The 130,061-nt window shown below is 29.7% G+C and overlaps 20 protein-coding genes across 23 annotated transcripts; 8 read left to right on the top strand and 12 right to left on the bottom strand.

Moving 5' to 3' along the window:
- Positions 1–4,482: 4,482 nt before the first annotated feature.
- On the top strand, positions 4,483–7,495 carry LOC101511038 (abscisic acid 8'-hydroxylase 4). Its single transcript, XM_004501066.4, has 10 exons — positions 4,483–4,780; positions 5,088–5,409; positions 5,581–5,730; positions 5,810–5,996; positions 6,080–6,159; positions 6,264–6,350; positions 6,452–6,530; positions 6,772–6,878; positions 7,044–7,162; positions 7,267–7,495. The coding sequence occupies exons 1-10, from the start codon at positions 4,566–4,568 to the stop codon at positions 7,385–7,387; spliced, it is 1,467 nt and encodes a 488-aa protein (XP_004501123.1). The 5' UTR covers positions 4,483–4,565; the 3' UTR covers positions 7,388–7,495.
- Positions 7,496–16,757: 9,262 nt separating this feature from the next.
- On the bottom strand, positions 16,758–17,605 carry LOC101497622 (uncharacterized). Its single transcript, XM_004500939.4, has one exon. It carries the CDS (start codon positions 17,504–17,506, stop codon positions 16,943–16,945), a length of 564 nt encoding a protein of 187 aa, XP_004500996.1. The 5' UTR covers positions 17,507–17,605; the 3' UTR covers positions 16,758–16,942.
- Positions 17,606–26,987: 9,382 nt separating this feature from the next.
- Positions 26,988–31,008, top strand: LOC101498284 (glucose-1-phosphate adenylyltransferase large subunit 2, chloroplastic-like). The gene is given in 14 exon segments (NM_001279152.1): positions 26,988–27,366; positions 27,471–27,596; positions 27,990–28,163; positions 28,308–28,400; positions 28,489–28,572; positions 28,681–28,736; positions 28,818–28,911; positions 29,023–29,211; positions 29,329–29,409; positions 29,767–29,853; positions 29,956–30,060; positions 30,311–30,417; positions 30,554–30,614; positions 30,728–31,008. Coding segments are annotated over 14 exon segments (1,566 nt in total). The 5' UTR covers positions 26,988–27,159; the 3' UTR covers positions 30,830–31,008.
- Positions 30,916–35,476, bottom strand: LOC101497955 (mannan endo-1,4-beta-mannosidase 7-like). The gene is made up of 5 exons (XM_012716036.3): positions 35,084–35,476; positions 34,402–34,596; positions 33,619–33,741; positions 33,341–33,534; positions 30,916–31,568 (listed from the first exon to the last, which is right to left on the bottom strand). The coding sequence occupies exons 1-5, from the start codon at positions 35,396–35,398 to the stop codon at positions 31,172–31,174; spliced, it is 1,224 nt and encodes a 407-aa protein (XP_012571490.1). The 5' UTR covers positions 35,399–35,476; the 3' UTR covers positions 30,916–31,171.
- Positions 35,477–38,756: 3,280 nt separating this feature from the next.
- On the top strand, positions 38,757–39,657 carry LOC140920568 (ornithine carbamoyltransferase, chloroplastic-like). Its single transcript, XM_073369191.1, has 2 exons — positions 38,757–39,010; positions 39,214–39,657. Exons 1-2 carry the CDS (start codon positions 38,848–38,850, stop codon positions 39,363–39,365), a joined length of 315 nt encoding a protein of 104 aa, XP_073225292.1. The 5' UTR covers positions 38,757–38,847; the 3' UTR covers positions 39,366–39,657.
- A 10,207-nt stretch (positions 39,658–49,864) lies between these two features.
- LOC101511673 (F-box/FBD/LRR-repeat protein At3g51530-like) lies at positions 49,865–54,514 on the bottom strand. Of its 2 annotated transcripts, XM_073369268.1 has the most exons (3): positions 54,092–54,514; positions 50,333–50,509; positions 49,865–50,229 (listed from the first exon to the last, which is right to left on the bottom strand). In XM_073369268.1, the coding sequence occupies exons 1-3, from the start codon at positions 54,404–54,406 to the stop codon at positions 49,954–49,956; spliced, it is 768 nt and encodes a 255-aa protein (XP_073225369.1). In that variant the 5' UTR covers positions 54,407–54,514; the 3' UTR covers positions 49,865–49,953. The 2 variants fall into 2 exon arrangements, 1 of the variants encoding a protein (XP_073225369.1); XR_012163299.1 differs by lacking the exons at positions 49,865–50,229; positions 50,333–50,509 and adding an exon at positions 53,215–53,539 and having other exon boundaries at positions 54,092–54,229.
- A 2,815-nt stretch (positions 54,515–57,329) lies between these two features.
- LOC101498623 (ornithine carbamoyltransferase, chloroplastic) lies at positions 57,330–60,051 on the top strand. Its single transcript, XM_004500941.4, has 5 exons — positions 57,330–57,576; positions 57,780–58,120; positions 58,829–58,960; positions 59,064–59,339; positions 59,650–60,051. The coding sequence occupies exons 1-5, from the start codon at positions 57,414–57,416 to the stop codon at positions 59,830–59,832; spliced, it is 1,095 nt and encodes a 364-aa protein (XP_004500998.1). The 5' UTR covers positions 57,330–57,413; the 3' UTR covers positions 59,833–60,051.
- An 800-nt stretch (positions 60,052–60,851) lies between these two features.
- On the bottom strand, positions 60,852–64,377 carry LOC101499594 (uncharacterized). Its single transcript, XM_004500944.3, has 7 exons — positions 64,074–64,377; positions 63,616–63,954; positions 63,017–63,055; positions 62,665–62,772; positions 62,187–62,284; positions 61,910–62,021; positions 60,852–61,327 (listed from the first exon to the last, which is right to left on the bottom strand). Exons 1-7 carry the CDS (start codon positions 64,230–64,232, stop codon positions 61,076–61,078), a joined length of 1,107 nt encoding a protein of 368 aa, XP_004501001.1. The 5' UTR covers positions 64,233–64,377; the 3' UTR covers positions 60,852–61,075.
- Positions 64,378–66,586: 2,209 nt separating this feature from the next.
- LOC101499899 (gamma carbonic anhydrase 1, mitochondrial-like) lies at positions 66,587–70,804 on the bottom strand. The gene is made up of 5 exons (XM_027335038.2): positions 70,576–70,804; positions 70,004–70,147; positions 69,330–69,455; positions 69,085–69,236; positions 66,587–67,156 (listed from the first exon to the last, which is right to left on the bottom strand). The coding sequence occupies exons 1-5, from the start codon at positions 70,688–70,690 to the stop codon at positions 66,866–66,868; spliced, it is 828 nt and encodes a 275-aa protein (XP_027190839.1). The 5' UTR covers positions 70,691–70,804; the 3' UTR covers positions 66,587–66,865.
- A 1,287-nt stretch (positions 70,805–72,091) lies between these two features.
- LOC101500548 (uncharacterized) lies at positions 72,092–72,882 on the top strand. The gene is made up of 2 exons (XM_004500946.4): positions 72,092–72,340; positions 72,422–72,882. The coding sequence occupies exons 1-2, from the start codon at positions 72,226–72,228 to the stop codon at positions 72,709–72,711; spliced, it is 405 nt and encodes a 134-aa protein (XP_004501003.1). The 5' UTR covers positions 72,092–72,225; the 3' UTR covers positions 72,712–72,882.
- Positions 72,883–75,223: 2,341 nt separating this feature from the next.
- On the bottom strand, positions 75,224–77,485 carry LOC101500862 (phenylcoumaran benzylic ether reductase Betv6-like). Its single transcript, XM_004500948.4, has 5 exons — positions 77,213–77,485; positions 76,994–77,128; positions 76,047–76,290; positions 75,717–75,920; positions 75,224–75,631 (listed from the first exon to the last, which is right to left on the bottom strand). The coding sequence occupies exons 1-5, from the start codon at positions 77,393–77,395 to the stop codon at positions 75,465–75,467; spliced, it is 933 nt and encodes a 310-aa protein (XP_004501005.1). The 5' UTR covers positions 77,396–77,485; the 3' UTR covers positions 75,224–75,464.
- Positions 77,486–85,562: 8,077 nt separating this feature from the next.
- On the bottom strand, positions 85,563–87,109 carry LOC101501386 (uncharacterized). The gene is made up of 4 exons (XM_004500949.4): positions 86,881–87,109; positions 86,649–86,767; positions 86,458–86,561; positions 85,563–85,886 (listed from the first exon to the last, which is right to left on the bottom strand). Exons 1-4 carry the CDS (start codon positions 86,930–86,932, stop codon positions 85,751–85,753), a joined length of 411 nt encoding a protein of 136 aa, XP_004501006.1. The 5' UTR covers positions 86,933–87,109; the 3' UTR covers positions 85,563–85,750.
- Positions 87,110–88,753: 1,644 nt separating this feature from the next.
- On the bottom strand, positions 88,754–89,551 carry LOC101511994 (uncharacterized). The gene has a single exon (XM_004501069.3). The coding sequence runs from the start codon at positions 89,549–89,551 to the stop codon at positions 88,811–88,813; it is 741 nt and encodes a 246-aa protein (XP_004501126.1). The 3' UTR covers positions 88,754–88,810.
- A 651-nt stretch (positions 89,552–90,202) lies between these two features.
- Positions 90,203–91,707, top strand: LOC101501700 (CBS domain-containing protein CBSX3, mitochondrial). Its single transcript, XM_012715947.3, has 5 exons — positions 90,203–90,466; positions 90,554–90,632; positions 90,873–90,946; positions 91,042–91,102; positions 91,256–91,707. Exons 1-5 carry the CDS (start codon positions 90,203–90,205, stop codon positions 91,396–91,398), a joined length of 621 nt encoding a protein of 206 aa, XP_012571401.1. The 3' UTR covers positions 91,399–91,707.
- Positions 91,708–95,350: 3,643 nt separating this feature from the next.
- Positions 95,351–96,563, top strand: LOC101502028 (protein RADIALIS-like 4). The gene is made up of 2 exons (XM_004500951.3): positions 95,351–95,696; positions 96,365–96,563. The coding sequence occupies exons 1-2, from the start codon at positions 95,446–95,448 to the stop codon at positions 96,393–96,395; spliced, it is 282 nt and encodes a 93-aa protein (XP_004501008.1). The 5' UTR covers positions 95,351–95,445; the 3' UTR covers positions 96,396–96,563.
- Positions 96,564–97,279: 716 nt separating this feature from the next.
- On the top strand, positions 97,280–98,392 carry LOC101502358 (uncharacterized). The gene is made up of 2 exons (XM_004500952.4): positions 97,280–97,539; positions 97,672–98,392. Exons 1-2 carry the CDS (start codon positions 97,280–97,282, stop codon positions 98,174–98,176), a joined length of 765 nt encoding a protein of 254 aa, XP_004501009.1. The 3' UTR covers positions 98,177–98,392.
- A 722-nt stretch (positions 98,393–99,114) lies between these two features.
- LOC101512319 (uncharacterized) lies at positions 99,115–101,022 on the bottom strand. The gene has a single exon (XM_004501070.3). The coding sequence runs from the start codon at positions 101,020–101,022 to the stop codon at positions 99,115–99,117; it is 1,908 nt and encodes a 635-aa protein (XP_004501127.1).
- Positions 101,023–101,885: 863 nt separating this feature from the next.
- LOC101502665 (DNA-3-methyladenine glycosylase 1) lies at positions 101,886–106,558 on the bottom strand. Of its 3 annotated transcripts, XR_012163221.1 has the most exons (4): positions 105,035–106,558; positions 104,803–104,870; positions 104,543–104,616; positions 101,886–102,290 (listed from the first exon to the last, which is right to left on the bottom strand). XR_012163221.1 is itself a non-coding variant. In XM_004500953.4 (2 exons), the coding sequence occupies exons 1-2, from the start codon at positions 106,162–106,164 to the stop codon at positions 102,266–102,268; spliced, it is 1,155 nt and encodes a 384-aa protein (XP_004501010.1). In that variant the 5' UTR covers positions 106,165–106,557; the 3' UTR covers positions 101,886–102,265. The 3 variants fall into 3 exon arrangements, 1 of the variants encoding a protein (XP_004501010.1); XR_001143957.3 differs by lacking the exon at positions 104,543–104,616; XM_004500953.4 differs by lacking the exons at positions 104,543–104,616; positions 104,803–104,870 and having other exon boundaries at positions 105,035–106,557.
- A 3,583-nt stretch (positions 106,559–110,141) lies between these two features.
- On the bottom strand, positions 110,142–110,971 carry LOC101503079 (protein RADIALIS-like 4). The gene is made up of 2 exons (XM_004500954.3): positions 110,643–110,971; positions 110,142–110,509 (listed from the first exon to the last, which is right to left on the bottom strand). The coding sequence occupies exons 1-2, from the start codon at positions 110,903–110,905 to the stop codon at positions 110,485–110,487; spliced, it is 288 nt and encodes a 95-aa protein (XP_004501011.1). The 5' UTR covers positions 110,906–110,971; the 3' UTR covers positions 110,142–110,484.
- Positions 110,972–119,322: 8,351 nt separating this feature from the next.
- LOC101503408 (uncharacterized) lies at positions 119,323–126,720 on the bottom strand. The gene is made up of 17 exons (XM_004500955.4): positions 125,922–126,720; positions 124,558–124,874; positions 124,350–124,427; positions 124,004–124,224; positions 123,310–123,402; positions 123,051–123,134; positions 122,554–122,664; positions 121,710–121,815; positions 121,553–121,615; positions 121,324–121,377; positions 121,164–121,221; positions 120,878–120,954; positions 120,584–120,654; positions 120,441–120,501; positions 120,314–120,373; positions 120,127–120,189; positions 119,323–119,783 (listed from the first exon to the last, which is right to left on the bottom strand). Exons 1-17 carry the CDS (start codon positions 126,067–126,069, stop codon positions 119,646–119,648), a joined length of 1,803 nt encoding a protein of 600 aa, XP_004501012.1. The 5' UTR covers positions 126,070–126,720; the 3' UTR covers positions 119,323–119,645.
- Between the last annotated feature and the right edge of the window lie 3,341 nt (positions 126,721–130,061).

Genomic DNA, 130,061 nt, shown 5'->3' with positions numbered 1-130,061 from the left:
AATTTAAAACTTTGACTTTATAAAAGAAAGACACAATATGAAACACAAATTTGTTAAATTAATAAAATAACAAAAAGTTTGTGTATAATTTAAAACTTTGACTTTATAAAAGAAAGACACAATATGAAACACAAATTTGTTAAATTAATAAAATAACAAAAAGTTTGTGTATAATTTAAAACTTTGACTTTATAAAAGAAAGACACAATATGAAACACAAATTTGTTAAATTAATAAAATAACAAAAAGTTTGTGTATAATTTAAAACTTTGACTTTATAAAAGAAAGACACAATATGAAACACAAATTTGTTAAATTAATAAAATAACAAAAAGTTTGTGTATAATTTAAAACTTTGACTTTATAAAAGAAAGACACAATATGAAACACAAATTTGTTAAATTAATAAAATAACAAAAAGTTTGTGTATAATTTAAAACTTTGACTTTATAAAAGAAAGACACAATATGAAACACAAATTTGTTAAATTAATAAAATAACAAAAAGTTTGTGTATAATTTAAAACTTTGACTTTATAAAAGAAAGACACAATATGAAACACAAATTTGTTAAATTAATAAAATAACAAAAAGTTTGTGTATAATTTAAAACTTTGACTTTATAAAAGAAAGACACAATATGAAACACAAATTTGTTAAATTAATAAAATAACAAAAAGTTTGTGTATAATTTAAAACTTTGACTTTATAAAAGAAAGACACAATATGAAACACAAATTTGTTAAATTAATAAAATAACAAAAAGTTTGTGTATAATTTAAAACTTTGACTTTATAAAAGAAAGACACAATATGAAACACAAATTTGTTAAATTAATAAAATAACAAAAAGTTTGTGTATAATTTAAAACTTTGACTTTATAAAAGAAAGACACAATATGAAACACAAATTTGTTAAATTAATAAAATAACAAAAAGTTTGTGTATAATTTAAAACTTTGACTTTATAAAAGAAAGACACAATATGAAACACAAATTTGTTAAATTAATAAAATAACAAAAAGTTTGTGTATAATTTAAAACTTTGACTTTATAAAAGAAAGACACAATATGAAACACAAATTTGTTAAATTAATAACATAACAAATAAGTAAGTTTCTGTATAATTTAAAACTTTGAATTTATAAAAGAAAGAATTAAACCTTGTCATCCATCAATACCATTTCCATCGCATAAAATTTATGTTTGACATTGAGATCAGACAGAAACCATAATCGCACAACTCTAACAACCAAATTCCATGACTCCTTTTTTGGAGAAATTGAAGCAACAAAATCTGATTTTTTTTGAGACATCGAAGAACGATAAACACAAAAATAAATAACGAATCTTTGAAATAGAAAAAATTAAGAGGAAATTGTGTATAGATGAGATAATATGAATGATATTTATAAAGGAGACACAAAAATGAGAGATTATTGAGGATAGAACGGTACGAATTAAGAAAGAAAGTCTGAAGACGCTAAAGAATTCATAAAATAAAATAAAATTTTTAATTAAATTAATTTGAAGCGTAGTTGATAAAGTAGTGTTTAAACAACACTTATCTTCAGAAAACTGTTAAGTAATCGTGGTGTATTGTATTTTATTTTTAATTTTTTAATTGGCCATAAATTTTTTAATTAAATTAATTTGAAGGGGTAGTTGATAAAGTAGTGTTTAAACAACACTTACCTTCAAAAAACTGTCGTAGTCGTGGTGTATTGTATTTTATTTTTAATTTTTTAATTGGCCATAAATTTTTTAATTAAATTAATTTGAAGCGGTAGTTGATAAAGTAGTGTTTAAACAACACTTACCTTCAAAAAACTGTCGTAGTCGTGGTGTATTGTATTTTATTTTTAATTTTTTAATTGGCCATAAATTTTTTAATTAAATTAATTTGAAGCGGTAGTTGATAAAGTAGTGTTTAAAAAACACTTACCTTCAAAAAAACTGTCAAGTAGTCGTGGTGTATAGTATTTTATTTTTAATTATTTAATTGGCCATAAATCTGCACGATGAAGTATTATTTCTATTAATAGAAACTTCATATATTCCTAAGACTCTATTTGGCTGACAAGTGGCAAACTTGCCAAATTATCATCTTTGCTTTATTATAATGTATAGATATGCAAAATGATACATAGACACGTTCGAAACGTTGACATCAATTACTACTTTGGTAGATATGTTCACACTAATTAGGTAAATTTATTTCAATATGTCATTTAAAATTGGACATGTTAAGATTTTTTCTGAACAGTGTTGCCACATGAGTTATATTGAAGAGAAAAATAATAATTTATTTAAGTAAATATAAAATTTAGGCTAAATACAATTCATTACATCTATTACACAGTTTTTTTGTTTTTATTGGAAGTAATGATTTTTCAAACTTTAACAAATTTATTACATCACGATTTGACGAGTTGATAGTTACGTGAAAGTGTATAATGATTTTTCAAAAACTATTATTTTAAATGGTTCCATTTTAATTTTACTAATATATTATACATTTTACATTTTAAATTTATTATTAAATATAATGCAAATCCAAAAGAATTCAAAAGATTCATGAAAGATTAATGAAGACTAACATGCAAATTCAAAGATAAAAAATAATCATAGTTTTTATGTGTGTTGTAATTTTTTTTTGTCATAGGAAGATTATTTTTCTTTAGTATTTTATGAGTAGTATCGGAATGAAAAATATTTTGTCACTTGATACATCAAGATTTATATGAATTTTTAAATGTCATGTATTTCATATAAATAACATGTTGAATAATAAAAATAAAAGTTCATTATTAAGTTACTTACTCATCTTTACATTTACTAATTTACTTAATTTATATATGTCATGTCCATTATTTTAAAAATTCTTATTTCATCTAATCTAATTATTTAATTTTTTAATAATTATTGTTTTTATTAATTTGTTTAAAATTAAAAGTATTGTTTTATAATAAGTTTTTTTGGAAAAAAAAAAAAAAAGATTAAAGAGTAGTGTTGAAGTTATGTTTTTTATCAGTAATATTGACCGAAAGTAATTTTTAAATTAGATTAGAATTATATTTTTTTACTGTAAATTATTTTTTTAAGTCGATTTATTAATTTAATATCAATAAAGTTTATGATAATTGATATATATATATATATATATATATATATATATATATATATATAAATTAATATAACAATTTATTATTAAAATAAGCACGATTTAAACACTAATTTCCTAATCTCCGGCGACTTTTACGCAAAAAAAATGAAGAAAAAAAATCCAGAGATAAAAATTCAAAATCAACTCACTGGGTAAATATTCAATCAAAATCGACGGTTATTATTGATATTGTCATGTCTCGTAATCACATCTAGTTACAGTCAACTCAGTTCGAACAGTCACAAATAGTCCTAATCACATCAGAAACTAATACTCGAATTTCCTGACATGATTTTAACCGCAAGAGCTGAGCATCTCTTTGGGCGGAAAATGGAAAATGAAAATGTGTTAAACGGCAAAGAATGAGAGGGTATATATATACACATAAACAGTTTTAATATTAGAGACCATGTAAAAGTACGGTTAAGTTTTAGAAGAAGTTTTAGTAAATTGAAATTGTATTTATAATTTTTTTTAGAATATTTATGTTTAAGAACAAAGATAATAAATTTGTAATTTTAATTCATTATTTTCTTATTTTAAAAAATATCGACATTTAATTTTCTCGATAATAAATTAAATGATATATACGAAAACATACTTGATGATGACGTGAAAAATGACAGTGACATAAAATTTTAATTTTCAATTAATTAATGGTATTTTTAAATATGTATGAGATTAATTTTTAATTTCTTTATGATACATGTTTAAAGTATTGATCAAGGTAGGATGACCATAGTTGTCGGAGGAAGATGAACACGGTTTCATTCGATGATTTTAGTTCTTCGATGCAATGGAAGTGCTGCAAGCATTCCTAATTTCCTATGCTCAAGTTAGTGAGTTACGTGGGTCTCCGAAACACTTGTAAAATAAGGCACCATTAAGAAGCAAATTGAACCGTAACATCTCTCTAATAAACCCATGACACGAGTACCTCCATTAATATTAAAGAAAAGGACAAGAAGGAGATCACACTGTTAACTTACATAAACAAATAAGTAAAGTGGTGATCGATGACCAAGTCCACCAAAAATAAAATAATTTGGTATGGCATTGGCATCACTAAGGACCATGACTACCAAATGCTAACTTGATCGTTAACAATATTGCATGACTACTAATGATTATATATCAAGCATGATTAGACTAGTTATCAAATATCTCTCCGTAATCGTTGTTAAGGGCTTACGCATTGTCCCACTTCTATTTCAAAGTGGAACTCGATGTTTCAAATTTTACTCTAGTGTGCTTGTCGGCCATATATATATGATATGATATACAATTCTTAATTCGTCTCACGTGAATATTAAGAAGATGCCAATGTGTATGTATATATATAGCACTAATGGTAAGTAATGTTTATTAATTGAGCATCACCAAAGAAGTAGAGGAATCAAAATGATTTCCCAATTGTGTTACTATGTTGGTGTCTTCTTGGTGGTTTTGTCATGTTTAAAATTTCAGACATTTTGGCGCAAAAACAACAAGTCTAGTTCTGTTGGCATTCCCCCTGGAAATAGAGGATTGCCCTTCATAGGAGAGACGCTGCACTTCATGGCTGCCATCAACTCCAGCAAAGGAGTATATGAATTTGTGCGAATTCGCCGCCTACGGTAATCAAAACTCACTTTAATTCTCATGCTGGTTTTCTCCTTTTAAATCATTATGACAGTTGGAAATTATTCTTTTTTTTCTTCAAATTAAGTGCCAAACACATAAAAATGTACTAAACTAAGTATTGTTTTGCTTTATCATTTAGATTATTTAGATTAATATTGTGTGTGTCACTTTTAAATTATTATAATCTAGTCTTATACATTTATGACAATTGTAATGATTTAGAGTGGACCGAGAATGATGGTCGGATTGGTAGACCGGTAGGAATAGTAGTAATATAGAGGACTTAGGTGTGTCTTGCAGATATGGAAATTGCTTCAAGACCAAGTTATTCGGAGAAACCCATGTTTTTATTTCAAGCAAGGAGTCAGCAAAATTGATTCTGAGGAACGAGGGAGGAAAATTCTCAAAGAAGTACATAAAGTCAATATCCGAGCTTGTGGGTCCCGATAGCTTGCTCTGTGCAGCTCAGCAACATCACAAACTCATTCGTGCTCGTCTCTTCAGTTTGTTCTCAACTCATTCTTTATCTTCCTTTGTTATACTCTTCGATCAACTTGTAATTGAAGCTACAACTAGTTGGAAATGTGGATCCCTTTTGATCATACAAGATGAAGCACTCAAGGTACTTAAATGTGTGACTCTTACTCACACTAGTAATTGTATAGAAAATCCTTAGTTAAGTTTGTGATTATCCTTACTATATGCCTTTTGTTTAGATTAATAATTGTTTTTAAAAAAATAGTTTTTATATTAATTTAAATTTAAACACAAGGGCATGATGTTTGTAATGCAGCTAGCTTGTAAGGCAATGTGCAAGATGCTAGTTAGCATTGAGAGTGGACATGAACTATTGATGATGCAAAAGGATGTTGCTCAAGTGTCTGAAGCAATGCTTGCATTTCCTTTGAGGTTACCCTGGACCAGATTCTACAAGGGCCTTCAGGTAATTATCATTTATACAAATCATCCAAGTTATTTTCAACATAGATTTTTGTAATTTGAACTTACAAGTGATAATGCAGGCTAGAAAAAGAATTATGGACATATTAGAGAAAGAAATCAGTGACAGAAGACGCGGAATCGCAACAAGCCGTGTTGATTTTCTTCAACAACTTTTAGCAAATGAAGATGATAAATTAGAAAAGGGTGAAATTACAAGGCTAACAGATAAAGAGATCAAAGATAATATCTTAACTATGATAATTGCTGGTAAGGAATGCAAGTACTATTTAATCGATTCTGTTGAATATGATGTTCACAACATTTTGATGGATTGAGTTTGAAAATTGCAGGACAGGACACAATAGCAATTGCAATGACATGGATGATCAAATTTGTGGATGAGAATCAGGAGGTTCTTAATGAGCTTAGGGTCAGTGAATTTTTTTCAGCATTTAGTTTTATATTTACTTAGTTTATTCTGTCAATACATTATTCTTGTAATTCACTAAATATTTTGGTTTTCTTATTAAATAGAAGGAGCAACTTCAGATTGAGAAAAAAGGTGGAGGAAGTGTTTATCTTACATTAGAGGCTCTTTCTGAGATGCAATATGGTTCCATGGTATGTATTAAATATTAATTAGTATCTTGTAGTACTTAACTTTATGCAATGAAAGTTTTGGCTGCTTCATCAAATTTACTAGCTTTGTTTCTCACAAACAGGTAGTAAAAGAAGCATTAAGGATGGCTTCTGTAGTGCAATGGCTGCCTAGAGTAGCACTTGAGGACTGTGAAATTGAAGGTTTTTTCACACAAATAATTAATAAATGTCAATTGTTAGAGTTTAATTTTTATATATTGTGGCTGTAAAAAATTTTAAATTTCCATAAATCACAATTAATTACAAGTGTGACTTAAGAAGTTGTTATGATTAAAGTTAAAACATTTTTATTGATCAGAGCCATCAGACAATTATGATTGAGCGAGAGTATAAATAATCTCTACATTTGTATATGAATTAAATCTGATAGTTGTTTATATAGGATTTAAGATGAAGAAAGGGTGGAACATCAATATTGATGCTAGATCAATACACCATGATCCGACTATTCACAGTGACCCTGATGTGTTCAATCCTTCAAGATTTCCTGTGAGTCTATTTCTACCCTCAAGGCCCCTTTTTCCCTCTTGTTTAATCGAACATATTATGCATCATGTGACATTATAAATGGTAAAAAAAAAAGACTATAGTACAGTAAGATTTTAATGTTGACAAATCATGAGATATATAAACTGTTCCACTAAATTATTACAGAGTGAGTCAAAACCAAACAGCTTCTTAGCATTTGGAATTGGAGGAAGAATGTGCCTTGGGAAGAACATGGCTAAAGCAATGATGTTGGTGTTTCTCTACCGTGTCATAAGCAGTTTCAAGTGTGTATCATTGATCACATATATTATTCATTTGATTTTAGTCAAAATGTTGATCTAATGAATGTGTGATTAGTAAGTAAATAGTTGTAATGTATGTATTTCAGGTGGAAGGTGATTGATTCTGACTCAAGTATTCAGAAATTAGCGCTTTTTACCAAACTTAAGAGTGGATATCCAATACGTTTGATATCTGTGAAGGACTATACAGACAAAAAAACTGTGTGAGGACTTGAAGGCTAACTCACAAACAATCTTGTACTATCGTAATTACTGCTTATCTATTGTTAATGATATTTTGTGTGTGTGTATAATATATATTTATTTGCTTTTTTTTTTTATGTATGTCATGTTCTTACCACATTAGCAAATCAGAATTAACTCAATTGGTTAACCAACCATCATATTAGAGATGCTAAAATTATCCAAGGAAACTCTCTAATGAAGTTACCATCGATCCACTTCAAGGCTCATGCATCCTGAACAGTTTTGTGACTCTGGAATTTATTAATTTCAAACAAAGCCAAAGATTAATGTTTAATCCAAAAGAAAACAACATTAGAAGCAGACAACATAAATCATGTGAGCAAATGGTTACTTGAAAAACATAAAGCATCTATAGTCGGCGGTTGTATATAGTATTTTAGATAAACTATGTGGGGACAAACATTATCTGTTTTCATGAATTTGTTGCAGTTTGGATATTAATTATAACTTTCTCAATAAGTCATTCTAATTTTTATAGGTTAGGAATTAGGATGCTGACCTTATTATAGCTCTTTAACCTACCTAGTATTGTATTGTATCTAGCGGGTGGTGGTCTTCTCAAATATAATAAATCAATTCCTAATTAATTATGGATTTCTCATGTGTTGAGGAGAAGAAATAATATGAGAAACAGATTTGTTACTTTGAGACACAAATTTGATAAAAATTTAGATGATTAATATATTGAGTTAATTTTGTTTACCGGATGGTTAGTGAATATATAATAAAACATCGCAACTTATTAATCATCTATTAATTATAATTAATTATAATTTTGAATTTTATCAACCATAATTTTCAATTTTTATATGTATATTTGAACACAAATTATAATTAATATTATGTATATTTGAATACAATTTGAATGGATAACATATTTTATATATATTTAATATAAACACCTAAAAATCATACCACCAATGAAGTTTAAAATTGTGATTTATTAAATTTAATGTATTCTTAAATAAATTATGGCATCTTGTTATATTCATTCATCATTAAAACAGTAACTACATATTATCATTTTCACAATAACTATTAAATTATAATTTAGTCAATAAAAATTGATGTATTTAGTTTATAACATAGATCAAATACATCAATTTTTGTTGATCAAATTATAATTCAAATATATCTTATAAAAAAATATTAAAGAGTATTTAATTGCATTAAATATTCAAATTATTGTTGACATTGCTATCAAATTTGTGTAAAAAAAAATTACATTAGAAATAATGAAATTTGTAGCAAGTTGGTGGAGATTGAAGAGTCCCTTATATAATGTATATATGAAACGGCTGCATTTGATGGAGCAGTTGCGCATGGTTTGGTATAGAAAAGAGTTCAAATTGGCATTTCTACCCACTTAAAAATGGGCCGCATGCAGGCCCACCGGGAAAAAAACAAAGCTAAGCAAGAAAATTAACCCTCAACAAGTAGCTGAGGGGGATGACAAGGCAAAACCAGTGGACAAGGGTGGTAATAAATTATTCAACATAGCATAGAGACAAAGAGAATAATATATCTGGCTTGTAAATGAACAAAAATGAGAGGAAAAAATTGCTTTCAAATTTAGGTCCTTTTTGGATTAGTTTGTTCACTTTTTCGAAACATAATATATATATATGATTTAAAAGTTTCTTTTTTTATATATAAACAAGTGTGATTAATAATAACAAGCAATTGGATGAGTCAGGTGACAAGGACAAGGTTCTGCTTCAGCTGAAATTTAAAAATATATATGATCAACTATATAACTTGTAACACAAGAAAGCTCATATGTTGTAATATCAAAAGAAATTACCATCTCATCTTAATCCAAAATTGAGATTTGTTTATTAAAATGTATTTTGGTATAATCTAAATCCAATAGTATTAGGGGCCATGTGTAAGTACGGTATGGTTGGAAGGGGTAGCCAATCCAAAATAATTTGAAGTTGTTCATTTTTTTGCTTATTAATTGAGTATGGTAGGGTGAAGTTTTAGAAGCATAAAAGGTTGGTTCCATGGGGACAGAAAATACAAGAGAAGATATGTTGGGTGGTAAATAAACAAGACTATATTAAAAATTATTCTTGGCTATGACATGACAGTGGATAATAGCCAGCTACTTTTGTTATAAAGAATCTAAAATAACCTAACAGTGCATTATTTTTGTTATTCTAATTCCAACCACCATCGCATAAACTTTTCTTTTTATATATCCTGTTTGTGTTCGTGTAGTATTTTCGTTAGTTTTAAAATGGGTCCCATGAAGCACAGTACAAGTATAATGTCAAAACACGAATTGGAAGCTAACTAGAAGACATTTAATTAAAATATTTTGTATACATGTTTTTCTACACAATACAGCCTTCAGCCATAAGTCCCCACTTTAAAAGCAAAAAAACAAAAACCAAAAAATGTTCTATTTTTAGCTATCAAGCCCTCATCGGTGTTAATGGAATATATATACAAGAGAACCCTGCCAAATTAATTATGTGTTACTCAAAGTTTGCTTAGTTTACCGAGTGAGAAAATATCTAGTATGTGACAATTACCAAAATTGATTTTTCACTCAGAAAATTAGACCTGTGACGTATATTGATATAAATCTGGATCAACTTAACAAGCTTGAGCGTGGACATACGAATTACTAGTACGTTCTTGAATCAATCTAAATAAAACTAGTAACATAAAAGAGTACAGGTAATAGTGTCACGTTTGTAAGTGTTGAATGAATTATAATATTGTCATGAGACTCATCCTAAATTTTTGTTATAAAAAAATAGTTAAATAAGTTCTTTTGATTCAAATAAGATTTTGAAATTTTGATTTTAATTCCATTAAAAAAATCATATATTTTAATTTTTATAAAATTATTCTACATATTATTTTAGTTCTTATTGAAACGAATTAATCTTTAATTTTTAAATTTTTCAAATAATCTTTTGCATATATAAATTGTGACGGGTTTTTTTAAAAAATCCATCATTTATTCAATTTTAATTGAATGTTAGTGTAAAATTAATTTACACTTACGGAACATTGTGCTAATACTTTTTCTTAATATTTTATTTACAATTAAATTTAAATTATACATTATTATAACTTTCTTATCACATAAGTAAACTAAAATTTAATTAAAAAATTACTAATTATCAACAAAATAACAAAAGTGTTAAAAAATGAAAGATTAAAATTGTGGGGAAAAAATAACAAAAGTGTTAATTTGATAAAATAAAAGGATGCATTTTAGTTTTTTTTAAATGGATCACTCCCATTTTGATCCTAATATTAAAATAAATGAAAAAGGTAATTGTTGATTTATTACTATCCTTAGTATTAATTTTTTCAATCGAAGAGAGTATCCCACTAATTCTGCTGTGCATCAAACATCAAATATTATATTTCTTTTCAAATTTAATTACACATTTTATTTAGCGTCAATTATACCATTATTATCAAATGAAAATAATAATTACTAAGAATAGAAAATAGTAGAACCCGCATTAAACCCTTTAAGAATTGGGATCAAAATGAAATATTACAATTCCGTATAAATTACATAGTCAACTAAAAAAATATGGACTATGATTCTTCACTAATTAAAACCCTAATTTTTTATTCATTAATATTAGATTATTTTCCATAATTTTATGGAATAAAAGCGAAATACTCTGTTTTTTGGGATCAAAGTTGTTCCTCCCATTGCCTCCTCTTATGTTTAGCAATGAAATCCTCTACAGTGCGGTTAAATTCTTCTTTACTCAAATTTTCAACATAACACAACCTTCTCTCTGCTTTCTTCTTTACACACGTCTTAACTCTCTTCAACTCTCTCCGTTCATCCGCCACCACTCGCCGCTCATAACTCTCCGATTGAACTCTCCGGTAACACTTTCCCTCCAAAACCTTCTCCCCCTTCTTTCTCAACTTCGTGCAACACGTCCTCGTAGTGCTCTCAGTAACCATCGTATCGGTTTCCGCGAAAACCGGAAACGACACTCCAACTTCCGAATTGGAAACAATCACTTTCTCCGGCGAAGATATCACCGGATTTTTAACAAACTCCGGTGCGGTAATTTTAAAACATTTGTTGTAGTCGTTGGCGGAGATGTTACTTACTACTACATTGGTATTTTTATTGGAGAGTATATAGAGAAAGAGTATGATGGCATTGAGAATCAAAAAAGCAAAGAAAGAGTTGTTGAAGACGGAAATGATAAGAGAATAGAGATGAGATAATGATTGAAGTGTGAAAGGGAAGAAAGAATATCGCCAAAAAAGCAAGAGAGTGGCTAAAATATTAATCAAATGAAAAATGTTTTCAAGAGTATGGTTCAAATAAAATCTTTTAATGGAATTGGTTTTTCTGTAGTTAACGGTTTGGTTTTCACAGGAAGCCATTGAAAGGTGTGAAGGACTTTAATGTTGTAATGTTGGAGTGAAGCAAAAGGTGTCATATCCAAAAGAGTTTGAAGTTGTTTATATAGACAACAAAAATGGCAGGTCATTGTCGCGCAAAATATTAGCCAATTATTTTTGTGTTAAACTTTCATATATCAGGAAACATTAACAAACAATTACTAGTATAGAAACATTTTCAAAATAATAAATAATAAAATTTCATAAATAGTTTGATTTCATTAGATAAATTTATATTAAAGCTAATATCTAATTACCAGGTTACCATAATTGGTTTAAGAGAATTATTTTTCATAACCATTCAAAAATACTATGTCAAGTGTTTATGTCCACACAAAAAATTAAATAAGCTATTTCTAAGTCAATCCAAACGCATCCTTTACTGTGTATATAATAATTATTATAAATATCATCTCTCAAAAAAATAAGTTGTAAATTAACTTTTCATTTTTTGTTATCTTATTATTTATTTTTTGCCCATAGAATGATTAAGAGGAGCAAAAATTCTAAGAAATTACGGCATTTGGTAACATTAGCCATTAGATATATGCTTTTATTTTTTTAAATATATTGTTCTAATATATTTTATGATGTTATTTAATCTATTTGAGTAATATTTTTTTTTATTTAAATGTAATGTGTACTTATTCAAAAATCATGTAAAGTGTATGAAACACTCACTAGCTTGATTGATCATTGTTTCCTTTTTCATTTACCATTATTTGTTTACTAGTATTTTTGGAAGAAACCCAAATTAAGATATATGTATCTAATTCTTCAACCACAATTTATTTATTTAAAGTGACATTTTTGTATAGGTCTTGCTTTATTTATTTATTTATGTTTTACAAGCAAACAAATTATTAAACGGAGTGCACGAGGTACTCTAACACGATATGTATTACACACATCACAGATCAATGTTTACATGAAATTGGTTTTAAATAACTCAACCGGTTCATACACTAATCAGGAATTAATAAAAGAAAAAATTAACATCATGAGGATAAAAATTAGACGTTTGTCACCGTAAAATTATTTTTTAATATAAATTTATTGTTTGTCACTGTAAAATTATTTTTTAATATAAATTTATCGCTTTTGATTTTTTAACCAATGTGATATCGCACTTATTATTGTTCTTTTATTTTATTAGTTACTATATTTTTCAAGAAGGTTTGCCTAGGAGAGTAGGACAAATGGATTAAATAAAGGTTATATAATTAAATATTTCCCCCTCTGCCCTTTTTCTGTTCTCCACCAGGGTAAGCATACCTTTTGTCTTAAGAAAACTCGTCTATTATATGAATAAAATTGATGAGAAAGCAAAAAGAGAAGAAACTCGCAACTAAACCCAATCCACTAGTGAAGAAAAAGAGTAATCAATTATTGAAGTCATGTAAAGGAGAGGACCAAAAACCTAAAAGTAAAAGCTCATATTCACTCGCCAGGAATGTGAAATTATCCAATTTGACATGTCAAGTTAGCATGAATTTCCCAAAAAGAAGCAGAACGTGGAAGTTTGAAAGAACAAAATAAGAAGGTTCATGAATTGATCATAGGAGGACCTCACATTGCGTTGTGCTACAACTAACCACTCATGGTCACGGAACAAAGAAAACATAGATGCATGAAACCCATGAAAATTTGGAGAATAGAAATGTATTGAATTCCCATAGGCCACATACTACATATCCACTACGTGACATATATTATAAACTTTTTACACCAAAAACTATAAACTTTTTACACCCAAAAATACTTTGTAGTACACATAAAAAATACAATTTTACAATTTTTGTGTTGTTTAAATGTGTGTTTTTGAACAAAAACACGAATTTTTCTGTTCAAAACTGTATCTTTCAAATAAGACAACTGATTTGCCTGTTGGGTGAATTTGCTCACTCTATATGTCTATGTACTATTAAATATACATTCATTTTACAATTTTTTTGTTTAATTTTTTTAAAAAAAAAAGTAAAATACTGAAATGTTGTAATAGTAAGAGTTAAATATGAAAATGCATAAATTTGAAGGTTTTAATTTTAAAAAGAACAAAATTAAAATATTTGATAAAAACATTCAATAATAAGTTGTGATTGTGTCGGTTAAAAAAATTACATATCAATGAAAACATTTAAAAATGTAAACATAGATTTTTTTTATGATAAAAAAAATTAAGATGAAGAGATAATGTCAGTTAGAAATATAAATTTTGATTAAACAATATGATGATTGTCATATTAAACTAGGTATCAAATTGAAAATAGCTCGACTAATCGAGGTTACCTCACCATAGGTTGATCAAAAAGTGAGCCAACCAGACCTTGTTCACTTTTTGAGTTTTTTGTTACAACGTTGGCTCACTTAAATACAAAAAATAAAAAGTTTTAAAGATATTACATTTTATTGGAAAAAAATGTGATAAATTTAAGAAAAAAGATAAGTGAGTCCACCCTGTTCAAGTCCACATTAGCCTACAAGTGAGCAGGGTCAAAATAACCTGGGCTAGGTTGGATTGACTCATGAGTTAAGATGACACATGTTAATTATAGTTTCAAGGGGGTCCTTAGGTTGGAGTAGGGAGATTAATCTAGCGTGACTCAAATGTGTCTTGCTTCATAGACCATAGTCAACGCTGTGGAGGAGTTGGTTTAACATGAACCGAAGCTCAATTGAACCATGTCATATTTTTAAGTTTGGAGTTCCAATCAATGACCTTAAACAAGAACATCAAACTTGGTAAGAAAGGCTTATAACAACCTTATTAAAGTTTGCTTCACCTCCAATAAGTGTAATACCTCTATTCATTTGCTCTAGGGTAAAACCTTGTATCTACCATTAACTATCTTATCAGCATACTTAGTGCAAAATTCAGTTAAACACGTGTCATATGTTGGCAATTTATTCAGGAGTTGAGGTTAAGTAGTTGCCCAACCACCAACGGGCTCTTATCTTTGCAAAGTAAAAATATAGTAGGCATCTACATTATTAGAGATGTTCATGGGTATGGATTAACCTGGGATTGCGGTCATCCAAACCAATTCAACTCGCATTTTGACCCAACCTATTCAAGTTTGGATCTAACCCAAACCAACCCATTTGAACTCAATGATGTCTGATTTAGATAGCAGATTTAACATTTTGAACCCACGAAATACGACCTAGATCCGTGTATACCCCCTATGCATGATGGAGCCCACATGGAAGAGGCCAAGGGCACTTCTCCTATGGTCATCAACTATAAACTTGGCAAATATGGTACCAATGTGCTTTCTATCACACAACTTTAAAGGTTCATTGTGGGTGCTATCCAATAATCAATCATAATTAACCAAACAAAAAAATCCTACAATGTAAACAAAGTCTACATTTCCTCTCTTATCCTTTGGAATCTCAATGGAGTGTGGTTATAAGAATTCTATGCATGATGATGACTTCATAAAGTCGCAGCCAAAGTCAATGAGCCTGGGGATTGCAGGTAAACCTTTGGTTCCTCCAACTGTTTAGGCAAAATCACATCCCTGATTAAGATCAATTAACCAAACTTCTAGTGTATAGTAGCCAAATGCATTTGGTTATATACAATTATAGTCTCATAGTCACTCGACTCACTTCTGTACATAATAGACTGTGCATCAGACAGTCTGTTAGAAGCAGTTAGTTTGATTATATATAGTCAGCAAGGCAGTTAGGACTTAGTACAGTATGCAGACTCTTCTCTCTGTATAAGCTTTCAATGCACACAAACATCATTCAAGCAGTTAAACCTTACCTTCTCACTTGAACTATCTCAATTTTCTGATTTACATTTATAAATCAAGGTAATATGAATCATGTAAGGTAAAAGATAATTCTGTATCAATTCATCTCAGTATATATATCATCATGCGTGTGCACCAATCAGTTTTATTTTTTTCAGCACCAATGAGAACGGCTCAGTGGCCAATAATGCTATCTTGCTTTAAAGAAGAAAGTAAATAGCAAATGAAAAAAATAAACTAACATGTTACTATTCAACCAATCCTCTTATTGAGAAGCTGGCAACAGGTCACAGAAATGTTCGTGACACATAACCTTGATTCGGCACTGAAAATAGTTCCTCAAATGTTTTATTTTTTGGTGGCATGCGAGAGTTCTATGTGGTAACAAGTCCGAGATTGCCATTTTGATTACACCCCCGTTGTTAATAATGACATAATATTACAGCAAATAACAAGTAATAAGCATCCAGAAGTTTATTGAATTAGTCTGACTAAGCGCATAATTTCAATTATACCATATGTAAAAACTAAGCTCACCAAGTCACCATATTGATTATGCCCCCCCGACTTTAATCATGACAGAAAAACAACACAACAATAGTTTCAGTTAACAACGTACAAGTAACAACATGTAATACCTAAGCACTGTGAAGTGTATATAATGCAGAAAAAACATCTGGAAAAGACACATCTGTACTATAACATCACAACAGAAATTAGAATAAAACATATTTTTTTGCAACAGAAGACTTGTGGCTAGCACCCAAATCCAAGGTTTATTTAGCAACCAACAAATATAAAACTGCAATTTAGCCTTCCAGAATAAAACTGCATTTTAGCCTTCTACATTTACAATAGTTCAACTAAACTAGATGTATAAACCATGGCTGAGGCAGCAAGTTAATTATCACTCTTAGAATTTGGGTTGGGTTACCCTACAACACCAGTTCATAAAGTGAGGATTGTCTCACTTATAAACACATTTTTAGGTCACGGCTCATCTCGTGTGGGACTCTTAACACCAGTCTCACAGAATGAGATCAAGGCAACAAAGAAAAACTTGACCATTAAACCAATCTCAAAAGACTAAGGAAGTAAAAAGAGTAGATAAGATTCAAATTATAAAAAGTAACCAAAATTAAATAATGCAATTGACTGGATGAAAATATAACCATACTCACTATAATACTTAGACAAAATTTAATGAGATTCCAAAATATCTGAGAATCAATTTTACACTGATCCAGATCAAAAAACAAAAGACCCACTAACATAAAGAAAAAGATACACCAATACAACGATGACCCAGAAGTCAAATTTCGTAAAAATCGAAAATTTAAATGTTTCAGAGCTCATCCTCCATCCTCAAATACTCTCCAATATCACCCTGATGCAGCACAACAATACCATTGGGATCCAACTTCCTACAATCCTGTGTAGATTTAGCAGCTACCCCAAAACCCAAAGGCACATCAGACATAGAAAAAACGACAACGCCATCACCAGGAGCAATGTTTTCAGTGATTCTACCCAACGCACTTTTCAACACATGGTTACCATACAAAAACGACATCTCCGAAGTGGGTTTAAGCCATACCTTGTGTTTCGCATTCGCGGCAAGCAAGTTGAGTGCTTGAACCGTGAGATGGAAGTTTCCACCGTGTGTGTATTTTCCGATGCAGGTTCCGAGTGAAACGATATTGGGTCTTGCGAAGTTAGTTGCTCGTTTAACGAGGGATTCGCTGCAGTAGAAGATTTTGTTTTTGTGGAGACGGAAGCAGTAGCGACCAGGGTTTGAATCGGGACCTTCGTGTGAGGGATTCTCGACAAGGTTTTTGAGGTTGTTTCCGACGAATTTGAAGAGCTTCTCGAAGACGACGCTCGTTTCTTGCTCGTCCAAAGGTCTCATTTTTTTTCTTTTGCTTTGTTTCTTCGCTGCTAATGTGTCTTTCTAGGGTTTATGCAATTGGGGTTTTTCGTTTTTCGTTTTTCGTTTTCTTTTTTATTTTAGTTTTATTTTATTATATATCATAATTATTGCGGACTTTTATTTTGGTCAAGTTATTAACTTATTATTGCGGGCTTTGGAATTGGGTTGTATACTTGTATTTGAAGCAACGATATAAGGGATTTTATTTTTTTGCTGTAAGAAAAAACGATATAAAGGAGTTTTACCTTTCACTCTACACTTTTTCAAAAGTCCTCTTAAATTCATTCTTTATTTTAATTTTTTTTAAATTAATCAATTTGAACAATTTGTTTGGATTGAATCAGGAGGTGTAAATATTAATTTAAGATTTTTACATTTTTAGATTCATCAAACTTGGAGACATTAGATATTTATTTGAATTTTTTTTATATCTCCATAATGATTTAGGGTATAAAAAAATCTGAAAAAATTTAAAATTAGTATTTGCATCTTCTGATAGATCAATCCAGACAAAATCTTTTAGAATTAATTAATTTGAGAGTAGGGTTGAAATTTAAAAAATAACAATAATTAAAGGTTTTTGATAATATAAAAGGGTAGAAGGAGAAACCTCCAAAATGGAATAATTAACTAAGAATTACTTTGGCACTATGGTTTAAAACATGGTAGAAAATTTGGGCTGGATTATTAATTTGGGTTCAATTTTTTAAAAGCTCAGTGACTTCAATCTCATAATTAATCTCAACTGGTATAAAATTCTCAAATTTAGACGTGAATTTGGATGTATACAACATTATAAAAATCACTAATTTCATACTGTATGTAAATGCACTTTTAGATAACGTACGGTGTAAAGTGCACACTTGCAAAAAACATTGAAAACTAATAGTAGTGATGGCGGGGTAGAAAGTATTCAAAGTAGATCACAAATTATTTATAGCAAATAAGACATTGATATCTTGTAGGTTGAATTCTAATGGGCCTGTTGAAGGAGATGGCCCAAGTTCAATGAATTTTTTTTGTTCCCGTTAACTAAGCTGAATTATGACAAAATAGACAATAAAAATCGATTTTAAGTGTTAGCAGTGAGATTAGGTTAGACCAACTAATAGGGTTTATAGTCTAACCTAGTAAGGACTATATCAGATTTTTTTTTTAAACAAAAAAAGTCAAGAAGAAGGCTATTTAATTAAGAAGGACATATTTAAATAAATAATATTTTTAAACTTAATATTTTTAAAAAAAGTCAAGAAGTCGGCTTATTTAAATAAATATAAATAATATTTTTATACTATTATAATTATTATATTAGATTTTAATTTTTTTTTTAGATATTCAAATTTTAGTAATTTAAATTTATTTAGTTTTTGACATATTTAAATGCATTGTTATATATAGAATTGAAGTATGATGTGTATAAGTCATACTCTTTAAAATGTCATGTTGAATATCAAAATTAAACTTAATTTTGTTGACATGTTAACTCGTTAATATATTAAAATATATATTTGATTACTTATTAAAAATATTAAAATAAAATAAGCTTTTAAGTAAACTAACAGACTATTTCAAAAGTAAACTCAAACCTAAAAAGTAAGTTTATGACATGTCGCGTATCAGACTTATGCCATGACTTTTTTGACATACTAGACTCAGGTCTATCGAAATTTAGCTCACCCCTAATTATTACGTATAATTATTTGTATAAGCATTTTTTTCATTTTTGTTTGTAAAAAAAATTAAATTGTACGGATAAATTTTCAGTCTGATTTACACGTAATATTTTACGTCCTTAATTATAAGTATACTTTGAGAATATACTTATAATGTGTATAAATCATACTCTTTAAAATATTATGTTGAATATTAAAATTAAACTTAATTTTGTTGATATATTAACTCGTTAATATATTTAAATATATATTTGATTACTTATTAAAAATTATTAAAATAAATAGATTTTTAAGTAAACTAACATGCTATTTCAAGATTAAACTCAAACCTATAAAATAAGTGTATGACATGTCGCATATTAGACTTATGCCATGACGTTTTTGACAACTCAGGTTTATTGAAATTTAGCTCACCCCTAATTATTACCTACAATTCTTTGTATAAGCATTTTTTACATTTTTGTTTGTAAAAAAAAATTAAATCGTACGAATGATTTTTCAGTCTAATTTACACGTAATATTTATGTCCTTAATTATAAGTATACTTTGAGAATATAATATTTCTTTAAATATAAACATTCTTTTAAATTATTATATAACTTATTATTTTTAAAATATACCCCGTCGTTAATATTACTTAATAATTAATCTTTAAATATAAAACTCGCTGATAATATATTGACACACGAAGAAAAAAAACTCGCTGATATCAATTTCAAAACCATAAAATTCATACATGAGAGAATTGAAATGGAAATTCATTAGTTTCAAATAATTCAATAAATTTGGCAATTTAATTTTCCGTTCAATTATAACTACAAAAACCAAAATTAAATTTAATTCAAATATTATAAAATAAAAAATACTTAAAGAAATAAAGTACAAAATTAAATAAAACAATTATTAAATAAATTTTATTATTGAATATTGGTGGAGACTTCTTGTTCTCCCTTCTCCAGAGTGCATCTATGGGTTAGGCCATTAAAGCGCTTTAGGCCTCTCTAAAAAAACAAATTTTTTTACTTAAGAAGAAAGGCCTTAAATATTTTTTTTATTTAAGAAAGAAGCCCTCACATTTTATATAAATTAAATAAAATGTTTTGTTTTTATTATAAATTATTTAATACTTATCTCAATATAACTAAATTTGTTAATTAAGACAGAGTTGAGAGAAATAGTAATTATAAATTGAATAATTGAGATAAAAAGTGAGTACATCATTCATATGAAGTGAGTACATTATTCATATGAGAAATACTAGTTATAAATTGAAAAATCATGAGACGTACATATTACTAACATGAGTTTGTACAATATATACACGTTAATATCTCTATTAATTTCGCTTTAAGCCTTATAACATTTTGGGCCGACTCTGCTCCATGTCAACCATTTCTCTTGAAACACTAAGTTAATATCTATATATATATATATATATTAATTTACGCTTTGTTTTAAGAGAAATAGTTGACTATGGAGAAGGGAGAAGAAGTCTCCGGCTTAGGAGAAATGGTTGACTCTAGAGAAGGGGGAAGAACTCTCCGGCAAAAGTCGGTGGAGCTGGCTCTTTCACCAAAAGCTGAAGATGAGATGTTCACGGCTCTTGTCGTTAAAATCGACGAAATGCAAGCTTGATGAAATTTAGACGAGTATTAATGTTTTACTTGAAAAATTTGTTTCCAATTAGTTTGTGATGTGATTACGACTATTTGTAAATGTGTAAATAGTGATTACAATATCAATAATAAATATTTTTTGATTTTACTAAGTCAAAAGAGAGTTGATTTTAAATTTTTATCTCAAATCGATTTTTTCCTTTCATTTTTTTTGCGTAAAAGTCGCCGGAGATTATTAGTTGCTCCGGCGTCAACAACACTACTCGCAGTCTCTGTTGCAACTGAGTTTTGAACAGCAAATAGCTTATGGTAAGAGTAGTCTAGGAAAATATTACTTCCATCTTCAATATGAAAGAAATTTAAGGCTATCAATTCATACACCGGTATATACTTCTAGAAACAATACACCAGATGGAAACGTTGCTGGAAACTTATCCGTAAAAAAAATATATAAATAATTATTTTATCAAATTATTCTAATTAAACACGAATATATACAAAAAAGAGTAGCATTGGATGTAATGTACATAATTTTAATTTTAAGGTATAATTGAATAGCTAATAATATTATATATTGAAATTTTAAAATGAAAATTTAATTTTGAAACAACTTTGTAAACGAATTATGATTTTAATTAAATATGATTTTAATTAAATCATAATCATAATAAAAGTTAAAAGAATTACTTTCTGAAACAACTTAAATCATCAAATAAATTTGAATTATACAATATTAAATAATAAATACAATTATATAGAACTAAATTAAATATCAATTTTATTTACTAATTTTTTAGATATGTGCTTGATCAATTATTTTTCAAAATTTTCTGAAATACTCGTACATTGCGTAAGACATTTATTTACTAATCATATATGATAATATGATAAATATGATCTCCTGATGAATGTACGAGGCAGTGAAAGTGAGCATAGATGCATGAGGGTAATTGATAATAGTAACATACATGATACATTGGTAATGTGAGTTGAAACAAACGGGAAAGAATGGGATTTCATTTCTGTGGGCTATGAGTTATGTATATATACACACACATCAACAGTTTCAACACTTTTTGCTATGCTATGTCACTAAAATCGTATAACTACGTACTTACAAACAACGGACTTGTTAACTGTAACTAATTAATTCAAGTAAATAAAGCATATAACTCTATAAGGCATAATCCAAAAGGGCAAGTCGACACCAATCACATACCAAGTCCAGACATGTCCCAACCATAACATTGCAACATTTTATAGAAAAAGGGTTAGGCGGCTGCCCTATAAACGAAGATTGTTTTTTCTACTTTGTAGCATGTGGAGCAGAGAGATACTTCCATTTGATCTTTTAGGACCAGGTGCAGCCAACTTCCTTGTGTTCCTGTTCCCCTGCAAACCAAACAAATGCTGTTAACATCATGTGTTTCCTAATTCACCATGTTCTCAAATTTAACATTAAATTATACTCGCTTCGTTCCTATTTATAGGCCAAAGTGAGTCGACAAAAGTGATGTATTTGATCCAAAATTTGGACTAAATACATCAACTTTTGTTGACTCACTTTTGATTATAAATATAAACAGAGGGAGTACAACATAAAAATAGCCGCACAATATAGATATTGAAATGTACAAAGACTTTCAATTTCGTTAAGCTTGGTTTACTGCACAGAACTCTAAACCAAATTAAAAATTAAATTTCATAACCTTTAATTTTTCAGATTCGTCAATAAGATCAAAGGTGCTCAAGTCCCTTGATAACACGGAGGATGAAGGTATAAGTGTTCTGATTTTCACATGAGCACAAACATAAAAACTGTAACTGGTGAGTATGGAACGAAAAATACACAGACAAGAACAAACACTGTTTTACTCTTTTACCATAATACACCACACACCTTTTAGGCCTAGAAGGTTTGCAGGAGTTATTGACTTATAAATCACTCGGGATTTTAGTAGATGAAACATCTTTGGCCGAGGAAGAATCCAAAATGTCACTTCTTGTTGATAACGAAGAAACTAACAAGTAACAATTCCTGAAAGGTGATTTAACAAGTATTTAATTTGTAGAGCTCTATGCAGATAGATAGAAGGACCTCATGAACTTGGTTTTAATTCATGTTATTATAAATATAAAAAGGTTCATGGACCTTCATTGGACAACTTGAGCTTTTAGAAACGATGGCTATCAACATCCAATAAGTGTATTAATCTCAATGGATTAACATTTAGGTCATTTTTGTCATCACTTGGCTTATTCTAATCCATTTTTCGTTCTTAGCCAATGTTCATCCTATAAGTGCGTTTGTGTCATTGGATTAACATTTAGGTCATTTTCATCATCCCTCGACTTATTATAATCCATTTTGGTTAAGAAGCCTTTATGAAAAACTAACTATAAACCTATAAACACTCATTTGGATTCCAGACAGTGAACTATTACAATATCAGAGGGAGCCTTTTTAGATCCAGGAGGTTAGTTGATAAATTCAAGTATCTTATAACGAGACAATACTTATTACCTTTGCAATCTCTGAATTAACCATTAGGACGTAGTATTTTGAACTTTGTGATATATCAAGAACTCCAGACCAAGAGATGTTAAATGAAGACAAATGGAACATTCGGGAAGTGGGATATTCAGGTGCAAATTGGGTTGAAACTCCTATTGATAGGTGATCTACTTCATGATATTGTGTCTTAATTGGAGTTAACATTGTATTTAAGAAAAATAAGAAGTAAAACTGAATAAGTGCATTAATCTCAATGGAGTAACCTTGAATCTCCTAGTGTTGAGGCTCAGTAACAAGCTATGGCAATGTTTATTTGTGAGACGATATGGGAGAAACAGTTGCTTTGCAAGTTGAACTTAGAAAGTATCATCTATTTAGGGAAAGTATTTTGTATTAAATCATAGCATCTAAATGTCTCATAAACATCTAATTAGTGAGTGTTTTGTATTATATTAGTTCGGGTTTGCGTCTCCCAAAAAATTCAATATAGTCATTTTCCTATTTCAGGAAATAAGTTGAAGTTCAGCAAAAGGTAAAGATGAACTAGAGTTTTTCCAATGCTTCAAATTTTAGGATAATTGGACCTTTATCATACATAAATGCATTATCTCTTAATACTAAGTTTTTCTAAATAAATATCTAGATATTAATTAAAAAGATGCAAGAAATATGTATACACATTAACAACTGGAAAGACTACTCACACTTGGCATATTGCGAACATCATCAACTTCCAAAGGCTTATGATCCTCAGGTTTCGAAGAGGAGGCCGAAACACCCCTACTATATTTACACATAGCAGAAATTAAGGAACACAACAATATTAATGCAAAATCAAAGAAAACAAAGCAGAAATCACACTAAAAAAAGTATTACTCACGGGACTATACTATCTGATTTTTCAGAATTTAACTGTGTACAAGAAGGACCAGGCATAGGCGCTTCATTCGAAAGGTCAAATCTAGGCTCAGATGATGACTCTGCATGACATAGTTCCTGGAAAGAACAGATGACCAAATATATACATACATAAATTTTGACTAATGAAATACAGACACAAATCACAATCATGTTGGCTTCAGATGTTAGAACGAAGTAGTACGTCATAGCTGATTGATTCATATCAACATTGAGATATGGAAATTCAACTCACATTGTGAAAAGACTGAAACTTCCAAAGCATTATGATGCTCAGGCTTTGATGAAAAGACTGAAACTTCCCTTCATAATTAAAAAAAAAAGCGGGAATTAAGCAACAAGCATATTAATTCAGATGAAAAGACTAGGAATGATTAAAAGGGTAGAAGGAGAAACCTCCAAAATGGAATAATTAACTAGGAATGACTTTATAAAATTTGGGCTGGATTATTAATTTGGGTTCAATTTTTTTAAAGCTCAATGACTTCAATCTCATAATTAATCTCAACTGGTATAAAAATCACTAATTTCATACTGTATGTAAATGCACTTTTAGATAACGTATTTTTAAATAGTGAGTGATGGCGGGGTAGAAAATATTAAAAGTAGATCACAGATTATTTATAGCAAACAAGACATTGATATCTTGTAGGTTGAATTCTAATGGGCCTGTTGAAGGAGATGGCCCAAGTTCAATGAAGAATTTTTGTTCCCAGTAACTAAGCTGAACTATGACAAATAGACAATAAAAATCGATTTTAAGTGGTAGAGGTGAGATTAAGTTAAACCAACCAATAGAGTTGATAGTCTAACTTATTCAGGACTAAGATCATACTTTCTTTTAAAAAAAAAAAGTCAAGAAGAAGTTTATTTAATTAACAAGGACATACTACAAACCACATAATAGTCTATTTAAATAAATATAAATAATATTTTTATATTATTATAATTATTATATTAAATTTTAATTTTTTATTAGATATTCAAATTTTTGTAATTTACGTATATTAAATTTATTTAATTTTTGACATATTTAAATATATTGTTATAAAATAGAATTAAAATATGATGGTATAAGTCATACTCTTCAAAATATCATGTTGAATATCAAAATTAAACTTAATTTCGTTGATATATTAACTCGTTAACATATTTAAATATATGTTTGATTACTTATTAAGAAATATTAAAATAAAATAGATTTTTAAGTAAACTAACATACTATTTCAAGATTAAACTCAAACCTAAAAAATAAATCTATGACATCCCGCATATCAAATTTATGCCATGACTTTTTTGACAAACCTACAATTCTTTGTATAAGTATATTTTACATTTTTGTTTGTAAAAAAAATTAAATCGTACGAATGATTTTTCATTCTAATTTACACGAAATATTTATGTCCTTAATTATAAATATATTTTGAGAATATAATGTTTCCTTAAATATAAATATTATTTTTAATTATTATATATTTAATTATTTTTTAAAGATGCTCCTCATTAATATTACTTAATAGTTCATCTTTGAATATGAAAATTATTAAAGTTTGACACATTCAAATACAAAAAATATTTTAAATAGATTTATAAATAAATTAGATATATTAAATTATCTATTTGATTTTCTTAATTTTTGTAAATAAAAAAATTCCTTGATTGTAAAAAAGAAAAAAAAAATAATAAATCAATTTTCTTTTCCACTCTAAAAATATAAACAAAAAATATATTTTCCATTATTACCACTAATATATTGGAATGGAGGAGTAATAAAAGAAGGAATGTTATGTTAGACTCATGGGCACTGTTTCACATTTGAGTTTGACTGTAACACCGGAAAGCCAACTCTGAAAAAGCAAACATTATTTGTTTTGTTGTTATTGTCCCTGGAAGTTCTGTATACGTCCCATGTGAAGTGGGTCATTACCATTTATCGCATGAATCGTACTGCTACCAGACAACAACGCCATCCCCTCCGTAGCGTTACGCGACAACATACCATGCACTAAAACAAAATAATTATACTACTTCTCCCTTTCAAAACTTGCATCTTAAACACATGTCACCAAATAATAAATCCTTTTAACATTTTATTATAAAAATTTAGGTTTAAAATATATGGTTGATTTTCACTGATTTATTTATATTTTTTCCAAGTAAACTAGACCTAACTAGTACTTAGGTCTTTCCTGTTTATTTATGGCTGAACAGAATGTATTTTTATTTATTTATTTTTAAAATAAATTAATATAGCGATTTTGATTATAAATATTAAAGTTTGATTACATTTTTATTTCGATAACCAATATATCAAATGTGATATTTACAGAAATTGATTTTGTCTGTAAAATTTAATTTAATGGATAAATATTAATATTATTATATTAAACATTTTTATTCAAAAATAGTAATATATAAGTTTCAGCAACGTTTGTCACTCTATTTATATGCTACATAAAAAGAATAACTTTAATATGATACTTGTTTATGCTTCGATTTTTTATTCTAAAAAGTTACTTTAACGTAAACAATTAATAGTGTATCAGAATTGATATCTTAACTTTATTTATAGTTAAGCAAAAGAGTCTTTTAGAAAGAAAAAAATAAAACAAAAGTGTGAAATTAAAATCAATTTTAATACTAAAAAGAACAAAAAAAGAAACAGAATCATATTAACTGTACAATAAAATCTATTGATTGATGAATGAACTCGTAGAAATTTGTAGAGCCACTGCTGACTCAACGTGTGTGTGTGTTTGTCTTAACAAGCTTCTCGTGAGTCACCAGTTTTTGTTCTTCAACTTCAACTCATCATTTTTCTTAACTCTACTGGAGTACACTTTCCTCCATTATTATCACATTTTTCTCTTCAATTCACTTCAATAAACTCTCCTAATTGAAAGAAAAAAAATGGATTTAGCTATAGGTTCAAACTATGCATCTCTTAGAAGCAGTGTGTTCTTAGGTGAAACTTTAAAGGGAAATTTAAGCACAAAATTTCTCACATCACCTAAGTTTTCACAAATTCACATCAATAATCTTAGAAGCTTTAATCCCAGAAATGGTGCTTCATATTCTGTTCTTACATCAGGGATCAATGATTTTGAAGAGTCTATGGTATGGTAAATTACTCAATGTAAATTATCATAAAGATAATATATATTTTTTATTATTATTAATTTTTTTCTTCTTCTGGTTTTGGATTTTGATTTTGATTTCAGACATTTCATGAGGGACCCTATTTTGATACTCCTAAAGCAGACCCAAAAAGTGTAGCTTCGATCATTTTGGGTGGTGGTGCTGGAACTCGCCTTTTTCCTCTCACTAGCAAAAGAGCTAAACCTGCGGTATGTCTAATTTTGCATTAAATATGATTTTAGTAAGTAAAATTTTAGATTTTTTCAAGTTTTGTCTCTATGTAAAGTTTGTTGGATTTTAGTCTTTATTTTGCTTTTATATGGACTAAAAGACATTTAGATCAAAAAAACATAATTTAGATAAAAAAAAATGGACTAAAGACATTCATTTTTTGTATAAAGTTTTTTAGGTAAGGAGGAAAATTGAATAGTTTATGTAGGACCAGATTTAAAAAATTGTAGTTTTATAGAGACTAAACATATTTAAACTCTATAACTTTTTCTTTTGGAGTGTTTGATGGTTGGTTAGTACTAGTAATTGCATTGTGCATATCAATTATTGCAGAGTTTTTTTATTTTTTTGATTTTGGTGAAATTTTGCAGGTTCCAATTGGAGGGTGTTACAGACTCATAGATATCCCTATGAGCAATTGCATCAACAGTGGCATTAGGAAAATATTCATCTTGACACAGTTCAATTCTTTCTCCCTCAACCGCCACCTATCCCGCTCCTACAATTTTGGTAATGTCTCCACTTTTGGAGAGGGTTTCGTGGAGGTGAGTTAGAGTTACTTATATTATTGGTGAATTGTTTTAAAGGAAGCTGCATTTTTACATTTATCGTCGACATGGAAATGTTACAAGAATGAAAGGTGATGATGATTGTAATGTTGAAATTTAATTGTAAATACGTACACACAGGTCTTGGCTGCCACTCAAACATCTGGAGAAGCAGGGAAGAAATGGTTCCAAGGAACAGCTGATGCTGTGAGGCAATTTATATGGGTTTTTGAGGTAAGATCTTTGCATATTTGCTTAAAAGGAAAAATACTTATACTGGTTTGATCTTTAGTATAGCTAATGTGTCTGGATTGTCACCCAGGATGCTAAGACCAAGAATGTTGAGCATATATTGATACTCTCTGGTGATCATCTTTATCGAATGAACTATATGGATTTTGTACAGGTGAAATTGATATAATTTCTGGTCTAAGATTACAACTAATGGATTTTGTACCGCATTTTTCCATTTTATAAAACTAATAGTGATTTTGACTTGGGGCTGTCATTGCAGAAACATATTGACACAAACGCTGATATCACGGTATCGTGTATTCCCATGGATGACAGGTATGTCTATATGAAATATCTGCCTGATTTGGTTTCATTCAATCTTTCACAAGCAATGATATCATCTTATCTGTATTGTAGTCGAGCATCAGATTATGGGCTGCTAAAAATTGACGGAAAGGGACGGATTATACAGTTTGCGGAAAAGCCCAAGGGATCAGAACTGAAAGCAATGGTGAATTTATAGTATCTCAAGCCTGAACTTTCTTACATCCCTTTTACCTGAATAATTGGTAGTAAGTTTAATTTAGCTGTTGCCTAGCTAATGCATAACTAATAACTGCAGCGTGTCGACACCACACTTCTTGGGTTATCTCCAGAAGAAGCAAAGAAACAACCTTATATTGCATCCATGGGTGTCTACGTGTTCAGAACCGAGACCCTACTGAAACTTTTAAGATCAAACTGTTCTACATGCAATGACTTTGGATCTGAAATCATTCCATCTGCTGTGAACGACGATCACAATGTCCAGGTGAAAAGGAATATCCTTACTGCTTTTCTTTTATAAAATCTTTGAATGATGACAAAAATATTTCTTTAGGTTTACCAGTAAGTAACTTCATGTTTCTGTTTCAATTTGCATTCTCAGGCATATTTGTTCAACGACTACTGGGAAGATATTGGAACCATAAAGTCCTTCTTTGATGCAAATCTGGCCCTAACAGATCAGGTCTGTATAAATATCCACTAATTTCTTTTAACTTCAGTTCATATTTCTCAAGGTCATTCTCACTGACTAAAATGGTATTCAGCCAATCCAAATGTTTTTGCATGGTTAGAAGTTTGACTACAAGCAAGTGTTTGGGAAATTATAAACTCTAGAATCGAAATTTTGTCTTACTACAGAGCTACAGAAATTTTCATGATTTAAAAGCCTTAATTGTATAGTACCGATGTTTTTGCTGATAGCCATGCACTTGATAATGCAACCGACAAAAAGTGAATACGCGATTTTACTTTGGAACAAGTTTTTGTTTGTAAGGATAAGTGCAGCAAATTTATTGATCATTTGTGACATTACTTGCAGCCTCCAAAATTTCAATTCTATGATCCAAATACACCTTTCTACACTTCCCCAAGATTCCTACCACCCACTAAAGTAGAAAAATGCAAGGTATTGTATCCAGCTTTTACAAGAGAATTTATGCTGAATATGAGTGCTTGATTGATTTTTGTTGTTGATAGTACTATAAGAATGATGAATTGATTTCAATAGATCGTGGACGCAATTATTTCTCACGGTTGCTTCTTGAGGGAGTGCAGTGTTCAACATTCTATTGTCGGAATACGCTCACGTTTAGAGTCCGGTGTGGAGCTTCAGGTATACATTTGTACTTCTTTTTACTTGCCACTTTTTTTGTTTTTGTTTTATTGAGAGTGAGATACATGACGACCCTTAGTTTGTGTTCTAGATTCCTACTTTCACAAATTTATCTTATGACCTTAATCTTCCTATTTCTTTTGCCAATTTTTAGGATTTAATTTTAACTATTTCTTAAAAGAAAGAAGAATGTTCTTCTAGCTAATTGATTTTATTCCTTTTTATCTTCTTGATGGGTTTTGTCATCTAGGATACTATGATGATGGGTGCTGATTACTATCAAACCGAGTCTGAAATTGCGTCTCTGCTGGCAGAAGGGAAGGTCCCAGTTGGGGTTGGAGAAAATACCAAAATCAGGTACAATTATGTCACATAAAAATCAAGAAGAACATGTAACTATCCAAGCTGACCATGCTTGCCAATGTACATGTCAACATTAAATGGCGCTCTCTTTCTTATTTCTGATAATTTTATTCTTTGAGCGTTTTTTAAGGAATTGTATTATCGACAAGAATGCAAGAATCGGAAGAAATGTGATAATTACAAATGCAGATGTAAGTGTTGTTTCAAAATCTTGCTTTCAGAAACTTCAGCATAAATTTTGACTGATGGTGTAGTATTTCATTATCTAAACATCTCTGCTGATTTAAACATGTTGACTTCTCAGGGTGTTGAAGAAGCAGACAGAACTAAGGAAGGATTTTACATTAGGTCAGGTATCACGGCTATACTGAAGAATGCAACAATTAAAGATGGAACAGTTATATGAAGCACTTCAAGTTCAAATTATCATTTGGATCTCTCTAGAGTTAGACATAAATCTTGAGTACAATAGTTAACTTGCAGACACTTACAAAGTCGAATACTTGCTTGTAACAAGCTATTTTCCAAATAAAAACATATCATCAGTTTCTGAATATAAATATCACTGATAACTATATCTTATTTCTATCAGTCGTTACATATATGTTGATTGTTGAGTATTACTTTGGATTTCTTACAGTTGCTGTATAGTGCAACAGGTGTAGAGACAGTTAAACTTAGAGAACATTTATAGGACACTTGTATGAGTCAGTTCCCTCCCTTGGCACGAGCATGCCATTGTAACCTTCTAATTTCCCTTTGATTTGTTCCACTTGTCAATGTTTCTGAGCCGGGCATACATCTTGCGAATTCGGTTTAGTTTTTGAGACTCTTGAGCAATCAAAGTAGCTGTCGAGGGGCTCTCACCTAAGACCACCTCGTAACCATCTCGGAAAGAATCCATCCATTTAGCAAGAAGTTGCCAAAATAAGCCACCGGCAGCAGCCCCACCACCACTTGCTGATGAATATATCGCGGAAAATACCGTATTGAAAAACTGATCTCTCAGTGTTGAGTTGTAAGTGGAAATGCCAAACTCAGCAAATAGAAGGGGCTTGTGAAGGATGTTCTGTGCATCTTGGATGTGTTCATTGAGCCAGCTACCTAAGAAAGATATTTGGTCTTCATAGCCTGAATTTGATAACCTGCTCATTGGAAGTAAAACAAAACTAAATCACTATCCACTGTCATAATTCATTAACAATAACAACCTTAATATCAAGGTTTAGCGATCTTTTTTGGTTTTAACCACCTGATTCTCATGTGAATAGCCTTCATAATCCAAAGTTTGGCTGGACAACAATTAAGGATTTATTTTACCATAATACAACTTTGCAAACAATATAACTAGCAGTAGCATAAGTATGGGACTGTTTAAACTTTGAACAAAGTTTTTTAATCTTTATGATGCTTTGTACTTGTACAAAATAACTAGCAATAATATCATCACTGTGCGATCAAGATCTTGTAGTAAAACTATAAATGATAAAAGTAATAATCAATCCTATTATAATAAAATATAGGCTAAATTACATTTGTGGTCCTTTAACTTATTCTCAGGTAACGTTTTAGTCCTTTATCTTTTTTTTTTCCGACTTGGTCCTTTATTTTAATTTTAAGTGACAATTTGATATTTTATGTTTTAAAATTTCAACAATGTTATCCTTTTTTATACAAAAATTCAAAAAAAAAATTCAATCAATACTCATAAAATTAATTATATTCTTCAATATAATACAAATTTCATCAAATTTGTAACGCAAATCTTCAAATAAACTCATATTTTCATACTTTATTTGATATTGTTAGGAATAAATGACTAAATCGGAAAAAAAAAAAGATAAAGGACTAAAACGTTACCTGAGATTAAGTTAAAGTACCACAAATGTAATTTAGCCTAAAATATAATTTCACTATATTTTTTGCAGAATAGAATTTCACTATTAAAAGTCAAATAATCTATTTTTCTACTCTTTTTGTCTGTATAACATATAAGTTTAACATTGTTTATCACTTTTTCATTTTTTTTTTTATACTCTTATTACATTTTTCTCATGTAAAATTAATTTTACTTTCAAAAACTTAGATCCTTTGTATTTTAAAATTAATTATTTTCAATTTTATTTTATTTGCACAAAGATTTCCTCATCCTCCCTACATCACAATTGCTCTATTCTCTATTCTTGAAAGTGACTAAAGAATGTAATCACTCTCCATTAAAAAATGTCACTATCAATATTCTTATTATCTTTTTGAAGAATTTATATTAAAATAAAACGACGGTATTTTGCTTAAGGAAGTTTAAAGTTCATACATATCACTTACCCGTGCAGAGATGTTAACTTGTTTTACACTAAAATGCCAAGTATGTGGCTCTACAGTTTGAAATTCTCGATCCCCTCAATTATATATTTCTATATTTTTTATTTTATTTTGTGATAAAAAGAATAAACTATAAAAGTATTAATTGAGGTTTAGATTTAATTTATAACGACTATCACTATATTTTTTTTAAACATACATCAAATTACATCTTACTAGGTAGATATTTGTGGAGATATTTTAAGAATAAATATACAAAATGAAACCACTATAATTAAATGTATATGTAAAAAAAATGTATATTGTCTGTGCCTGCTAAAAACAATTAAGTTAATCTCTTGATGTTTGATAAAATACTAGTACATGACCGACAAAATATGAATTTTATTTAATTTGTTTATAAATAATATCTATCAGAACTCTTTTGTCCAAATAATTTTTTTTATTCATGTAAAAATAAAAAGTATTACTTACAAATATTAAAATTGTTAGGTTATATATTATCTTCTGAATTCAAATATTAAACAGATATATGTAACTTTCTTTATTATTTCATTTAATATATTTAAAAAAAAGTTGAAATAAAAATTCAAACCATTGATCTGGGTAGGAGTGTAGTGTTGCAAAATCGATGGTGGGAATTTGGTTGTTTGCAATGAAATCGGTTCCTACTTGAAAGTTAGGGTTAGACTCTGCCTTTAATTGCCCGTAGAAACCCTCCAAACCAGCTTCAAGTAAGTGGTTTCCATCAATGGATTTCAAGTAAGATGCCATCTCATTAATCCAACCCTGTTATAAAACATGCGGAAATTACCGCAACCGTAAAAATTAAGATTTATATGTGCACACATTAATGAGTCAAATATGGTTTACCTGAACTGAATTTCCTGAGTGATCTGAAGGGCATCTAATCTCATTCATAAGCTCCCAAGCCATTATTGTAGGATCATCTTTGTAAGCAACTCCACTTAGGCTGTTACGTCTTGTAACCACACTCTATAGTAATATATAACAACAACCACATAAAAACAAATATTACTATTATATTTCAATATCTAGATAAATAATATTATTATTCTTTGCGCCAAAAAAATATATTATTATTCTCAATATCTAAAAAAATATTACACGTGAGTGTCATTCATGGCAACTATTAGGTGGGAACATATTTTGGTTGTGATATTTGGTGGAAACATTAATTTGATCGATGCTCTTAAAGGGGGACATTTAAACTCAGTTAGAGCAATTTTAACCACAAATATATAAGTGAATGAGGTCCATGAAATATTTGACCAACCATGGCAAGGTCAGAAGCATTATTATATTTGGGTCAGAAATTTGTCGTTTAATGAAAGAATTTCTCTTTCACTCATTTTCTTGGATATGCTCTTTTTGTGATTGATTACTCACTTTTATACATTACTCTATTACAAACATTTTCAATGGAATGCAAGAAACCTCATATTAAATAATAACACTTCACTCTCTTTTTTTCCCTTGATAAAAAATTAATCATGAAATCAATGTAACCTTATGTCTAGATCCTCACACTTCCCATCCTTTTCAGCATACGCTTTTCTTCACCTCTCCACAAGCAAACACGCATAGTATAAATGGCAATATGAAAAACAAAATAAAGAGAATAATTAAAATTACCTTGATGTGATTTTTATAGTATCCCTTCACTATAGGATTCGTGAAGAAATCATCTTCAGAATTTATGGACTGACCCTGACTCCTTGCCCATTCCACATATTGTTTCTTTCCTCCAAAATTCTCATAATTGTTCACTAAACTCAAAACCACTTTGATCCCATATCTTCTTGCTTCAGCTATTACAAAGTCCAATCCCTTAAATTTTATTTTTAATATCCAATAAATACAGAGCAAATAATCAGGAATGAACAACTAGTATACGAGCACAAGTCTAATAAATATTTTTGTACAAAAAATAGAGAATGGAAAAATTATAGTAATTAACTGTAAAGTGACACTAATAAGTATTTTTCTGTAATAATTATTGTAAATAAATTTGAATTTTGTCCATTGAAATTATAATGTCAAATTATTATTATTATTATTATTATTATTATTATTATTATTGTTGTTGTTGTTGTTATTTTGGTCTAGTGTTAAAAAATACCCTAATGTTAAAAAGTTGGCATTGGAATTTCAAGCGACGTAATTTAAATATCATATGAGACGATTGTAAAATAGTAATTAATATCACTATTATTAATAATAATTTTTCTTTCCTCAATTAAAAAAATACTATAATTATAAAATAAATTAAAGATTTAAAAAATGGAGGTGGAAATTGAAGAGTAAATGAATTAACCTGGAACATGTCCTCATTGTAGGATCCAGGAGAGTATTGTAGTGGTTTATAACCACCATCACTAAAAGCCCAAGTTCTTGCTATGTTAAGTCCATGATTTGAAGCCTCTTGAAACGTTGATGAAACCTTGTTTCTTTGAGATGGATCAGAAGCAACATACATTAACCAATATGCATTAAAACCATTTGCATAATAGGGGCTTCCGTTTAGCATAAGTTGCACTCCTCTTGTTTTCACAAACTCACTGTCTGCTTCTACGTGGAATAGTGATGAGAATGCATAGAAAACTAGAATTAGAAAGAACTTATCCTTCATTGTTATTTTGTTCTTTTACTTCACTCTTCCGTGTATTATAGTTTCAATTAATATTTATGATGGAAATTGGAGAAAATACAATTGGGGCTTGCCGGCCTAGTCTGGGGGTGGTGTATATAGCAACTAGGAACCAACCACAAAGCCTCACGATCACGAGTGACTATTGGTACGTACATGCGGGGCCACCATATACTTTATTTATTAAGTTCACATGATGTCCTATGAGTATGCACCATGGAAAAATAAATTTTTTCAAGAGACATCCGAACACTTCCAATAATACTCTGAGATAAAAAATAAATAAAGAGAGTGATTTAATAGATTATGTACATTAGTAACGTGATAGGATAAAAGAGATTTAAAAAAATAAAATTAAATAAGTGTATGATAATAGTAGGTGTCATTGTTGATGGAAAAAATGTGTGGGGATTAAAATCATATGCTCCTAATACCATACTAAATTTGGGATTTTGTTTTTAATTATTTTTTAAGTTAGGACATCCTCACGTTTGTGTGTGTATTATTTTTCTAAATTGGAATTCTTTATATTTGATAAATTTGTCTTTATCCAGCTCTTAATAAATCATTCTCCCTTATTTAAAGAAATTTGTTTTATTTATTAATATTTATTTAAATACATTAAAGTCACCAAATAGTGAAGTTAGATAATTTATTTCATAAAAAAAATGTTCCAATCTAAATATATTTCTTTTTTTAGATAAAAGTTTGGTTGGTTTAACATAAGGGATAAATAGAGATATATTTGTTCAAAGAATGAGTGCGGACGAGCAAAATTTTAATTAAATTTATGTTTGAGTCAAGTAAAAGCGATATATTTTAAATTGTTTATAAATTATTTTGAATAATTATTCCACGATTCCCTCCAAATCCTTCCAAAATGAGAGAATATAAATTCTATCAGCATACTATGTGCGACTTAGATTTTATTTTTAACTCCAATGTTTTAATCTTAAGTAACGTACAATACTTTTAAATGTAATATTTAGTTTGACATAAAGATAATGTAAATAGTCATTTAAAAAAATTGTCGTTCAAGATTTAATTGTTCAATAAGTGATGATTAAATCATATTTTCATATATTAAATAACAAATAATGTAAAAAAATTATGCTAACAAAAATTAAACAAGTCAAAAAATGTGTTGTTCCAAGCAAAGCATAAAATTTGAAAGATTAATAAAGTTAGGGGAATTTTATTTAGCATATTAATATTAATATTTAACAAAATAATGAGCCAGAATCACTAATTTGTTTTCTAACTAAGGATTGGGCTATGTAATTTAGTTAACTATTGGCCCAAGAAAGAAGGTCTTACCTGAACTCGTAATTTCTAAAAACCCCTAAGTTTTAAATTCATAGCCGTCACCACAAGTTTAACTCCTTATTTTATTTTTGTTCATTTTTGTGTAACTTTTTGATGTGTTAATTGTTTACTGGTCTAATCAAACTCATGGGTAAAGGATTCTCTCTTTATTTGATTTTTGCTTCCGTAGAATACGACTCACCTACTGCAATATGCGAAGCAAATATGTTTGCAAATGTTGATCCATACAAGGAAGATGGTCGGATAAACTAAAACACCTTGCAGTTTCAGTTATTTCTATAAAATCTGTCGTTTCCCTCCCAACCGGCTCAAATCGCAGAACCATCGGTTTTTAACGGTTTTGTCGGTTTCAGCTGTTCAGACCCGGTTTCCGTAAGTTCCGATTTAGAAGATCGTTTGGACTTGACAACGTACTGATTCCTGATCGAACCGGTCCAGTCCGGTTTACATTCACTATTTTCAAGGAATTGTGTGTCGGCCTCTCAGCATCATTTTTATATACCTCAACACAATTTTTAATAATAATAAATTTATGATAGTTATTTTTGTTATTAATTTATTAATAATAATAAATTTAAAATTATTATTTATTTTAGTAATTTATTTTTATCATTTTTAATTATTTATATCATATATTTGACGTATAATAATATTAATTGAAATATTTAAGTTAATATTTTAAGTTGTAATAAAATTATATAAATAAAATATGTTTAATTGCAGTTTTGGTATCTTATTTTAGATGAATTGCAAAAATAATTTTTCTATTTTATTTCTCTTCAATTTTGGTCCTTCAAACAGAATTTTGGTCCAAAACTTAATGAAATTTTATTTTTTATACATTTATTTAAGTTGCATCATATCTCAAAATTTCCTGGTGCAACAATTGTACTTGAAATCTATAATCATAAATGGTATAATACGAATTTAAAAAATAAAATTTCATCAAATTTTAGACCAAATACCTTTTTAAATCAATCAATATAATAAAAATGTAACCATGGTTATAGTTTTCAATGTAATATAATATAGAATTATCGATTTTTCAAAGCAAATATAAATACGTGACCAATAAGAGATTATACAAGTAGAATGGCTAAATAACATTTAAAACTCAAAATTCATTAGTTTATTTATATTTAAAACAAATAATTAATAACATAATTGTTAATATATTTTTAAAATATATTATCAATTTTAAATTTAGATATCATATCTCGATTTCAAACATAGAATTAGATATATTCTTCAACATCACTAACAAAATTATTAGTTAATATTTAAAATGTAATTCAACACATTATAAAAGATCAATAGCATGTTTGGAGACGAGTATGTTTCTACAACTAAAAATTAGCACAAATTTCGACTTGATAATAAACGAATTATTGTTCTTAATTAAAAACAAGGACGTAATTTTAGATAATATGTATTTTATTAAAATCATCAATAAACTAACATATAATTGATTAATGACATGTGCCAACTTAGCCACCTCTCAATCTAGCCACTTTCTTCTCGATCCATTTTATTTATTTAATTTTATTTAGAGTTAATTTTTAGTTTTAAATTATTATTCTAAACTAATTTTAAATGTTTTATTGCAGAATTGTTTTAATTTTTCGTTTTATTTTAATGTTTGTTTAATTTAAATTTAATCTAATATAGATCAATATTTAGTTTCATCAATATTACATCTCCATAAACATGATATTACATACATTTCAGTTTTTATAAGATGTATAAATTTTGTCAAATTTATAATCAAATTTCATTTTTATGTTAGTAACATAAATGTTGTAAGTTTTATTTACAATTTTATCTTTTTTGTTTTAGTTTACAGTGACTTTAAAATATTTTGCTTTCTATTCATATAATTTGCAGTGATTTGAATAAATTAATATTTTTGTAGTAAATATATAATATATATATATATATGTATATATATATATATATAATTTAAAATAAATAAATGAAGTGACTTAGGTATAAATAAATGGAAAGATGGCATAAAATGAGACAAAAATTATTCTGAAGTGAAGCCAAGAAAAAGAAAAAGAAAAAGCAGCAAGTGCGGGTGACAAGAAGGGAGTAGAGAGAAGAAAATGGCTGTGATCACTGCCCACACTTACAAACCCTACCTCTCTCACTCTCCTCCCAATCTTCGCCATTCCTCTCCCATTTCCGTTTCTTCTTCTCCATTTCCGCTCAAAACAACTATACCATGCCTCGCCTCTTCCGCTCTCGCCGCCGAATCACCTCTCACCGGTAATCTCACCTTCGATGTCTTCCGATTACATTTTCAGATTTAAATTTCATCCAATTAGGGTTTCTTAAACATTTCAACTAACATATACCTTTTTATATTCTCTTATTTAGTAGAGTAGAAATCTTGATTTAAATATCTGTTTTGAGTTTTGAAGTGGATATTTAGTGAGTGATTTTTATTTATTTTTTGTTTACTCAAACAGCAAAAGTTGGAAATGCGAAGAAAGATTTTCTTCACATAGATGATTTTGATAAGGAAACTATTTTGAAGATATTGGATCGAGCTATTGAGGTGAAGGCATTGCTATTGGTGGAGTGGCAACATTTAACTCCGCAACCATGTTCTCGTGTATAATGGACATATGAAATGAAATGACATCAATGTACAAGTTCAATTTGGGTAAAAATTATAGGACATTTTGTAATTTATGTTCTAGTCGGAAGATCAAACAAAAATGTACCAAAAAAGAAAGACAAAAAGTAGTACTTAATGTGTAGTACATGGGGAAAAAATTATGTGGCCCTTAGATGCAAGTCTGAATGGATTAATTTTATTTTATGCTCTTTTTCCTCATTTCCTCTTTTATATGTAAATGTTTCCTATGCTTTAACTATGATTTCACATTCAACGTTTAGTTATTTTAATTTGTCTTACCATGCAAGTGTACTTAATTACTTAAAACAGTAATTACCTTAACATTTCATCTCTAATAAAAATTACAATTTACAAACAAAGAACCATTGCATAGGGGGAGGCCACAAATAATGGATCAGCATGATCTTATCTTTTAATTGATTCTGTAATTTAATTAAATATATATCTTTTAGAACTAGTTTAGATTAGGAGCCTTATCCCTTATTAATCCGCTGTACTAGTACAGCAACTAAATTAGGATCGATCTTATCTCTTATTAATTGGTTGTTTGTAAATTGTATAGCTCCTAAAATTCATGTAAACAAAGATTATAGCTTCTAAATAATGTACCCCGCAACTATAATGAAAAACATTGGAAAACCAATAGCGTTTCTCTCTATAATTAGTGAAGATTTTATATATAATTAGCTCCTAAAAATTCGGTATGAAAAAGAGGGGGTGGGGGTTGATATAATTTGTTTGACAACTAACAATGATACACATACACTCACAATTTCTATGCACCAATATTTCAACATCCCATTTTCTTTTTTTTTCGTATAGACTTAATTGCAGTTTTGGTCCCCCTATTTTAACTGAATCGCGAAAGTAGTTCCCCATTTTGTTTCTCCCCAATTTTGATCCCCAAACATAATTTTAGTCCAAAACTTGATAAAATTTCATTTTTTAAAGCTGTACTACACCATTTATGATCATAGATTTCAGGTACAATTGTTGCAAATGGGATCTTGAGTCATGGTGTGACTTAAATAAATACAAAAAAAAATGTAACTTTTTCAAATTTTTGACCAAAATTATGTTTGAGGAACCAAAACTGAAGATAAATAAAATGGGAGGAACTACTTTCGCGATTCAGCTAAAATAGAGAAATCAAAACTGTAATTAAACCTTTTATATATCAATTAATATCACATTGCCCACATATCATATCACTCTTTTTATTTCTTTAAAACACGTGTATACAACCTATAGTGTTATACAAAATATTTTCTTTTGAATAAGTGTATGAAGTGATAGTTCCTCTTCTTACTTTAATCAATCCTAGAAATAAATATCATAACTTAACATCATGTATTTCCTAATTCACCATGTTCTCAAATTTAAACATTAAATTATACTCAGGCCAGAAAAACTTTCTAGTTATGAATCCAGAATAGAACTGATGGACGATGCTTGGTTACAATTTCAAATCCGTTATTATATGTTTGCTCTGGTTTTTGTTGTTTTTGATGTTGAAACGGTCTTTCTTTACCCATGGGCAATGCTTCGTTCCTATTTATAGCCCAAAGTGAGTCGACAAAAGTTGATGTATTTGATCAAAAAATTGGACTAACAAGAAAACATAGATTTTTTGAGGGCCAAAAGCCATCACAAAGGGAAAAAAAACAGCCACAAAGTAGACATTTGTGGCGGCCTTAGGCAGCCACAAATAAGGTGGTCACAAACCTTTGTGGCGGCCAAAACGGCCACAAAGTGTAAAAATTTCATTGTCTTTTGTGAGGACAAAGGTCGTCACAAACGCCTGATTTTGTGAGGGCATAGGCCGCCACAAATGGCTCACTTTGTGAGGGCTTAGGCCGCCACAAAGGATAGACTGATTTTAAAAAGTTAAACTTTTGTGGGGACCCAGGCCGCCACAAATGCTTCCCTTTGTGAGGGTTTAGGCCGCCACAAAGGATGTTCCAGATTAAAAAATAAATATTTTGTGAAGGCTTAGGCCGCCATAAAATATTAACTTTATTAAAAAATTATTTTATTAAATTCGAATTAATAATAAATAATAATATTATATATAATAAATTAATATGAATATAAATTCAAAATTTAAATTAAAATTACAATATTATAATTTAATTAAAATTTAAATTAAATTAAAAATATAATATTTAAATTTAAATTTAATATGTTATATATAATAACCTAATATCAATATAAATTAAAAAATTTAATTAAAAATATAATATTACAATTTAATTATCATTTAAATTAAATTTAAAATATAATATTTAAATTATAATTATAATTAAAGATTAATTTAAATTAAATTTAAATTTTAAAAAAAAAGTTAAATAAAAATTAAATTTAAAAATTAAAATAACTATTATATATAAAAATATATTATTAATAATAATTAAAATAATTACTACCAAACCAAATAAAATATTCCAAAATTAATAAATAATGTCTTACAAACCAAAAATTAAACACACAATAATTAACTAGCATCGTAATAACTTTGCGGCGAACCGTCTCTAACAGGTGTTGCGTCTAGCATTATTTTAGTCATCAAATCCAAAGCTAAATCAGGAACATGAAATTGAGACTTTAGACCTAATAGTCTAATACACATTGATAACTTTGAGTTTGGAGACCCTTCAAACAACGGTTTATTTGTCTCTTTCAAAAGACCATAAAATCTATAAGCTTCTTTATTCGGAAGTCAATCGGTATCGTCATATTGATCTTCATTGAATGACAAATTAACCCCAACAACATTCGAAATCATATCATTCATCACCTCAAAGTGTTGATAGTTATAATAATATATACCTAACATGTTAGTACTACTTGAAGGACCCATGTTATTCTCCACACATATACTAGTATTAGGCGCCGCCGGAGACTTTTCCCCATGATAAGTCTAAATCCAGTAGATAGGCATAAATTCATATGCATATAAATGCACTCTTATTTCATTTTCACTTTTAAACCGTCTACATCGACATAAACAACATAGACATCTCATTCACCCTTCATCTTCGACAATTTTCTGCACTCTCGCAAAATTGAGAAAGTCTTCAACATTGTTAGCAAAACGTTGTTTAAACCCTTCCTTCCACGAAAATTCCTATCGTACATCCAACTACGTCTATATCCATATATATGTGTGTGTGTGTGTATATATATATATTGTAAAAATTAAATAAATATATAAATTATGTGCATATATATATCGATGTTTTATATATTAATTGCTTTATTTTTCAAAAGCATTATATATAAATTTTGACATACTTTATATGTCAATTAGGGGAGCATTTGCAAATAAAATTTTAAATAATGTTTAATGAAATTTTACATAAAATAATTAACTTCTTATATATAAACAAAAATAGAGACTGTTAAAGTATAAATTTTTTGTACTAAATCAACTACAACTCTTTTTAATAACTAACAAAAAATATTAATATCATCAATTTTAATAATATTTTTTTAAAAAAATAGTTATATTAAAATCAATAAATTTTACATGTGTTTCAAACTTTTATTTATCATATATTATGTAAACAACATAATTTCTATTTTTTTATAAATAAATATACAATAACACATATTTTACTAATCTATATTTTAAAAATAATATAAGTATATTTATAATATCACATATATATTTACTAATCTAAATTTAAAATGTATAAAATACTAACTTGATGTCGGGTAGTGTCTGACATGAAGCTTTCACAGAGCTTAGAACTCTTCGAAGTAATTAACACAATATGACCACTGTCAAAATAAAAATTCAACAATATTAATTACATAAATAACTTCAAATAAAAAATAAAAATAAAAAACTAAATATATAATATAATATAAACTTATCAAAATTCAAGCAAGCTTGGAGGAATAATTTTTGTAGAGAGAAGGTGGAGAAAAAATTTAGAAAGAAGGTTTAGAGAGAAGATTGAAGTGAAAAATGATAAGATGAGTGAAGTGATATTTATAGAATATGGTTGATACTTTGTGGCGGCCTGGGCGGCGACAAATGACAACGTCACTTTGGGATTTTGTGGCGGCCTTTGCAGCCACAAAAGGCAACGGATCAGGCGTTTGTGGCGGCCTGAGCGGCCACAAATGGCTTGCCTTTGTGGTGGCCTTTACCCTCACAAAGGGTTGATTTTGTGGCTGCAAAAGCCCTCACAAAAATCTTAAAAATTTAGGTGGATTTTGTGGCTGCCTAAGCCCTCACAAAATCACAACGTTGTGATTTTGTGAGGGCTTATGCAGCCACAAAATCCACTTAAAATTTTAAGCTTTTGTGAGGGCTTTTTCAGCCACAAATAAAGACCAATTTTAACTTTTGTATTTGTGAGGGCTTTTTTCGGCCACAAAATATTTGTAAACTTGGCCACAAATGAGGGGATTTCTTGTATACATCAACTTTTGTTGACTCGCTTTTGATTATAAATAGGAACGGAAGGAGTACAACATAAAAACAGCCACACAATATAGATATTGAAATGTATAAAGACTTTCAATTTCGTTAAGCTAGGTTTACTGCACAAAACTCTAAACCAAATTAAAAATTAAATTTCATATAGTACCTTTAATTTTGCAGATTCGTCGATAAGATCAAAGGTGCTCAAGTCCCTTAATAACACGGAGGAGGAAGGCATAAGTGTCCTGATTTTCACATGAGCACAAACATAAAAACTGTAACTGGTGACTATGGAAGGAAAAATACACAGACAAGAACAAATACTGTTTTACTCTTTTACCATAATACACCACACACCTTTTAGGCCTAGAAGGTTTGCAGGAGTTATTGACTTCTAAATCACTCGGGATTTTAGTAGATGAAACATCTTTGGCCGATGAAGCATCCAAAATGTCACTTCCTATTGATAACGATGAAACTAACAATTCCTGAAAGATGATTTAACAAGTATTTAATTTGTATAGCTCTATGCAGATAGATAGAAGGACCTCATGAACTTGGTTTTAATTCATGTTATTATAAATATAAAAAGGTTCATGGACCTTCATTGGACAACTTGAGCTTTTAGAAACGATGGCTATCAACATCCAATAAGTGCATTAATCTCAATGGATTAACATTTAGGTCATTTTTGTCATCACTTGGCTTATTCTAATCCATTTTTCGTTCTTAGCCAATGTTCATCCTATAGGTGTGTTTGTGTCATCGGGTTAACATTTAGTCATTTTCAGCATCCCTCGACTTATTCTAATCCATTTTGGTTAAGAAGCCTTTATGAACAACTAACTATAAACCTATAAACACTCATTTGGATTCCAGACAGTGAACTATTACAATATCAGAGGGAGCCTTTTTAGATCTAGGAGGTTAGTTGATAAATTCAAGTATCTTATAACTAGACAATATTTATTACCTTTGCAATCTCTGAATTAACCATTAGGACGTAGTATTTTGAACTTTGTGATATATCAAGAACTCCAGACCAAGAGATGTTAAATGAAGACAAATGGAACATTCGGGAAGTGGGATATTCAGGTGCAAATTGGGTTAAAACTCCTATTGATATGTGATCTACTTCATGATATTGTGTCTTAATTGGAGTTAACATTGTATTTAAGAAAAATAAGAAGTAAAATTCAATAAGTGCATTAATCTCAATGGATTAACCTTGAATCTCCTAGTGTTGAGGCTCAGTAACAAGCTATGACAATGTTTATTTGTGAGACGATATGGGAGAAACAGTTGCTTTGCGAGTTGAACTTAGAAAGTATCATCAATTTAGGGAGAGTATTTTGTATCAAATCATAGCATCTTAACTTCTCATAAAACATCTAATTAGTGAGAGTATTTTGTATTATATTAGTTCGGATTTGTGTACGTCTCCCAAAAAATTCAATATAGTCATTTTCCCATTTCAGAAATAAGTTGAAGTTCAGCAAAAGGTAAAGATGAACTAGAGTTTTTCCAATGCTTCAAATTTTAGGATAATTGGACCTTTATCATACATAAATGCATTATCTCTTAATACTAAGTTTCTCTAAATAAATATCTAGATATTAATTAAAAAGATGCAAGAAACAACTTGTATACACATTAACAACTGGAAAGTCTACTCACACTTGGCATATTGCGAACATCATCAACTTCCAAAGCCTAATGATCCTCATGTTTCGAAGAGGAGGCCGAAACACCCCTACTATATTTACACAAAGCAGAAATTAAGGAACACAACAATATTAATGCAAAATCAAGAAAAACAAAGCAGAAATCACACTAAAAAAAGTATTACTCACGAGACTATATTATCTGATTTTTCAGAATTTAACTGTGTACAAGAAGGACCAGGCATAGGTGCTTCATTCGAAAGGTCAAATCTAGGCTCAGATGATGACTCTGCATGACATGCTTCCTGGAAAGAACGGACGACCAAATATATACATGCATAAATTTTGACTAATGAAATACAGACACAAATCACAATCATGCTGGCTTTAGATGTTAGAATGAAGTAGTACGTCATAGCTGATTGATTCATATCAACATTGAGATATGGAAATTCAACTCACATTAGGTATCATATTCACAACATCAACCTCCAAAGCATTATGATGCTCAGGCTTTGATGAAAAGACTGAAACTTCCCTTCATAAGAATTAGTTCGGTTCAAAAGGCATAATTCAATTTTTTTGTGAAGGTAGTTTTGGTTCGGTTTGGAAAATACAGAACCGGTGTGCCGAACCTTTATATCCATTTAGTTTGGTTTGTGACGAACCATTGACAGTTATGTTCAGTTTTACTGAAATGGTGCAGTGGTTTAGTATGGTTTTTTCCTGAACCGAACCATGAACTGTTGTAGTTACCAAATTGCTACTGAATGTGGTTTTTTATATTTTTTTTTGCAACTTGCACATCATATTGACTATAGAGTAGACATAGTCAAATAAATTTCTGTCTTTTAGTTATATTTCAAAGCTTTTGATTTCATGTATGTACTTCCTATAATTAATCTTCTTTTTGATGCAGGTATTGTTATCTAGGTTAAGCTTCTTCAAGGAAAAGGAACTTTTAAGTTCATATGGATCTGGCCTCCAGAAATACAGGAAATCTGCTGAGGCTGTTATCTGTGGCCTTCTTCCAGATTCTCCAACAGCCACAAAAAGCAGAACAAATGGTAGTGTTCTCCCTGAAAACTATCTGACGGCATACTCACCTATAATCTTCATTTACTTGTCTCCTTGCCCCATTCCATTTTTCACATATCATTAATCAAATCATAGGTGGATATCATCAAACTATTAATTTAACATCTGACTAGTTTTATTGCCTGTGACAATCAATGCTCCTGGATAGACACAAACTACTGAAATTCCATTTTTAGTAATATATTTCTATTGCTATATGTTCTCTAATTAGATTTTTGATTTTATTTTTCTTCAATACAGATGGTCTGATATGGGTGAGCGAGTGGAACTCTTTGCAGCATCCTGTTGCATCTGCATTCTTAGCTGCTGTTTACAGTGACTATATGCTTACGTTGCAGACTCCCAAAATATATTTGTATCTTTTTAATTCATATATATTTTGTCATTCCAAAAAATTATAATTTTTTAGAAAATGATAGTAACATAGGTATTTTTTTTATATTTAATGAAATATAATTTATATATAATATATTTTGTACATATAAGTTTTTTTTTCCTTTCTAAATCGTATGTCATAAAATTTTATTTTTCATCACTCTATATATATATATAACCAAATTGTAATTTAAAATTGTGTTAAATCTTTAAAATAACAAACAAATCCTAAACACATTCTAATTAAAAATATAAATTAGAAATCCTAATAATATATTATTCTAAATCTTAAATATATTTAATCTAAATATAAATAAAATTTTCTAAAGCAAATCTCCACCAGTCGTACTCACTATTTTTAGGGCGTAGATTGTTGCATACTTGCATATGACACAAAGGGTACATTTCACACTATAAAGGTTGGGTTTCTGATCCATATATCCTATTTTGAATTTTTTATCTCAAAATGCCCTAGTTTGAAAAAAAATATACAGAAATGTCATACTTTTTTGTCTCAATTGTTTATCGCAATTTGGGGATGCGATCTCCTGAAGGAGATTTTTTCTCATTTTAACAGATGGTTGTATCCTGGGGATGCGACCTTGTAGTGACAATTTTTTTTTGTCATTTAAAGGATATTTGTATTTATTATTAATTATTTTTATTATTTGAATAATTTAAAAAGAGGAGGAATTTGTTATAATAATGTGTCAAAAAAGAGGAGGAAGTTGTTATACTAATTTGCCAAATCGGGAGGAAGTTGTTATAATAATTTGATAAAACAAACAAATAGGTGTACGTGTGTTACTGATATTTTGCCATAAAATAACAATATATTTTCTTAACAACTTCCTTTAATAGTATTTTGATTTTTTGACAAATTATTATAACAACTTTCTCCTTTTTGGCAGGTTATTATAACAAATTTCTCCTAATTTTCTTATCTAATAAATAAAAATTAATGAAAATAATAATAATAATAAAATATAAATTTGATGGATTTTTTCCTTCAATTTTCTGTACTTTTTTTTTAAGTTAATGTATTTTATTGGTTCAATTTAACTAATTTTATTTTACTAATATAATCTACTTTATTATTATTATTACTATTATTATTTTTATTAAAATTTAGAATATTATAAAATTATTAGTATTATTTATTAATGTATTTTATTATTATTATTGTTATTATTATAATAATAATAATAATAATAATAATAATAATAATAATTTATAATATTATTAAATTTATTATTATTATTTTTTATAATAGTATTTTGATTTTTTAATTATTCAAATAATAAAAATAATTAATAATAAATACAAATATCCTTTAAATGGCAAAAAAAAAAAAAAATTGTCACAAGGTCGTATCGCAGGATGCGACCATCTGTTAAAATGAGAAAAAATCTTTTTCAGGAGGTCGCATCCCCAAATTGCGATAAGCAATTGGGGCAAAAAATAGGACATTTCTGTATAGTTTTTTCAAACTAGAGCATTTTGGGATAAAAAATTCAAAAAAGGGATAAATGGATCAAAAACCCATAAATATTATCCAAGTTAGCAAAATGAGAATAAAAATAATATACTTTATACACTTTCAATTTTTTTATTTAACGGATTTACAATTTTTTTATTTTTTTATTTTAAAAAAAAATGCAGACCTCTGTTTCTTAATTTTTGTCATTATTTTCACGATAAATTTAGAATTCCTTAGATGGAAGTGTCAAATTGAATAATAAAATGACAAATCATTAAGAGACGTCACAACTCATACATATTAGTTAAGTTAAATTAAACTATTATTTTATTATTTTATTAATGTAATAAACTTACAATGAACGGTCAAAAATTAGTTTAATCGAGTTAAGAAAATGAAGAATACTAAAAAAATATTGATATTTCTTTTTAAAATAAAATGATATTTAATTTGAAGGAAAAGTTTTAAACACTTTTAATTTTGTACGAAGTTTTCTATTTTAATTGTCAACTTTGTGCAAAAAAAGAATGTCAACCAATTTAATTGACTCAATTAGAAGAATTAAATTCGTTCATAACATTAGTGGTTGACCAAAATCACAATTTATATAGGTAGTGAGATTAAAAGTGTAAATAAAAACAATAAAATAAACAAATTGAATGGAAACTGACTTGCATAATATTGTAATGTTCTACAGCAACTCAGCACATAATCCACCTATTCCTTTTTTTTTTTTTATGATCTAGTTTTTCTTAGTCTGCCCCGTGTAATCCTAATGCTATCTTCCATTATTGTTTCGTTCGAAGAAGGGTTTTCATTTTCATTTGCAGAAGAGGATGTAGGGAGTGCTGCTTCAATCTCCATTGGCTCTGCGGCCTCTGCAGGTGCGGTTCGGTTACCAGTGTAGAAGAATTCTTCTTCTGACTAATTAAACTTGATAAAGAGGAGAGTGTTTTTGGTACTTGAGAAGTACCCAACTCCTCTGCTACTTCCTTCTAACTTGAAGATGGAAGAAGTGGGAGAAGTCGGAGCCTCAGCTTGTGGTGTTGTTTCATCATTTTATGTATAGAGTTAAATTTATAATTTATAATTTATAATTTAAAATTATGTCAAATCCTTAAAATAAGAAATAAATCCTAAACATATTCTAAATAGAGATATAAATTAGAAATTTTAATAATATCTTATTTTAATTCTTAAATATATTTAATCTAAATCTATATATAAATAAATTTTTTTAAAGATATTTAAATATATTATTTTCAATAAAATAATTAAGATAAAAAAAACCATAAGTAAGAAAAGAAAAAAATATGTAAAAGTTGACACTTGCCTGAAATTAGTATGGATTTTAATTGCACGAAAGACAACATATACTTGAAAATATATACGACATAGAAAACAAAATAGGGCCGAAATCATGTCTTTCAATCACCATAAAATCCCACTCTCATATATCTATAATCTAAAAAAAAAGTTAGGGCACGTAGGAAATTATATATATCCTTGCCCTCATCAATCGAACATAAGATTACAACTCCTTGGACACACAGCTAATTTCTTTAATATTTGGTACTTTGTCTTTAAATCTATGCAAGAGGCAGTATGAATTGTCATGGTACGTAGTACTTTTGAATTTAGCATAACGTATTCGACAAATTGAAGCTGACACTCTCTACCTCTACAATTTGTAAACAAGCAAGTTTTAAGCTGACTTGAAAGACATTCTGGAACTACTTGTGGGTCCTCCCAATTTTCCTCATCAAATTCATTTTCTATCTCTTTCTCCTCCTGCAAACATTCAAGTAAATTTCCACCCAAACAAAAAGCAAAGTTAGGATATGTAGAGGTAGAGTTAACAAAATAAATCATAAAATCAAATTATCTATAGAACCTCATGAATGATGAGACGTTGAAGCTTGGGACTTTGTCGAAGCACTTCTAGCATCCACCTCCACTTGTGAGGCCAGTCACGATAAATTTTATAATTAATAAAGATAAAAAAGTTAAAGAATAGCTCCATTTGAGTTAGATTGTGAAAAGTGGGGACTTGGAAAGAGGAGGGCGATTTCTGCATGAATTACAACCGCAAATCAGACTATTTTATTTTTTTTTATAATGCAAATCTAACATATTTCAGCACATACAAATAAATAGAAAAATAAATTTATTATAATTGAAGAAAATAATTATGTATATTTTTGTGTGTGTACCTAAATAATTTAGATTTGATTTAGTGACCATACAAGATTTACTTTAAAAACCAATTAGAAACTTAATTCAGAAATAACTTATTTTTATTATGTCAATCAATTAAATAAATACTATAGATTAACTTCAACCAGAATTATTTATTTTTAGTAAATCATAATTATTTATAAAATCTTACATATAAAATTTAAAGAGACAAAACATAAAAATAAAAAATCATACCAGTTTTAGGGTTAGGACATGTGCTCTAGAAATCAAGAAGAAAGGGATAGCTGTAGTACTAGTCGCTCTCACCAGATTAGGCAAACATTTAATGATTTCTATTTCATAACTGGAATCTTTTCTTACAAGTATACGATTTGTTTGCAATTCCTCTAGAGCTGGACAACCTAAGAGAAAATCGATAATATATTTAGGATGTCTGAAACGCACACTATCCAAATGGAGAGATTTGAGTAGTGGAATATTTATACGAGGAAGGTCTCGCACAATTATTTGTTTCAACTCAAGAACCGTAAGAGTCTTACAAGTGAAAATGTTAGAAGCTAATGTGATATGTAAAGATTCATACTCCATGTCAAGAGCTAGGGTTTCAACTCTTCTTTGTATTGCTGCATTAATAAATTCATCCATTTGATTGTTAGCATTGCGTGCAACAAAACGTTGGAGGCGGAATGATCGAATTGGTAGGGAGATGTCACGTGATACGGTGATTGAGTATAAAACACGACGAAAGACGGTGATCTCTGAGAATGGTTGGGGGAAGAAATCCAGATCGAGGACTGAGAGCCATAATGGTTTCCATCTCTTTGAGAGGATGCTTGTGGTGGCAGAGTGTTTCGTTGGGAGAAAAGAGAGAATGTGACAAATAATTGAGTCTGGAAGGGCACTAAGCATGTCTTCTCTTCCAATCAACGACATCGCAATTGCATCAAACGATTTACTATACCTGCCACCTTCAATCGCACTATGCTTTTGCTTTTATATACACAAACCCAATATATCTACTAATTCTAAAACAAATCTCCACTAGTCGTACTCACTATTTTTTAGGGCCATATAAAATCTCGACAAATTCCTTTTTCTTTTTTTTCAAAATCTTAATAACTATTTTCAGGGAATATAAAAACTGAAATAATGTACCCTAAAAATTCTATTGGAAAATGGCATATAGTACACGTGGCAAGCTACTTAATTTAATGATTTCTCACAATATGTTAACAAACAAAAAATCAATTTAGCCAAAGTCATAATTAGGAAAATCAATTTGCATATTATGACTAATTCTTTTCCATAAATGTCGTACAAATACTAAATGTCAAATTTTTTAATAACAATAATTAAATTAATTCTTAAATTGATTCCATTTAATATCTATCATTTCCAATAATTTTTATTAATCACTTTTTAACTATTTTTACGGAATAAGCAACTTATTGCAATCAAGGCTCCAAAAGCTAGTTTCATTGAGGTCCCTCATCCTGACGAGGTGTTGACTTAACTGATATGTATGTTAAACTATGTTTTTGGTATAACACGTTTCTAATTGACTTCTCACTCAACTGCTCTGTACTTCTTGAAGTACTTCTCTTCTGTAACATTGCCACCCTAAATTTGCTTATATTCTTTATTACAATGTTCTTGCTGCCCTTGCTTGTTAATAATATTATATTTCATTGTTAGTTTGAAGTCCTTATTTCAGGAGTCTTAAATTGATATTTTATATCCTCGAAGCAAGCACGATCAAAGTGTCAAATTGAATGATGAAATGATAAGTCACTAAAAGACGTTAGAGACTCACAACACATATGTATTAGATAAGTTAAATTAAACTATTGTTTTATTCATGTAATAAATTTACAATGAATGGTCAAAAATCACTTTAATCGAGTTAAGAAAATGTAGAATACAAAAAAATATTGGTATTTCTTTTTAAAATAAGATGAGATTATTTTAAGGAAAAGTTTTAAACACTTTTAATTTTGTATGAAGTTTCTATTATATATATTTAAAAGAGACTCTCGATGTTGCCTCATCATATAAAGTTTCTATTGTATGATGTGTGTATGTTGAGAGTATCTTTCAAGAACTTCTTTAATATATTTAATCTCTATTTCTACTTCTCCTTTTCATTGTACCATTTCTTTAATACCTCTAAAATCTATTAAATAATATTATTTTATAATAAATTTATCAATTATAAAATTATTTTATAATAATTTATAAATTATTTTAAAATTTAATAATAATTTATAATTTATATTATTATCAAATTATTTTATAAGTTATTTTATAATAAATTTATAAATTAATTTATAATATTATTAGTCATTTATCAATGGTAATAATTTATATTATTAATCATTAAATTCGATAAAAAAAAACCACATAATCACTCATAAATATCGTAAAAATTCAATTACTCATTAATGTCAATCTATTTATAATTACTTTCAATTTATGTCAATCTATTTTTTTAAGTAACATTTTATAAAATAAAAATATATATTTTATTTGACAAAAAATACACAAATTTATTAAAAATAATCATAAAATACGAATATATGAAAAATTATTAAAAAATTTACTTTCAATTATTAAAATACAAAAATTTATTTAAAATTTAATATATATAAATATATTAAAAAAATATAATAAACAAAAGTTTACTATATATGTATTCTAAATAAATATGAATCCCTTCACTGCAAGATTAGTAAAGAAATCATCTTCAGAATTTATGGACCGACTCTGACTCCTTGCCCATTCCACATATTGTTTCTTTCCTCCAAAATTCTCATAATTCAAAACAATCAGGAAGCTCATAATTCAAGCTCAAAACCACTTTAATCCCATATCTTCTTGCTTCAGCTATTACAAAGTCCAATCCCTTAAATTTTATTTTTAATATCCAACAAAGACAGAGCAAATAATCAGGAATGAACAACTAGTATACGAGCACAAGTATAATAATTATTTTTGTACAAAAAATAAAGAATGGAAAAATTATAGTAATTAATTAAAGTGACACTAATAAGTATTTTTCTGTAACAATTATTGTAAATAAATTTGAATTTTGTTCATTGAAATTACAATGTCAAATTATTATTATTATTATTATTATTATTATTATTATTATTATTATTATTATTATTAGTATTATTATTATTATTATTATTATTATTATTATTATTATTATTAGTATTATTATTATTATTGTTATTTTGGTCTAGTGTTAAAAAATACCCTAATGTTAAAAAGTTGGCATTGGAATTTCAAGCGACGTAATTTAAATATCATATGAGACAATTGTAAAATAGTAATTAATATCACTATTATTAATAATAATTTTTCTTTCCTCAATTAAAAAAAATACTATAATTATAAAATAAATTAAAGATTTAAAAAATGGAGGTGAAAATTGAAGAGTAAATGAATTAACCTGGAACATATCCTCATTGTAGGATCCAGGAGAGTATTGTAGTGGTTTATAACCACCATCACTAAAAGCCCAAGTAATTGCTATGTTAAGTCCATGATTTGAAGCCTCTTGAAACGTTGATGAAACCTTGTTTCTTTGAGATGGATCAGAAGCAACATACATTAACCAATATGCATTAAAACCATTTGCATAATAGGGGCTTCCGTTTAGCATAAGCTGCACTCCTCTTGTTTCCACAAACTCACTATCTGCTTCTACGTGGAATAGTGATGAGAATGCATAGAAAACTAGAATTAGAAAGAACTTAGGCTTCATTATTATTTTGTTCTTTTACTTCACTCTTCCGTATATTATAGTTTCAATATTTATGATGGAAATTGGAGAAAATACAATGGGGGCTTGCCGGCCTAGCCTGGGGGTGGTGTATATAGCAACTAGGAACCAACCGCAAAGCCTCACGATCACGAGTGACTATTGGTACGTACATGCGGGGCCACCATATGCTTTATTTATTAAGGTCACATGATATCATATGAGTATGCACTATGGAAAAAGAAAAGTTTTCAAAAAACATCCTAACACTTCAATAATACTATGAGATAAAAAAAAAAATTAAAGAGTGATTTAATAGATGATATATAATGGTGATGTGATAAAAGAGATTAAAAAAAATAAATAAGTGTATGATAATAATAGGTGTATGTATGTATCATTGGTGATGGAAAAAATGTGTGGCAATAAAAATCATATGCCCCTAATACCATACTAAAGTTGGGAATTTGTCTTTAATTATTTTTTTAAGTTAGGACATCCTCGCATTTGTGTGTATTATTTTTTTATATCGGTTTTCTTTATAAATCAAATTGTCTTTATTTAACTCTTAATAATTCATTCTCTCTTATTTAAATAATTTATTTTATTTATCAATATTTATTTAAATACATTAAAGTCATCAAATAGTAAAGTTAGAGAATTTGTTTCATAAAAAATAATGCTCCAATCTAAGTATATTTAGACAAAAGTTTGTTTGAGTCAAGTAAAAGAGAGATGTTTTAAATTGTTTTTGATTGATTATTCCACCAATCCCTTCAAATCCCCCAAAATGGGAGAATGAAAATTCTACCAATATTCAAGTAAAGTGTACTTTTAACTTGAATGTTTTAGCCTTAAGTATCATACAATACTTTTAAAGGTAATATTCATTTTGGCATAAAGATATTGTAAATAGTAATTTGAAAAAATATTCGTTCAAGATTTAATGGTTCGAACTAGCGATGATTAAATCATATATATTAAATAACATATATAAATTTATGGCAACAAAAATAAAAAAGTCAAAATATGTGTTGTTCCAAGCAAAACATAAATTTTGAAAGATTAATAAAGTCAGGGGAATTTTATTTGGCATATTAATATTAGTATTTAACAAAATAATAAGCCAGAATCACTAATTTGTTTTTTAACTAAGTATTGGGCTATGTAATTTAGTTAACTATTGGCCCAAGAAAGAAGGTCTTACCTGAGCTCATAATTTCTAAAAAGCCCTAAGTTTAAAATTCAGTAGCCGTCACCATAAGTTTTTACTCCTTATTTTATTTTTGTTCATTTTTGTGTAACTTTGTGATGTGGTAATTTTTACTGGTTTAATCAAACTCATGGATTTGATTTTTGCTTCGGTAGAATATGACTCACCTACTGCAATATGCGAAGCAAAGAAGATGTTTGCAATGTTGGTCCATCCAAAGAACATGGTCGGATAAACTAAACACCTTGTAGTTTCAGTTATTTCTATAAAATCTGTCGTTTCCCTCCGGCTCAAATCGCAGAACCATCGGTTTTTAACGGTTTCAGCTGTTCAGATCCGGTTTTTTTAAGTTCCGATTTAGAAGGTCGTTTGGACTTGACAACATACTGACTCCTGATTGAACCGGGCCAACCGGCCAGTCTAGTCCGGTTTACATTCAGTATTTATTTTCAAGGAATTGTGTGTACCGTTTCTATTTATTTTCTAAGCATCACTTTTATATACTTCAACACAATTTTAATTCTAACATTAAAACCAAACAAGCACCGTAAGTACCGTTTCAAATGAATCCATAAATTAAAAACGTAACCATGGTTTTCAATGCAATATAATATAGAATAAATGATTTTTCAAAGCAAATGTAAATATTGTGATCAGTAAGAGATTATACAAGTGGAATGGCTAAATAACTTTTAAAACTCAAAATTCATTAGTTTATTTACTTTTTAAACAAATAATTAATAATATAATAATAATAATAATTATTATTATTATATTTTAAAGTAATAAAATATATTCTCAATTTTAAATTTAGATATCATATTTAGATTTCAAATATAGAAATAGATGTGAATTTCTTCAACATCACTAATAAAATTATTAATTAAAATTTAAAAATGTAATTCAGCAATTATGAAAGATTAATAGTATATTTGGAAACGCAGTATTTACAACTAAAAATTAGCACAAATATCTACTTGATAGTTAACGAATTATTGTTCTTAAATAAAAGCGAGGACCTAATTTTAGATAATATGTATTTTATTAAAATCAACAACAAATCCACATATAATTCATTAATGACATCTTCCAACTTAATCACCACTTAATCTAGCCACTTTCTTCTCGATCCATTCTTTTTTTATTTAGAGTCAGTTTTTAGTTTTAAATTATTGTTGTGTACTAATTTCTTTTCTAGTTTTAAATAACTTTTATGTATATTTAATATTTTTTAAATAAATAAATAAATTTTATGTATATTTAATATTTTTTCGTAATTCAAATGTCTTGGTGTAATATTGTTTTGTTTTTTTTTTTTATCTTATTTTAATATTTGTTTCATTTAAATTTAATTTAATATAGATTAATTTATATTTTCACCAATATTATATCTCTATAAATATAAAATTTCATATATTTTAATTTTCATCATACTTATAAATTCTGTAATATTTGTAATCAAACTTTACTTTTATGTTAATAATATTAATATTATAATTTTATTTATAAATTATCGTTTTTATTTTAGTTTTTAGTGACTTTACATTCTATTGATTTCTATCCCTGCGTACTGATTTGAATAAATTAAAATGTTTTTTTAGTAATGATATATAAATATATATATATATATATATATATATATATTTAAAATAAATAAATGAAGTGACTTTAGTAGTGGGTATAAATAAATGGAAAAATGGCATAAAATGAGACAAAAATTATTCAGAAGTGAAGCCAAGAAAAAGAAAAAGAAAAAGCAGCAAGTGCGGGTGACAAGAAGGGAGTAGAGAGAAGAAAATGGCTGTGATCACTGCCCACACTTACAAACCCTACCTCTCTCACTCTCCTCCCAATCTTCGCCATTCCTCTCCCATTTCCGTTTCTTCTTCTCCATTTCCGCTCAAAACAACTATACCATGCCTCGCCTCTTCCCCTCTCGCCGCCGAATCACCTCTCACCGGTAATCTCACCTTCGATGTCTTCCGATTACATTTTCAGATTTAAATTTCATCTAATTAGGGTTTCTTAAACATTTCAACTAACATATACCTTTTTATATTCTCTTATTTAGTAGAGTAGAAATCTTGATTTAAATATCTGTTTTGAGTTTTGAAGTGGATATTGAGTGAGTGATTTTTATTTATTTTTTGTTTACTCAAACAGCGAAAGTTGGAAATGCGAAGAAAGATTTTCTTCACATAGATGATTTTGATAAGGAAACTATTTTGAAGATATTGGATCGAGCTATTGAGGTGAAGGCATTGCTGAAATCAGGGGATACGACATTTCGACCATTCGAAGGGAAGACAATGTCAATGATATTTGCTAAGCCATCCATGAGAACTAGGGTTTCGTTCGAGACTGGTTTTAATTTGTTAGGTGGCCATGCCATTTATTTAGGACCTGATGATATACAGATGGGTAAGCGGGAGGAGACTCGTGATGTTGCTCGTGTGTTGTCTCGATATAATGATATCATTATGGCTCGTGTTTTTGCTCATCAGGTATGGTGCTAACTGGTGATCACTTAGATTTGCTCGGTTGCTTTGTTTAGTTATATTTGATATTGTGTTTGGAAGTGCCAAGGAAAGCAGTTGGCTTCACTTGGGATAGGGTTCAATATGTTTCTCTCTGATTTGAAAAACAACTCTGCGTTTGTAAGTTTAATTCTCTATGTACTTTTGGGGCAAGAGTAACTGAGACAGTGGTCTTAAGATGTCATTAATTCTCTATATCCTTTTGGATTTGTTATGCATTAATTGAATTGCAAAGGAGGCATGCATAAAGTTTGATTGTAAATACATCCCAGGATTATTGCTATTTCCTGTAGATAAGAATCTCTCGATATAGACCATGCATAAATTGATGGAGTAAATTGAATATGCAACTACGATACATATACAGATAACTGAAGAACAATACGTGGCTTTATTATTGTGTCCTGTACTGTATAGGTTGTGTGTGTAGTGTTGGATTAAATGTAGTGCTAACATGAGACCTTGAGAAGACTTAGCAGAATCTATCTGGATTATTTTGATTATTAGCAATCTCTTACAATTTTAGTTGTGGCTTTATCTCAAAATGAAAGCAGCTGCTTCGTAATTGTGAGACTTGTTGAGTGTAATTTATATCTGCTTCAGAGATGTGCTTAATCTTTCTGTCAATAAACAAGCACTTTTGGTTTATTCCCCTTTTTATTTTAATATTTGCAGGACATACTTGATCTTGCAAAGTATGCTAGTGTCCCAGTCATCAATGGTTTGACAGACTACAACCATCCCTGCCAGATAATGGCTGATGCCCTTACTATGATTGAGCACATCGGTCGGTTTGAAGGAACCAAGGTCAGTTTGTGTTGTTTGTCTTGAATAGGTTGCTTCTTTCTAATTCTCAATGGCATTGGTCAGAGAATGGCTGCCTGATCATATTTTGCGATATGCATGTCAGGTTGTCTACGTTGGAGATGGAAATAATATTGTCCACTCATGGTTGTTGATGGCAGCTGTAATTCCTTTTCACTTCGTCTGCGCGTGTCCAAATGGTTTTGAACCTGATCCAAAAACAGTGGAGAAGGCAAGGAAGGCTGGAATCAGCAAGATTGAGATAACTAATGATCCCAAAGAAGCTGTTAGAGGAGCTGATGTTGTGTATTCAGATGTCTGGGCCAGTATGGGGCAAAAGGAAGAAGCTGCATACCGTCGCCAAGTGTTTAATGGATTTCAGGTACTTAATATAATATTGTAATCGCAAAGGATAATGTTTGAGTATAAACAAGATATATTTTGATAAGTTTGTAGGCAGTATTTTTTTTTACTGTAGCCACCTGGGATTTAACTTAGACAGGACATAGCTGTTGAACAATAGTTAGGATGGAGTAGATTGTCCAACACGGCTAAAGTTGGAAGTTGGATGTCACAACATTCCCTCTATAATTTTCTGCCCTTATTTTGGTTCTGTGGCCCTAAATGCTGGTCAGTTTGTGAAATGTTTGAGTTGTATAATTAATGCACACGTGAAATCATGCCTTATACAGGTGGATCAAAGTCTTATGGATATGGCTGGTTCAAAGGCATTTTTCATGCACTGCTTACCAGCAGAAAGAGGGGTGGAGGTGACTGACGAAGTTGTGGAAGCTCCATATTCAATAGTCTTTCCTCAAGCTGAGAACCGAATGCATGCACAAAATGCCATAATGCTCCATGTACTTGGCAAGTAGCTGATTAGATGATATTTTGGTTTGAGCAATGTTAGTAATGTACACTTTCAATAAATTGTTTTGGACTTTAGGCTAGTGTTCACTTGTAACAGTTGGTTTTAGGCTTCCGGCAACATCAGTATAAAAGTTGTTGGAACTTGAGTTGCGTTTGTATTATGACTAGCCACTGAAGAGCAGCCGAGTCTTTTGAAAATGCTAGTATAAAATTTTGTTTTCCCATTTTAAGCTCTCAGCCTATCACAGTATATGGCATTTTGATTTAAGGCGTATGACTAGCCTGAAGTAGTAATTCAAGGGAAGTATCAATCTTTCAAAAAGATAATAATAATAATGATAATAATAATAATATTAAGATAAAAGGAATATGCTTTGGATCTTTGACAGATTTTTGTGTGGATGTTTTAGATATTGATTATTCAGATATTCTAGATATTTGAGTAACTAAGGAAGATGTCGATATAATCCATGAGAATATTTTAAATTAGCTAGTATCTGATAAAATAGCATTAAAAAATATGTAGAATTATAAAATGTTATATATAGTATGAAATAAAAATATTTCAAATTCTTACAAAAGTAGTTGTAATACTCCGTTTCTATTTACATGATTTTAAGGTTGTATTGGCCCATTCCCATATTTATTCATTTATTTTTAAAACAGTACCATATTTACTACATAATTTTTTTTAAGATTAAAATATATAGTAAATTTGATGCATAATCACTTTTTTATTTATTTAGAAAATGCATAATCTCTTCTTGGTGTCTTTTTTTCTTCTAAATAGTTTTTCATTTCTTGAAAGAAATGGATATGATCCTAACTCATATACAAGTTAAAAAGGAAGAGTTCTTCTAACACAAAAAAAAGAGCAAGAATTAGGGTTGAGAACATATTTTATATGTCCATAAAAATGGCTTTGTTCTCAGTTTTGGTTTACCTAAAACTTCACGAACAAGCAGCCTCATCTGTGATACTTTGTACACAGTTCATCAGAAGATAAAAAATATAGATCCAAAAATGGAAGTAAAGTTCAACTTCGTAGTTAATTAATACTCGTGTTTCATAAATCAACTCGTGTTTCCACCAAAAATATCTAGCCTCCGAACCAGCCATAAATTATTATGGCAGTCGTTCCAATTGAAAGTAAGAGATGAATAGTAAAACTAAAATTGAAATACAAATGCAAAAGGGCAAAGGAAAAAAATAAGAAGAAAGCAATTAGTTAAACAAAATTGATAATAATCATTTGCATAAGCCATCAGGCGTGGGAAGACCCTTAACTTGCATCTGCTTGTACATCCATTGCCAATTCTCTGATGTCACCTCACCGCCAAGAGAGCGGATTACAGATCCACCACTGCATGTACCTACTTTGCAGGATTCTTCTAGTGACAAACCCTTAACCACTCCGTACAAAAATCCACTTGCAAAAAGGTCTCCGGCTCCAGTAGCATCAGTTGCTTTTGATTCCCCTATGGCCGAGACACGTATCATCTGACAAGTAAAAATATTGGTTGGTAAATGATAGATACAATTGATCCGTCAATCCTTCCTTTCAGCACCTATACTAAAATGCGAGTTGACACAATGACCAAGTGACAAGAAAGTACAACTATAGAAGGACCACAATGTGCTTAAACAATATTCATCATGTCAAGAGCAAATAATTTTTTTCCAAAAATGAGTCCCATGATGCTAATGTGGGTCAATCTTTACTGATAAGAATGATGAATGTTGAGGGATGTTCAATGAAAGATCATAAAAAATGTAGAATGCTGCCGAGTACACCCTTTCCTCATAAGAAGTAATGCAAATTTTGAGTTTATTATACTAACATTATGGACAAAGAACAAATGAACTAGCAGTAAAGCTTCAGCATTGTGAAACAGATTTTATAAAAGGAAGCAGAATTTTAAACCAAATTCCTACAAGGTGAAATTAGCTAAACCATGGGTTGTTAATTATCGTGTCTTGCAGTACATAAACCAACTGCACACATTCACAAAGAGGGAAAAGAATTGTAGAAGGAGCCAAGCATAACATATTACACAGAAGGACCGCAAAAAATTAACAAACCTCCTTCCCGTGTTTAGCAATGCACCCATTAGAGCCCAATGTTACCACAGCCCATTGGCAGTATTTGGCAAGATATTCTACGGCAGCTATCGGATCAACATTCTGTTCGCCCCTAAAATTCATCATAAAGTAAATTTATATCAATGATTTAAAAATAGATAATGCACATAAAATGGAATAAAGGAAGTCAACAACTTGAAAACTAAATCAATTGATTCTTCATAAAAGGATATCTTCATATAAAGCAGGGTTGAAAGGGACTCCTATCGACAGTCACCTTAAAAGTTCAGTTGCCTCGTCTTCATTGGCAAAGCAGAGGTCTACGCTTCCAGATTCCAGCAACTTCAGAAGTGGTAGCTTAAAGTTCCTGACCATCTTGCCAAAATAAAGAGATCATTGTGTGTGAGAAATGAAATGCTTACATAAATTATGCAAATGATGTTATTACTAAAGAGTCATTTCTCTAACAAATGATTCTTAAAAATAAAATTTGCATACATTCATATGTGAGACTTTATAGAGAAGAATATGATCTTGTAAAGCAGATGACAACAACAAATCAAGCATGTTCGGTAATTGTTTGGGTGAAATTGTGAATTAAATGGCTAGTGATTTTACTGATTTAGTAGTAGCTCTTTATCAGAAAAACCTACTAGAAAGGAGCTAAATTTTCTTTTTATGAAACCTTTGAAGCCAATCTTTTAAAAATAACTTTTGGGGATGGGAATGTCTGAGTAGAAGCGCAAATAAAATACCTCAAAACTGGCCAAGTCCAAGGAAACAAGAAGACCTTCCTGTTTGGCCAAAGCAATGGCTGCCTGAATAACATCAAGGTTGAAAACTGCATATCTCAACACCAACCACTGAAATGTAAATATATCAACAACTAAGTACACAGAGAACCCTTAGATGGACAGAACAGATGAAGTGCAACTTTTTAGTATGTTTGTAGAGACTAGATATAAGGCCAGCGCACATTCATTTCATTTTACAGTACATTATAGTGGAATAAACAAATAAAAATATTAACAAAGATTGCTTGAACCTAATAATTTAAATCCCTGCTATCAAAAGTTTCACAAAATTTTAATTGATGAAGAAGTGAACCTTGGAGCCTTTGAAATCCTCGTTCGTCAATTCTTGAGCCTACCAAAAAGAAACAACATATAAATCAAACTTTCTCTAGACTCAAATTCAATTATAAATAAAATTGACTAATTACAGACATATTATAAAGAATAGATATAGTTTAACCTCTTTTAATTATTTAGATGTAATAAAAAGTTGCATTTTCCAAACTACTAATGATTTTTATTTGATTTTGTAAGAGAACTTGTAACTTCTTTTTTTGCTTATATTTGAATCCACAGTAGTAACAACAAAGCATCCATAAAGGGGAAATTCTAACATGAACCACATTCCACCAAGGAGCAATATTTGAAAAATGTTTAAAACTCCAACAACCAGGCATAGTTTCTTTGAAGTAGACGTTAATGGTCATATTCATTTTCCATACTGGGATAGTGACATAAATGATACTGATTCAATAAAAGTAAAGGAAAACAAATATGTATTACATTTAACCATAGAGACGAGGAGGATTATGAACTAATAATTCTGAATAGAGACCGGTACATGGTGGACCACTTATGAAGGTGGTCCAGAATAGAATTAACCGGAAAAGGGTGGTTGAGATGAGACAATACCTGAACTTTAACAGCATTTGAGAGACATGGCCGCATGGTACGATTACCCAATTCATCGACCAAGCAAACACATTGTGCAGTGTGTCCTTTCTTCTTACGGAGTCTAGAAAGATCAACACCATTGGAAGACATATTATTGACAAATAACTGTCCCTGTTCATCATCACCACAAGCCCCAATAATACCAGTGGAAATTCCAAAACCACTACTCAAACCACGAATTGTATTAGCAACACTTCCACCAGCCATAGTTTTCATTATTGAAGAATCAGACTCATTGGAATTATTATTTTTAGATTTAACTTCCCTCAGTATATATTCAAGCTCTTCAATTGCAACCTAAATAAAATAAACACCAAATTAAGGGGAAAAGAAGATAGGGAATTAATTCAATCCACCATAATACTATTATATATTTGAAGAAAATATAAAAAAGAAACGCAAAATTGAATACATACGGGAATGGAGCCACCACGTTCGCCGGGAATTCTATCGAGCAAGGACAAATCAACGTGAGCCACGTTATCAACGAGTGCAGATGGTTGAAGACCCAAAATGAAGGGAGCTTCGATTTCAATTTCATTGTTTTGCTTCTTACAAAAGCTTTCGGCTACCATTGCTAATTACTTAGAATAGAACCGAAACAGAAGAAGCTGAGGGATTTTTTTTCTCTTCAAATCTATGTATCTTCTACAAAACATGAACGTTGCCCCATGGAATCACATTCACAAATTTATTATATAAGGCGCCACACATAAACCCTTTTTTTTTTTTTCTCCCATTTTTTTTCACTCCATATAAATAGCAACAGATTGCGACTAATACTACATGATTTGTGATAATAACACTTTTTACGTCTTCGTTCCATAATAATTTTTTATTGGTCACTTTTTTTTTTCTTTCTTTCTTTTAATAAATAAGATTTGACGTCTTTATTTTGATTTATTTATAAAGACAAAGTCAAAATAAATGTTATTGTCACCAAAATAAAATAAAATAATATAAAAATCAGTGTTAAATAATTTTAAATGAGACTAATAAACAAAATGATATTATGACAATAAATAGTCTAAACCATTACAAAATATATTAATATAGGAGTTCCTACAACGAAATACTTTATCCATTTTATATATGATATTAAATTTTAAATTTAGAATGAAACTATATAGAAATATAAATTTATAATGTATTATTATTAAATAATATTATAATATATTTGTATTTTTTTTGTTAATGATATTATAATATATTACTTCATCTCACACATAATTTTTATATTTATTATACGTTTTTTGATGAAAAAATTACTTTAGTCAAAAAATAATAGTTTAAATAAACATGTCAAATTTTTTTTTCCTCGTTGCTTAAAAGTCCAGTTAATTCGATACAATTTTATAATTCAAAGAATAAAATATAAATAGTATAATAATAGTAATTTAAGATGACCAATATTATATTTACATCACTCTTTACTCTTATGGTAATAAAAAATCCTACACATTCAAGCAAATAAATATTTTAACTATGATCATAGTACTATTTAAAGATTTTTAATTATGAAATATTAATAATTGTAGCATATATAGGTAAATCAATTTATTCACGATCTCTAATTGTGAATTTAAAGATTATATTATTTTCAAAATAAAAAATAAAACTCTTTAATAGAGTATGCACAAAACTCTTTAATTCATATAATTATTTATTAAATTAACTATTTAAAAATGTATATACGTATGAATTTAAAATTTTTATTTTTTTTTATTCAAAACAAATATATAAATAAATATTATTCATTTTTTTTTAACTAAATCTAAATTTTTTTAAAAATATTTATTAAAAAGATCATTAGAGTGTAGTAAACAAAAAATAGATCGAAATGTGTGTTTAATTAAGATTCACAAATTTTTTATTTTTTAGTTAGTGTGTTTATACAACTTTTAGGTATACTACAAAAACACGTAATAATAAAACTAAGAAAACTTCATATAAGAAATTTATTATAATTTACACAATAAATTTAACTTTGTATTATAATTATAAATTAAATGTGATCAACAATATTTCTTAATATACATAAAAAAAATATTCTTAATATACATATGTAATTTAGTTATTTTTACTTTAAATTCATTCAAGAGGAAGTATATGCTAAGATAAATAATGAGTAATAATGATAACAAAAATTAGTGCATCTCCTATATCAATCATCTAATAATGATGAGAAATGTTTATGCTAATTTATCTTACATTTTCACTTTACTCTTAATTAGGAAGTTTAGGAGGGAAAAGCTTTGGAACAAAGAAGAAAACGGAGAGAAGGATGATCCTCCAACTTAAATGGAGAATATTTTTCTTCATAATTCTTAATACACTAAAGTGGAGAACACAAAAAATGCATCAAGGAAAGATTTTGTGAATATTGGATAAATTCTTTAAATCTTTATTTTTATTTTTATAATACTCTCAAAATTTTAAAAAATATATTAATTATGAACATTTCTCTTCTCATTTTCGACTTGAAATTTTTTTTATCCAAATAGGATGGAAATTTTCTTTTGCTCTCGTCCCTTCCCTCATTCACTCCCTCCCCAAAACCTCCAAACTGAAAACTGCCTAAGCAAGAACAAATTTTGTTCTTTAACTTTTTAAAAACAAAAGAGTTTTTAAAAAGTATAATCAAACTGTACCAAGTCTCCAGTTTAGTCTCCTCTAGCATTCTAATCTAAGTCTACAGATGAATAAATCAAAGAACGTGAGTGGAATCAATCAAGCACCATGAATGATTTTCTTTTGAGCTTGCGCCCCTGCGACCCAATATAGGACTTCTTTTAGATGAACTCAGTCTTTACATTCTCTGGGTCTAATAGCAGACAATCCACTGAATATAAAAACACAGGAGTCAATGTCCTCCTCTTATTTAGAATTTCATCGAGAGCTTATGAACAGAATTGAGACAGAGGATGTCTTGAAGAAAAATGTGAAATCACTTGCATAAAATACATCAAACACTAAAGATCAACATACACAATCCTATCACCCTCTTACATTTCCCAAAGTAGAGAACATAGTTTTAAATATGGAGCAATTGCTTCCTGGAACTTAGAAGGAGCAATAACTAAAGCCTAGAAAATGTTTGGTGTTATTTGGAACAAAAATAGTCCCTCTCCATGAGTTTGAAAAAAAATACCCCTTGATGTCATTTCAAGATTGGAATTGAAGACAATGGTTTTAAAGACATCAAATCTTAAGAGCTTTGGTTAAGAGCTTTCTTTGCTTTATCAGGTAAGACATTGTCTGGAAGAATAAGCTCTGGCGGGATCTCACGAACAACACCCAACATAGAGTCGTACTCCTCATCTTTACGTGCATATTTCTTACGAAGCACCTTCTCAAACTCAATTTCTTCAAACGGCTTTGAGTTTTCTGCTGCATGGACCTGTGCAAGGTTATTATAATTGGTGGCTGACTGAGAGATAAAAGCTATCTCTTCATCAGTGAGCTTTCTCAGAAACTTCGCTGGATTGCCTGCCCAAACCTGCAAAATAAGCAAGTTTGTGTTTACAGATCATGAATGATACACTTGGCAAGTATTCAACAAGAGCAGGCAAACAAACATTAGAACTTTACAATCTAGCCGGATTTCTGGGGAAAAAAAAAATCAAAATTAAGGAATGCTTTTCATCACATGATAGATATTAATAAGTGAAGAATGCTTATGATAGTTTCAGGCTTACAATTGGGCATGCTTTATGGCATTCATAGGCGCTCTATGTAATTGTCAATAACATGGAAATTTTCAGATTATGTTTGAAAGTTAGTGACCTTATAAAAGCTTAAATCAGATATATTTAACAGATTTTCCCACAAGAAATAACATCAATATCTTGAATCAGTGAATCTAATGATAAAATGAGCTATGTAGTCAGTAGCAGATAGTGTAGTGTAGCGGCCAACCCCCAAAACGCTATAGCAGTGTAGCGTGTAGCAGTAAGACCGCTACGTCGAGGTCTAGGGAAACATTACAAGCAATTTATACCATACACATACAGAGACTAAAAAATAGAAAAATGCTAATACTAAAGACATATTCATTAGTCACAACTTCAAAGTTCATTGCTACTAATATTTTAAATATAATATAAAGCAAAATAGAGGACTGTAAACACAGAAACAAAAAAACAGAGCACAATAATGGGGTACTATGAGAAAGCTTTGAGAAGAAAGCTCTGTTGGTACGGACGAGAACAGCGCAGGGACGAGTTGAAATCTGCTTTGAAACGAAAGCTATGTTGGTAGGAGAAAAATGGTGGAGAAGAAGGGTCGAGAAGAAGCTTCAGAACATAGCTTTCAAATAGGAGAAGTAAGGTCCGTATGATTACTGTACGTGTATACCCTTTGTTATTTTTATGCTTAAAAATAACCTAGAAAGAAAAAGACAAAAAAGAAATTAAAAAACCCTGAAACGGTTAAAAAATGAGGTATTTCTGACTTTCTATTCTTAAATTACTGTAGCGTTTCTTCCGTGCGTGAATTTGTCTTCTCCCATCTGGGATTTCACTGCAAAGAACACCACTATGGCCGGAACACCGTTTTGCGTAGCACAGGGCCGCCGCGACGCAACGCCGCAGTAGCGGCCGCGACGGCCGCAATTGACTAAAGAGAAAATGAGCGAGCAAGTATATAAAATGATGTAGTTCAAGAGGCACTGTTTAATGAAGAGGCAATGTAATAATCCTGATATTAGTATTAAGTAATAGTTAAGACACGTAATATAGGAATGTGGATTTGGGTCTAGTTAATTAGGGTGAGGATTTAGCAAGGAGGTAAAGACAATTAAAAATAGCAGGTGTACCCATGTTGAACAAGTATCCCTATGGTACACTTCGGATACTCCTGGGTCCTGACTGTATTTCAAAATATTTTATCTCTATCTTTGAACTTTAATGCCTATATAAATTAGAAACTTCTTGTTTTGGCTGTAGGTGTCATGATGATGGGAGTCGTAGCAGTAGTGTTATTGACAGAGAAGTAGAGAAATAGCAGCCAGAAGACAGAATAGGTGAGGTTTTTACAAGGGCTTTAATGCTTTATGTTGCAGAAACCTCTTGGACACCAAAATATAATAAGATTATTGAGGAAAATTTTAAATTAACATAATAAAATACCAATGAAAAATAACTCAAAGAATATTCCTAATGCATAATATACTAAACAACTTCAACACTACAATATTTATCCAAAAAATATCTAAAAAACTAAAGTGCATCCCTATAAAATTTCTATGAAAAATTCCATAAAATAAACAAAAAAAAGATATAATTGAACCCCAAGTCCTAGAGTGCAAGTATATTATGATAACTCAATAATGAATTATTCACAAAAACAGTTAGACTAAAATGTGCATAATTCTAATTCTCATTAAGCAGTAACCACTAACCAGACAGTATACACCCATAGACATACCTCGCCAGATGGAATCCTTGTATTCTGTCTCACAAGGGCCCCAGCAGCAACCATGGCATTTTTCTCAACAACAACACCATCAAGTAGAATTGCACCCATACCAACAAAAGCCTCATCCTCAACAGTACAACCATGTAAAACAGCACTGTGACCTGCTCAGTGAAAATTTTTACATTTTAAATTTGAAATTTCAATTTAATTATATAGCGTAGCACATTGTTGATCATGGCAAAATTATTACTCACCTACAGTAACATTATCCCCAATAATAGTAGGCAAGACCTTCCCACTTAAATTTGACTTTGCAACATGCACCAGGGAGTTATCCTGAATGTTAGTTCCACTTCCAACTCTGATGCTGTTAACATCACCTATTCAAGATGTTCAGTTAAAATATGATTCCTGGTTGCATATAATTATCAAGTACAGAGACAGAGAGACTCACAATGATTTCACATCCAATCTACTTTAGAATATCAGAAAAAAGCAACTTCCCATGAAGATAGCATTTCAATTTTTCAAAATATAAGAAAGACACTTAATTGGAGTTGCACAGAATTGCTGTCTTTGTTTTACAAAATGCGTAGCCCAGATAGAAATAAAGCATTACTAAAAATCATCTAACTGTTGGAATAAACAACTTAATAAAGCACTAACCACATAATCTTGTATCATATAAGTGTTTATGCAAAAATAGTTTTTGTATAAGCTAAAAGTTGATTTCATAATATCTCTTGAAGAGCTTACGGAAATAAAGTGAAAACAGCCAATGTTCATGTCATAAGTGGTTTGCAAAAGCTCTCACAAGTACTTATGTCAGTAAGTACTCTGAAATAAGTAATTCCAAACAGGCTCTAAAAGATCTCATTAGTTACATAAGCATCAAATCATTCAAACCAAATGGTGTCAATTCCCTTACCTCTCAAGACGGATCCATACCAAATTGATGACCCCTTTCCAACTTGCACATCACCAACGATGGAAGCACTTGGTGCAACAAATACATCCTTATCAATAACAGGAGCCTTGTCAAATATGTTCATCAGAGTTCGATGCCTAGACACTGAACACAAGAAATAAGAAGACTATTGAATAATATTATATTTCGCGGCAGAATGGCACAGCAGTACAAACAGCACAGAAATACCCTTCTCAAGATGTAAAATACTCATATCACCAATAAATGAGATCACTTAAAGTACAAGTGTTCGAATTTGAGGCAAAAAAAATCATCTGATTCAAAGATTAAAACTACACTCAGTTTGGTTTGGATGACTCCTTTATAAAACCTGATTTAAATCCGATCCAATTAACAATTTGTAATATAATATATTTGACGGCAGAATGGCAAAGCAGTAAATAAAATGAATAGAAGAATAAGAGGAATAAATGAATCTAAGATGAAAATTGAAGAAGAAAGAAAGCAAGGTAGTGAAGAAAATGCGAAAAGGAAAAGAGAAATGAAATTAGGTGAAAAGGAAGAAGACTGACGCTGCTCTTGGAAGTAGTAACCACCCTGAAGGCGGGAACCAAGGCGATCAATGGCTTGTCCAGTTTCTCGAATCCAGAATCCGACGCTGTAAATCGCTCTTCCAAGGGTTCCCATTTTCTTCAATCAAAAAAACACTTTCGAGTATTGAGCTACAGAGACTAAGAGGTCGAGGTCGAGGTAGACGTGGTAATGAATAATCCCTTTCCGAACGAAGAGGGCGAATTGGGGTTTCCACTCAAAAAATGAATCATGTCCAATTCATTCAAACAACATTTCAAAATGGGCCCAGCCCAATTAACTGGATTGGCCTGCTAACTGCACTAAACAATATTCACATTCACATTGTGACAAAATAAAATATACTTCCATTAAAATAATATTTTTTAAGTTTTAGTTCTGATAAAATATTAATGTTGTTAGTTTGGAAATCATAATTATTATTTCTTTTAAGATAAAAAAAGATTTTTTTTTAAGGCTAGGAATAATAATCCTCACAACAGGATGAAAATGAAACATGAATCTTCATATTATTTTTATAAAAATTTGGTTTATAACCAATTACTCCTTCCAAAATAAAAATAAAATAAAAAAATGTTTAAATTTTTTATGTATTTAATTTTCTTAGACATCGTAAAAAGTTTTACTCAGACAAATAATAACTGATTTTATAAGTAATTATAACTAAAGTCAAACATTATTAATAATTTAACTGTTGTAATTGATTGATAGTATAAAAATTATTTATATTAGAAAATGTTCATATCAATGTAGTCATTGTATACTTGAGTGTTTCGAAACTCTCATAGACTACTACATATTTTTTAACATCACAAGTCATCATTGATGAAAATGGTTGATGCATAATACATTCAAGAACTATCGTGCTTTTTCAGAAAATTCAAGAACTAAAGTTAAGTTTCTTGTTGACTCTATTTTTTACTTTAACTAGCCTAACCATATTATATATTCTCACTATTGCTGATGTTTATTTAAACCATTTTGACCTACTCAAATGCTTTGTTTATGACTTAATAGGAACCTTCTAACGGTCCTGAGACTATTACTTCCCAAATGAAATTTGGTGATTATATAATACTGAAGCATCATTTTAGGTGTTGGAAAGTAAACATCAATAAGAAATAAAACGGAGTGCTATTATAAAGTATTGTCACTTGTTAGAGAACACCATTAATAAAATAAATAAAACCAGTGCCAATCACACTTCATATTGAAAAATATATGTAGTATCCAAAATGTGTTAGAATTTGACACTGAATATTCAACTGTTTTAATTTTATGTAAGTGTATGTGTTTCATAGGCTACAACAGAGATTGTGAATTCTTAGTATACAGCATGCCAGATCAATCATCAGTGGGGCTATACATAACAACTATCCAACTACCAATAAACCAAATAAAAAGTTTAATTAGTTACCAAAACTTGACTCTAGTTTGTATATATAATAATAAAAACAATCAATATGTTTAAACATGGCCAACTAATCTGTTGAAGCTAAAAACATCGTATTCCACGCCCTTCAACTTCTCAGCATGTCCCTCTCCCACAAAAAGTCTTGTCATGTAAAATTTATGCTATATATTACTTAAAGCATGAAATTGTTCTAGTTCTAGATTAATTTTCCAAAGAGATGATGAGTGAAAGAACTCTAATTCCAACATTCATTTTCTGGGCTTTTCTTACAATAATTACACCTACACTGATTCTCTTGTCAGAGAATTCAAAAGCCGAACTCGATTTAAATGGTAAAATATCATTTAAAGAATTGCTAATTTTCTTGTTTCCGTATGTTTTCATTCAATTAAAAATTGTGTCTAACTTTGCAGGAAATATAAGAGAAACAATGAAGGTGAGAAGAATGATGAGGCACACACATAACGAAATAAGAACAGCAGAAGAAGCAGCTAAATCGTTAGATGAAGAGGAACTTGCTCCAGCACCAACACCAGCAACCGTATCATTACCATTACCATTACCAACTCTGAAGGGGTCACAGTCTCACCATAATCACACTCTTATAATCAGAAGCAATTTTAATAGCAGTGATGATGCTTCCAAAGTACAAGTCCAAGTGAAACAAACAACCGGTAACAATATAATAGATGGAATTCAGTAATGTTATATAAATATGAATCAAAAGAGAGAATTAGCAATGAAATACCATTGTGAATTAGGTGTTATTGTGGAAAATTTGTGTATTTATAATTATAGTATAGCTATATATAATGAAGCCGGTTGTAAGTAAAATTGTACTTTAATAATTTATAGTATAATTATTACAAGAGCATGACTTAAATCTCTTCTCTTTAATAATTTCTCAAACGAACTGATCAAAGTGGTGTAGTTGACATCTAGGTATAAATAAGCAGAAGCTTCAACCACAAAAGAAGGTTCTATGTCAAAATTAGTGTGGTCACCTTTCACAAACACCGAGTGACAAATTGCTAATCCTACATTGTTTGGAAAAGGTGTATCTGCAAAAATAACAAGTAACAAATTAACCACATATTAACACATTTATTTGAGATACCCTTTTGATAATATAGTCTTGGAATTCTTTAAATAAAGAGGAAGTGATTCAAGATGTCAACATTCAAAACATTTCTAGTATATAAAAAAAGGAATTGTATAGAAGCTTGCCTTTCTCTGCCTTTTCACAAATTATATAGAAGCGTGTATACAAACTTGATATTTTTGAATGCATTGATATAAAGTAGACAACCTTAACCTGTAACTTGTAAGTGACTCACCGCAGAGATGACCACGTCTACATGCTTCATTGCTTTCACCAAGCTCTCATAATCATGCACATCCCCCTACCATTAATAAAACGCCACTAATTTCAAACTCCAATAACTCTAGTTCATCATCTACATGTATAGTAATTGAATAAGTGTAAAATACATTATTAAGTTAGTTGTTCTTAAAAGTTACAATGTTATTTGCGTTACTTTTAGTCATAAGGTAATTTCAATCATTTTTAATTAAATGTTTTTAAAATACTACCATGAATTTTATTATCAATTATTTATATAATAGCATAATAGGTTTTTATGTAATTACATAACATAAATTAAGATAATTTTGTGTTTAATTTTAAGAATTTTAAAATTTATTTTACTTTTTTCTTATTTAATTATTTTTCTAAATTTAATTGATAACTTATGTTTTTATGATTATTGCAATCAAAACTCTTAAGAATTATACGAGTTTATTGAAAAAATTGAGAGAATTTTAATTTTTAATTTTATTAATTTAAAATTAGTATAAATATTTACGAACATATAAGATTAACTTGCTATTAAAAAATAAATAATAATTAATATGTAATTTTCGTATACTTAAAATACCCAATTTTTTTAATATGTGTTAAAGGCTAAAAGAATCAAAGTGAAAGAGTATTTCATAAATAAGTCACATGATGGTTTGAGTAAGTAAATAAACAAAAGCCTTTGGAACGAATTAATGACTAAGATTATGTATCAAAGTATATTATTTCACACTCTAGCATTAATTATAAATAAGTTAATAAATGGTCATTGTCTTAAAAAATTTGGTGAAAATACGATGATAAACTATAATGACTATGAATAAATAAAATGTGACAGATAGAAGAGTAAAAATTCATATACCTAAAGATTTTGGATGTGTCCACATTATTTAGTCTATTGTTGTTTTTACACTTTCGGACTTCCTAACACAAGTAAATAAGTAAATAAAGGCGCCTTAAAAGTTGAACTACTGCAAATTAGAAGAGAAAAAGCTAACCAAATCATTGAAGTGGATGTTTGAAATGCTAAGAGATAAGCTAAGAGTTATGTCCTTAGACAAACTGAAACAAAGGGATCATGTTGTATTTTGTTATTAGTCCAGCTTATTCGAGTTAGCATATTTAATAACAAAAATCATCTTCCATCAATATTTTGAAAGAAAAAGAAATATAGAGTGATTTTATATATTGATGATAAGATAAAATAAAATATTAAATGACTGTAGTAAAATTAAGAATGTACAAATATCATATTTATTTAATAAGTATCATATTTATTTAATAATTTACTTTAATTGTGATAAAATTTACAAATATATATATAATTGATGGTGAGTTTTGCGAGTAACCGTCTTTTTACAAGTGAATGTTGTGAAATATTTTTCAAAATATTGATGAATATATGTATGTGTAAATGTTTTTAATTGACATTGCAATTAACCGGTCAAAATATGAACTTTATCAATATATATTTTTTCACAAAGTAAAACAATAGTTGTATCTCTTTCTTAAGTAATATTATTTTTCTATAAATTATTTTATTTTGTACATAATAGAATATAAAAATTTGACTATTGTTATTCACTTTGTTTCATTATTTTTTTATATTTTAAATCATCGTATTTTTTTCTAAAAGTAAAATATAAGAAATATTTTTTTTTAATATACTATTGATATATACTTTTGGTATATCCTTTTAGAATTTCCTACATATACACAACTTAATTATTAAAGTATTATGCCAATTGTCAAGAGATCTAACAAATTTTAACTTTTGAAATTTTTTTCTAATATTTTTTAAGATCGGGAACCTTAAAAGCAGTAAGCACGGTGAATAACAGAGAAAGCTCAAAATCAGTGAGGCCAAAGAAAGTGTTGAGTCTTGAGCATTTATCATTTTCAATCCAACCAGTAAAGAGTCACATGACACCAAGAAATGGCACATTTGATAAAATACACAACCTCTTTTTTATATATAATTTGAGGTACGAAGCATTAACCAGTTTACATAGCAAATAAGAAACAACAAGTAGGAGAGGCAGGGCAATTCCAAAGCAACAACTGATATAGTATCATTATTCAGAATATGTATATAACTTTCAAGCGAACTGATCAAGGAATTCATCGACAGTGGTGTACTTAACATCAGGGTACAACTCAGAAGCCTCAACACCAAAAGAAGGCTCAATCTCAAAATTGGTCTGGTCACCCTTCACGAACACCGAGTGGTTGATTGATAATATCACGTTGATTGGAATAGGTGACTCTGCAAAACAAAACGGAATATAAGTTTGTATTAATTTCATGGTTAACTAATTAGTTTAGCACAAGTAAAATTTAGTAGGAGAAACCTTGAATATCCTTGAGAAGTTTATCCTCTGGTAAATGAGTTTTTTCGAGGGTCTTTCCAATCTTGTTCTCCCACAAGGCGATAAGCTCGTTGAATGAGTAAGTGTTCTTGGGGGGCTTTATGTAGACAATCTTGTTCAATGTTCTTGGATCATCCACAGTTCTAATGGTGAAGGTTCCAATGTCATCTTCCTTGTTGAAGACCGCTGTAGATATGCAAGTATTCAACAAAAGTACAATGAAAAGTTCAAAAGTACAATGAAAAGTTCGGAGAGTAGTAGTATTTAATTTAAAGGTAGGTAGAGAGAAAAGAGGGGTAAAGTTATTGTTACCTTTGGCAGTTCCATCTCCATAAATGATGACTTTGTCTCTTGGGGGAGGTGGAGCAAAGAGTCCAGGCTGAGCTAATGTGGGAAGAAAATAGCCAGCAAAGTAGTTGCTAGAAACATATGTATAAGGTATACCTTCTGCTTCAATAGCACGTCGAATTTGGGATTTTGTGGCAAATGCTGATTTTGCTGGCTCTACGGCATGTGTACGATCAACATCGTTCCCAAATTCCGAAGGCAAAAATCTCTGCACATAACATATTCATCCAAATAAAAACTACAGTTTATTCACTAATGCACAAACATTATATATTACAACGCGTGTTCCTACCACTAGTACTCTACATCTAATAGGTATGAAACCAAATTTTAATAAAAGAAACTTAAATGTAAAAAATGAAAGTCAGATTTTTTTACTAAATATTTTAGAAAGTTTCTAAAATCATCTAAAAAAAAGAGTATTGATATTATTAAAAATTTAATCAATATAGTTAAGTTAGATTCAAAAATTTGATAGTGTTAAATATATAATCTAATCAAACTGATTTATTAAAAAATATATAATAATTTTTATAATATTTGTATGCAAATATTGGTAACTCATAGTATGTAATTATTAATATTGTTTTGTAAGTATATTAACAAAATAATATAATATTTTGTTGCTTTGATGCAAAAATGTACTTTTTGCCCAAAAAAACACCAAATATGTTGATGACTAGACACCAAATTGATTTTTGATTTTGTAATAAAAATCGTGATTTTTAATTTAAAAAAATAAATGTTTGTTAGGCATATGTCAAAGTCCCAGTGGTGGGATCTCTCTCCCCACCATGTTTGCCACTACTCCACTAGATTTTTGGTTGGAAAAAAGCAAAAATTAAAAGGCAGAGAAAATGTCAAAGATTGGTGGTATCCAGAATTGTAGAGATATGAAAAGGACAACCAACCTTAACATTACCAGCCTCCTTAATTGCAGCTATGATCTTCACCTGATCTGCAAGCTGCACATGACCTACCGTAGATATCACCACATCCACCTGCTTGATCACTTTCACCAAGTTCTCATGATCGTAGAAATCCCCCTACAATTACCATTACAGATTAATAATAACATATATATATATACTCTAAAATTCAACAAAAAAATATAGAGGAGAAATGATTACAGGGACCAAATTGACGCCCAAAGTTTTGAAAGTATTGAGGAGATCAGCCTTGGCAGGATCAGAGAGAGTGGACTCCCTGACCAATGCAAAAGTGGGATGTCCGGCTTTTGCGCTTGCTTGTACTATGTGTTTACCGATGTAGCCAGTCCCTCCGATTATCAAAATTTTACTTTTCTCAGCCATGCTATGCGACTATTACACCTACTTCTTAATTATTCTCTCTATCTATCAATTCACTCTTTCCGAACTGCTTTTGAGATTTTCTGTTTTTCTCTCTCGAACGACCTCTTCTATTATAGGCAAAATGTTACCTTTTCAATTACGATTTTACCCTTACTTAATTTTCGATTATATATATATATATATATATATATATATATATATATATATATATATATATATATATAAACTATATATCGAGCTTATGGATTGTTATGTCCCTCTATGTTTTTATTCAAAATTGAATCAATTTTCTCTAAATTGTTGTACTATTTTGTGTTTAATTGTGCTTCCCCGTGTTTTTTTCAACCATTTATTGTTTTCAAGTTTTTGTTCTTAATGAATAATAATGAATTAGATCCTTAAATTATCATTCTCTTTAGATTGGTTATTAAAATATTATATATATATTATTAGTTTTGTCTAATATCTAATTTTAGAAAAAGAAAAATTATTGTTGGACATCTATACATGATAAAAAAAAATGATGTCTTAAATATCATGGTTGTACAAAGAAACGAATTTAGATATACTGTATTTGTTTTTTCCTGCATTTACTATATCTTGATCAGCAGTTAAAAAAGACATAGAGTTTAAGTTTTTATTTTATAATTTGGTTAACGATGGAGATTTAAAGTTCACTCAATCTGAATAAAAAATAACAATGCATTTTGTTTCCTTCATCACATTCATAGACCTAAACCTTCATCTTTATACCCAAATTCAATTTCAACGATACCGGACAAATAGAAAAAGGAAATGAAGTAGACAAAGTTTGAGACATGAAATCGGAGATAGATACCCATAACTGCCGCCATAAGTCTCATAGTTGTGCTCAAGCAGTTTTTTTGTACACGACCACAGACTAAGTGGAGACCCAATCCAACATCATTAACCCAAAAATGACTCATGGGTAGAAAATCCAGTGTAGAAGATTCATAATAGATATGGTAAAACTTAACCATCCAACGACGGAAAATTGTTGTATGTCGTGCACAACCTATCTAGCTTGGGCACGGTTGTAATGGCCTATAATATTTAGGTAAAATTATTTGCACCCTATTATTAATTACTCCATTAAAAATATAATTTAAGTAAAAAATTTATGAAAATTAATATATTTTATCTTAATTTTAGACAAAATACATCAATATTTTAAATGTTATTTTTATTTATATTTTATTTCGAATGAATGAAGGAGTTGGATATTATTATTTAGATATTTTATTAATTCACATCTTAGTGTTTTATTTTTTTCACAGGTTATATAGGATATTTATTTTATTTTATTTGGCTGATCACCTCCATGGAATGTTGTAATCTTGTTTGAAACGTCAAACAATATTAAATACTCGCATATCTCTCAATTGAGATTTTAACTTTTATTTGTTACACACTAACCCTTTTTTACTAGATTCAACTCTAGATGATAATATTTAATAAATTTACTCCATTTATAATAAAATATAATTAAAAACAGATTTTAAAAAGTATGTAATTTTTTAAAATTTTGAATTAAATAAATACAGTTTTTAAAATTGTTTTTATTTATATTTCATTTTAGAAGTAAATAAATAAAATAAACGAATCATTTTAAAAATCAAAAAATAAAAAGCATTCATCTATATACCATTCATATGAATTTTTTCAAAATTTTAATATTTTATGTTTAAATATGATTTAATTTTTTTTTGTAATAAATTAAATTATTTTATTGTTAATATTTTTTTTTGGTTATGTAATATCAATATATTTATTAACCATGATATTTGTACATCTCTAATATTTTTACATTCATTTAACATCTTATTTTCTCTCTTGTGTCATATCATTAATAGATTGCTTTCTCTATTTTATCTCTTTGGTGAATATGTGGGTGTTTATGAAACATTTTTATATATTTAAAGAGTACTATCTAATGCTCCATAGTACACAGAATAAATAACCATTAAAATTACTCTTACTATACTCAAAATAATAATTAAAATATTTTCGATTTTAATCTGTCGATGAAACATATACATTTATTAGCCTTGTTAAGAAAATATTTATTAGTAAAAAAAATATATTTATTTTGGTTTTCAATATATATATCATGTCTTTCTCAAAATATTATATACAATATATATATAGAACTTATGATCAAATATTAAAAATATAAGTAAAATTTAATTTAAAAAATTAATATATTTAATCTAAATTTTAGATGAAATACACCTATCTTTATTTTATTTATACTTTATTATGGAATATTATTTCTGTTTGGGTTAGACTTGACACTAATGAGTGGTTATATATAATTGATAAAACTAAAGTTGTATGTAGATAATGATTTGTGTTTACAGAAGTAGCTTTATCAGTATCATTCCGTAGGAATCTTGATTTCAAAGCAAAGGAGTTGGTGGCTTGAGCCTTCAGCACTCCTGTTTGTCCTGATTTCCCCTACTTTCAAAGGTGGGGTTTGGTGAAGATAGCAATCTTTCATGGTCCAACTAAAAACTTACAGCTAATTTCGTCCTAAACAATTTGGAATTTTTTAGATTATTTTTTAATTCATTTTTAATCTTTATTTTAAAAAATGAATACTTAAAATCTCTAATAAAAAATAAAAATGAATAATATTTTTAAGAACCAATCTTCTTATAATATCATAATTTTATATGAACTAAAAATATATTTAGCTGATTTATTTTAAAATGAATTTAAATTATGTTTGTTGTTTGCTCCAATACAATACAATGCTCTAGATAATTTTGGCTTTTTATTAATATTAGTAATAAAAAGAACTTTTATCCAAATTTATATTAAAGATTTTTTTTTCAATTATATTTTAATTCAAAATTATTGCAAAATTTATTCTATCATTATTAGAGATATGCTCAATCCAAAATAAAATCTAAATAAAAAGCAATATTAAAAAATTTGGTATATGTTGTCTAATTTTCATATTAAATATATATACACATTTTTCAAATACATTTTTTCTTGTTTTTCATGCGTGATGGAGTAGGTAGTACGTTAATTAGTTACTACTTACTAATGATACTTAGCTATTAATTTGTTAGTTTATACAAAGTTTTGATGTACCCAATTTGTACATTACTAATTCAATCAAATATAGTTTTCTCTCGATTATGACTTTTCTTTATTTCTGAATTGTGTTTTATAATTATTATTAGAGTTTGGTTATGATCCAAATACCTATAAAATATGAGTGGATCTATAAACTATGGGTCCACCATTGTAGCTATTTATTTGGTCTATTTATATGAAAAAATAATAATTTTTACGATGTATTTTCTACTTAAATAATTTTTTATCTTGATTTGAAATATTTTTAAATATTAGTGCTTGGATATAATCTCTCACTATTTCCTAAAAGATGTAAAAGTTAATAAAGTTAATTGATTTGGACATTTTATATTTTTCTGATTGGATATTGAGGCAGTAGTACTAGCAACATTCTAGAACGTGGTTAGTAAAATGCTTTGCACGTTCAGTGTATTTGGACAGTTTCTAGTATCTCTTTAAAACCAAAGGGCACAAGACTATAAACATTCTCAACAGTGAACATGAAAATAGTTTGATTTAATTTTAAAATGAATCATAACAAAACTACTTTGCAGGTTCAACGTATCTGGACAGTTTAGAAATGTCCCTTTACCCTAATTTTTTAGCAAAGAGCAGAATGATTTTGTCAATTTTTTTAATTACTCTTTAGTCTCTTAACTAATATTTTTAATTTTATTTTAATTTCTATAGTAGTTTTTTATTTGGTTTAGTCGATCTTAACTATATTTTTGCTAATGTAGTTGGTATTTTTCATTATTTTCTATGAAAAAATATCATTTTTCTTCATTTCATCTATTAACTATTTCAATTTTTCTAGTGTTAGAAAGATTAATTTTTTTTTCCAGTTATCTCATTTAATCAATACTTCGCAATCATTCTAAATTTATTGTCTTTCATTTTATATATCGATAATAATGGTGAATAAAATAATATTACTTTATAATAATAAATATATAATTTTCTAGACAGTAGTAAATATATAATGATATAAGGAAAAGTGAGTCAAAATAGCTAAGATGTATTTATTTCAAAATACATCAATTTTTGAATCTACTTTTTCTAATATTTTGTAACATAGGATAATGATAAAAATAATTGAATAAAAATATTATTATATCTTTCACTTATATAATTTTGTTAATTGATATCAAATAATTAAATTGATCACTTATTGTAAGATGAATAAACTAGTTTCTAATTTTTTTTTTAAATTAGTAAGTTCATCTATCAATAAAAAATAGAATCTCGTATCTATAAAAAAAAAAAAAACTAATATTTATTTTGTTTCATAATAAATATCACTTTTGTTGAATTCACCTGTGTTAAAAAATACAATCTATTAAAAATTGAATGATGATTTTACCAACATGACCATATATTACATTCAATAAATGCTTATCCAACCGGCTGCATTGACTACCATGCTTTCAAAGCTAACAATGTAAATGATTGATTCCACATTTTAACGATTGATGAGCTCCTCAATGAGCTGTACTCACTCACTACCTAGTTTTCCAAATTATATATCTGGTTGAGTCACCAGATCCCGTATGCATTCTGGTGCCATCCACAAATCTACTTCCATATTCATCAAGGTCGCTACAAAATCCATGTTATGCCATTTTATTTTTGTATGCACCTTCAACTTTTTAGGCCCCAATGAATGTTATATTTGAACCTTACTTATTAGTTTTTTTATTATATTTTGGTGTATGGTAGGACCATGGATGACCACTCACATCATTTGAAGAATGTATTTTAGTGGCTAATTGAGCATCAATTCTATCTAAAGCACTCCAAATGTATTTTGTACAATAAACCATTGAGTTGTGTTAATATTTTTTAGGTTACCTGCGAATCTAAAAAAAATTAAATTTTAATAAAAAGAATATAATTTTAAAAATTATAAATTATTTTAAAAATTATTAAATGAAATGTCAAAAACTCAAATTATTTTATTTAAATGCATTAAAATAAGTAAATTAAAAATAACATCAAACTAATATTAACATTCTTGCTATTTAAAAAGAGTCATTCTTCTAATATTTTTTGAAGCAAATTCATCAATCAAGTCTTCATAATGTATTGTCTCCAAAAAAATCATTTTCAATTGTTATCAATGCTAATCCATTAAATCTTTCTTGTAACATGGTAGACCGCAAATAAGACAACAATTTGAATTTTGAAAAATTTCTTTTTACATAAGCAATTATCACATGAATAGTCAACAAATTCTATAAGCAATAACTTTATTAGAAAAACAATCTAAGTCTTTCAAAAATCTCAATATATCTGTTGGTTCAATTTTTTCTCGATTCAAGATTTCTTTTAGTAATTTTACCTTCAAAGATAATTCATTCCCATAAAAAATCCTAAAAAAGATTCCACAATAATAACAAAATTTGACAGAATATCAACACATCTTATTATCAAAGACATTTGCTCTTGATGACTAACGTCAGGAGTACAATCTGATATCACTTAGAAATATTTTGCTTGTTTGATTTTTTTAACAATTTCATTTTTTAATTGTAAAAGCAAATAAAATATTAACTCATTTTATATGTTATGCCAAAGATAATAAAAGTGAGGTTATCATCTTTAACACGTGTAAGATGCTCATAGACAATTGAGTGAAATTCATCTAACATTTCAATTAAACCCAAAAAAATTTCATTGTTATGTGTAGCAAACAATTTCACTATTGAAATAATTCTTTTTAAAACATTTTTTTTCAAATGTTTCTTTTTTAATTAGTCTTTGAGATGTTTTATTAATAGTTTGATCCCTTTTTAGATTTGAACACAACTCGTACCAAATTGTCATATCTTTAACATGATTCATGCTTATCTTATGATATATAAGACTTTCACCAATATGTGACCAATCGCCAAAACCCTCATTTGTTGATCAATCTCACAATGTTTACCAACAAATGATCTATTAGTATCATTGTAAATCACAAAATCATTAATGAGTTCCTAAAATCTAAAACTCTAACATTAAATTAAATCTTAATAGATAATGAGTTCCTGAAATAAGTAAATCTACCATTTCAAATAAATTGAGTTCATAATTCATTAAATCACAAAACCTGAACATAAAAAATATCATAACATCAAGATTCAAGATTATAATTTTTGGACTATGGTAGTGGTGTCTGATAGGTGTAGCAGCTGTCACAGTGGTGGGTGTGGAGATGAGATGATATTTGAGAAAAGTTTCAAAAAATAATATTTATTTTGGAAATAAGGCGTAAATATAATATTTTAGAGTAGTAAGTATACAAAATTAAATATATAAATACAATTTATCAAAATTCAGATATACTATAAAAAAAAATATTGAGACTCCCCTAATTAAGGGTTCAATACCAATGTTCTGGTTGCACTTGAATCATATTATGTCACTTGTAGGGACCAAACCTAGAGAAGATTGTAGCCATGGTGCAGAGGCCTACTCCAACCTCGGTGGAAATGACAATTAGATTCAGATTCATTGTATACCCTCCAAAAAAAAATCAACAATGAGTAGAGTAAAAACCTGCATAATGAGTAAGGGCACGAGAACGAGTAATTATCTGTAAAATTAAGCGGGTATGAGTGCGTGTACAAGTACTATAGTATCCATCATGCCCCACACTCGCACCAATATAAATATATTATTTATTTATTATATTAGTGTTTAGTTAAATTAATTGTTATCTTTTATGTTTTAACCTCTATTAATATTATTGGACCACTACACTATTTACAATATTTATAATTGAAAGATAAACGTTTGCAAACTTTTTAAGAATTTTATTATGATGAATAGGTAAGTAATTGTGACTTTATAACCAAGAGTTATGTATTTTTAATCGTGATTTTATAATTATACTTGTAATTTTCTATCAATTATTTTTACAGATCTCAAATAATATTGTCGTAGAACTTGCAACTTTATAAAATATTATTATGAATATTTGAATGTGTATTGTAACGAGTGTTCATTTGAAATGTTTTGAGTTGGAAAATATTTTGGTTTATAATATTTTATGATTGAATTTAAGTTATTTGGATAATTTTTAAATTTAATTACAACAATATCATTATTATTTATTTATCGATCTATTTTAATTAAAACATGAGTAATGAATATAGATACGGACACTTAGGTAACTAAGGTAAGAGTACATGTAGTATAATTGATACTCAAGAAGGTACGAGCATAAGTATAAGTCTTTTTTTAAATAGCAAATATAAAGACATGTACTATAGTACTCAACCTAAATCATACCCATTATTATCCCTACATCCATCATGAAACTTAGGGGATTTTCTGACTTACTGATTTTGATCGTAACTTTATTCAAAACTATGCCAGCTGTAAAACCCAACAATTGACAAAGCTGCTAAAAATGGATGCATTCCTCTAATTAAACGCAACACATGTCGATTTTGATACCTTTGAGGATGCCATGACTAAACCACTTATATTTGCAATTTCAACTTTCAGGAATAATTTGAGATTGAGATTGATGACTCAGGGATTGGCATGGGCATTGTTAAAAGGGATATCCCATTTGCAATTTTAGCAAAAGTGGTGTCTTAAGCTTCTTTCATCCTCCAATTTTAAAAAAAAAATAGAGAAAAAGTCCTTGCAATAGTTAAAAATGCTCTCATATTTTTTTTAATTGCGACAACCATGAAATAGTACAAAAAAATCGATTTTTTACCTTATTGTAGCAACCAAAGGAGTCTTTACTTTGTGGTGGTATAGACCGCCTCTATTTTGCTAGAATAAAAAACTATGTCTTAAAAAACATGTGGGTGTTAAAACTGTCAATACGTGTATGTTTTTTGTCAAAATTTTTGCAGCAGTTCATACGATCTTTAAGGACCACATTTTTAAAATATCTTAGTGATGGCTTCCAAACCGCCACACTTTTGTAAAAAAATTTGAAAGAAAAAAGAAAAATTATAAGAAATAAAATTCTGATGAACCAAAACATAGTAAAAAATGTGGAAAAGAAGACAGTGAAAAACTTAACAAAAATATGTGAAAAGGGAAGAGTGAATAAATTTTTAAATCAAATATTTTTTCACTTACTCTGTTTAGTCCCTGATTATATTAAAAATATTTTTTGAACAAAATTACATTTAATTTTAAGTGGTAAACTAAAATCAACGCTCATATATACAAGCACAACAATTATTACATTGGTGGATATGTATGTAAAGGGTGGAATAGGACATAATATTCGTATCAAGCACTAATTCCATGTTCGGGGTTATCTTTTGACGATCTCAATTTGGCTATGTGAAACTGTGATGCATACTTGTTGGAAGAAGCTTCTATCACTGGAGGTTCATTCAGAAATGCCCAATTGCTCTTGGTCCACCTGCATTCATCCAATGCAATCCCATACAAATTTAATATATATGAACTTTATATACTCCAAATTATTATAGGTTTTCATGTCAATATTTGCCTAAATATTGTGCAATTATATTACATATTTAGATGGAGTGACAGTGACTCGGTGGTTGGAATACATGTTGTGAGGGAAATGATTTTCTCAATTGCAACATCTCAACCATTAAACTCAATGTCCTCTTTTTTTTATTTTTATATATAAATAATTTAATATATCTTTTTCTTCCTCATATTTGATAGTTAAGATATTTTGTAATTGAAAAAAATTGAGAGAATTTTAATAGAGAAAATTCATTTCCGAGCTGTGAGTCCTAGACTGTCAGGTACAAATCCAGCTCTCCACTAACATCTAACAAATGTAACAATTTAGTAGCAACAAACTATAAATCAGATAGAGCTCACATCAAATTAGTTATGATGTATTTAAATTTTAATCAATTAAAAAAATTTACGTTAAAAAGAGTGTTTACAATGAGTATTGTTATCACTCGTGATATAATAAATTAACAACTAAGATTTGTGTATGAAAAAATTACCAGGGATTTTTCTTAATAAGCTGGTCCAAATTATTGTCAGCATCCATGCCTAATGACTCCTTTATGCGGCGAGGCAAAGGCACATTATCCTCGTATTTGCCCGGCTGTCAAATTAAATATCTCATTAATTAAGCACAAAAACAAAACAGAGTTTATTTTTTCGTAGATATATATCAATCTCAAAGTGAAACCTGAATATTCCTTGATAAATTAGAAATTGCTTTGAGGTGTTGGTCCTCTGTCTCTTTCTTTGATTTCCAGAAAGCGTCAATTTCTTCTTTTGTTAGCGATCGATTCCTTTCAAGTGACGCTGAAACAATAAATCAAAAGCCTTTATTTTTTTATTAATCAAAAGCCTTTATTTTTTTATTTTATAGTTTGTACTAATAATACTACTAATTAATTAATTAACTAATTCAGTACCTGATTTAGGATCCAATGTGTTAGAGTCCCATCCTGCCATAAGAGAACCCATTATTGTTGCTGAATTACTTTTCTTTATGATAACAAAAGGTACACTATTTCAATTTCTATATCGTTGACCTGCGTCTTAATATGAAGATAACCGTGTAATATCAATCAATATATATAAGTGTTGGTGTAGCGACGAATTGAAGCTTCTATTAGCTTCTCTATACTTTGCTTGTTCTTATCTCTTGTCAAATTTTTATTGGGATGAATGTACAACGAGGTGTCATGTCATACTAAAATGTTTTGGATATGACTGAGTGTGTGATAACGACGAAGATCCTGCTTGTTGTTTGGACATGAAAGAATAATTATTTAAAAATCCAAATTCTTGAATAGATAAATTAATATTATTTTATTAAGGTTTTAGGTTCAGGCAACCCACAGACTTTGAAAACAGGGAACCAATTTCCCGCGGTTTCAAAAACCTCTAACCGTTTCTGCTTAGTTTCATTGTCTCTTTCTCATGTTATTCAAGTTAACAACAATAAATACTTACTTAGTTATATTAGGGTGATGTTTTTTAATTGCAATATAAGATTTATGTATTACTAGCTTTTTCTATATCTGTGTATCCGTTTTTTCTAATAGAAAGAAAAATATAAAATTGAAGTAGTGTAAGGAAGTTATAGATAATAATAATAAGGGGACATTTTTGTTTTTATATGTATGCTGTTTTTATTAATATTATAAATTACAGATTTAATTAAATCATTCTCTTATAGTTTATGATTTTCATTTTGTTTTGTCCACTTTTATCTTATCAATAATTTTTATGAAGAAAAAGATAATCATATCTTCTACCTATATTTTTCATCCACCTTTTCTAACAAGAGAAATTCAGCTGACGCGTGTATTGTGGTTCCCTATGCTGATCCCTGCCAACGGCATCTTCTTTTATTATTTATTACTACTATATATATATATATATATATAGTAGGGTGGCTAAAATAATAAAATAAAAATAGTTAATCAAATAACAATTTAAGTTTCCAATTCAATCAAAAATCTAAAATAGTATCGAAATGTAACTTTGTTGTTAACTCAGTTAATTATATGACATGTACGTCTATCTCACATCGTGATATGTCATACTCTCTCTTACATATGCATTTGATTAGGCAAGAGACGAAAATGACAATAAATTAAAAAAAAAATAGATATATTAAAAAATTACTAACTTCATCTTGTTCATTTTGTTCTTGATATTTTCTAACCATATATTTCTTTTCCAATTTCTTAAAAGTTCAAATTGTTAAAATAAAACTTAATCCATAAACTTAGGAGACATATAAATAAATCATATTGCCACGTAGACGTATATGTCACACAATTAACAATAAAGTTAATCTCAAATACTAAAGTGTCAAATGTTTAGATATACATGAGATTTTTTTGAGTTTTTGGTCGAATAGATATTAAAATGACGTCGTATCATTCAGGTACCAAAAATAGTGGTTTATCCATTTATACACGGATGCATAAACTTGAGAAATTGATCTGGCAAAATCAACATCCAAAATCCAGTTTGATTGTAATGAAGCAATTTTTTATACCAAATTTTTAAGTTAAAAATGAGTTTGAATTTATAATTGGTCCTTAAAATTTGATTGGATATGGGAAAATCCGGTTATTTTGAAGAAAATACAACTTTTAAATAAATCCAGATTTGAATTCATATTGGAAGAAAAATCGATTATGAAACTCTAACAAAATTTGAAACGGATTATTAATTCAGTTTTGGGAGAGAAATGTGGTTTTGGATTTAATATTGAATCTAAACATAAATGAATGAATTGTAAATAAAATTAAGAATAGAGAGTATGGATGCGGTCAACATGAAAAATCAAAATCCTGAATAGACAGTATTGTGTTTATTATTTAGTTACAGAATCCCGTTATCCTTTTTAACATCTCCGCAACTGAATTTGCAGCCATGACGACGAGGTTTATCAGGATCAGAATCACTTGGTTCTACCATAAGTCCTCTCAAACACCGTCTTCGAACCGTTGGTCGATAAGGTAACTTCTCTACCCTGCTAACATTGCTTCCTTCATTCCCACGGTTTTCTAAACCTCGTTTAACCTCAGGCTCATGCTTTTGGGGAAGAATGACACGAACGCCAGGGTCTCTTCCCGTTAATGACCCTTGCAACATGAATGAATTATTCATACTCTGTATGTTACTATTCACATATGCTTTCCCACCTTCCTCTTTCTCTTCTTTTTCATTCGTTCTATGTATCTTGTGGATTGACCCTTTTTTCTTTGTTGACTGTGACTGAGAATCTGCCACGTGCATTGTTGCTCCTCTGTTTTCACCCGCCAGAGTTACCACGCTAACTTTTTTATCATCCATCGGAACCTGTGTTGTTGGGTTCACAGTGGCCACTTTATTAACAAAATTTGTTTCATCATCCTTCATAGTATTATTTTCACTAGGGTTGGATGTGGAAGTGGCAAACATCATTTTGCTCTCTAGACTTGTTTGAGGTTCAGAAATTCGGGTAGGAGGAGCCTTTGGTGAAGGAGATTTTGATTTTGGATGAGACTGTGATCCAGTGGAAGAAAAACCTGATATCCATGGGATTCTAAAATGAAATTGATGCTTTTTTTGCCCTACCATGGAAAATGTTTGGTTAGTAATTTATCCGGTGTCACAACAAAGATAGGATGGATTATTGTTGTCTATATATACACAATACTTACTAAGAATATATACCTTGGACTTTCCATAGATTGACTCATCACTTTTTTTTCTGCTTTCCTTATATTTATATTTTAACCAAACTTTGTTAAGCATTCTTATATCTTGTTGTAGAGGAAATAAATATCTTTTACTTGTCAGGAAAGAAATTCCCAACATATACTTAGCCTCTTTGAAGCTTAGAAGCTTAGCTTACCTTACAGAATTCGTGATTTTAGTCATTCATTTTATCCCACGTGTTTTGGGGATTAATTTCATTGAACCAACCATTACATAATCATTTGTAACATGTTAAGTGCAAAGTTGGGCAAATGAATGAATGCAAGAACATTCATCATCCAAAAGGTTCGAAAGTTCCATTTGTAAGCAACCATAAAGTAAGTTCCTTTCTTTATATTCTCCCTCAAGAAAAGACTTCAGAAACATGCTACGGTCCAAGTAAACGATGAAATACCAATTACAAACATGTTCCATATATAAATACCAATTACAATCACTTATTTCAATTTTGATTGATCAGGACAAGAATAAGTGATAAGTGAATAATAATAATAATAATAACAATAACAAATGCACGGAATTTACCGGATTCTGCAACGTCGCCGCAACCCTCTAAGGGCTGCAATATTTCAACAATTCCATGGAAATGGAATTTTTAACTTGAACAAGATATCTTCTGGCTATGGATGGGTCACATCCTCTCCACCACCTATGCAACAGAAAGGATTGGAGAATGTTACAGTTTCAGAGGTATTAATGACAAAGGGGGAAGAAAAAGTGGGTTCCTGGCTTTGGTGCAGAGTCGATGATGCTGTTATTAATGCAATGAAGAATGTAAGAAGGTTTCATTTTGTTTTAAATCTTTCATTCATTGTTATTTTTAACTTAGAAAAAGTTTCTAAACAACATAGAATGTTTTAGATGGCTGAAAATGATATTGGATCATTGGTGGTACTTAAGCCAGGGGGCCAACACATAGCAGGCATTGTCACAGAAAGAGGTAGGTAGTTCCTTCCATACTCTCCTTGTCTCAATTATGGGTAGTTTAAAGATATATAGGTCTCTTAAAATAATGGTTAAATGTCTGTTTGAATTGATTTATTTAAGCGTATCTATTTGCATTAACACTCGTAAGACTATTCAAGAGAAATTAATGAAATAGCTAATAACATGTCTTGAAGCTGTTTTCAGCTTATTTCCCTAAATTGAATCTATGTTGGCTGTATGTATGATTCTGTAGATTGCTTGAAGAAAATAGTTTCACAAGGAAGATCACCTTTATACACACAAGTTGGTCAAATAATGACTAATGAGGTTATTTTATATGCTCTCTAATTTTCATTATGTTGAATCCAATCTTATTTTGAGTTACGACTTTTGATTGATGAGGTTAAACTTACATCTAACAGAATGATCTGGTAACTGTGACATCTGACACAAACATTCTAAGAGCAATGAGACTTATGTTAGGTAAGATTTTAAGTGTCTGTATGATTATTAGAGTGTCATTCATAACCTCTATGAATTTGAGGGTTAATAAAAAAAAATGTGTTTAATTATGCAATATTGAAAATAAATTGATAGAATAGTAAAGAAATGCGTGACCCTTTACTTGCATTTCAGAGAATCGCATTCGACATGTTCCAGTTATAGATGGGAAAATAGTTGGCATGATTTCAATAGTAGATGTGGTGAGAGCAGTGACGGAGCAGCAAAGTGGAGAATTGAAACGACTCGGTGATTACATTCGAGGTGAATACTATTAAGTTAGCAAAAGGATTCAACCATATGTACAGATTTGATGATATGAAATTGATGTTGTATAAAAAGAAAAGAATCATATAAGAAATTGTATAAAAAGGTATGTGTTTGTGTCATCTGTCAAGAGAGAGGATCAATGTGTTTTGTGACCAATGACCATGTGAGCGAGAGTAACGTGCAATCACACAAGCAAACTGCCTTCCCTTCCAACCTCCATTTATGACTATCAGTTACTTGTAATTATCAAATCATTAAAAATATTTAATCTTAACTATAATTATTTTTAAATTAATACACATAAGTAATTGTGATTAGTGTATCAAAGTTAATCTTTATGTTGTTTTCTCAAAAATTTATGCTTTGTTAATCAGTAAAAAGTTGTTAAATATAATACTTGCTTTTTTGACAAAAAATACAAGAGTTTAATTTTTAGTATAATTAGAGGTAATTTTTGTTTTTACCATAAAAAAAAATTAAGTATAAAAAATACCACTCAATTCCTCTTTTATATTTTCAATTTTTATGCAAGTCAGAAATAGACGTGGAGTTACCAATTTCTCAAAAAGACTTTTTTTTTTTTAATTATAAATTTTATTTTATTATTTGTAGAATCTTTATTAATTGTACTATTTAATAAACACAAACAAAGAAGTTTGATTAATTAACAAGTAGTTATAATCTATAAATATGAGATAATGCCACACATTATTTCTCGTTAATATTTTTAATAATAATAAATATATATTTTATTATTTAAAAATAATTATTATTTTAATTAAATAATTAAATACAATATTAATTATTTTTATGATAACTATCTAATTAAATTTTACTTTTTATAATTATTAAAAATTTAAATAAAATAAAGTCTATAAAAATAACAAAATTTAATTAAATATTATAATTAAAAATAAAAATATAAAATAAACTAATTTCTATCGGGTGTTCATATGTTACCGCTGCTCAATTGTGTGATTGTCGTGAATTTCAAACATTACACTATCCATGCTCACATGTCATCGCCGTTTGTTCGTTTATTCACCGTGACTACATGATATATGCGTCTTGTAAGTATACATTGCAATGTATCTTTGACGTTTACAAGGAAGAGTTCCAAGCAATTCATCTTCAATTATAGAATACAATGCAATAGAATCGTGTCACAATTCAACCATGAGAAGAGATCCAAAAGATTGTCTATAATCTACTCGCATTCATACTGAAATGAATCAACGGGAGAAAATACACACCTCAATAGATGTGATTTGTGTCGGAGCGAAAAACATAACAAAAACAAATACCCTTTTCGTTTCAATGGTGAAAAATGAGTGGTACTTTATTATTTTTTTTTATAGTAAAAAAAAAACCATAATTAAATGCTACGTGTAAAAGATATCCAAAAGTACATTTTTTTTCAAATTGAATTATTAAGATTCTTAAAGTTGAATTGTGTAAAAGATATAGATTTGTGATGCCTTGAACTCAAGAGAACATTTGGCATGAACATGTCATCATCCACCACTCCCGAATCTGTTTAGTAATAGAAGCCAGAAGTGGCTGAGTATAGTGTCTCCCCCAAACCAGAATCAATATATTGGACAATGGACATAAAACAGATTGTGTTATTAATACTCGCTCTAACATTTGTACAAAATTCTATTTCTAACTTTCTCACTTGTTATATAAAATTTATGTAGGTCACACTGTTTTAGGAATATAGTATTGAAAATATTTAATCGGACGTGATATGAACAAATATTATTAAAGGTATACGAATTGCTTACCTTATAAGCCATTGTTAATGGAATGGGTAAAATCTCACTCAAATTTCAAGAGAACCTTTGAGATATGAATCGAGTGTATAATGTAAAAGTATATTGGCAAATGTTCTACAAAAGAAAAAAAATAATAGACAAATTGATCATTAAATTTATTAAAATTGTGAGTATTAGTCAAAATAGTTTCAAATTTTAGAAAGTATCAAATAGATATATGTAATCGCAACATATTAATAAAAAATTGTTTAGAAATTAAATATGTAATCTTGCAAGTAAACCTCATATCGATTCACGTCACTATGTAAATATATATTTAATGTTCATACTTATTATATCAATTTTAAGACGATCATCTCAAGATCTAAATACATTGAATACTTTTCACCTCATATTTACATATGCAAAATAGTTTTAGTGATACGACACTGATATACATTTTGTGAGAGATGATACATTTTTAATCCTATATCAGGACATATTTTCTAACGCAAAATTTATAAAAAAAAAATATATAATTAATTAATAAAAAATATTTTGATAGATAATGACAACTTCGACTATTAATTTCTTAATCCACTTTGCAAAGAAATTGAACGTAGCACACACTCTAGAAATGCAAAGGACAATTATAAATTGAATGTTGTATAGAGTCTTGAGAAATTAAAATGTAAACTTCAATACAAATGCGAATATTCTAAAGATAGAGTCGCTTGATTGTCAAATTCATGTCAAATTACCAAATGGAGAGTAGTTATTCGAATTGACAAAGGCTCTATTAAAACATGGATGAAATGAATGAAAATGTGATAATTTGGGCATGAGAGAATGAACGTGAACAAAGTAGCATGAATTTGGTGACGAAAAATGCGATGTGTATAATTATAATAACAACATGGAAATAAAAACAGTTTGAAATGTTAATGACTATATTTGAAAATAACAAGAAATTTAAAGAAAGTTGACAAGAAGTTTAGTCAAAATCTAATTTAGAGTAAAAATGAAAGTAACTCGAGGAAAATGAAGCAGATCACACTGGTCAATATTCTCGATTTCATACTCGATATAAAATAGTGATGTCATCGAGAAATAAAGTTATATTACATCAAGTTGCCAAAAAAAAAGTGACGAGATAATGATTCTAGAGTTATCTCACTAGCTAGAAAGGACGCATAATATCTTTTACCTTACTTTTCTTTATTTGGTTGGAGATTCATATTGTTATCGAATATATATTTGTGTACCAATGGGAAATGGGAATTGGTATCTAATCCCCCACCATCGCAAGGCTGTAAAATTCTAAGGAATTTCGACTAGCTTGCTATCAATGCTGATTATTAGTATTCATTTTTCTTTTGTGACTAAACAGCCATTTTGGAAAATATGTGAACGGCTAAATCAATTTTTTTAGATTAATTAAAAATATATTTAAAAATTAAAATGATAAACACAATTTATTTAAATTTATGTTTTTGTAAATTTAATAAATTTAAAGACTATTATGAATATTCTATTCATTGGGAAATCAACTATCTATTTAATGTAATTTCATTTTATTGTATTATACAATCCGCAACATGAAATGCTACCACATAAAAATTACGGTCATACATATCTCACCGGTAGTTAGGGGTGTGTATAAGTTGAGTTGGGTTTGATACTCTAACTAAAAAAAATTTATTTGATATTGTAACTAATTAATTTTATTTTGATTGAATTAAATTTTTAACGTGTGATTTTTATATTAAATTTAAATCAAATTAATCAAAAAAAGAATGAGTTTTGTTAGATTTACAAGTCGTAAAATAAAATATTTTTTAATTTAAAAGAAATATAATTAAATTTAAATACTTTACATTTCAACAATAATAAAACTATATCATAACATATCATTCAATAGTTAACATTGATTCACAAATTAAAGTTGTTTGTGTATTATCCGATCAAATTTTAATAGCGAGGAACTGAATTTGTAGGTTTAGCGTACCTACAAATCCTGTGCTAGTTGTGCAATGGAAATTTAGTGTGGTACTTGATCTTACTCTAGGCATCCCCTGCCTTTGGAGGCAGTGTGAAGAAAAAAGAGGAATAATATTTATTTGAATCCGTAAAAAGTAATTAGCAACTTGCAAACACCCCCACTTGACATGTTTGATTCTCCCTTATTTAAGGAACTATCATAGCACCACAATTTTCCCTTAACCCAAAGTCTCTTGCATTGAGCTAACAACTAGTCGCTATATTTTCTCGTATCAACAACTATCTTTCTCAAACAAAATGGGTTGGACAAGAGAAGAGAACATGCGTTTTGAGGATGCTCTTGCGGTGTACGGTCCAGAAGATCCCAACCGGTGGCAAAAAGTGGCAAACGCTGTTGGTGGAAAATCAGTAAAAGAGGTTAAAATGCACTATGAGATCCTTATGGAAGATGTCACTCGAATAGAGCGTGATCAAATCCCACTACCCATTTACAGGGGGGGTGCTGCTATCAATTTCAAAGGAACTCAATTTGTCGATCACCAAATTAGGTAATAATAATGCTAATGCCTTCAATATTGGAGGACTCAAACTTCAGAGGATTTTCATTTTTACTTTCTCTGCTCTGTTTCACAACAGTCATACTACAACTACTGCTTTCAAAACAATAATACTATTTTTTATTTTATTTTTTCGGCTAAATATAGTTTTCTTTTTTTTTTTTATTTACATTTAAGTTCAGAAAGTATTAATCTAAAAGATGTAGAATTCTTTTGGAAAGTCTAGTACACTGCCAATTGTATCATGCTTACTCATTTCATAAAAAAATAGTAGTGTGCTACTCTTTAATTACATTTTTATAATTGAAAAAGTAATAGATGGGAAACACAGCTACTTGTTTTAATTTCAAATTTGTTTATAAACAAGAAGGGTCCACGTGAAATTCAATCCATCATCAAACTTATATATATTATTAATTATCATCAACTCGTCGATCTGAAAATGCTTATAATCATTGGAACATGCATACACATATGTATTTTGTCCCCCAGGGGCTTCTTTTAAATAAATCATCCTCTGCTGCAATTGTTGTTCTACCTAAGTTTTCTGGCACATGCACCTGTCCACTAATATTTATAATTAATTCTATCAAGTTTCTTTTATAAGCATGAATTCGCCCTATTAATTCTTATATTCTGTCTCGTTTCATTTTCTTTAGCAAGCGAATGAGGAATCTGAATATCCGTTAAAGCAAAGACTAATAGAGCTGTGGAGCTACTGTTTTTCAATTAATTTATGTTAATGTACTGCTCTGTATTTATTATTTGAGTAATTTCATGTTATTTTCACCCAAATGTAATTTGTAACAAATATTTTATGTCAAAATGAAATTTTAGGCCCAATTTATTTTGTGAAAACATTGTATTTTAACTTTTTTTAAATTGTCATATATTTTAGTTTTGTGAAAGATATAGAGAGATCGTAAAATGCTAATTAATATATATGTATTTATGAAAATAATAAAATAATTTTTGGATATTTTTATTAATTCTAGATATATAGGCAAAATTATTCATTTCAAAAAAAGTCTTGTACATCTTTATTAACAAATAAAATTAAAACATATATTAATAAATAAAAAATATTTTTCCAAAATAACTTAGTGTTGGTTTCGAGATATTAGAAATTTAATGTAGCTTATTAATTTAGATTGTGGTCTGCCATTAAAATGATATTGATGGTAGAAAAGAGAAAAGAAACCACCAGCAACTAATGGCTATATATATAACTGGTTAAGAATTTAGCAATAGTACTAGCGGAGAAAATATTCCAAACATAGGAAACAAATTAGAACGGATAGAATTTTAGAAAGCATATATAACGGATTTATTTTCTTCCAAAGATAGATAACAAATTAGAAAGTGAGAAGCGGGTATTTAATCAACATATCTGTATTAAGCTAAGATCCCAATTTTGTCAACCTTATACAACGCTAAAACAGGTTGTTACGTTACATATTAAAACAACAAACTCTAATCAAACAAAGTTTCACTACATTGCCACCTCTGTTGGTTTATAAATAAATTGTGATTGTGAAGGCGTTTCTTGGAGAGAAAGGAATAAGAAGAAAAAAATGGCAAAGATAACATTTGTTCTTGTATTTTTAATTGCGCTTGCGATCCCGTTGCGTTCGGTTTTAGGTCAAGGAGGTTGGCAAGATCTTGTAGGAGGGGGAGATTTTGCTGCAACATTTGATCAGGCTAAGAAAGCTATTGATGCTGCTTCTGGTGCTGCTGCTGGTCAAGCTGCTATAAATGATTATTTTGGTGGTGATGAAGAAGGTGAAACTGATAATGAAGGAGCTTCTTTGGCTGGTTGGTTAGATTCAGAAGGGTAAGATCACAACCATTCTTTTCTTTTTCTTCTTCCAATATTAAGTAGATAATGTCTATTTGAAAAACTTTTTTATGATTGAGGGACTCAAAAATGAAGAAGATTATGATAATAATTTGGTGTTACAAACAGCAATGCGAACAGTGATGCGGGAAGTCCAGCAGCAGTTCCAGTAGATTCACCAGTTGGTGCTCCAGAAGATTTGCCAGTAGATTCACCCAAAGGAAGCATAGATGATTCTTTCTCTCCTACAAGGGCACCTCAACAAGCACCAACATATGCACCTTCAGAATCACCATCAAATGAACCAAGCCAACCACCTGAATTTGCACCAACATATGCACCATTTGAAGCACCAACAAATGCACCCACACAAACGCCAGAGCTATCACCTACAAATTCACCTGCAGAGGCACCAGAAGACGATGATGAGGATGTAGATGATCGTCGTAAGGTACCAGGAAATGCCCCAACAGAATCACCTGAAGGCTCACCAAGTGAGTCACCTAAAGGAGCAATGGCATATGATGACGACGACGACGACGAGGACGATGCACCTGAAGGAGCACCCTCACAGGCACCTAAAGGAGCACCCACACAGGCACCTAAAGGTGCAGCTTCAGAGGATGATGATTGAAACATAGAATAGTAACATAAACATCACATTCCTAATTCATTATATTTTAAACTATGTATGAAGGGTGACATTCTCGCAATGAGTATGTAACACCTATCATTTTTCCCGTTAACAATATGGGAAATACTTGTATACTTGTTTGTACTAAGTTCATTGTAATTCAACAAAAAGTAAATCAACAAAGCTATACTAAGTAACAATGTTTTACTCTTTTTTTCTTTCTTTCTTTCTTCTATAGACGAGTCATGTAGGGGAGTATGTGAACATATTTTGCATCAATCATACATATATAGATAAACTTTTGTGCTTTTTATAAGTACTCTATTTCATTGATAATGAGTATTACTCCAATTTTTTATTATACATTTTTTATTAAAAAAATAGCATTTATTATTATATTATTACTAACAAACTTTGGAATCATTTTATAGGTTAGTTAACTATTTATTTTGTTTAAACTCAAAAACACTGAATTTACTTTTAGAACTTTTCATATTTTTAACATTTATACAACACTAAATTTTCTATAACTTTAAAGAAAAAAATACATATATCACAATTCACAACCCGCCCTTTTTTGTTCTATATACTTTTTATTGTTTTATTCTATATACTTTTTCTATTATGTCATTTCAATATATATTAGTTTCCACAAATTTTAGATAAATTACATTTTATTTAATGATAATTTATTTTAGTATTAACACAAATAATAACTGTACCAAAAAAGTTGTTTTTTCAAAAGTTCTATAGAAATCCTCATCAAGCATTATTACGCTCTGTAATCATGTATGGATCTTTTACCATTATGGTATGGTGTAGAAGTTGTTAGAGCTAGAAAGATAAATAAAATAAAATAAAATTCACTAAATTTACTAGTTTCATATCTGAAACTAAAGCCATAGAGAAATATCCAAGTCTAGTGTCGTTTCATGTTCTCATAAATGTGAGACCAATGAGCTACGAATTTCATCATTCTTTTTCACATCGAAATTTCTCAAAACCTCATGTTTTATCTTGACAACATCTTTCCCAAACCTCATCTCCATCAAAACCTTCATTTTCCCACCAAGAAGCTTCTCTTTAGCAACCCATCTTTGCAATTTCCCAGAAGTAGTTTTTGGAACACATTCACTCTTAACCAAAACAACCCAACCAACTTCAACACCCTCTTTCTTCAAAACACTTTCCTTAATTCCTTCACAAATACTCCTTAATAATCCTTCATCAACATCTTTTTCAATCCTCTGCATCTCTGCTACAACACAAACTGTCGCTAAAACACTAAAAACTGCAACACAACCACCTCGTAGTAACTTTGGAAAACTGTTAAAAACAACAGTTTCTATGTAATGTGGGTGAGTGATGACATTTTTTTCACCATTTTGAAGCTTTATAGTATCTTGAATTCTACCAACAACAAAAAGATATCTTTTTTCACCTTTCACTATTCCTCTGTCACCTGTTCTAAGAAAACACCTACGAACACTGTTTCTGATTCTTGCATGAAAAACTTCGTTTGTTAAAGAAGGGTAATCAAGGTAACCAGAAGCATTACTTGGAGAACAAACCCAAATTTCACCTTCAACACCATCTTCAACAGGTTCATGTGTTTCTTCATTAACAATCATGATTTCAATGTCTTCGTCTTGTTCTTCATTTCGGTTCTTCAAAGCGAGTTTCGCAACTGGTAAAAGCTGTTTATGAGTTGGAAAATCTTCGAAGCTAGAAAAAGGTTCGTTTTTTACCCTCCATGAAGTTGAAACAAAAGTACCATTTTCTGCTAATCCATAAGAAGGTGAAATAGACGAAGATTTCAACCCGAAAGGTGAAAAAGTTCGAACAAAATCAACCACCGAGTCTTTGTAAATAGGTTCGTTGATAATTATAAGGTTTTCAAGAGATGAAAGATTAATGGGTAAAGTTCCTTTGTGAATTCCTCCACGTTTGATAACAAGGGGGAGTGTGAAAGAAGGAACGGGGGTGCAAGTAGCATTAAATTTCGACATTAGTTCAAGCCAGAGTCTTGGCCGTTTGATGAACGATGTTGGTGAAGTGAGAACACAGGTGGCACCTGATACAATTGTCAGCAACAGAAACATGAGACCACAATCATGGTATTGTGGTAGCCACGAAACAATTGTACTGTTTGGGTGAAGATCATAAGCTTTTCTTGCTGTTCTAACGTTATGAGCAGCTGAACCTGTTGTTACAAGAACCGGTTTTGGTATATCAGTTGCTCCAGAAGTGTATTGAACCAAATAAACCTCATTTGGTTTTCGACCACTATACGAAAATGAAGAAAAATTTGAATTTATGTTGCTGTTTTTGATATCTTCTATGGAAATCCAGTGGAGAGTTTGTAACAATTGAGCTAGTTTTTTGTTTTTGTTGTGATTTGTGGAAGAGATGTAATTTTGAATGTTTGAAATGTAATTGGGGTGAGCTATTGCGGCTTTGGGTTTAGTTTGTGAAATGACTCTTATAAGGTGGTGGTAATTTTCATTGGTGAAAGAAGGGTGAGGAGGGACAATAGGGACAGTTAAAAGAGCAGCTCTTTGACAACCGAAAATGACCTTAACAAGGTCAAGTCCTGAAGAGCAAAGAATAAGGACAGTGTCATTTCTTTGAAGTTGAAAGAGTAGTTGAGTTGAGATTACATCAATTGAGGTATTGAGTTGTTCATAGGTTAGGAGGGTAGTGGAAATTGTGTTGTTTAAGTCTTCAGCCCAAATGAAAGCTGGTTTAGTTTTGAAAGCTGGTAACCTGGCCCAAATTGGAAGGTATTGGTCAACCACATGTTGGTCGGGAAAAGATGGATCATAATTCTCGTATTGGTATTGCATTTTATTTAGTTTGTGTTGCTTGTATAAAGTAGTAGCTTTATCAGTTGCTACTTATAGTTCAATTAATTAAGATATTTAGGATGTAGATAAACACTAAGTGAAGATTACGAAGACTAAGAAGAAGGAATAAAGGAACATTCAGTGAGAATATCCCGTTGAGATTGGGTTGTTATGACAATAATCCGTCGCTTTGTTGTTGTTTCAATTTAAGTGTTCCTTCCCGCCATTAATTTTTAATATTATAAGTGGATTATTGCCTATTTGCATGTCACATTGAATTTGCCGGCTTTGTGCATTGCACTGACCCGCACATTACGTCCCTACGGTATAGTTTACCTTATGTGTTTTTTAAAATGGACACAAAAAATATTTTAAAAAAAACTTTTTAACTAAAAAATTACATTATAGACTACACAAAATGTCTATTAAAATTACGAAATCCACCTAAATTTTGTAAAGGTATCATTATATAACATAATTGAAATGAATGTTATAAAATTAAATTCTTTAAAATATATATTAAATCTTAAAATAGAATTTAATTTATGTATTGGTTCATTAGTTTTTTTAACGATATATCGATAACTTATTCAAACTTAAATTTTGTATAGTTAACTCCACCTAATTTATCTCCAAGCACCGTAATAGGTGGCCCATCACGAGAACTTGCATCAACTCTGCGTTTTTAGTGGTTCATACTTCCTTTTCACCGAAAAATAGACAATGGTTCACACTTCCACACACAAGAACTGCTTTTCAACGAGGATCAAATATACTTTCATACAAAAATTACTGTAATAATAGTTGTTAAAACCATGACTCAAATTAATTTAAATCAAGCACTTATGTTAACATACGAATCATAACGCAAAGGCTCCCATTCACTATCACGATGTAAAATAAGAACCCGTACATTAGTTACAAGGTCTGAAGTCCAAACCACATTACCAAGCGGTCATTTATATCCTACCTACCAAAAGACTGACTTGACAAGTTGAAATTGGCCTCCGACCATTGCAATTGGTGATAAACAAAACAAAATTAAGGACTAGCCTTTATTATCCTACACTAGTTTTATTAAACACAAAGCAATCATACACTAATCCTTCAATGCAATCAATGTCCATGTTCCAGTACTAACTAAGATCTATCCTTAAGTACCCATAACGGTGTGGCTTTGCAACTTCAAGTATGAGCGGCCGCTAGCAAATCTTGATGACAACTTTCTCCATTTCGTCGGCGATCACTGTCCCCAGGCACAGGCAGCCCTACAAGCATCAACATGAGACAGAAATTAGATATATGCATGACAATTACATTATTAGGTTAGAAAATATAATTAATGACAAACCTCAAAGAAGATTGAGAACAGAAAGGAAGGAACAAAAGTGAAAAACATGTCTTTTTATGCCTATGAACTCACAAACCACTCCTCCTTCAGAATAACTGAACTTTGCATATATAATTATATAACAGACAAATGAAAATCATGTTTGGCAGTTGACACAATCGAATCACATACTAGAGCATAAACCATAATCCAAAACAAACAGACAAAACAGGAGACTATATTAATAGAAATACAACATATATTTGGGACTGTACCAAAATAACCAATAGAAGAAAAAACTTCACGTCATTTAACTCTTTTTTGTCTTTCGTAGTGTTACAAGTTTCTACAAAATAATCATTAACATGGGTTTTAAGGTTTGTTACGAGTTTCTACAAAGAATCTTAAGGTATGTGTTACAGCAAAATAATCATTACATAGGTTAAGGTTTAGCTTCAGACGATGGACCACATTAGAGAAACGGTTTCTCTCAACTAAATACACCCAAAATTATGAACAGTCTGAACACCAAATTTCCAAAATGTGGTGATAACTGATGCAAACCCCAAAAAAGAGGTCACAAGCCAACTAATTATTGAAAAAATATATACCCAATATGACAGTCAGTGATCAAACCAGATTAATTAATGAACAAAGAGAATCATACAAACAAATAGACTACTGAAAAGGCTACATTGACCTAATAAAGCAAGATAAAAGACGAGATATCTAAATATGACCTGCTTAGTTCCTCTTGACAATTACAGATCACTTGAGGCACCATATAAGATATCTAAATATGACCTGCTTAATTCCTCTTGACAATTACAGATCACTTGAGGAGCCATATATAAATTAAATGACAAACCAATTAACCCAGACCATTCTACAGTGTAACTTGCCTACAATTAACAAATAGCATCACACCAAACAACTAGTCTTGTAATGGAAAAACAAATGAACAAGAGAGCTCATGCAACTCTTGTGCATCAATTCCTTTAATCTTGCAACCAGTGTTTTTTCACTGCCTTCTCAACTATCAAAAAATTAAGAAAAGGTCTTGACTGAAACTCAACTTGAAGCCGTTTTTTTAAAAATTAAATTGGTAGATAAAAGTTCTCACACCTTCATTCCTCATGCAAACATAATGCACATTTCAGCCTAGAAACTTTCTGGCATTAATATATTATTCATAATCATGTTATCATTGCACATAAAGGTGAATGACTACTCATCCCTAACATATGAATATAGTACCAATAAACCACTCGCGACATTTAAAAAAAAGAGAGAAGATAGCTAGATTTTTGTAACACTTCGAGTGTCGGCGTCACAAACCATGAAATCGTTGCTCCACATCTAGGCAATCAAACTTTATTCATGGCATCAAGCCTTGATACTTATAGTATGCCGTATGTTATGATAGTTTGCTCCTTCAATTCTATCTTATATGTTATAGCATGCTTTTCTACATGAATCTTGGCTTCCCCACTTCTTAAAATCTACACACCAGTAAAGCAGGAGAATGCCAGAGCATGTGTTTTCCCCCCATATAATATGATCTATACTCTACATGGATCAAGAGATGTCCCTTGTTGATCCCCAAATTCAAAAGGCGTGAAATATTAATTCTAACATTGATATTTGTTTTCACTAATCACAAGATCAAAAGATATATGAAACTGTGCATACAAACCTAGATAACAAGAAAATCAAATTAAGTATGTATTGCATCTTGTCATTATAGATCACAAAGGCACATATATTATTCTGCTTTTTATTTGACAAAAAGTCCTAGTTGGACATAGATATCTAGATTTCCAATGACATCACTGTTCTAAGGTATTCCACGCACGCCAGTTTTTTCCAAAAAAGGTTATCTCGTGTTTAACAAAGAAATTATATAAAGTAGTAAAGCATCCTACATCCATCAAGTCTTCAATGAAAGTGCCATCAGCTGAAGGGCAAAGGCATTGACTGAAGCTTATTTTCATCAACTATTTACTGCAGTTTGATACTAATAAACATGCTTCCTTTTTCCAAAGGTTGGATATAAAGACTTGCAGAAAGATAAAATGAGCACCAAAATTCTTAAGGAGTTGCACTGTCTACCAACCACGACAGAATGGAAATTGAACAATGATAGAACATGAAAATCATGATACGCAGACATTAGATGTGAAGGCATACCTAATCAAAGAAAGAAAGAAAGAAAGAATACAGCATGCCCCGCAAGATGGAACTGCATGCCCTGACGAGTGTAACTAAACAAGAAGTGCAACAAAGAAAACAAAAGGGAAGCTTTTCTCAAATTAATTCAAAGAAGCACACCTAGAGAGAATTAAAAAAATGAAATCATGAATATTCACAAAAACTACATTGGCTTGCTCAGAGGTCAGATCATTTTTTCAAACCCTGAATCTACAATTTCTATGCAATGCCTAAATTACCTAAAAGGATGACGAACAGCTGAAAGCAGGTCATTTTTCCACTTTTTTCTATATAGTTCCTGAATTACCTAAAAGGAAGACCAACACATGAAAGCTCTTAAGCAATTGAGTAATATTTCATCACAATTGTAGATAGCCATTAGCATGCAACAAATGCAATCCTAAGAAAATAACTATGACGCGTTTTCAAAACAATCTATCTCAATTAAACACACCCACAGACACATCTTACCCGATATTAAACATGCTATTCATGGGATCCATAAGCTGTTGTTGTGAATGCTGCTGCTGCTGTTGTTGCTGTTGGTGCTGCTCAAGCTGGTGCTGCTGCAATCCAGCACCAGTGGCAACAGCCACGGCACTCGAAGGAGTTCCCTTGGCTTCAACAAACCTCCACATATACCATGAAGCAACAGACCTATAAGGCCTCCACTTCTCACACAATTGATCCATCTGAGACGGTCGAGGCAAGTCTTCAAGATTATAAAGAATCTGAACCCCCTTCCGAACACCAAGATCATTAATGGGAAGAACATCAGGTCTATGAAGCGAGAAAATCATAAACATATGAACAGACCAAGAACCAATCCCATTAACCATAGTAAGCATTGTGAAAAGCGATTTATCATCCATATTTACAATGGCGGAATCAGAAAGTATTCCATTCTGATACTTCCTAGCCAAATCGTGGAGATAACTAGCTTTTCTACCAGAAACCCCAATCTGACGAAGTTGCTGCGGATTTAGGGCAAGAACAGTTTCAGGAACAACACCAGCCTCACCACCACATAGAGCAATAAAGCGTGTATAAATCGAAGTTCCGGCTTTAAATGCCAGTTGTTGATACAATATGCTACGGGTTAGGGCAAGAAATGGAGTATGGAAATTATCGAATGTTGGAGGTTGGTGAATGTCGATGAGCGGGGAGAGGAGTGGGTCTGCGTTGCGAAGGTAACGAAGTGCGATTTCGACTTCTCCTTCGCACGAAAGTGACCTAGCTACGATTCTTGGAACAATTAGGGCTCTTTGTTGTTGAACCGATTTGTTGCTGTGTCGTCCGCATGATTTTCCAGCGGTGGAAGTGGCGGATTTTGGTGTTTCCGATTGAGATTCGGAGGTTGTCGTAGGATCTGGAGAGACTTTCCGGATCTTTCGAGGACGGAGGGGGATTTTAGTAGCCGGTGAATTGATGTGTGGTGGAACATTGCTGAGTTCGGACTCTACGGGAATAATAGCGCCGGCGGCGGTGGCGGCGACGGTGTTATTGGAAGAAGCCTCTTGTGGCTGTGACTGAGGCTGAGGTTCAATCTCCGTTCCGATTAGGGTTTGTGGTTGAGGTTGAATTTGTGTCTCTTCGCCCATATGTGAGTGATTCAATTCAAGATTAATTACAGGGTCACTGATGATGGGGTTATTATTATTATATGATAATAAATTAATCTAATAATAATGATAATTGAAACTATGAGTTATTGATCGAACATTCCAAAGAGATTGTGCAGAGAAAAATATGTGAAAGATTAAAAAGAAAATGAGTGAGAGGGATTGGGAAGGATAGAGTTGGAAGAGTTTATAAACATTAATGTGATTGATCGAGGTGTAATCGTTGGGAATTAATCAAATTTTAAGATCAAATCAAACTCACTCTTCTTTTTAACCCAAACTTGGTGTACGGATTTTTTTTCATCTTCTTGATCTTCTCGTCTTGGTCGATCTTTGGTGTTGTGTTTTGTGGTTTCTCTTTGCTTTTCTCACGTCACTTCGTTTTGCGTGTTACACGTGAACTAATGCATTGTTGGCCCAAACATCAGAAGCCCAGTAGTACAAGACGTTTCGTACTGGGTGGGCTTTTACAAAATGTTAGTCCAAATCCGGATCAGGGAAATTTGATCATATACCCCTACTGTTATACTATATCCCATAGTATTTTTTAAATGTCAATTTTACTTATAACTTTTTTTACTATTTTATAAATTCGTATTCACTTACTTTTTTTTATTATTTAAATATTTTCAGATCAATTAAATTAAAATTTTCAAAAATATTCAAAAACTTACTTTATGTTCCTCGGTACATAAATGTACCGAATTTTTTTTTTATAATTTTTCCAATACAAAAATTTCAAAGAGTGTGTACTAATTTTTTTTTTTAAATTGTTCAGTACATAAGCTTGAAGACATAAAATACCGGAAAACTTATAAAAAAAATTTCAATACACAACTTTTTTAATAGATATAAATAAACCGCTACTAATATGTGATAAAACATGTGTAGATACTACCAATATTTTTGACACATATCAAGTATCAATAATTATAATTAATATTAGTATTGTAAAAATATATTTTTGTGATTAATTATTATAATTTATTTTATATTTTACTTCAGATATTTGATATACGGGGAAGCTGTTACAAATTGGGTTAGGAAGATTAGTATAAAAAACAAAGTGATGTTTATCATCACTAGGTCAGATAAAGAGACACAAGAGAAATGAAGAAGAAATAAATTAATATTAAATTGTGATAAAGAAGAAATATACAAATGTGTTGATAGTTTAACTCAAAGTTCAATAAAACAAGTGATGTTTTTTCAAGCTTAGATCAAAACTATGAAAAGATGGTTTAGGATTGACAATAAAAAAAAATTGTAGAGTTCATAATCATGAATTACATGATATTTTGGAGGGACATGCATTTGTTGGATGTTTAGATGAAGAAGAGGAAAAAATAACATATTTATGACTTAACAAAATATAATATTGCACTGAGATACATATTACTCTCATTGCAAAACAGAGACAAGAACAATATTACTTATATCTCACAAATATATAAGGAGCGAAGTATGATTCAATTGCAGGTAATAGGTCATAGGACAGTGATGCAACATTCATTCAAGTCAATCAAAGATATTAAGTATGTGTGTTGGAATAGAAAGCATAAAAACTCATATGTTATGAAATATTTTATTGGACCATCCAGATTTTGTGAAGTTATTGAACCTGTTTCTTTTCGTGATGATTATGGACAACATCTATAAAACCAATAAATACATAATGTCATTACTTGAAATTGTCGGTATGATGTCAACATATATGAAATTTGTAGATGGATTTGTTTATTTGGAATGTGAGCATGAAGAAAACTTTTGTTAGGCGTTAGAGAGGTCAATAGAATTGTTTGTTACATAAATAAATGTTTTCATGTAATTGTGATCGGAGGAGATTTTACTTTAATGAAAACTTGGTATTGTATTTTCACATGTTGTTAATTTGCTTTGGCGATTTCATATTAAAAAATGTTATAGCAAAATGCAAGCAATATGTATTGAAGGATAGACAAGATTTGATTTTGACCATGTAGAAAGACGTTATGTATTATAGTGATGAAAATAATGTATCATGCGTTTGCACATGTTTAAGCAAACATTTGTTGATAATTTAGTGTTTATTGATTGTGTGAAATAGACTTTGTTGGCTTCTCACAAGCAAAGATTTATTGAAGTATGAACTAATCAAGTGAGGTATTTGGGGAACACAACAACTAACAGGTATATCATATCACTATAAAACTTCAAATTTGTAATTTTACTATGTATTGTTGAATTGTTTAATGGTGACAATTTATCTGTAATAATAGGGTTGAGTATACTCATTGAAAATTAAAGTTAATGTTGGAACATAACATAGGTCACATGTGCATATGATATAAGGCTATGAACAACATAATAAGGTTGCAACTTAAAAAAATTAAGGGTACATTTCAAAAAAGTTTCTATGACAAAGAACATGAACACACTAATCAATTTTATCAAAAATTGAATACATTTGTATCAAAAGAAGTTCAATGACACATTGCTAAATAATACAAAAAAGTTGAGTTGGTGCGTACCAACAAATCTGCATATGGTTATTCTCTCAAAAGAACATATGTGTTACTTTATACTTGTGAATTGACACCATATAAATTGACATGTGGACTAATTCCTCTAGATTAAGTGGATATTCAATTGAGGAAATTGATTACGTAGTTCATCAAATTTATGGAGTATGAATATAATATGAGGGGTACAAGGTATTTTCATCAAAATGTTATACGAGAGAGAGAAAATTGGATTTTATACTCCCCATGTTAACTCTTACAACCCATATTTTACTATTTTTTGTAAGGACTTCTGAAAATATATTTGTAGAAAATACAAAAAGAAATTAAACAAAATCATCCTTTTTTTATTTTACTCCTACATCTATGTTTTTTTTCTATACTAAAAATTTCTTTTTTGAAATTTTCACTATGTAAAGTACTTTTTCAATTTTGTTTATATACCAATAAATTTTGGTATGCAATTTTTTTGTTCATATTGAAAATTTTGAATTTTTGAAATTTCCGATATAAAACATAAGTACTAAAAATTTCATTTTTTGAAATTTCTAATATGAAATTTTTTCCTCGTTTTATTTTACATTCGGACATGTATATTTTTTTTTACATATTAAAAATTTTAAATTTTCAATATATTAATTTCTAAACTGAGTTTTTGGAAAATAAAATTTTATACCAAAGATTTTATATTTGTGTAGGGTAAAAAATAGGTCCAATTTTTTTTAATAAAAATGTTTGAAGTAAAATTAGATTTTTCAAGAGTTGTGGGTATGGATAAAAATGTGAGGATATGAAATTCAATTTTCGTTATATGAACATGTCCAGTTCGAGCATCAAATTTTGAATTTTGATTCCACTAACCCGTATGTTTAACCTGTACATATTACACTTCATTTTAAATTTATTTTTAACTATTTAATACCTTTGTATTATTTATTTCAACTTCATCCCACTATTTCTTATTCATGTGTTTTAATTTGATATTTTGAACTTATGGTTTTAGTTTGTATTTAGTAAACTCTTAAAATATTACTTTATAAAAGAAACTAAATTTCAGCAAAATCAAATTTTTAATTGTTGTGATAAAATATTTTATATTGATTTGATTCGGTTGAAATTTTATCGAAAGAATATGTAAGTCCAACCCAATCCAAAAGTGATCTAAACCGGCTCGCCAAGTTTGGGCATTGTATATTCCCTCTCTCACTTAGAATGCATAGCAAGTGATCTTAAATGAATGTTAGATACAATTTACTGAATTATACCAATTTACACTTTTATAAAATTTGATCTTATAGTGCATTATATATTTTCAAGGCTGTTGCTTTTTTTAAATTCTTATTATTTTTTATTAAAAAAATCGAGGATAAATATTAAAGGTACATTATATGATGACATTCACATCCTCATCAAGAAACTTTTTACATTCCAAAGGTTGTCTAATTGATTTGGTCATTCCTTTATAATAAGGTTAATCAATTCAATCTAGTTTAATTTCGAACATGGAGCACTGCTCATGCATTAAACTACTTTCACAGTTTTGATTACTTTTGTATTTTTCTTCTATTACCTGAGACTGAAAAGAACCAATGGCTATATCGCCAATGCCAATGTTTTTTTATTTACCAATTGGCATGTTCTTGGAACAACTTGATCTTTACATGTATTATGTATAGGAAATACAAGACATTGATACTTCACATATATATATAATATGTTTTATATATATAGAGAGAGAGAAACATTCCCCTAGATCAAATATTTTATTCAACCAATCTTGTATTTATATTATCACACTTCATTGGAGACTTAGAGCCTTCATCCTGCATCATGATAAATACAATCATACTCTAATAGAAATAAGATAATACAGAATCTACATTGAAATGTACTATAGTTATTAGTATTGTAAAAGGTGTTGAATAAATAAATTTAATTGAAGTAAGAAGTAAGAACCTTTTGTCTTCATCCATTATGTAAGTGTAACCTTTGTTGCTGCCAACATTATTTCTGTAATTAGGCAAAGGAACAAGTCCTTCTTCAATCAGCTTCACATCTTCAACAAGCTTCTCATAATGTCTTATCACTTCTTCAACACTCTTCCCTCCCACAGCTCTAGCCAGCTTCTGCCAACGATCTGGAATGTCTTTGTCCAAGATTGCCAATGCATTCTCAAATCTTTTGTTTTGTTTCGGGGTCCAATTCGAGCTCGACGCCATAGTTTTGTAGCAACCAACAAACACAAGTACTATATATGAATGAACAATATATAATGGTAATGAAAAATCAATGTTAAGGTTAAAGAGAGTGTCATTGGTAGCTACCCTTTATATAGTAGTGGAATAGTTGAGTTATGAGGTTGTAGTTTGTGTGTTCATGCTTGCTATAACCGTTGCTTTCCAATCAAAACACTATGGGATCTATAAATTCTTAAATTCCTTGGTTTTTCAAAAATATTTTATCATCGCTCACTTTTTCATACACTTTGTTGATCACATATAAAAATATAGTTAATTCAGCCAAATAAATAATTAATTTTAATCACGTTGATCATGATATAGTTGAGTTAATGATGATCTTTTTATCATGATTTAATTAACCGTCTATTCTATTGAATTAAACACATTTTTACTCGTGATTAATCTGATATCGTGCATATGTATAAAGAATGGGTGACCATCTATTGGTAGTTTTATTTTATTTTCCTTTTTTTTTTCTTTTTCGATTTTAGAGGATTTGATTTAATCACTTTTGTATTGGCTTAAGGCTTGATTAATGTCTAAGAAATGCAACCAAACACAATGCGGACTTTCCATTAACCAATAAAGTTTATTGTTTAATGTAAAAATTATAAATTCCTTGTCACATCACATGCAAGTATCTTAATTTTAGTGGTATTTTTTTAGGTTAAAGAATTTAAAAAAGGAGGGCGTTTTTATGTAAAATAAAATAAAATGCGGAATGTCCTCATGGAATCTCAATGATAAGTTTCTTCACCCCACCTTAACAAAGTTGAGATGGACATATAAAAGGATCTCCTAATCCCACCAACGAAATATTCATACAAACTTTAAGGAAAACACCAAGGAATTAATTGATTTTTTTGTGGAAAATGCTTAATGTTTTGACATACTAGTACTACTATAACTTACAGATACCTTGTGATTTTCCCTCTAATTCATTGATAATGATTTCATATAGTCCCTTAAAACAATTCCGTACCAAAATAGCATATCTATTAGCATGTGGAGATGTGAATGTTCACGTGCACATGTACCTTGTGCGTCCGTGTAGAAAATTTCACGCTAATGGATCATAGAGAAAACGCACAAAAGTGCTTTAATTTTAATCTTTTGAGCCGTTTCTTTTGTTTCCACTCTCGACAGGTTGCAAAACATTGAAAGTTGTTGAGATACGTGTATGTATCATTCGAGTTAATAAATATATAAAAAGGAAAACACAAATTAACTTAACACTCAAGTAGAGACATTATAGTAGTGCATAGTTTTAAATAGTGGTAGCAACGTGGTTGCATTGCTGCAATTTTTTTATATTTATAAAAGTGGGATGCTATTTATCGCCAAAAATATATCACAAAACCTCCACTAATTATACATTAGGTAGTTACTATATTATTTGGATTTGTTTTAAACCTAACTCGTGATGAGTTTGTGAAGCAATTTGTAAAATATCACGGTCAATGCGGTCTCAATCATAATAATATTGTAGTATAAAATATATTATCCGTGAAAAAATTTTATTCTAAACTTTTATTCATTACTTTATATAAAAAAATTAATTTGTAATACAAAAACATATATATCCTTAAAATAAAGAATAAATCCTAAAAATATTTTAAACTTAATTTCAAATATAAATTATATCTTAGTATAAATGTAGCTATATTATTCTCAGCGGGGTCAATACAAAAGAACACTTTTAACATCAATAAATAAGGCTTTATGTGTAGTTGTCGTCTTCCTGTTTGATTACCAAGAAAACAGTGTCTAATGAACATTTTGGAATGAATAACTTGTTGAGAAGTAATATTGTAGAAGTGGAACCACATTGAGAGAGGCCAACATGCGTGGCTATTTTCTTTGATATTTCCATTTTGCGTACCGAGTATTTTTGTTTTCCTATCTGTTTTGCATTTACATAAAGATATTGTTTTGCATTTATTTGATCTTTTTATTAAATAAACACACTTATCTCTCTTTAATTTTTCTTTTCTTTATTTTTTTTAAACCAAACAATATTTTAAATTTATTTTATATATGTTTCACACGATTCTCCCTTCTTCTTTTCTCTTTCTTTTAAACCAAACAATATCTTAAATCTATTTTATTTCTCATCTATTTTTTTCTTCTCACAACTAAACATACTCTTAAAGTGTGCAACCGAAATAACTCTCCTTAACAAATGGTTTATTTCAGACACATTTAGTAGAAAAGACATCAACAAAAAGTTATATGGCCTAGAATAGGACAACTATTCTCAAACATAATGGAGGCACTTGTGATTTTAAAGTGCAATTGTGATATTTAGGGTTAAACAATTTAGGTTAGAGTTTTAGATTTTAAAATTTTAAATAAAAATATCCTAAAAAAATTCAATTTAATTATAAATATATAACACGAGAAATTAATTATGTATGTCCACTTTACTTAGTTGGTCTAGATTAGATAAGGGTTCTATATCCATCTTGGTTAAAGTTCAAAATTCAGATGCAGCAAAATTAATTTTTTTTTTTAATAAGTCATGTTAATTTTTATTTATTTAAAAGGGTCTCAATATATATAACATTTAAGTCCCTAAACATGTGACGATTCTAGTGATATTGATAACAATTACACTTCGAAATATACAAATCTTTACAAATTGTAACAAAATGTTGATAGCTTCAAACAATGTGGCTTGTAATTATAACTGTGATGACGTGGCAAAAATCTATAAAATTGTTAATTACAACTGCAATTTTGAACCATGCACATCAACTAAATAAATCAATTTGGTTACTTAATACTTTCATAATACTCATTAATTAGTACAGTCACAAAATTGTGTTAATTGATTTGAGAGTTTTTTAGATGTTATAGTTATCTATTTAATTCGTGTGACTTTGGATTATTATTATTTTCAATAAATGATTGAGCTTGTTAACAATGGCAAGGGGTGAGGTGATGCTGATATATTAAGAATCCTTATCATCCACGCATAACTTGAGCCTTGCTTTCTATTTCAGAAGCTTTATGATATCTCCACTACCAATTCAAGTTGGTATTGGGGCCACAAATTTGTTGATTTCTAACCAACCAAACCATGGATTGGTCTCCTTGTATGTAAAAAGAAAAAAGATTCCAGAACCTATATATATGCTAAATTATTTGAATTGAAACAACAACAATAAGAAAAAAAAAAAAAAAAGGGAAAAACTCATATATTTAATCAAACTAATATTGTATGTTACTACCTCCTTAATAAAATATAAACCAAAATAATAACCGAAAAGTTAACGTATTCGATTAAAAATTAAAATTAAATATGTCGAATTTTTAATTGCTTTGCAAGGCATATATATGACATTCCACGTGTAACATTATATAAGTAAAATTTGACATATCATGAAATATAAGTGAAGATTAGTTATTTTTATACGAGTTCGTCAAACATACATACCCTCACAATTAATGACTCGTTTTATTATACAATTAAATGAGATGAATAATAATTTAGATCATAAAGTTAAACTTGTAAATGAGTTTAACAAGAATAAATAATTATCTAAATAAGCGGGTGAGTAATTAATTTTGTACGGATGCAGTAAAAAAATATTTTGTTATTAATAAATATAAAATTTAATAAATATTTATTATCAATATAAATTAATTTTACATTAATACTCAATAAAAATTATTAATTTTTTCATATCATGGTATTATGGATTGAATATAATTATCATACATTTTTATAGATGAAATGATAAAATAAAAAATAAAAAATCACAAACAGACATGAGAATTTGAACTCGAGACCGATAGACAAACTATCAATATGGTATATAAAAATTGGGCTAAATTACATCTGTGGTCCCTTAACTTAATTTCAGATAACGTTTTAGTCCGTTATCTTTTCTTTTTACCCGATTTAGTCCTTTATTCCTAACAATATCAAATAAAGTATGAAAATATGAGTTTATTTGAAGATTTGCGTTACGAATTTGATGAAATTTGTATTATATTGAAGAATATAATTAATTTTGTGAGTTTTGATTGAATTTTTTTTTTGAATTTTTGTATAAAAAGGATAAAATTGTTGAAATTTTAAAATATAAAATATCAAATTGTCACTTAAAATTAAAATAAAGAATCAAGTCGGAAAGAAAAAAAAAAAGATAAAGGACTAAAACATTACCTGAAATTAAGTTAAGGGACTACAAATGTAATTTAGCCTAAAAAATAATGTCATTTTGTCATTTAAAAAGAATGATATCATGTTATACAAATTACGAATCTTGATCATCTATGTTGACTTTGCACCACGAATTAACCAATGATTGGGGTAGTGATAAGTTGTTCTTTCTTTCCCAATATTATTCTTAGGTCCATTTCTTACAAGTTGAAAACATCTATTCTATTTCTGTATGCCTTACCCTTTAATATCTAATTATAGATAGATATGTACACACCCACTCTACTACTCCATACAAGTTTCAATCATTACTTTTTCACATTCGCAAAGTTTTTTGGGGAATATGGATCAACAATACAAGCCAACTTTTAAACCCAAAAGACAAAATTCCAATACGTCGACTCTTTATTTTTCTCACACCAGCGTTGAAAATTAGGTTCAATTTCAACCAGAATTTTGTTTAATTTAAATTCATTAAATTTTGTTTTTTTGAGAAAAATTTAAATTAATTTATGATTCATTTGTTTTTGTTTTTCTAAACTCCTTTGTTCTTAGGAGAAGTAATTACTAGTAATCGGTAGCTCTATAGAAAGAAAAGTAAATTCTAGCAATAAAAACACTAATTCTAATTAAATTTGATTACTATAAGTCGATTCAATCTTAATTGGAATTTATTAATCACTTAAGTCTAATAACTTAGAGTCTATTTGAAGTAATTGTAAGTTCTTGGTTTTAAAATCAATTTCAAAATTAAAATTTGTTCATGTAAAATGGGATTGAGAAGATTTTTACTTAATTTTAAAATGATTTTTGTCTAGAATTCAAAACAAATAAAATGTTTTATAACTCTGATTTTTAATTTTAAAAATATATTTGGTTATAAAATCAGTTTCAAAATTAAATATTTATTCGAGTAAATAAAGTTGAGATTATTATCTTAAAAAGTATTTTATATTTATGTATTTTTGAATCATTATATATGATGTCAAAACTGTTGTGGTTATATATTATTTTTCTATTATAGTTTATGTACTTATTTTATAGTATTTAAAAAAAAATTCAGATTTTATAAATAAGTTTCTGAATTTTTAATTGAATTGGATTCATTCTTCAAAAAATTGAATAAAACTAACTTGCTACACTCTTATTATTTTCTTCTATGTAAAGAGTGCCACCAAACAAAAGAGACATATTAGAATGATAAGAAATTTTGTGATGCAATAAAATTGATCAGGGCCTTATGAAAATTATATGTCACTTAGTTAAAAATTGATTATTTTTTTTTACATAAAATTGCTAAAACCTGCTTGAGTCCAAGAAACCATAAGTCAAAAAACCGACCAAATTACGCTGATTTATACATGTTCAATGATATAACTTATTCGGCACAAGTCGCTTATGTTACTAGTCGTATCTATTATATAGTATGAGTGCTTCAACACGAGCTGCTTATGTCACTAGTTTTCAATTTAAGAATATTGAGATGATTTTTAAAACTATATTATAGATCATATAATTCAACATTATATCTTGAGGTTGAATTCAAGAAGAATTCACGTTTCTATATAAATTTTAAGTTGTGTATCACCTTTGCGAGAAGAAGAAAAATATGCTACCACACAACAGGTGTCATTATCGGCCAAATGGGGTCAAATTCTGCCAGGCTGTTGATTCGGGTTTGACCTCACAATTTGACACGAGAAAATTGCACGAAAGATTCATTACATAAGATGAGATAAAGCTTATCACTCTAGCACCTATTTAAATGGATGCCATTTTTATTCCTTTCAAATGACAAGCATGGCTTGAAGGCCTTCGTTTTGTTCTTTCTGATTACGTGGAATTTTGTACATTTTATCTTTTTTTTAGATAGCATGGAACTTGGTACATTTGGTTTGGACACAAATAAAGACTTTTAATATCTATATATATGTCGGCACACTTTCGATTATATATTTTGATTGATAAAAGCACATTGATATTCAACTATTCACAAACACCGCTACATTATTTTGTAGTTTCGGATGACAGCATGAAATTGTCATCAATGCAAATATGCAAGGAAATTAAACACTCAAATGGACTAAATATAAAATCCTTACTTTATTTAGTAGATAAGAAAAATTGCAATTAGGATAATAACATCTCCGAAGTCTAGAGATAAAATTTTTTAGTTTCAAAAACTATTTTAAAATTAATTTATACTAAATTGAGTCGCGTAATAGATCATTTTTTTTGTTCAAATTGTGCAAAGCTAAGATTGAAAAAACTGCTCATAGTTGTACTAGAACCACTAAAAATCGACAGAACTACGACATTATAGGAAAAGGGAGAAAAGTGCATCCAATTTTGGTGTACTTTTCAAAAGAGTTTGAAACTCGTTTTATAATGATAGAAGCAAACTCATATATGTTTTCTAATCAATGTAGTACTTTAGTATTTATAGAGCTGAAAACAATTCAAATATAAAATTTGTCCAACGTGGGACTTCAACAATTTTTAAACTTACATAACATAATCTATGTTCCAACAATCGTCCACTTGAATTTAAAAAAGTGTTTCTGAAATAGCGTCAAACGCTTCTATAAGATCGTGCATAAACAGATGTGTTTCATGATTTGAACTTTTGCATAATAAGTAAGATTCAGATTCAACAAGAGTGACTCATAATCTTGAACTCTATCTCTAACATCAAACTCACACACAACTTTTTCATATGGTGTATTCTTAAAAGTTGTGCATTAATGATCATGCACGTCTATCCCAATATAGCAAACATCCTAGAAATTATGCCTCAAAATTTCATAGGAAGCAGCCTCACTTCCACATTCACATAGGTGAGTCTATCAAGAGTACTCATGTAGCTAGGTATTCCACTCCACGTGGAATATATATCTTATTAAGAGTTTCTATTATCTCATCTTATCATCGCTTCAATAATCATGTTTCTCTGATTTATAATAACATGTTTATCTCATATCACTTCATGACTTGTTATTATCGATTGAACCTAATTCTTGGGATCTTCAGTCTTTTAGGTCGGATTACCATCATGAATGACTCTATAAGCATGAGTCCCATCATATTGGATGTATTTAGGACTTTCTCTCTAGCTAACTCTTTCGTTAAAGGATCTGCTAAATTCTCATCAGTGCGTACGTAATCCACTATAACAGCTCATTTAGAAAATAACTCTCTAACAATGATGTGCTTACGGTGAATTTGTCGTATTTTACCGCTGTAACAACGATTCTCAATCTTCGCAATAGTCATGGTACTATCATAGTAGATCAACACATTTGTCATATGTTTTTTTTCATAAAGAGATCTCAACTAGCAAGCATCTCAATCAACCTATTTCTTCACTAGCAATAGCTAGTGCTATCATTTCAAACACCATAGTGGATTAAGCCAATATCGTCTGTTCTTTGATTTCCAAGATACAACATCACTAGTTATACTAAAATATAGTCATCAGTTGCTCTGGAGTAATCTGATAAAATGTTCCAATCAACATCATTGTATCCTTCAAGGACAACAGAAAATCTTTGATAATGTAATCCGAGACTTATGGTCCTTTTTAGGTATCTCATGACTCTTTCGATAGTGTGGTAATACTCCATACTAGGTCTACTAGTAAACCTGCACAATAGTCCCACGACGTAGCCCACATTGAGTCTTGTACAGTCAATGGCATACCTGAGGTTGTCAATGATGTTCGCATATTCAATTTGTCTAACACATTCATCAATGTTCTTGAAAAGTTTCACACTTGGATCATATAGTGTGCAAGCATGTTTAAAGTCGAAGAATTTGTATTTCTTTAGAATCTTTTCAATATAATGAAACCGATACAAAGAAATTCTTCTTTTATGACCTAGTAATCTTGATTCCAAGGATTACACTCGCTTCTCTGAGGTTTTTCATATCAAAGTTGTTACACAACAATGATTTCACAATTTTTACACCATGAATGTTTGAATCAAAATATGAGTATATCGTCTACATAGAGATATATGATAGTGCAAATGATATTTTTAAATTTGTAATAAATACATTTGTCTCTTTCAGTCACTTTAAACTCACTCGATATAATCAAGTTATCAAACTTTTCATGCCAATGCTTAAGAGCTCGTTTAAGACCATGCATAAATTTATCTAACTTACATACCTTGTTTTCCTGTCCATGAATCACAAAACCTTTAGGTTGTGAATGAATAAATAATGATGTGTCAAAAGATTAGTGAATATCAATGAAAATTCATTTACAATTTGTTTACTAACTAATCATCTGCAAGTATATTAAATGAACTCAATTTCTGAAATCGCTATTGCACACTAGCACCCCCACATTAGTGGTGGACCAAACTATACACAATTTAATGATAAAATCTAGGTTTTTTTTCCCTTGTAGCAAGTATTTAAAATATCATATGGCACTTTGAATGACTAAAACAAGCTAGAGATGGGGAATGGGAATCAGAAACGCACGACCTATCAGAATCCAACATTCCAAATCCAAAGGGATGCTGCCCCAAATTCCTAAGCTTACATTTGTCGTGGTTCACAAGTCAGAATGCCAAATTCATGCTGCATAAAATCTTCACTGGGTCTGTAATACTTGTCTGGAGAGTGCATGGCCAAGTTAGATACTTGGCTAGTATAAAGGCAGGCAAATCTCTCAACCTGCAGTATGCATTTAAGGCATGTTCATCAAAAGAATCATTTAGTGAGTCCGAATTGACGTTAACATTATGACTCAGGAGTAATGAAGAAAAGCATATGCAACTTTTACAAGTTTCTTCTTGAAATAACCAAGTCTAGGTTTGCTAAAACTTTTGTTTTACACATTGCTGTGATACTCTAAGGTGTATTTTTTAGTATGCTATTCACATAAACCATAGTAAATCTCCCTAACAGCCTCTCTAATAATAATTACAAAGATATCACTATAAGAGCACTTTCCTTTTGGATACAGGTTTGGGAATGGAGCTTCTACTCGTAAACTACCAAAGAAGTCTCATTTTACCTGATGAGCAAAGCGAGAATTCTGATAACCAGTTTTCATAAGCTGTCCCCATGGTTCATGAAACTGCAATTATTTATTAAAATGATCAACAACAATTATACAATTCCCATTGGATATATTGTAACTGTAGTAGACTAGTAAAAAGAGAGATAAAGAAAATGAAAAATACTACGAGTGAACTTTCTACCCTTTGATGTAATTTTCTTTGAGCTTCTTGATGGACTAATCGCATTCTCTCTCTTTCAAGCTGCCAAAAAAAAGGTGCATATCAAGTGTCTGAAATTGGACTTCCATGTGTGACTTAAAAGACAAACCTCCAATTTATAAAGTGCTGAAGATAACTTCTGTTTGGCATCAGCATCTGGGTTCTTGAATCTGAAAAATAGTGCAGTACTTTATAATAATGCAGATGGATAATAAGAAAGGACTTGTATGAGAGGTCCAGAGTTATACTAACTTGAGAGACCACTTCAAATAATGTACTTCATCCTCAATGCGATCACGCTCACTCCTCAAGAACTGAAGCTCCTGCACAAGAATATTCAAGTAAAAATCTTCCTAAATGTGAATTAGCTTGTCAGGTCTTTATTGAGAAGGAGAATAAGAAGAATGTAAAAGCACACATCATCAAAAGATCACTTAAACTCTTTTGTGCATGAATTAAATCCGTCATTTTTTTCTATTTTATTTTAAAGCCAGGCCTTGACATAAAAAATGATTCTAATTAGAGGTAACAAAAGATAATAAGCACCTTTCGGGTGTCCCTTGATTCCCAGAGGAGTTTAACCTCCTTCTCAAGCTCTGGGACTACAAGCATTGTTCTCCATCCTGGTCATTGAGCACATTGCATCACAATCAATTTTAAATTACTTAAAGGAGAATCCACAAATATACTAAATTTGGAAGGAGGAGCTAATATTTGAGTTTCTACTCGTCAAAGATACCAAAGATACCGTAGGTTCATACAAATTTACTGGCAGATAGACTTAGAGTGCAAAATACATTATATAATAGTTTTAAGGATTAATATGATATACCAAGAACCTTTTTGCTACGCAGTATGTCTCCATAAATATGATCCCCCACATACAGAACCTACACATAAAGAATACAGATTTTTACATGAACAACTAACTGTGAACTTCAGTATATATAGCAACAATCTTCAAGTACTCTTATTTCTAAATCAACAACTACCTGTGAACTTGATTCAATGGAAAGCAGTTTATGCAGATGAGCGACATTGCCTCCCTACAACAGATGTTCACACACTGGGTAAATACCGAGATCTTGTAAAAAAAGGTAAATAATGAGATGCTGAACTATAAAACATTTATGGATACCAACTGAGATAACATTAACTTCAAATAGATGAGCATAGTCCTAACCAAAATTAATTTCATGTTATGTAGGATGATGATTGTACCTGGAAAACTTGACAAGCATGACTCTTTGCTTCTGTGAATAACCTTGCCGAGATGTTACCCACCTTTCAATATTTAAAAAAAAAAAAAGATGATAATGACACAAATCTTTATGCAAGATATAAAAGAATGAATGAAATGATGTGCTATTGTGCTAACCTGGGGCATAGGAGAGCCATTATCTGTATTGAGTAGCATTCCAGTCTCAGGCACAACCTCAAATAGGTTGGCACGATTTTCCTCGTGAAAAAATCCTGGCTTTGCACTGTAGGAGGTAGGATAGTGGACTTGAAAAGGTTAGCAAGCAAATCCATAATTGCAGCATTATAGCATGCTATCATAAACCCAAAAGTTAACATTCAAGATAAAAAACACATTACTTGAATGTTTCTTACTCTTTATGTCCCTTAATATAATACTTCTTCACCAAATTGACAGATATTAAGAACAGTTGCTAATTTGGTTAATACTGTTAATAGCAATAAATTTGTCAATAATGTGTACAAGTTTTCCAAAATTGCACTTTTAATTATTAGCCTCATCATTTCACTATCTTACTCTTTGCACTCATCCTCACAAGAGAATTTTTTTTCATCTTTTCCATGTGTAAAATAAATGGTGGCATTTTGTAAAGAAAGAATTAATATGATTTACAATTTGAAAGAAGTCTTTTAAAAAAGAACAAACAAGTTTCAGGAAAGAGTTTATATTTAAAGATGGATGGAGTATAAATTATCAGGTGTATAAAATGAGTGTCACGTGATGTGTCATCAAAGGGAGGAAGACGTGTATTGTAGTCTGACTAAAAAATTGCAAATGCAATTCACTGAACAACACAAGGACTAAGGTAAACGGTTGGAAAGGTCATTGATTCCTTGTAACATAATTTAGGAATGTAAGGGCCAAAAATTAATAATATAGGGTAAAAGTCACATTAAGCAGAATAATGAAGCCAAACAAAACAAATGTAATTGGGGTATAGCTGCCAAGTGAAGAACATGACCTGCCAGTGATAACAACATCAAAGTATTGAAGCCAGTTAAAATTGTTACTGCCAGCAACCATTCTGGATCTACAGAGGAAATTCATGACAGTGTTTGTATAGTCCCATAAGCTGCAAAAGATATATAAAAGTATCAAAAATCCTAGTTAAAATGTCCGTAGACAAGGATACCACCTAGTGTTTTTTGAGATAACCCAACCCATTACAATATTTTCTGTCAAATCAATTTCCTACAAATTTAAATACTTTTTAATTCTTGAAATCTTACAACACCCAGAAACTCATTGTATTCTACTAATTTTGAACATTAAGTATCAAGCACATTACAATTCCGGCTAAGCACTACACTACACATCTGATTTTTTAAAAATAAAAGTGTCAAAATGTCTTTTAAACGTACACATTTGATTGTCCCATCAATCTATAGTAACACCAAGATATTTTCACTACTTACTAATAAAAAAGTTCCTATGTTTACATAGATAATCCATAACTACCTATTTGTCACTAAAAATGTTGCACGTCCAGATTCTCTGAGCATTTCAAGCATAGGCACTATCGCGCTGTCTTCATTGATATACCTGATAGAAAAAATTTAAACAGGACTGACCAATTCGGAATAATTCATAAAGAATTCATGGATGATATATGAAATTTAAAAACACATTTTTCAAAAAGAGAAAGTTATTACACTGGGAGTCTGATACCCATAGCTTGCATAACAATTATTTGTTCATTGTGATTTTGTATTCATACCTTCCAGGATCTTTAGCAACCATTTGCTTCAACGTCCCATCACGGTGGCACAAATCAACTGCAGCTCGAACATCTTTATACATGCGAGCATAACTGGAAAGACAATTTATAAAGAATACATGTATAAATAAATACCACCAAAGCCTTTCCTTTCCACTAGGTCGAGTCGACTACATGGGTTAAATTATGCCATAATAAAGGTTGTGTGTATCTTAATCATATAATGTAGCTATTTATCAGCTGTTGGATCGTTTCTATGCAAATATATATAATGCCCATCCCTCTTATTTTTACAACCAATAATGGTCTTTCCAATTTTTTGAAATAAAAATTAATGGCCTTATGTTAACTATACCACTATCCATTTATTTCACCTGCCTACTTCTCACGAGGCAACAGTTTACAAACAAGATTATCATTTAGCTCCAAGCCCTATTAGCAAGCCGCTGAAGCCAACATTTATGACAGAGTTATATGTTCATACCCATAAAGAAGCCAAATCTGCCTGGAAGGTAATATATATTTCTAAATGACATCAGACTAAATTCCTTTAAAAATGTAATGAAGAATTCCTCCCTTTAAAAAAATAAAAACAATGAATGTCCAAGCCCAATTCCTAGAATCATTTAGTTGATATAAAAAAGCATACCGAATTCTAAAAATGAAAATTCATGCAAGCAAGAATAAGACTCACTCAACGCCCTCTCGAATCTTTCCAGGATAACAATCCTTAAAATCAACCAGTTGAGCAAACAAGTAGGCTTCCGCAAGAGAAAAGAGTGTATCAATTAGAGCATAGTCTGGCTCGTCAAATGAATCGCGTACCAAAGTATTTCCGTAGGTCCCAACTTTATCTTCTTTTGACAACTCCCTAAATCCATGATAGGCTACTTTCACATACTTGTGGCGATCCATCTAAATACATACAGCCAGCAATTCAACAGTCAAACAGAGAAAGTGAAACAAAAAGTTTCCATGCAATCTGCTATGTTTTTCTTGTGGTGAAAGTGATGGAAAGAAAATATGTATCCAGCTTTAACCTTCAAGATATTTCCTCTTTTTTTGTCAAGAACCAAGCCCCTGACCATGTACTTCCAGTTAAAAGACCAATTTAGTAACTGCAGAAGAGATAGAGGTTTTTAGACAAAATATAACGGAATGTAAAATACCTGAAAAGTATAGGCAAATAAATAAAAAATTTAACAAAGTGAATCATGATAAAAGTGATGTAAGACTGATAGGACAAACCTCGCTAGGATATCCCAAATCGTAAACCAGCTTTTTAATTGTGCCTTGATAAGCAAGGGATTCAAAAGTTTCAGGTTTGTATTGTGCCAGAGTATAATCCATGTCAAATCCAACAGCAACAATGTTCTTCATATTCAGTGACCGGTTACAGAATATCTGTTTGCCTATATCAGTTTTAAATCCATGTTCAGGAGAAGATGACCATATACGTGGCTGTTTTCCACTATCATTGCCAGGTATATCCACTGATCTTGGGTCATGTATTCCAGCATCATGGTTCTCGTCCATTGAATATTGAGAATGCAACTGGTTAGTTCCTGATCGATTAAATCCATGGGAAAGAATTACACAATGGTAACAATTAGGAATGACACCGGCATATATAATGACTGCAACATGTAACAGTGAACCCAACATGCTCATATTTTAAGTAAAATTCGATCCAGCTCCACAAATTTTGAAATATAGTACCGAAAAATAGGCAGGATAATACACGAGTCAAAAATCTAGATAAAAGAATGCATTCACTTTCTGGTTTTCTCAACATTGGACATGCTCAACAGAGCCAATCAACTAAACTATTAGTATTCAGTCCAAAAGGCAACAATTAGGACTTTCATTGCAATAAAACTGCTAAGTGTGAATCCCACAGACAAAAACATTCATACATATAATTGAGACCGGTTCAATCTAGTGGAGAGAAATTTGATGATTTGCACGGATTTGACGATGCAACCAACCTATCGCATCTGCAATTGCGGCAGCATTGACTACATTTTACTGCAATAGCAAAGTTCCCAACATAACTGCCGTTTATAGCTGTAACCCCTTTCTTGAAAGAGAATTTTAACACCGCAACTCGGTTTAGTTGTGAATGAACTATAGCACACAATGAACTAGACTATGTACAAACACTAAGAATTCCCCTAGATAGGCGCCAAGAATCATATAAAAATTCAATTTCTTTATTACTAACCCTCTAAGTTATTAGTATTTCACAAATCTCACACTATGAACCGGTTTCGATAAACTAATCCGGAAGTATTTTTTTTAACAAAAATTATAGTGCAAAGCCATCACATACAGATTCTCCGGAAGTATTTACAGAAAATGAAATGTTAAAGAATCTTATAATAACTACCAGTTCTTAAACAGCTTCATGTTGAAACCAAGTACGTCTCTGAAATCAAAAGGACTTTTCCATCGTTAAAGAATTAAAAGCACTTATAAGTTAAGCTATAGCTACCACACTACAGTTGATGAATATTTCACAAAATGAAATGCTTAAGCTATGAAAAAAACTTAGAGCACAAGAAATGAAGTTCAAGCTAAAGCAAAAACAGTAATTAAGAATCAAAACGAACCTGGTGATGCGATGTTGGCGAAGGGGCGAGAAGTTCTAACGGAAATTCCAAAGGCAAAGCAAAGGCGAGAAGATAAAAGAGGTGCTACGAGTTGAGGAGAGAAGTTAGAGAGAGAAAATGAGAATGGCTTCTTCGGAATTCGCATCATGCAGTGATTAAATAGCCTTACAGTTTACACATGCTGATCGAGTGATGATGGTGAAGATTAATGGAAGGGAATCAGATTCTAGCACTGCGAAATTAGCGTTTGAGGCTTAAAAGTAAATGCAGTTTCAACTTGGAAATGCAATTTCACTACTGGCATTAACTGCTTTTTGCCTAATTGTAATTGGAACGTGGTATCATAGCATGTCTTAGGGGGGAAAAAGATTATTCCTATGCTGGAATTGGATTTTGGATGTAATAATAATAATCAATTCATGTTGGGGATGGAATTAATTCTCCTTTTTCCTTAGTATAAGTAGAGCACTCATATTTGTTCCCATCTTTTCCCCAACTATTTTTCTCTATTATGCATTTTCCTTTCACAAATGGTAACAAATACTAGTATTATTCCTTTACAAGAATGGAATAGAGGTTTATATTTCGCAAAATTGCAATGCGAGACGACGGTCGAAGAATAAAGACGGTGTGATGGTTATTTGTGAATTGAGATGAGGAGGGTGAGACACGTGGATAAAAAAAAGGAGGGAACCGTAGAGGTGATTATTGTGCTCGTTTTTGCATTTTTCAGCTGAATTTCTGGTTGTGGCGTGGATAAGTAGTGCCCCGCCACATAATTTTTGGCCTCCCATCAGCACTCATTATTAGTCTCAATCCGCATAATACAAACCGGAATCAGATCACAAGTTTAGCTCACCCATCTCTAAATATATTTCAAAAGTTAGGATATAATAATATATTTTAAGTTTAATTATAATTATAATTTTTTTATTTTTTATAAAATTAATTCTAAATAACATGACATTTTGTACGATGGTAATAAAATTAAAATAAAATATTTTAAAAATTTAGTTTTAAACTTTATAAATTTTTTATATTTTTAATTTAATTAATAAAATATGAATAATTAATATATTTAAATAATTTTACATCATAAAATTGTATTTTAAGTCATTTAAAACAGGTTTTTTTTTTTATCCCCTTTCTGAAGAAAAAAAATACACATATGTCCTCTTTTAAAAATTATATACGCAAATGTCCTCTTTTTTTCTTACTTACAAGTCGCCATTTGGAATGGCGACTTCCTTAAGAAAGCCCAAGTTGCAAATGACGACTTCCCACTTGATTTTAAAAAAAAAAATAAAAAAAAAAATTTCAATTTTTAATAGATAACATCAATATTATATATATAATTAATTAATATAAAAATAAATAAATAGAAATTTTAAATTAAAAAATATTTTTACTAAACCCAAGTTTTAAATGGACATTTTTCAAAAGTTTTTTTTTAAAAAAAATTAATTCAATTTTTATTGAAATAATAAAAGTAATATATATAATCAATATAATTCATAAAAATAGATAAATAAAAATTTTAAATTACGATCAAATTTTAGAAAATTTAAGTTCGAAATGCCGATTTCCCAAAGGTTTTTTTAAAAAAACATTTATTTCAATTTTTATTGAAATAACAAAAATAATATATATATATATATATATATAGATAAATTCATAAATAATATATATAGCAAAAATATATATAAATAATAATATATTAGGATAATTCATAAAAATACATAAATAGCAAATTTAAATTACGATAAAACTACATAAATAGAAATTAGGATAATTGACTAGAGATGGATGTAACATTTGGACAATGTTTTCGAGTATGGCCAGTCAATCGACATAATCCACGTTTTCTCGGTACTTTTTCTTTAACATCCATTTCAGTTCTAATACGGGTACTATTTGGACAACCTTTTTTAATTCTCCACATTTGAGGATTGTGATACAATATTTCACCTTCATATGTGGGCCAATATCCTTCATTATGTATAGGTGGAAACTCTTCTTTGTAGATGTTAAATACATTAACAACCTTGTACACGTAGATATAAGCACTAAATAGTTTTGACAAGCATAAGAACATGCAGCTATGACATGTGAACAAAGAACCTGTATAGCTTGAAATTTTCCACAATCACACCATTTTCTTTGAAGGTTGACTTCAAAATGACCAATTGGTCGCACCTCTCTTGGGTTTACTGTTTCATGCACCATGAAAGAATAATGATTTCGGTCGAATTGCATGACTTGGTGAGTATTAGATTTACCAACTTCACATTTAATCTTGTCCATGCAATCGTCTGTGTATACTCGACCAGAAGCTAATGATGCCTGATGTTGTTGTCCCCTTTCTGCATATAAAACTCCCAATCTATAGTATGTTGATTGTACCAAAGCAGTGATTTGGAGATTGCGTGTACCCTTGAGCACTGCGTTGATGGACTCGGAAACGTTTGTTGTCATGTGTCCCCATCGTCGACCTTGAGAATAAGCCATAGTCCATTGTTCTGGGGGGATATTATCGATCCATCTTAAAGCCTTTGGATTTTCCATCTTGATTTCATTGCGGTAATACTTGAATGATGGCTCATTTAATGCATATCCTGTAAGAAATGATGTAAAAATTATCAAATATGATAAAGTGATAAATGAAAAATATACTAAGAAGAATTAGATCATTACCCATACAAACAAGTTTTATTTGAAGTCTCTTGTCCTTGAACTCTCTCGTGAAATTTTGTGCAATGTGTCGGATGCAGTACACATGTGTTGACGGAGGATCATGTCAACCATTATTTGAATTATTATAAGCATTCTTAATATATTCGTGTCTATCTGAAATCAAACAAATGTCGACTTGAGGTGTTACATACCTTCTTAGATTTTTCAAAAAAAAGCTCCAAGCACCCCCTGACTCACCTTCCACAAGTGCATAAGCAATGAGAATTGTATTTTTGTTTCCATCTTGTGCTACAGTAAGCAAAAGAGTCCCCTTGTACTTTCCGTACAACCAAGTTCCATCCACTGAGACAAATGGTTTACAAAATTTAAACCCAGATATGCACTGAGGGAAAGCCCAGAATAGTAGTTTGAAAATTTGTGACCTCTGTAATAGAGTATTATCAGAATATGCAAGTGATACTTCCATTTCCACAATAGTTCCTGGAAGAAATTTTTGCATAGTCAACAACCACCTTGGAAGGTCATTGTAAGACTTTCCCAGTTCCCATAAATCGTTTTGATAGCTTTGTTCTTTGCCATCCATGCCTTTCTATAGGTGATTGTGTAGTTGTATCGTTCCCGAATATGTGCAATGATCACATTCACTTTAATTGATGGATCAGCTTTTAAAAGCGACTTTATGCTTTCGCATATGATGTTAGAGTCAAGCTTGGTATGATCATGTGACATATAGGAATTTGCGCAATTGTGGGGCCCCTTCAAACGAACGAGATAATCATATTCTTCATGGTCAACCTCTAAATGTTGAATTCAAAGCAAGTTATGAATACATGGTTTAGTTTTGTAAAAATTCTAAACGATTTATTTCTGTAGAAAACCAATTGGTTGATCCTCATGTCAATCCACCCCAACCTCCACCTCAACCTCCACCACAATCTAGCCAACATTTTTTTCACCCTCAACCTCCACCGCAATCTAGCCAACTTTTTTTTCACGCTCAACCTCCACCGCAATCTAGTCAACATTTTGTTCACCCCAAACCTCCACCACAATCTAGCCAATATTTTTTCCAAGAATCAATGTCCAACGCAACACAACGAAATCAATATTATATACCAACACCTTCTGACACTCAACCACCTCCTCATACTTTTACCCACACACCATATCCTCATACTTTTACCCACACACCACATCAATCTTACGGGTTCACGTCAGGGGAACAATTTAATTTTGACAGCCAACAACCACATCAAGAAGACAATCGTCGATTATCATTTGCATCAAGTGAAGAGGAATTGTTGTATAACACGTTCAACACTCGTCATAATACACCCGAGTCCGCTACCCAATTACTGAATAATATGTGTCAACAAAACTTTCAAATTCCAAGCTTTGGGAATGCATATACTCCGTTGAATCAAATATCCAACTGGACTCAAGGTG

This window comes from Cicer arietinum, chromosome 5, assembly GCF_000331145.2.
Source record: "Cicer arietinum cultivar CDC Frontier isolate Library 1 chromosome 5, Cicar.CDCFrontier_v2.0, whole genome shotgun sequence".
NCBI classification, from domain to species: domain Eukaryota; kingdom Viridiplantae; phylum Streptophyta; class Magnoliopsida; order Fabales; family Fabaceae; genus Cicer; species Cicer arietinum.
Note: the sequence above shows the minus strand (reverse complement) of the source record. Positions and strands in the feature narration are given on the sequence as shown.

Excerpts from the sequence above, each read along its gene's own strand:
- LOC101511038 (XM_004501066.4), top strand. The coding sequence starts at position 4,566 with ATGATTTCCCAATTGTGTTACTATGTTGGTGTCTTCTTGGTGGTTTTG. Across the intron at positions 5,997-6,079 it reads CTTAACTATGATAATTGCTG|GACAGGACACAATAGCAATT; the intron begins GTAAGGAATGCA and ends TGAAAATTGCAG. Across the intron at positions 6,531-6,771 it reads TGAGGACTGTGAAATTGAAG|GATTTAAGATGAAGAAAGGG; the intron begins GTTTTTTCACAC and ends TTGTTTATATAG.
- LOC101497622 (XM_004500939.4), bottom strand. The coding sequence starts at position 17,506 with ATGAGACCTTTGGACGAGCAAGAAACGAGCGTCGTCTTCGAGAAGCTC.
- LOC101497955 (XM_012716036.3), bottom strand. The coding sequence starts at position 35,398 with ATGAAGGATAAGTTCTTTCTAATTCTAGTTTTCTATGCATTCTCATCA. Across the intron at positions 33,742-34,401 it reads ACTATAAAAATCACATCAAG|AGTGTGGTTACAAGACGTAA; the intron begins GTAATTTTAATT and ends ATATTACTATAG. Across the intron at positions 31,569-33,340 it reads CACTCCTACCCAGATCAATG|GTTATCAAATTCAGGCTATG; the intron begins GTTTGAATTTTT and ends TCCAATGAGCAG.
- LOC140920568 (XM_073369191.1), top strand. The coding sequence starts at position 38,848 with ATGGCTGTGATCACTGCCCACACTTACAAACCCTACCTCTCTCACTCT. Across the intron at positions 39,011-39,213 it reads CGCCGAATCACCTCTCACCG|CAAAAGTTGGAAATGCGAAG; the intron begins GTAATCTCACCT and ends TTACTCAAACAG.
- LOC101511673 (XM_073369268.1), bottom strand. The coding sequence starts at position 54,406 with ATGAAGCCTAAGTTCTTTCTAATTCTAGTTTTCTATGCATTCTCATCA. Across the intron at positions 50,510-54,091 it reads ACAATGAGGATATGTTCCAG|AAATCGCCCTCCTCTTTCCA; the intron begins GTTAATTCATTT and ends TAATTCATGCAG. Across the intron at positions 50,230-50,332 it reads AACGTCTCATCATTCATGAG|GAGGAGAAAGAGATAGAAAA; the intron begins GTTCTATAGATA and ends GAATGTTTGCAG.
- LOC101498623 (XM_004500941.4), top strand. The coding sequence starts at position 57,414 with ATGGCTGTGATCACTGCCCACACTTACAAACCCTACCTCTCTCACTCT. Across the intron at positions 57,577-57,779 it reads CGCCGAATCACCTCTCACCG|CGAAAGTTGGAAATGCGAAG; the intron begins GTAATCTCACCT and ends TTACTCAAACAG. Across the intron at positions 58,121-58,828 it reads CTCGTGTTTTTGCTCATCAG|GACATACTTGATCTTGCAAA; the intron begins GTATGGTGCTAA and ends TAATATTTGCAG.
- LOC101499594 (XM_004500944.3), bottom strand. The coding sequence starts at position 64,232 with ATGGTAGCCGAAAGCTTTTGTAAGAAGCAAAACAATGAAATTGAAATC. Across the intron at positions 63,955-64,073 it reads AACGTGGTGGCTCCATTCCC|GTTGCAATTGAAGAGCTTGA; the intron begins GTATGTATTCAA and ends TATTTTATTTAG. Across the intron at positions 62,773-63,016 it reads AGGATTTCAAAGGCTCCAAG|TGGTTGGTGTTGAGATATGC; the intron begins GTTCACTTCTTC and ends TTTACATTTCAG.
- LOC101499899 (XM_027335038.2), bottom strand. The coding sequence starts at position 70,690 with ATGGGAACCCTTGGAAGAGCGATTTACAGCGTCGGATTCTGGATTCGA. Across the intron at positions 70,148-70,575 it reads TTACTACTTCCAAGAGCAGC|TGTCTAGGCATCGAACTCTG; the intron begins GTCAGTCTTCTT and ends TCTTGTGTTCAG. Across the intron at positions 67,157-69,084 it reads CAAGGATTCCATCTGGCGAG|GTTTGGGCAGGCAATCCAGC; the intron begins GTATGTCTATGG and ends CTTATTTTGCAG.
- LOC101500548 (XM_004500946.4), top strand. The coding sequence starts at position 72,226 with ATGATGAGTGAAAGAACTCTAATTCCAACATTCATTTTCTGGGCTTTT. Across the intron at positions 72,341-72,421 it reads AGCCGAACTCGATTTAAATG|GAAATATAAGAGAAACAATG; the intron begins GTAAAATATCAT and ends CTAACTTTGCAG.
- LOC101500862 (XM_004500948.4), bottom strand. The coding sequence starts at position 77,395 with ATGGCTGAGAAAAGTAAAATTTTGATAATCGGAGGGACTGGCTACATC. Across the intron at positions 77,129-77,212 it reads TGGGCGTCAATTTGGTCCCT|GGGGATTTCTACGATCATGA; the intron begins GTAATCATTTCT and ends TGGTAATTGTAG. Across the intron at positions 76,291-76,993 it reads AGGAGGCTGGTAATGTTAAG|AGATTTTTGCCTTCGGAATT; the intron begins GTTGGTTGTCCT and ends TGTTATGTGCAG.
- LOC101501386 (XM_004500949.4), bottom strand. The coding sequence starts at position 86,932 with ATGGGTTCTCTTATGGCAGGATGGGACTCTAACACATTGGATCCTAAA. Across the intron at positions 86,768-86,880 it reads CACATTGGATCCTAAATCAG|CGTCACTTGAAAGGAATCGA; the intron begins GTACTGAATTAG and ends TTATTGTTTCAG. Across the intron at positions 85,887-86,457 it reads CTTATTAAGAAAAATCCCTG|GTGGACCAAGAGCAATTGGG; the intron begins GTAATTTTTTCA and ends GGATGAATGCAG.
- LOC101511994 (XM_004501069.3), bottom strand. The coding sequence starts at position 89,551 with ATGGTAGGGCAAAAAAAGCATCAATTTCATTTTAGAATCCCATGGATA.
- LOC101501700 (XM_012715947.3), top strand. The coding sequence starts at position 90,203 with ATGCACGGAATTTACCGGATTCTGCAACGTCGCCGCAACCCTCTAAGG. Across the intron at positions 90,467-90,553 it reads TTATTAATGCAATGAAGAAT|ATGGCTGAAAATGATATTGG; the intron begins GTAAGAAGGTTT and ends AGAATGTTTTAG. Across the intron at positions 90,947-91,041 it reads GTCAAATAATGACTAATGAG|AATGATCTGGTAACTGTGAC; the intron begins GTTATTTTATAT and ends TACATCTAACAG.
- LOC101502028 (XM_004500951.3), top strand. The coding sequence starts at position 95,446 with ATGGGTTGGACAAGAGAAGAGAACATGCGTTTTGAGGATGCTCTTGCG. Across the intron at positions 95,697-96,364 it reads TTTGTCGATCACCAAATTAG|CAAGCGAATGAGGAATCTGA; the intron begins GTAATAATAATG and ends CATTTTCTTTAG.
- LOC101502358 (XM_004500952.4), top strand. The coding sequence starts at position 97,280 with ATGGCAAAGATAACATTTGTTCTTGTATTTTTAATTGCGCTTGCGATC. Across the intron at positions 97,540-97,671 it reads GGTTGGTTAGATTCAGAAGG|CAATGCGAACAGTGATGCGG; the intron begins GTAAGATCACAA and ends TGTTACAAACAG.
- LOC101512319 (XM_004501070.3), bottom strand. The coding sequence starts at position 101,022 with ATGCAATACCAATACGAGAATTATGATCCATCTTTTCCCGACCAACAT.
- LOC101502665 (XM_004500953.4), bottom strand. The coding sequence starts at position 106,164 with ATGGGCGAAGAGACACAAATTCAACCTCAACCACAAACCCTAATCGGA. Across the intron at positions 102,291-105,034 it reads AATAGCATGTTTAATATCGG|GGCTGCCTGTGCCTGGGGAC; the intron begins GTAAGATGTGTC and ends TGATGCTTGTAG.
- LOC101503079 (XM_004500954.3), bottom strand. The coding sequence starts at position 110,905 with ATGGCGTCGAGCTCGAATTGGACCCCGAAACAAAACAAAAGATTTGAG. Across the intron at positions 110,510-110,642 it reads ATAATGGATGAAGACAAAAG|GATGAAGGCTCTAAGTCTCC; the intron begins GTTCTTACTTCT and ends ATCATGATGCAG.
- LOC101503408 (XM_004500955.4), bottom strand. The coding sequence starts at position 126,069 with ATGATGCGAATTCCGAAGAAGCCATTCTCATTTTCTCTCTCTAACTTC. Across the intron at positions 121,378-121,552 it reads ATGCTTGTCAAGTTTTCCAG|GGAGGCAATGTCGCTCATCT; the intron begins GTACAATCATCA and ends CATCTGTTGTAG. Across the intron at positions 121,222-121,323 it reads CCATTGAATCAAGTTCACAG|GTTCTGTATGTGGGGGATCA; the intron begins GTAGTTGTTGAT and ends CTTTATGTGTAG.